The sequence below is a fragment of the Dryobates pubescens genome, chromosome 18, assembly GCF_014839835.1.
Source record: "Dryobates pubescens isolate bDryPub1 chromosome 18, bDryPub1.pri, whole genome shotgun sequence".
Lineage (NCBI taxonomy): Eukaryota > Metazoa > Chordata > Aves > Piciformes > Picidae > Dryobates > Dryobates pubescens.
Genome location: NC_071629.1, coordinates 5,852,368 through 5,986,353, shown reverse-complemented (window position 1 = coordinate 5,986,353; position 133,986 = coordinate 5,852,368). Strand labels below are relative to the sequence as shown.

Sequence of the window (133,986 nt, the reverse complement as noted above, 5' to 3'; positions counted from 1 at the left end):
AGCAAGGGTAACTCTCCCCCTAGATTTGGGATTCCTCTTGTGGTGGGGAAAATGGGGTCCTGCCATCAGTAAGGACATCAGTGCTAAAGCTCTGACTCAGTGCTCTGGTGGACAGAGCAGGTCAGTGGTGGCATATTACAGCACTGCTTGGGCTATGAGTCAGATCCAGACTTGTCACCATCCTGTGGCTTCCCAGTCACAAGGACATGTTTGTCCCCTCTCATATTTGTGCTGCTGTGAGCCTCAAAGGAAGAGGAGCCAGAACTCAGTTCTGTGGCTTGCTCTGCCACAGGTCTACAGCAAGACATTCAGTGTCCAAAGGAACAGATGTGCTTGGGGGTTCACTTTCTGCAAACCAAAGGAACAGATGTGCTTGGGGGTTCACTTTCTGCAAACCAAAGGAACAGATGTGCTTGGGGGTTCACTTTCTGCAGACCAAAGGAACAGATGTGCTTGGGGGTTCACTTTCTGCAAACCAAAGGAACAGATGTGCTTGGGGGTTCACTTTCTGCAAACCCAGGTGGCAGTGTGGGGACTGAGAAGCAGGAAGCCCATGGCCAGCTGCCCTCCCTAGTCACAGGCTGGAATCACAGAGTCACAGAATCACCAGGGTTGGAAGAGACCTCAAAGATCATCAAGTCCAACCTGTCACCACAGACCTCATGACTAAACCATGGCACCAAGTGCCACATCCAATCCCCTCTTGAACACCTCCAGGGATGGTGACTCCACCACCTCCCTGGGCAGCACATTCCAATGGCTAACAACTCTCTCTGGGAAGAACTTTCTCCTCACCTCCAGCCTAAACTTCCCCCGGCACAGCTTGAGACTGGGGCTCTTAGCAGTGCTCTCCCACCCAGAGGAGGTCCTGTGCTCCTTCCTGGCTATGGGTGCCTGGGAAAAGACCTTCAAAATGTGTGTCAGGTACACTTAAACTGAGTCAGCTTTGCATGTGTGGACAACTTGCCCCAGAGGAGAGCAATCATCTGCATTAACAAAGCCTAGTTTCCAGGAATTTTTCTTGCAGTGGGCGTAGGATTAGCTAACATAGACCTTGGTGGTCAGAGCTGGATGTGTCTGTCATCCAGATGGGTTCAGATGCCTCACAGATCCTGAAACAGCATGCTGGTTTCCCCCAACAGTGGGAGCATCAGTAGGTTTCTTTTCCATCTAGCTGTGTTTTGAACTGCAAGGTGTGAAAACATCGCTCCAGCTGACACTGATGGAGACATAGAGCTCTCACTGTTGTTAACCACCAAGCTCAGAAGCTGCTGACAGTGGAAGGGGAGAGGAGCTGCAAACAGCACAATGCTATCAGCTGCCTCTTTCTTGGAACAAACCAGAATGAACAAACAAACTGCTTAGAGAGCCTTGGGAATGGGGAAACAGGACTGAAATCACTCTGGGGAGAGAGTGGTGCTACAACAGAGCTCTAAAGAAAACTCAGACCAGAGTAGCTGGGGGTGGTGCACATCATGCTTGCAGTGGCTGCAGACTTGTAGGGGTTAACCATGCTGTTAACCTTTCCACTCCCAAAACCTTAGGCTACATGATGGAGCTGGGCTCCCAGGCAATACCCCATGCCCAGGCAAGGGAGCTGTAAACTGCAGCTCCTTTGGGAAGAGGCAAACCCTTCAAAACCCAAGTGCCTGCACTCCCAAACTCCAGCCTGAAGGGAAAGACAGACACCCAGCACCTGGAGACTCCATGTTAATAAACAGGAGATAACAACTTTGACATTCACTGCAGGGCCTCTTTGGGGGCTTTTTTTCAGGGAAAGAAGAACTGGTGAAGTCTGTCTGGGCCATGCTTCACAGACAGGGGGGTGGCCAGTTTGGACACTCTCCCCCAGAACGGGCAGGGGTGGTCAGACTACTGCCTTCCCTGACCAAGAGCATCCTCACTGGCCTCAGCCCTGCAGCCTGTCACGATGCAGCTACACTGAGCATGAGTGAAGCATCCTGTAACAACATTTCCTTTCTATACCTTCCATCTTACTGACATCTCCTGACTTCTGGCCTGACACTTGCTGAAGGTTCATTCAGGTTGTTAATGGAGGCAAAAGTCACTCCCCAAGCCTCAGGTCCCCGCTTGCAGCTGCTGTGTGAGCTCTGGAGCAGGTCTCCATCACCGTCCTGGCCTCGCTGGGCAGGGACCACAGCTGCCCTCCTGTTGGTGCCATGCCAAGCAGGCTGTTAGCTTCCAATAAAAACTAATTAATGCTGAAGCAGACATGCAGAGTCTCTTCTCTTTCTGGTGCTAAGGCTTTTAAAGGCAACAGGATCACAGTGGCTTGACTTTCTTCTCTGGCCAAAAGAAAAGGGGAAGAGCACTTAAGCTACCGACCTTGCATTCATCTTCTGCCCTTCATTAGCACCATCTGTCTGCCTCTGCCTGGTGAAAGGCGACAGTGCTTATCCTCATGGCTGGGACAACACAAATATTGCTCAGGAAGAGCAAAGCTCTGACTGCAATTACTCAATTGCCATGTTAATTGAATTATTTGAGTTTAATTACCCCGTTAGGAATTCCGTCAGTGCAGCCTGAGTCGCTGCACTTCCTCCGTGGGCTAGTGGCACAAGGCAGCATCTGGCCACACAGGGAAGGACTGGTTTCACCCAGACAGCCCTAATTAGGCTGGGCTTGACACAGATATGGAGGGATTAAGTGGTGAAGTAGTTGTGCTTTAAAGAACTTTTGCAAACGTGGTCGTCTTCACCTGCCGTGTTCCTTCCTCACTCACAGAACAGAGAGCCTGGCACACTCACCCTGGCTGCTGTGCTGGGAGCAGCTGGAGCCTGCAGGTGGAAGGACCTCCTGTGGTTGCTAGCTGTCAGTTCCACTTTGCAAGTATCCCTCCCTTCCCTTCTGAAGGAGAGAGACAACCTACTAGACTGTACCCAGCTTGGGTGAGCGTTGACTCCACCAGGCTCTCCCAGTGAGGCTCAAGCTTTTTGAGGCAGGGGTGCCTGACTGCAGGCACAGATGTGCCTTTGTGCACCCCAGCACAGCACTCCCCCAGCCCCACAAGACTGCTGATGGAGCTGGCCATGGCACAAAGCTGGGACTAAGCAGCTGTGCCGACCCCAGGAGGCTGCAGCACCAGGGGAGGCAGCTTCACATGGCACTCAGGGACATGACAAACACAACTCTTCAAGACTTCAAGGAGCAGAATGCAATCAAAGCTCTCAGCCCTCTGCTAGGATGCTCTGGAGCTTGAGTTTGGTGAGGTGAACAGGGCTCTTCCTTCACTCCTAGCTGGAAGCACAGGGTTTGCAAAAGCTTTCTGCATAGACATTTAGTGCTGATCCAGCTGATGGTTATGGGTGGCAGGGAGGAGTCAGTGCAATGCTGCCTTTGGAAACCTTGCCTGAGGTTTTCTTTAAATGGAAAATCTGGACCAGGAGGGCAAAGCCACCAGGAAGAGCTTGGGGCCCTTGATAAAAGCAATCCTGAGTCAGAAGCTGTTCCCCAGCACTCTTATTCTGAAGCATTCTCAGATGGACACCAGTTTAAATAATTACCCTTCAGTCTGGAGATCCTGGCTCTTGTATCAAATCACACCTAATGTCACTGCTGCTGCAAGAGAGCAGACAAAATTGCCTGCCCTATTCTTCCCTCTGTGCTGGCTTTATGCACTTGGCAGCATTTGGAGTCAAATCAATCTTTCTTACTTCTGCTGGACAGCTGCTTAGTTTTGCTAATGTCAGGGTACAGCTTTTGTGCAGGGAAAGGAGAGGAGGCAAACTGTGGCTGAGAACGTGGGGAAGAGGGCTGCAAAGCCCCACAGGCTGGGAGGGAAGCTTGAGGCTAGAGCCTGCATCTGGGATTTGCTCTATCTGCCTCCAGCTCCTTCCCTGGCTGTGGGCATCCTCTGGGCAAGCTGCTTATGCACTCTAAGACCCCAGTCCCACTCACAAGGCAGTTTCAAATGTTCAAGGGTATCTAGATGCCTACAGAGGTATCCACTTACTATTCAGGCTTCATGGTATCTGCCCTGGCTTTCAAATTGTTCCAGCCTCCTCCTTGAGATGGGAGGAATCACAGAATCACAGAATCACCAAGGCTGGAAGAGACCTCAAAGATCATCGAGTCCAAGCTGTCACCACAGACTAAACCATGGCACCAAGTGCCACATCCAATCCCCTCTTGAACACCTCCAGGGAGGGGAACTGAGGTGATGCTTGTGTTTGAAAATCCACATGGGCCAAGAATTGGCAGTCACTCCTGCCCTCCAAGGCAGCAACCTGACGCCCTGTGTGGTCAGAGCACCAAGGCAATGCTCCCTCCCATGGAGAGCGCAGGGAGGGGAGGAGAGCTGAGGCAAGACAATGATGGTGGTTGGAGGTTGCTGCTTCCCTGTGGTGGGTGAGGTTGGAGCTAGGCACACCACAGAAGTCTCAGTAGAGTTCCCACTGGTTCTTTTCCCCCAGGCTCTGCTTGTCAGCAGGTCACAGCCACTGCTGGATGTGTAATGCAGGACTCCTAGCAGTGCAGTCAGACCCCTTGCACACCACAGCCTCTCTGGAGCTGTGGGCTCCAGGAACGTCCCTGCTTTTGTATTTTGTGCCTTTGCTACTCTTGTGACTCTCCTTTGATCTCACTTCTAAGGTTTGAGAGGGTTTTGTTATCCTGGAGCTGTTCTATGCCTCTGTGTTCCCTGGCTATGAAGCAGGGACACTAAAGTGCTGAAGACCTCTGAAAATGAGAGCTGTTAACCAGGAAACAGGATTGTTTTCCCTGAAATCATTATTACTTGGATTTAACAGCAGCAGAAGGGAAGCATGGCAGCCCTGGCATGTCCCAGCCTGTTGTTTCTCTTCACACACAGCCTGAGGAACAGAAGCTGCTGCAGCATGCTCTCTTCAGTGAGCACTGGCTCAGCCACTAAGAGCTGTGCCCTCACCAGCACTGCAGAAGCTGCACAGTGGGCAGGCAACTTCTCCTTTCCTGTCCATTCCCTCCCAGTGACCACAGCTTTGGGATGGCCATCTGAGGGACTGCTTGGAGAGCACACTGCCTTAAAGACAGACATGGCACCGTCACCCCTGGCTGCTCTTCTCATCCCGTGTGGCCTGCACCTAGCAGAGAAGAATCTCTTCCCCTTGGCCAAGCCAAGCCATGCTGCATCATGTTGGAGCTGATGGCTGACTGAAGCCATTTCACATCGGTTCCCACGTAGGAGTGTTTGGGGCTGCTGCAGGAGAGCAAGTGCCCAGAAGATGCTCTACACTCAACTGCCCAGCATGGCCATCTGGGTCTGCAGAGGGCAGCCTGCCATGCTGTCTGCCTGAGCATGCTCCACACAGACCAAGATGCCAGTGAGAGGGCAGCAAGTCCTCCTCTAATTACTGCTGCCATAGCTACACATGAGACAGGGGAAGTGAGCAAGAGGCACACACTGGTGCTGGGAACTCGATGGCCTTAGGTGGGTGAGCTGAGAGCCAGGGCACTCCAATTAAGTTTCTCCTTTAGCTGTTGTCCTTTCCCTTGCTTGCCTGAGGGGCTGGACCTCCTGCAGCGCTCCCCGTGGCAGCAGTCCGCTGTGGGGGGAGGAGGGGCATGCACCCCTGGGCAGGGAGCAGCAGGAAGCCTGTGTGATACAGGAGGGGCACAGGGACTGGCAGCAGTGGGGGACACCCTGTCCCACCATCAGGGTTTATAATAACAGCCTTTTGCTGCTTGCCATGCAAGCATGAAACAAAACACCCTGTTCTCTTAACCAAGGTTTCCAAACGGCCCTAAGGCAGAGAGTGCTCCAGCCCTGCATGCCTGGGCGCTGACAGAAGGCAGGGGAACAAAATAATTGATTGCTTTCTCCCTCTGATCCGAAATGGTTTCTGTGTCAGGCCATTCGTTGCGGTAGCTGGAACACTAACACAATTCATTGGAGCTGCAGCCCTGCAAATGAGTGGCTTTGCTAATGGCTAATCTGGGATGATGGATGAGCTGGGGGGATGCTTCTGCTGAGTAAGGAGGCAGCAACAGGCTGGGACCCAGCAGGCACCGTCCCAGCTCCCTCCCAGCCAGCGTGGGGGATTGAGGGGGAGCGGGCAGGCAAGCTGGGCAGGTACTGGGTGGCCACGGGAGAGGTAGCATCCGAATGCAGCCACCTGAGTTTTGCCAGGCCTAGCCTACGTGTTAACAAAATGATGACAGCCTTCCTGCAGCCCTTCTTAGACACGAGGTTCATTTATTTTTAATGAAAAGTGCCCCTGGGCTGCCAGTGCTCTCAGGTAAATGAAAGGCAAAGCTGAGTGTGGAAGACAGGGCAGCACAGAGCAATGCGGCTAGCGATCTCGGGGGAGAGCAGCCCTGGTAATTAGCAGCAGGCAGGGGCTGGAGCCTTTCCCAGCTCACAGCCCAAGCTTCCCATGGATCCAACGACTGGTTCCACCTTCCCAAGCACATCACTGTGCTTTGGGAGCGTTGGTGCTGATTTACACTGGGTTGAGTGGTAGGAGAGGTGGTGACTGCCGTCCCCACTGCGCGCTCTCCAGGGAAGGTCTGACTGCATCCCACCCCCAAACCGTGGCTTGGAATGAGGATTCAGTTCGTGGCAAGGCTGGTGGTTCAGGGAGGAGGACTCTTGGAAAGAGGAGTGGGGTGCTCTGCATGGAGGGGTCCACACTGGGCTCTCAGAACAGCACATTTCAGTGGCTGCAGGCAGGTGAACAGATTGACTGGTAAGCGCTTGCAGATCACGAAGCAGCCTCTCAGCTATCGATCACTTACTGATTACTTCAGCACTTGGTATTCAGCTTGTAAATAAGATTACAGGGCAAATCTCAAAAGGAAGCAGCCTGGTGATAAGATTCTGCTCATTCACAATAAACTCAAAGAACTTCCCCCCACGCCCCTTCTCCTCCACCCACCTCCAGCTTTATTCCAAAGTCCACTAAAATACCTTGGGGACAAGAAGGTAGAGAGGGGAGCGATTCAAAGGCAGCATCAATAAGCACCACTACCCGTGTCAGCATGTCAAGTAAAAGGCACTGAGAGGTGCTCCCAGCCAAACACAGCAGCTGCTCTGAGTGCAGCAGCCTGGCACTCTCCCTGCCACCCTTGGGTCAGCTCTGCTCAGCCCAGGGCTTCACCTCCTCCTCCACGCTGGAAAGACAAACCCAGCCCAGGTTTGGGGTTTTTTCTGTAAGATCTCAGATAACTTTCTATTTTGATGGCAAGCATTTGAAGTGTTAGATGGGGAGTTCAAAGCAGTAGGCTGCTCTCACTGTTTTCAGCCCATCTCTGCAAAAGGGGAAAAATAATGTATTCCTCTTCTTTCTCTGTGCTGCTGCAGTGCTCTGCTTCGGGCTCCTAGCAGTGCCAAGTGCCCTGGATCTACCAAGACAAGCTGAAGGAGACTGTGATTTAATGGCTAGACATTTAACTGCTAAGCACACCACTGCCAGCCCTGGAAGCATCACTCTTGTGGTATCAGCTGGCTGAACTAAGTCCCAGCTCCTGGAGCCGTGGGAATCATTGGGAATTGTTAAATCTGGAAGAAATGTAACCTCTCTTCCACTGGGCATGGAAGGTGTCTCACAGCTCCATCCTGCAAGAGCAGGGAATGGCTTTTTCCTTCTCTGAGCAGCAGCCAGGACACAGCCACGGGGAAGCTGTGCAGGCACTATGCAAAAAGCAAAGATCCTCTGGACCTTTTCTTTTCATGGCTGCCACTGCTTTAAGGAAGGGAACAATCTCCTTGTTTTGAGTGGCACCATTCAGCTCCAGGTGCCCCAGTGACATGGGTCAGGAGCAGACTTCCCCCTTCCCAGAATGATGGCTTCCCTGCATGGGGTACCAAGGAGACTTGAGAACATTGGGCATCCTGGCCTGCATCAGGAACAGTGTGGCCAGCAGGAGCAGGGAAGTCATTCTGCCCCTGTACTCAGTACTGATTGGGCCACTCCTTGGGTCCTGTGTCCAGTTCTGGGCCCCTCAGTTTAAGAAGGACATTGAGACTCTTGAACATGTCCAGAGAAGGGCAACAAAGCTGGGGAGGAGTCTGGAGCACAGCCCTGTGAGGAGAGGCTGAGGGAGCTGGGGTTGCTTAGCCTGGAGAAGAGGAGGCTCAGGGGAGACCTTATTGCTCTGTACAACTCCCTGAAGGGAGGTTGTAGCCAGGAGGGGTTTGGTCTCTTCTCCCAGGCAAGCAGCACCAGAACAAGAGGACACAGTCTCAAGCTGCACCAGGTGAAGTTTAGGCTTGAAGTGAGGAGAAAGGTCTTAACAAAAAGAGTTATTTGCCACTGGAATGTGCTGCCCAGGGAGGTGGTGGAGTCACCATCCCTGGAGGTGTTTAAGAGCGGACTGGACGTGGCACTTGGTGCCATGGTTTTGTTAGTCATGAGGTGTCGGGTGACAGGTTGGACTTGATGATCTTTGAGGTCTCTTCCAACCTTGGTGATTCTGTGATTCTATGATTCTATGACTAAACTTTGCTTTTCCCCAGCAAGCCTTGCAGATATCTGCCCTTCAGCAGGAATGATGCCAAGTTATTTTCCTCAGTGCCATGCCAGGGAAAGCTGTAACCTCCACCCAGCCCTTCCCTGGGAAAGATTTGCACCCCTCAGTGCTTCCAGCAGCTCCTCTTTGCTGCTGGCAGTGGGGCACCTGGTCTGTGAGCCTGCCAGGGTTCACACCATGTGCCAGCACCAACACTGAGCAGGGAGTGCCTGGGGGCAAGCAGTGGTCCTTCAAGAATCAGGCTTCTAAATGCAGCAGGGCTGACAGAAACCCAGATCCGTTGATTTTTAAACACAAGCTCTGGGATTCTTGTCCTCTGCTTCTCGCTGTCTGTCCCCCCAAGCCTCCCTGGGCATTTATGACTTCTTGAAATTTAATCCTTAAAGAACACAGCCAAAATTCAGTTCCTTGTGCAGCTCTGTGATTTTGGAGGCTGAAGTCTGAGAGAACAAACAAACACCACGAGATGCACGGCGAGGCAGTGAGAGCTGGCAGCACTCGGTGCCACTGTGGCTGGGACATCAGGAGCCCTGTGCTGCTCCCTCTGAGGCAGGAACAGCCTGTGCCAGCCCTGGGCATTTCTAAAGCTGGCTGAATGAGTGTGATGCTGAGCAGTGATGCTGAGCAGTGCTGCTGCAGGAAAAGATAGGGCTGCAGCACAGGGTTGGCCACAGGGACACTGCTCTGCGGGAGCAGCCTTGGCACCTCGCTGCCCGCTTTGGCAGGGCAAAGCCACCTTGGCAGCCTCTGTGCTCCAGAGACACACTCTGGTCTTTACCTCTAGGCTGTAGAGACTGCCACAAGCCTTGAAGCATGAGGTGTGGAATCTCCTTAACTTTCAGGACCTGGTATTGGTGACATTAGTGCACAGCTACACCCCTGCTTGGGACCTGCAGTCGTGCCAGCTGCATGCTTCCTGCAAGCCCCGTGGCATGAACTGATGGACCTTGTGCTTTCATGGCCTTTGAGTAGCTGCTGACATCCCCCTTTTGCCCATATTAAGAGGAGGAAAAAGCCTCCACTTTCTGCTGGGCAAGGACTTGTGCTTGTGATCCACATACCTGAGGCATCCATGGATTACTGCTTGGGGTAAGGAAAAAGATAAAGTGTCTTAAGTCAGTACATGTGCAGGGCAAATTTCCAGAGGAGACTGTGCCTCCTGGGGAAAGTTCAAAGGCATCTGCAAAGCCTCTCACATGGTTTTCTGCTGCCAAGGGATGAGGCAGCCCCTGAGCCATGGAATCCTTGCCAAGAAACTTCCAGATATTTCCAAGCCCAGCTGAAGGTCCCTTCCTGATTCATACATTCTCAAGCCCACAGCCTCATGCAGCTGCTGGGGAACCTGTGGGTTTTCAGCAGCCTACCCCAAATCCTGCCTGCTGCCTGAGGAATCCCCAGCACAATTCACAGCCCTGCTGCTGCGAGGCTGGAGCAGCTGGGGAGGAAGTCCTGCAGTCACATTTCTCCAGCAAGAGAAGCCCTCTCTAAAGGAGTGATCAGGAGAGTCAAGCTCTGTTTCTCTTCTTCAAGGGCCAGCACCTGAGAGCTGTCCATTCTCTTCCAACCCAGTCTATTCTATTCTATTCTATTCTACTCTATTCTATTCTATTCTATTCTATTCTATTCTATTCTATTCTATTCTATTCTATTCTATTCTATTCTATTCTATTCTATTCCATTCCATTCCATTCCATTCCATTCCATTCCATTCCATTCCATTCTATTCTATTCTATTCTATTCTATTCTATTCTGTTGTTCTATTCTATTTTGCCTTCAATCCTGAACCTTGAGTTCCTGAATCCAGTTCCTGAATCTGGTTCCCATGTGAGTCCAGGCTGGGACTTCTGCTAAAGCATCAGTGGTGATGGTGACTCCTTGCCTTCAGGGGAGCTGGGCTGAGGACTGGGTTTGTATCTTTCTGTGTAAGTTTCACTTTAATTGTTATTATTTTCATTAAAGTACTTTAAGTTTTTCTTTTCTACCTCCTAAGTCCCTCATTCCCTTTCTTTTCCCCTCGGGGAAGGAAGAGGGGATTCATAGAAAGCACTTGGCACTCATTTGTGGCTGACCCAGCCCTATTGGCACCAATATCTGAATGCCTTCGGTTCCTCCCTCCAACTAAATCACCACAGGACTCTAATTATCATGCCCTGGGTACACAGCAGCTTCATACCAGCAGTGAGTGGGGAGGATTTGTTCATTTCTTTTATTGCTGCTGATCCTTGATCTTTCTTCTTCTCTTTTTCCTCTTCTTTTTTTTGATATTAAAACATGTTTTATTCATTGCCACATGGATTAAAATAAGGAAGGCCACAGGCAGCCTCTGGTTTCACTTGGGGGAGAATTCGGTTGCCAGGGTTTCAGTGATGCTGCCCACACTGGGAGCTGGACCGTGCTGGCTCCTGTGCCCTTCCATGCTGAGTGAGAGGCAAAGCCTGGCTGAATCACATTTGATTTCACCACCACACTTCTCCCTGGTTGTGGATTGGTGGTGATGCAGACACCAACCCTAAAGAGATGGTGTTGCAAACGTGTTGCTTCCCTCGCACAGGCAGGTTAATGCCGAGGTTATAACCCCGTGAGGTGCTACAGGAGCCAGAAGTTTCTTGGGTTTTCAGCTTTCCTTAATAAACAGCCACCTCTGTCAGTATGAATCAGCCCTTGCTTTCAGATAATATCTATTTTTGTGTTACAAGAGCCTTTGGCCTTCAGTGCTCAGACGGCACTGAATCCTCAGCTATTGTGAAAGCATTTCTCATGCAGCCTGGGAGCGTGCTGCAGAGCCCAAACCTTTTTTGCTTGGTTTGCTTTTTAGACACAGCAGCATGGTATGGCCTCTGAAGGGAGATGGCACCCTGGCCATTTACACAAGACCTTCTCAGCTGCTTTGGTGCAAGCAGGATGCTCAAGAGGTGCAGAAGCCAAGCTAACAGGCCCTGCTGCCCATGGCTATGTCACAGGTACTCAGGAGCATCAGGGCCCACCACAAGGGCAAAGACATCCAAAGCCAGGAGCACACATGGACACACACCTGAGCATCTAGACATCTGCATCCCAGCAGTGCAAAGGATGGCTCCACCTTGCTCATCCTGCTCAGCTTGGGGCAGTGCCCCCCATCCCTTCTAGTGTCAGCCCTTCAGTCCCAGCTCAGCCATGGAGGAACGTACCATCACTCCCCAGCAGCAGCTGATGCCTGTGGCCACCCTGGTTAGCTTGCTGTACCTTTGCCAGAGCCCTGGCCACTCCTGCACTCCTCTTCTCCAGCTCTGCCCTGGCCACTGCTTACAGCCTTCCCCCAGCACCTGTGTTTATTTGGGGTTGATTTGTGCCATGGCAGAAAAGCCACTGAGGCACTCTTGTTAGCAGAGAAGGAAGAGGTCTGCTGTGTGCCCACGGCCTCTTCAGCAAGCCAGGATGAGGGCAGTAAATAAGTTTTCACTCTATTATGATGATTTGGGAGTCTTGAAGGAGATCAGCAGGCTGGCAGAGCTGCAGAGAAGATGTCCTCCAAGGAGCAATTGTCAAACAGCAATTTGCCAGCGTGGCTCTTTGCTCTCCATTTACCTTTCTACCCAGCCAGAGATAGTTTCCAGCATCTCAGGTTGCCTAGGGTGGGCATGGTTACCCCTGGGGTCCTCCTGTGGGACAGGGCAGGGTGGAGGTCCCCTCCAGCAGCAGAGGTCTGGCATTTGTCTGGGTTATGGGCAGCAAATCTGCTTCCTAGGCACCATGAAGCAAGGTGAAACACAGGAAGGGCCTCTCCTACCACATGTGACATGGAGATAGAGCAGCAGCTGTCCCCAGCTAGGATACAGAAGGTGGTGGAGGTCCCTGCTCCCACTGCTGCCAGCACTAGGTGGTTATAGCCCTCAGTTTCCCCTGCTGCTGAGTAAAAGCTGGGCTCAGTTGCAAGGCAGGTCAGAGTCACTGGCTAGGTTTTATGAGGTCCCTGGAGCATGTCTTAGCAGCACCAGTGGCTCTGCAATGCTCCAGCCTAGCAGTGAGGACTGATCTCAGGGGGGTGCCGCCCCAGGCCCAGGGACAAAGGCTCTCTCCCATGATGTTAGGAAAGGAGCAATGCACAACCAAGCCCTTGCTTCAAGCCCTTAATTCATCACTCTGAAGGGCAATGCCACTAAAATTAGACTCCCACCTCCTAATTTAGGCACTTCAATAAATAGACTGAATTGTCTCTCTTTTTCCTCCCTGGCACTGCTCAGCACCCAGAGGCTCCCAAGGAGGTGTCCTGTTTTGAGGCAGGTTGGATTAACCCAGCAGCACTAGGTGTAAGAAGCCCAAATCCTGCTGTATCCCTGATTTACCCTGGGTAGAAGGTAACTACAGCATCTCCCCATCATAGAATTGTTTGGGTGGGAAGGGACCTCAAGGCTCAGCCAGTTCCAACCCCCCTGCCATGGGCAGCGACACCTCACACCACAGCAGGTTGCTCAGAGCCACATCCAGCCTGGCCTTAAAAACCTGCAGGGATGAGGCTGGGTAACCTGTGCCAGTGTCTCACCACCCTCATGGGGAAGAACTTCTTCCTAACACCCAATCTGGATCTACCCATTTCCCTGGAGGGCAGAGCCTTCCAGCGCTGCAGCAGGCTGGTGGCCGGCAAGTGGCAGCTATTAACGGGCATTATAAAGAAGTGCCCTGGTACTTCTTTACCCTCAGCATCCCCAGGTGGGCTCAGCCTGTTTGTTTGTGCCCCAAGGGGCTTCTGATACCCCACTGCAGTGCGCCCATGGCACCTCCCTGCTGCCCGCGGCCTCCCCAGCCTCAGCGGGGGCTGACGTGGTTTGATCCCTCTTGGTCCCATGACAGGGGACCAGCGCAGGAGGAAAGTGTGAGACACAGCCAGCGGCGTGGAGATCTAGCTGGGGGTATAGCTCTCTGCAAAGGGAGCCCCAGGGGTGTGGGAAAACAGTCAGAGGGAAGAACAGTTGCAAATGTAATTAGCTCGGGCAGCCGGCGGCACCATCTCCGCTGTTTAACCACATCCTTATCACTGAAGCTCCTCTGCCTGTACTAACAGAGTCCTTCAAAACCAGCAGGAACCAGGTGATACCATCAAGTTCCTGACAAAGTGAGGAGCTAACCAAGGACCCTGTGAGGAAAGAAGAATTCAAGAGAGTTCCTCGCCTAGGGACCCTCAAAGGCAGCTGAAGACCACCTGAAAGACCCTCCAGGATGATAGGAAGCATGCACAGAGGGGAGGGAGACTCTGCAAATGATTTCTGGGAACTAATTAGCAGAAGACAGCCTTTTCCAGGGAATGTAATGAGTATGTAACCAAAATGTGCATAAATTAACTAACCCCTCAGCAAGCAGCCTGCATGCTAGGCAAGATGGTCCCCTGCCCACCCAGAGTGCCTGCTCATTAATGGTGCTTTGGTGTTAAGGGGTTTGAGGGGCAGCTCTCTACAGCTCCCTGAAAGGAGGCTGAAGTGAGGTGGTCTCTTCTCCCTAGTATCAGGTGACAGAATGAGAGGAAATGGCCTGAAATTGTGCTAGGGGAGGTTTAGGTTGGGGATTAAGAATAATTTCTTTGCTGCAAGAGTGGTCAGGCATTGGCACAGGCTGCCCAGGGAGGTGGTGGAGTCACCATCCCTGGAGGTGTTCAAGAAACCTGTGGCCATGGCACTTGGGGACATGGTTTAATGAATGGAGTGGAATGGAATGGAATGGAATGGAATGGAATGGAATGGAATGGAATGGAATGGAATGGAATAGAATAGAATAGAATAGAATAGAATAGAATGGAGTAGAATAGAATGGAGTGAATGGAATGGAATGGAATAGAATAGAATAGAATAGAATAGAATAGAATAGAATAGAATAGAATAGAATAGAATAGAATAGAATAGAATGCAATAAACCAGGTTGGAAAAGACCTTTGAGATCATCCAGTCCAACCTATCACCCAACACCATCTAATCAACTAAACCATGGCACCAAGCACCCCATCCACTCTCTTCCTACACACCTCCAGTGATGGGGACTCCACCACCTCCCTGGGCAGCACATTCCAGTGGCCAATCTCACTTTCTGTGAAGAACTTGCTCCTCACATCCAGCCTAAACCTTCCCTGGCACAGCTTGAGACTGTGTCCTCTTGTTCTGGTACTGATTGCCCGGGAGAACAGACCAACCCCCACCTGGCTACAGCCTCCCTTCAGATGGTGGGGTTGGGTTGATGGTTGGAGTTGATGATCTTTGAGGTCTTTTCCAACTGAAACAATTCTCTTTTATGATTCCCAAGTGTTGGTGACAGGGCCAAAGTGATGCCATTCTGGTCCCTGCCCAGAGATGCTCACTGCAGGAGGACCCCACAGTGCCTGGAGATAGGCAACTGCCTGGCAGCAACCCATGGGAGGCTGCAGCTGGAGCGATCTGCCTGCACATGTTCCACAGGACATGTGTCATTAAGAAAAAGATCAGAGTTCCCAGGAGCTAAAAATAGCACCCAGCAGCAGCAATTGGTCAGGAGATGAGAAGGGAAATGTGAAGCAGAAGGTGTCATTTCACTGCTGGCTCCTCCAGTAACAGGGAGCAGGGAGAATGGGGACTGGAGAGGACGAGGCTGCACAGAGGAATGTGTTGTGGAAGGTGGGTTTTGGACATGTGGAGAGGCAAAGCTGGGAGAGGCAGGAAACAGTGACCTGGAGGCTGGTGATCACTATGATACAGCTGCTGTTGGACTATCCCCCCAGACCTGGGCATCTCACACCTGTGAGTGGAGCAGATGCTGCTACCAAACCTCCTTAGGACTCTTTAGGAGTCACTACGTCACCCTGGGTACTTCTGGTTCTGTGCAAGGTGCTTGTGTCCACCCTGAGGATCCTTCCAGCTTAGCTCTGTGCATGCCCCAGGTTTCCTGGCTGTGACAGCTGGGGAGTGGCTGGCATGAAAGCTTCATGTCCTTGCTGCCAGTTGGTGACCCTAGGAAGAATGAAAGAAAAGGGGAAAGCCTCCTCACAGCTGTAGTTTTGAAACTGCACATTCTGGGCTGCCTGGGGCTTGCCACTCTCCTTGGCAGCCCATGCAAAGGAGCATCTCCATAGTGCCCTGAAGTGATGGCAGGTGTTAGTGTGTCCAGCCCACTGGTGGCAAACCCTTTGGAAGAGGCAACGGTGTTTCCCTGTTCCTAGCTCTACTCCCTCGTGCTGCTTCTCTCCTCTCAGCTCTCCTCTGAGCCTGTTGCTTCTATAAACTGCTCACTCTCGAGTGCTGATAGAGCTCTTTGCTTCCCACCCCACTGGGCTCTGCAAGCTCATTTTCTTTTTTTCTGGGCTTAATGGGATGTTTGCTCTGCAGCAGCCTTCCTTCAACACCCAGCAGGAGGGACTCTCAACCATCACCCCAACAACTCTCTTGACTTTCCCACTGAGGCAGGAGCTGACGCTCCCTCCCCGCTGCAGCTCCCAGTGCTGCTGGTGTTGGATGCTGGTCCTCAAATCCCACCAACAGGGCTTGTGCCTGGCTGACCTTGTTTCTGCCTGGGGAAGAAGCTGCTTCTTTGAATTGGAGTCTGAGGATGCCTCAGCCTTGTGAGCAAGTAGGGTTGAGGCCACCAGAAGGGCCAGAGTCCTGCCGTGTCAGGACAGTGCAGCTATAACCAGGCAGCAAGGATCTGGCTTGACAACTGTCAGGCTTGTTTCATGACAACTGCCAAACAGCCATCAGGTAGTCGTGATTTCTCCTACTCACTCTGGCTTGGAGCGAGGGACAGAGTAGGAGGGGGCTGCTCTGCTTTTCTTCTAGAAGAGAGAAAACCTAGATAGCACAGATGCCTCTTTCACCTGTCCCCCTTACACAAGTGTGACACTTGTTGTGCTCCCCACCTTCCATCCTCATGGGATCCCCCTTGTGTGCTGCTCTTGGGACACTGAGCATTGTGTACCAAGGCAGGTGCTCTTACAGCTGCTGTTGGTACCACCAGCATCACTGGTGTGGCTATGCCCACTGGCTCTGCCATATGCTGGTGTCATTGAGAGAGCTGTTAGCCATTGGAAAGGGCTGCCCAGGGAGGTGGTGGAGTCACCATCCCTGGAGGTGTTCAAGAGGGGATTGGACATGGCACTTGGTGCCATGGTTTAGTCATGAGGTCTGTGGTGACAGGTTGGACTTGATGATCTTTGAGGTCTCTTCCAGCCTTGGTGATTCTGTGTGATTTTCCTTGACCCAAGCCTGCACTGCTGGAGTAGCCATGCCTGCTGCTGTGCAGTTTCTGTGGAGAACAAGAGTGCCCCTGATGTTTGCTTCTCACTTTCCATGAGCTCTGTGGTGTATGTTTGTCATTTTGCTCTCCACTTTGCTGTTCTTTCTGGCCACCAAAAGCCCCAGCAGAGTCTCATTTCAGGTTCCTCCAATATTGCTCTCAGCAGTGAAAGACCTCACCTTGTCATCATGGACAGTGAGAGTCCCTGGGAAGAGGGCAATAAAGTAGCTAATTAATGAGAGGCTAATTACTGAGAGGCTAATCCAGCACGGAGCAGAAGGGTAGAAGAGCAGCAAGTGTTGCAGTGTGACGGCAGAGAGCTTTGCCTCATCCTGCAGCAAGGAGCTGGGTACATGCAGGGCAGGGTGCTGCGCTGGCACTGCCCATGAGCCCACAGCATCTATGGGAAGCACGGGCTAAGAAGTGGATGTGTGTGGTGGTCACACTGAGAGATTAGGAGATGCCAGAGGAGGGTCTCTGAATGAACTATCCCTGGTGCTGAGCATTAAAACATTGAAAGGTGGCAGAGGATACCCCCAGAGCAACCTACTCAGCCAGCTAAGGAAAAGACACAACTTTGTTTTGCACTCTGGGGCAGTGCACAGGACAGGGAGCAAGTTGCATGTGGCACAGTTTTTCACCACTTCCCAGCTCTCCCCTACCAGAATAGCCTTCTGGGAACAAGCTGGGCAAAAAGTAAGGAACCTTGGTGGAAGAAGCAGCTGAAAGAGTAAACTGCTCACAGACAATACTGCTGCCGTGAGGCACTCAGCTCCTGCTTTTGAGCAGGCTTTACAGCAGCAGCCCAACTGAAAGAAGGAAAAAGTGGCAGGTGTATATAGGCAGATGGGAGCAAAGAAACAAATCCCAACACTCCACAAGGAACAGCTTCTGTTTTGTGAGGGATGTCTTCATGTACAGTCAGGCAGAGAGAGGCATGGGTGGGGTTTTTCTTTATGGAATACAGGATACCAAAATCTAGAAAACCATTTGAGCTTTGCTGTGTGGAATGGAATGGAATGGAATGGAATGGAATGGAATGGAATGGAATGGAATGGAATGGAATGGAATGGAATGGAGAGAAGAGAAGAGAAGAGAAGAGAAGAGAAGAGAAGAGAAGAGAAGAGAAGAGAAGAGAAGAGAAGAGAAGAGAAGAGAAGAGAAGAGAAGAGAAGAGAAGAGAAGAGAAGAGAAGAGAAGAGAAGAGAAGAGAAGAGGAAGAGAAAGAAGAGAAGAGAAGAGAAGAGAAAAGAGAAGATAAGAGAAGAGAGGAGAAGAGAGGAGAAGAGAAGAGAATTAACCAGGCTGGAAAAGACCTTTGAGATCATCAAGTCCAACCTATCACCCAGCACCATCTAATCAACTAAACCATGGCACCAAGCACCCCATCCAGTCTCTTCCTAAACACCTCCAGGGATGGTGACTCCAACACCTCCCTGGGCAGCACATTCCAATGGCCAGTCTCTCTTTCTGTGAAGAACTTGCTCCTCACATCCAGCCTAAACCTCCCCTGGCACAGCTTGAGACTGTGTCCTCTTGTTCTGGTGCTGGTTGCCTGGGAGAAGAGACCAATCCCCTCCTGGCTACAACCTCCATTCAGAGAGCAAGAAGGTCTCCTCTGAGCCTCCTCTTCTCCAGGCTAAGCAACTCCAGCTCCTTCAGCCTCTCCTCCCAGGGCTGTGCTCCAAACCCCTCCCCAGCTTTGTTGCCCTTCTCAATCTCCATTCTGCAGAGTTTATTTTGTTTTCAAGTTCCTTTCACAGCTGTATCTGTAAAAAGGGTCAGGGGAAAAAAAAATGCTATCAGGTTTAAAATAGCCACGTGAAGGGGACAGTTAAATGCCAACAAACAAGGCAAGCAGGAGAGGACATAAATTTGAGTGAGGTGAATGTAGACCTCTAAGTCAAAACAAGTTTTAAGGTGGGACATGCTGAGAGCACGAAAACCTGTAATGAAGACTACACCAACATCATCTGCAATGACTGACTGTAGCCAGGTGGGGGTTGGTCTCTTCTCCCAGTGGCAGAATGAGAGGACACAGTCTCAAGCTGTGCCAGGGGAGGTTTAGGCTGGATGTTAGGAAGAAGTGTTTCACAGAAGGAGAGATTGGCCATAGAGATGTGCTGCCCAGGGCAGTAGTGGAGTCACCATCACTGGAGGTGTTCAAAATAATGCTGGCTGGGGTGCTTGGTGCCATGGTTTAGTTGATTAGATGGTGTTGGGTGATAGGTTGGACTCGATGATCTCAAAGGTCTTTTCCAACCTGGCTAATTTTACTTCTAATTCTAATTCCACACCCTTTCTTCCTCTCTGGCAGTTGACTGGCAGTGTTTCTTTTATAAAAGACTGGAACACCCCTGTGGGGCTTTTGACCTGGGAGGCCTGGACAGCATGGTGGACACTAAATCTACAAGTTGACTTGCTCTCAGTAGATATTCCCTGTATAGAGGCCTCAAGTCCCACCAGCTCAAGTGCCCACAGCATTTAATGCTTATCACAGAAGCAGCCTTCTCAATCTCTTGGCAGTAACCCTTTGAGGGAAGATGTGGTTCTCACCTCTTCTATGCCTGTAGGTAGACCATACAAGAAGAAACTGGCCAGCAGGGAGTCCTGCAAGTTAGTGTCTCCAACACAAGCATGCAGGCACAACACAGCTCAAGAGCACTGCTGAGGCTCTGGGTTCAGGGCTTGAAACCATCACTGGAAGTGTTTAAAATAATACTGGATGGGGCACTTGGTGCCATGGTTTAGTTGATTAGATGGTGCTGGGTGATAGGTTGGATTTGATGATCTCTGAGGTCTTTCCCAACCTGGCTGATGCTGTGATTCTGTGATTTGAAGGAACCCAATCAGGGCAGTGCTGTCTCCTTGGGTTTCTGTGGCTGCAAAAAAAAAATCTCTGAGCTCAGGGCACTGCACAAGCCCCAGATGAATTTCTTTACATCAGTATCTGCCAGGGAGGATGTTGGGAAATTCACACCCTGTGCCCTTTTCTGTGGCAGATAAACCTGAAGAACTCTCTCAAACTCAAATGCCAAAAGAGGTTTTGGGGGGGAAATATTGATGAAATGAAGAGCCAGGGATTGCCAGGATCAGGCAGGATTTCCCTAAGGGCTCTGGAAGAAGAGCAGCATGGAGCTGCTGAGCTGCCAACACAGCCAGGTACACTGATGTCACACGAATGGGAGGCAGGAAATGTGACTGCAATCTTCCTAAAAGCTTAAAGCCAGCAAGCTACAGGCAAGCCCAACCTCTGCACAGAGCAGAGGAGTCGCTTCAAGCTCGGATGAAGAACAGAATGGGGGGATTTGGAAAATTACATAATGGAAGCCAGTCAGATTTTCAAATGAGGAATTCATGCCTTCCAAACCTATTAACATTCTTTCTTCAAGATGTTACTCAGCTAATAATGTACTTAAACTCCCCAAATCCATGGTAACCTCCCTCCCAGCTCTCCTTTCCCTCCCTGTTCATACGAAATGCACACAGCCCTCCTCTTGTGGATTGATAACAGAGTTTCCTCAAGAGCTTTTGTTGACTACCTTTTTTTTTCCCCCCTCTTCCCAGACTGGGAGGGATGTTACCATGGAGTTACCTATGGATGGGCAAGCAGACAATCCCATGCATTTGGAAGAGGATGAAGAGTAAGGTGTCAGTGTTTGCACGTGACACAATGTCTAAAGGTAATAATTATTTTTAAAAACCCCAAGCTGATGGAGCACTGCAGAAGGGTCTCACGAGGTTGTGCCCAGATGATAACACGGCAAGTGGCACTGAAGAAATGCCACAGGCAGAGGAGCTGGCAGGAGGGGCTGGGCAGGCACAGCGGTGGACCCGGAACGGGCTGATGCTCGGAAGGCGCCTCGGCCGCTCCAGACGGGTGCCCCGGGCAGGCTGGCGCAGCACCCAGCAGCAGGGGCAAAGGCAGCCCGGCCGTTTGGGTGCGGACGGGGAGCGGAACAGCGCTTTGCAGGGGCTGCTGCCGCTCTGCCCGCAGGCCTGCCTGGGCTGTCTATAGCGGTGCAGAGCTGCAAGGGGGAGACCCTGCAGAAGGGACCGGAGAGATGCTTCGGCTACGGATGGAGCCGGCGGAGGCCTGACGAGGCGGGCGAGTGGCATGTCCGGTGACCGCTGATGGAGTCGCGGTCCGCCGGTACCCACCGAAGGTGACCGTCCAAGCGCGTCCGGAAGGGAACGGGGGGGTAATGCCCGCAGGCTCCCCAGGCCCGGCGGCGGCAGGCGGACCCCGCAGCTTCCTGCAGACCCCCGCAAAAGACCCCCCTCCTCCCCGGTCCGCCCGCCCCGCGCCCCGCCCTGCGCCGCCGCCGCCCGCCCGGGCCCCGCAGAGCCGCACACAGCGCCCGCCGCCGGCCGCCGGCCGGGGAGGGACGGGGAGCACTGGGCCGGGCCGGCATGGCGGGGGCGGGCGCTGCGGGGCGGAGGCACCGGAGGCGGCGGGCCCCAGCTGAGCGCTGAGGGCGGTGGCGGCAGCGGCGGGCCATGGGGGCGGCGGCGGCGGGGGGCTGCGGGTGCCCTGCCCTGCCCGCCCGCCGCGCCGCGCCGCCCGCCGCGCCGCCCGCCTGAGTGCCGAGGGGGCTACGGAGGGAGCGGCGGCGGCGGCGGCGGAACCCAGGTGAGCCGTTGTCCCGGGGAGCTAGGGGTGCCTGCTGGGGTGCCAGCGGGGCGCGGCGGCAAGGAGACGCGTCGGTCTTGTGCCCCATCGGGGGCACTGATGGCTGGCGGGAGTTGCCGGGCATCCCCGGGGACGCGCCGGCCGTAGCAGGGTGAGTGCGAGGGGCAGGAAGGCAGCCATCACCTCCCTAGCGCTGCCAGACACCCTAGTGCCAGGCGGATGCGTGTTTCCCACGGGAGGGATGCCCGGCTCCCCGAGCTCCGGGTGCCCGGCAGCTGCCGGTAGTGTGAAGGTGCTGGAGCAGAGCTCTGCCTCGTCCTTCTGCGAGAGCCCGGGCTACGGGGGCAGCTGGAGACGTGGGTATGGCCCTTCGCAGGTACCGAGGTAGTGCCAGGGTGTCCTCTTGCTAGCAGTTCTGCTGCCCTGTCGCAGCCCCCGTGCCCCCGGACGGTGTGTCTGCCGGAGGTACGTGCCGTAATGCACGGGGAGGAGGAAGCTGGTTTGAGGGGCTTGCGTGGTCTGAATTGGATTAGTGCTGCTGAGCACCACTCTCACTGGAGATGGCTTTCACCTCCTGGGACCCCTGGGCAGGGCAAGACTGTGGAGAGAAAGTGGGGTGCAAGGGAGGGAGCGCTGCCACTGCCCCCCAGGTCACCTTGGCACGCTCCAGGGTGGTGGCATTCTTGGGTAGTCCGTTATTGTAGCTGTTGTCATCATAGATCGTGGCTGATTGAGCTGAAAGAATAGAAACAAATGTACTTGGCTCCAGGCTTGGGGCTTGTTTGGGTTTTTTCCTTCATTTCCCTCTTCTGGAGCAATTTGGATGGGATGAGTTTTCCTCCGTGTCAGCAGCAGGACTGATAGAAGTAGCTTGGGGAAGAGCAATTTGAAAGCACTCGCTTCTTTCTTTCGCTTCTTTCATGACAACCAATGCTCTGTGCGTGTTGCTGTCCCGTGCCTCAGTTTCCCCGTGCCTACAAGGGGAGGCTGGAGGAGGGAAGAGCTGGTTTGCAGCAGGGCAGCCTGGGATGTGTGATCGATGTCCTGTGTGAGAACCTTGCCTGGCACAAGACTGCCTCGAGGGCAAGCGAGGTTCTGGGTCAGGCCCAAGGGAGACTGAGCGTGTGGCCTGCCCCTGAGTGAAGGCAGGTGCTGAGGGCAGAATTGGGCTGGCACTGCCTCCATTCTGGGCAGAGATCGGGGCAGCGTGCTTCCCTCTGTTTAGCAGCCCTCCATACTCATTTATGCCTCTGCTCGAGCTGCTGGCATCCATGTCATCCTGCAGCGAGGAGTTTGTGCCACACCTGAGCAGCAAAAAAACCCCATCTTCTTCCGAGAGGCTTGTCGTTTAAGAAGGGACTGCTCCGGCGTGCCCTGTGGGCATCGCCTGCCCAGGCAGTGCCCTCTCCCCGTGCCTCTGAGCAGCGTGTGTGGCTGCGCTTGCAGCCTGCCGCTCTCCAGCTGCTCGCCGAGGACCTGCTGCTGTGCTCAGCCCCCGCCATGCTGAACTTTCCCTTGCTGACACCTTGCGTCTGCCTCCTTCCAGCGTGGCTGCTGCCGCCCGGGGACGAGCCGGCGCTCCTGGCTGTAAACAGCCGGCAGCCGAAGCTGGGCTGCCATGGGGGAGAGCTGAGGTGGGGTGGGGAGCAGGGTCTGGGGACTGTGTGCACCGAGGAGTGCTTGGTATTTAGTGAGGACGTCGGCCAAGAGCCGGCTGAGCTCCTTGGGCTGTGTGATGCTGCTGCAGGAGCCCACGGGGGAGAGCAGTCCCCAGGGCTCCCCGGTGTGGGTCCATCTCGGGGAGCGTGGCTGCTCCTTGGGTTTGGCAGTTCAGTGTGCCGACTGCCCGCCTGATTGGCATGGCAACGGCCACCCTTGTGCTGCAGCAACACTTCCAAGCTCCAGCTTCAGCATTGTTGCTGTAGAACCCACCTGTGAAGGGGACACGGGGTGCTGCAGCATGGGTAGCCTCCTCCCAGGGCTTAGCACCGCTGGCACCAAGGGCTGCCCCTACAGCAGCCCCAGCTGTTGCAGCCTGTCCTAGTGTGAAGTCCTTCATCCCATCCCAGGGGTCCGTGCTGGTGAGGGCCAGCAGCTAACTTATCTTCCTGGGAGACTTTCCCAGGGCAGGGGAATTGGGATTGCTTGCTGAGGAAGGCCTGTGGAACAGATGTAAAACCATGTCCTCTGTACAGTGGCAGTCAGGGGAAGCACACTGGGGAAGACTCAGGTTTGGTTCTTCCTTCTGTAAGCCAAGAAATGTGCTGGAGATGAGGCTGGAGAAAGGAAGAGGTGCCACCTGATAAGGTGATCAGGGACCTGCTGGCTTCAAGCTTCCTGAGGCAGGAAGGTGGCTTGATGCTTACAGTGGACAGTGGTGTGCTTGTAGCAAGTTCTGGGGATCATTTATGTCTTGAAGTAAGGTAGTTTGAGCTTTGAACTGAAGCCTTAAAGCACAAAGCCCAGTCTAGCACAGAAGTCCTTCAGTCAGGAGGTAAGGTGCTGTCTGCATCAACTGCCTTCACCGCCCGAGGTCATGGGAGCTGACCTGCACAGTGGGGGCAAGCAGGGAGCAGGGCTCTGAGACTCACCTGTGCATCTGCAGAGCTGGTATTTTGCATCCAGATGCAGCCCTGCTACTGTACCAGGAAGAGGCTTTCATGATCTCTTTGGTGGCTGCTCCCTGGCACCGAGGGACAAAGCCTCAGTCTTCAACTGTGCCTTGGCACCTTAGGGTCCTTCCCCTTTCCCACTGAAGTCAGCAGCAAGCCTCTTTCCCCATCGGTACCCATGAGCTCAGTGTCATTTGTCAGGATGGTTCCAGCCCACAGGCACCATGTTTCTGCTGTCTTGAGGAGCCTCTAGTCTGGCTGGAAAAAGGCTCAGTTCATCTTGGTTTTTTCCAGCAGATGAGGCCCCCACCATCACTGGGGCCTGGGGCAGCAGGCTCCCATCTCTTCTGCCTGGGGAAGAGGGCAATTGAGTTTTTCTGGGGCTGAGATGCTTTTCAAAGTCAACTTCCCCTCCCATGGCACAGCTGTGGCATTGCTGGGCGATGCCTCAGAGCCTGCAATGGGAGGAAGGTGAGCTGTTGTAGTGGGGCCTTTTGCTCTCTGGCAAGGCTTGTTTGGCCATGCTCCATCCCAGCCAGCACCCATCCTCAACACCAGTGCTGCTGGGTTGCTCAAGAGTTTGAATTAGGGAATAAAGACACGGACCCACATCAGCCAGGGAGAAATGCTTGGGAATGTGGAAGGAAAAGTGGTGCCATCCTCAAGACCTGTGCTTTGGGGAAGTGGTACCATGGGCTGGAAGATGCCCCTGGGTTGTTGAAGGAGACATCTTTTTCTGATGGATTCAGCCTACCTAAAACAGAATCTTTCTTCTTCTGTGGCTTGTACTGTGAGTCTGTTGAGATCCTTGCTGCTCAGAGGACTGGGAATCTCTGATCTGGCTGAACATGATCTCTGGGCAGTGCAGTGGCAATCTGCTGGCACTGTCAGGACTGTCTGTTGGGTTCAGCTCTTCTCCACAGGGAGGAGTGGGATGGCTCCTTCACAGCCTTCCACCAGCTTACCCAGCTAGGCTTCAGGAGCTCTGCTCATCCCCTGCTCTGACTTGTTCTGGAGGGAGCAGTCCTTTCCCAAAAATGGAGAGCCAGGTTGGGGGAGGCCCTGCATGCACCACAGAAGAGACTTCTGCAGCCAGGTCAGAGGCAGGAGCCACCTTTGAGGGCTTGGCAGTCAACAAATCCTTTTGACCCACTCCAAGTGATGATGTAAAGACCAAGGCTGGGTGAGGGCTGGTAGAGGAGCCTGAAGCCTGGTGCAGCCACAGCTGGACTCAGGGAACACTGTGTCCCATTTTAATCTGTGCAGAGCACAGCGAGTGCTCATAAGGATTCACAGATGGACCTTTTCTTCCCCAAGGGTGCATGGGTCCTCAGCTGAGGAGAAATCCCTGTAGCTCTGCCTAGCTGTTCCTTGTGGTCCCTGCTGGGTTCAAAGAGACTCAGGACTCTCTTCTCAGGTCACAGAGGCATTTGAGAGTGGAGTTGCATCCCTCTTAGAAGGTGGGTCCCTACACAGCCCCATCCTGTTGTGACCTGGGGACAGATGGCCCAATCCATCCTCAACCCAAAACATCCCCATGTGCACATCCTGAGCACACAGGACTGATGCCCACTGATGTTTGGAACACTTCTGAGCTCCCTGTTCTTTCTCTCTCTAAAATTAATCAGGAGCTGGCCTCAGCAGCCAGTCAATAGTGAGATTTATCTCTTAAATAGCATTATTGATTGCCTGGGAAGCCTGGTTTTGTACTGATAGATACATACACATGGAGACAAGCCCTGTGCCAGGGCCTGGTGGTGAAAGGCACAGTGTGATGTGCAGAGATGGCTTGGTGCAGATGGGGTCATGTGTGTGTCCACGTGAAGGAGATGCAGCTCCCCTTTGGAGAGCAAGGAGGGGCACCCCCACAGTCTCTGGCTATGAACCCTCTCACATCTGTCCACTGTTACTGTGCTGCCTTGACCACTCTTGGGCTTCTGCCCCTTTCTTCCTAATACATGGCACTGCAATGTAAGCCTCTGCCAGCTTGCAGTGCCTCTTCTTTTGCAGCTAGGATGCTGCATCCTTCCTGAGGATGAGATGTGCTAATATCTGCCCACAAATTGCATGGTCTCCTCAAAAGCCATTGACCCTTCAGAGATTCTTCACCTGGGAGGCTTGAGATAGATGTGCAAAACAAAGTCTGCTGGAGCATTGCATGGGGGGGCTGCTTGGAGAGAAGGATGGATGAGACAGGCTGGACCCACCCTGCCAGGGAGGGTTTGTCTTTGTGCCCCTCCTTGGGCTGCCAGTACAGGCTGTGAGCACGGTGGAAGTATGGTGGGACCAAGCTGAGCACCAAGCAGGTGGGACAGGGGAGACTGCTCACTGCCACATCTGCTTGGGAAAAGGCAAAGTCTGCTGCCACTCTTGAGCCATCACCCTCCTAGTAACGGGCAGCAGGCAGAGGAAGGCTCCCATGGGCTGTGGGAACTTCACCACCTCGGGGTTAAGAGTGGCTCTTGTCCCTTGGAGGTGGGAGAGTGCTTGCACAGCTGGAGTTGTGGCACTGCTCAAGGGCCTAGCTGCCTGCACTGTGGCTTTGTGTGGGGAGGGACACACAGTTGTTGGTAGCACTGTAGAAGAGGGGCCAAGGACTGGAGTTGAGTGTGAACCAAGCCTTTGTCCTTTTAGTTTTGGTAAGTGCTACTAGGCTCTCCTTGAAGCAGCACTGTGGTGCTGGGAGCCTGGCTGCTCTGTCTGCCAGGGTCGTGGAGCTCAGCCAAGGTGCAGTGATGCTCGTGAGAGGAATTGCAAAACCTCTTGCTGGGTTTGCCAGAGCAAAGCCCAGGCTGTGGCAGTTTTGCACTGATCCTGCAGAGCCTTGCCTGGCACGGGGAGCCCTGCAGGTGCCCCAGCAGCAAGCCCCACATGTGCTGATTCTCACTCTGTGTGGCATAAAAGAGCACGGTCCCGTGGCCCGTGCCTTGCATCCAGCCTTGCTTTGGACTGTGCTGCCTGATGCTCCACTCTGGTCTGGGATTAGCCAAGAGCATCAGCTGCGCTGGCACAGGCAGCTGAAACAGATGATCCAAAGGCTTGGATTGCTGGAGCCCAGCAGACAGGGGCTTGGAAGGCCTTTTGCACGTGTGTCACTGTTTAGCTGATCACCAGGCGTGGGGAGTTGCTGGGTGCTGTCGTGGCTGTGTGTGCGTGTACAGGGCTGCGTGCAGCGCTACAGCATCTTGCTGCCATTCAGAGCCCTTCAAAGCCCTTCCCTAGACAAAGCTTGCCCACAGCAAGTGCCCAATCACCTGATCTTAGCAGGCCAATCTAGGCAGGGATCCTGGGAGGGAGCAGTTGGGGTTTTATGAGGCTGGCATAATTTACAGCTAGGATAGCACACCAGAAAGATGTCCAATCCAATCTCCTTTGTAATCTTGTTTTCATTTAAGCCTCCAGGGTGGTGATGGGGGCAGTAAGGAAAGCGAATGGCAAAGGGAGTTTATGACCCATGCCAGGGAGATTTGTGTGATGCTCTGTACCAAAATGACCTCAATTTGCAGAGGTTAAAGCTGGCTGTGGTGTTCCCTAGCTCGAGGGGTTGTCTCCTGCTCGTGCTGAGGGCCTTGGCCGCGAATCCTTTTGCGGGTGGCTGTGTGGCGTTCTCGGGACCGTCCCCACCGTGGAGCCATCCCAGTGCCTGCTCTCCAGCCCAGGCAGCAGGAGCAATGGTGATGCATCAGCGCTCAGCGTGTCTGTGGCAGCCTGGCCAGCTCACCAGGAAAAGGAATGAAATCCTCTTGCTGCTGCCGCCGTTGCGGGCTGCATCGCTCTTTAGTTTTCAAGCCACATATTGTCCCAGATCTCCTGCCAATAGGAGGGAGCAAACTGATAATGCAGCTGCTATTAATAAAGCAGCGTTGTTACATATTCATATCAATCAGACTCCTAATTCCACAACATTCATTTCTCTTCCAAAGGCAGCAGTGCTTCGCCAGGGCGATGGAGGAAGGCGTCAGGTGGGATCGTGTCGGAGATGCATTCCGCCAGCGTCGGCAGAGCCCGCTCCCCTCATGCTGCTTCTCCCAGGGGATTCCTCTGCTGAGCTGGCCCTGGGGTCCTCACCCACTGCCCTCCCCCCTCAGTCTTCCTTCTCCCTGGCAGTGCCGGGCTAGAAGATGGGATCCCACAGGCGGTTGCAGGGTCCCCGGAGCAGTGGCACCACGTGGAAAGAGGAGCGGTGCGAGACAGGGGAGCACTGAATTCGGGTGGGGGGGTTGGCAGGGGTGGCTTGGTGCTCTTCCCCCTTTCACAGGGAAATCTTCCCATGTTATGTAAATGACAAAGCAGAGTGTGGAAAGCCTGGGTATAAATCTGGGAGGTATGTGTGTTTGCACAGCCATTAGAGAGGAAAACCTATCACAGAATCGTAGCCAGTGGATAAACATACTCAGCGCTGCCATTCCTGCAACAAAATGTGTTTTCTCCTCATTGCTACAGTGTAGGAAATACTCCAAAGTGTCTCCAAAACTGTGGCAGCATTTGATGGGAAGCCCTACACTGGAGGAGATACTGCATTATTCAGAGTCTGAGAGAGGTGCTGGTAAATGACTTCATCATTAAGGCTGCACCGAGACTTGTCCATAAAACAAAAGCCTCTCTCTCACTTCTTAATGATTGAATTCGATGCCCAGAATTGACCAAATAAATCTTGCAGGGCCAAGCAAGTTTTCCATGAGCACTGGTCTGGAAACTTGCCCTTATCCTCCAGCTGGGAACACTTTGAAATGCAGCTGGTGGGATGTCTCGAGTCCTCCAACAAGCCCCGTGGTTCCTGAGCCTTTCCTGGCTCTCTGGTCCCTGGGGTGTCAGAGCTGCTCCCATCTCATCTCTTCTTCCTCTTGCTCCCAGCATGTGCCAGCAAAGGGAGCATGGTTGTTCCGCTGGTTTCTCAGCACTGGCAGTCCTGGGGAGCAGGCTGGCGTCGAGCCCTCCTGACAGTGGCTCTCGGTTGCTGCAGCAGTTTCCAAGCAACATGGAGGCTGCTGGTTTGAAAGGACTCTTGCTTGAGGCAGGTAGTGGTAACTGGAGTTAGTAAAGGGACCCCTGTGAAAAAGGATGTGGGGAGGGCAGCTGCTGTGCTGTAGCCATCACCTGTCTCAGAAGTGCTTTAACAAATCTAGAGGCATATCTCAGAGGCCCAGCAAGACTGCAGGCAGCTCTGGTTCCCAGCCTGCTCCTGGGAGGGCTGGGAGTGGGCTGGGTACAGGGCACTCTTGTCCTGCCAGCTCTTCAGCTGGGCACTCAAAAAGATGAACAGGGTGCAAAAGATGTGGGTCCTGCCCCACAAACTTGTGTCTCAAGCCTCCATCCATCTTTTGGTTTTGAGCAGTTCTGTTACCTGGCTGTAGCATAGCCCACAGTGAGTGCTCTGCTCATCTGGGAACAGCTGGGAGAAGGATGCTGGGTGGATGGGTTCAGATCTCCCTGTGCAGATATCCAGCCTTGGTCCATGTCCCATTGTGCAATTCCTCTCTGAAGGCTTAGGTGCTCATTCCAGGTCCCTTTTCCTTGCTCTTCTTCTCTTTATTTCCACTCTTTCAATACTCCCTTTCATCCTGCTCCTGCTTCTGTCACTGTCTGCAGCCACCTTTAAGTTCTGTCCCCCTCTTCATCTTTGTTGTTGCCTGCTCCCATTGGCACCGGGCTGCAGCAGAGGGGTTTGCCCACACCTGGACCATGGACTGGTCAGTACTGAGAACTATCAGACAGTGCTGCATCAGTGTGGTGAGAGCAGCAGGAAGGTCCCCAGGCACTCCAAGCAATCTGTCCCTTCACAGGGAGTGGACTGGAGGTTGCTCCACAAGCCTCTGGTGCGAAGCCATGCAGCATCCTGCTCCCACAGCACTGGCAAGGCTGCCAACAGATCTGCCACCCTCCCTGCCCCCAGCCACCTGCACTTGCTCCAGGTTAAGATAAAGGCTCAGCAGCCTCTCAGTGCAGGGATGCCAAAGCACCAGGGCTGGGGTGCTGGGGGTGGTCTAGCAGGGCTGCTGGGGGGATGAAAGGTGGTGGAGCAGCCTGTGGGATGCTGAAAGAGGCAGGAGTGGGGTGCTGGATGAGGAGGGAGAAAAAGACCAGGTGCTGCCACCTGGTCACTTGGTCCCCAACATCATGTTGCTGTCAAGTCCAGGCTTGTTTTGGCTAAAGGGGATAGAAACTGGGGTTAGTGCTGCTGGGTGAGCTGGCACTTCCAGCAAGCCCCTTTCTCCCCCAGCAGAGCAGGTACTTGATTTGAGGAAAGAATAAGAGGGTTAGAGGTAACTGAGAGAAGTCAGGAGCTGCACCAGTCCCAAGTGGGTTTCCTGGTGTCATGAGGGATCTGCAGGGTGCCTGCCCTGTTTGCTGTGGTTGTAGGTAGCAGGAGGAACCAAGCTGTTCTCACCTTGTCCACACGTTTAACTTTCTGTCTCTCCCCAGGTAGTGTGAGCCCAGGATGGGGTAGGAGACAAGAAGGAGGTGGTTTGGACTTTTTTAGCTGATCAAGAGCAAATCCAACACATACATTGTTGTGAGCAAACACTGGCATTGCAGGAGTGCTGAGAGGCCAAACACAGCGTTCTGTGGGTAGAGAAGATCTGCCTGAGGCAAACAGGGCTGGGAAGAGGCTGGGCAGCCAAGGAGGGGCTTGTGGGGCAGCTCGAGTGAGATCCATCTGTCCCTGGGCATGGGAAAAAAAACTCTTGGATTCTGAAAATATCATTGGGACAGTGGAATCCAGGAATGGATTTGAGAAGGCAGCTGCTGTCATGGTCTAAACAGTCAAAGTCTTGGTCCTCAGGCACGCATTTCACACTGCAAATGGAAAACTGACTTCAAAGCTTTCCCCTGTGCCCTGTTGCGCTGCCTGAGCTCCCCAGGTGGCCACCTGCACCAGGGCAGCAGCCAGAGGAGCCACATACCTCCTGGGCAAGCATTGCCATGGGTCTGTATGTGAGACTTCCTACCTGTGCAGGTAGCTACACCAGGCTGCTCGCAAACAGGCTGTGCTGGAGGTGCCCAAAGAGGCTGTGACAAGAGGGACAGCAGGGTCTCCCCTGAAGTGGAAGCATAAAAAGCTGCCTTGAGGCTTAGGGTCCCACATGCCAGGCTAGCTAGACCATTGGGAGTGACTGAGAGGGTAGCTGGCCGTCTGCTGCAGTCTAGCATTTCCTTCAGTGGTCTGGGGTCGGTGGGGAATCATTTTGGTGGGTCCCCAGATCTCCTGCCAAATCTGGATCCCTAGCCACCCTGGAGCAGCAGAGTAGGTGCTTCACTATCTCTGTCCAGACAGTGCTGGCAGTGGGAAGAGGATCACCAGTGCTGCTCCTGGAGCCTGAGGGCTGCAGGGGGGCACACTGGGCTGCTGGACCAGCACGGCAGTGCCTGTGCTGCCACCATAAATCTTCCTGGCATTCCTGCTGACTTATGGCTCCTCTGCTCTATGGGGACAGGAGATAGCATTGTGTGGTTGGCTCTGGTAGCACTGACTGCGTCATGATTGTCCTTCCTCCCCATGCAACATCAGTGGGACTTGGCAAGTGGCTGCTGCCAGGCAGGCGAGCGTGCGCAAGGCAGGGACTGGCGTGCCGGCAGCCGGGGGGCTGGTGGCTCCAGCAATGGTGTGAGAAGCAGCTGCTCTCACTCAGGGCTGCTGGGTGGTTATGGCACAGCACTATCGTAGCAGTTGTGCCTGCTAGAACCAACTCGCACCAAGGGAAACGTGGTGGCCAGGCATGAAGCGGTGCCAGCACTGCTGTGCTGCCTGACGGCCCTCCTCTCACCTGTGTCATCCTCCGCCCTTCCAAAGCTACTTTGCTTCCAAGGCTGAAACAGCTGTCAGGGTTACTGCTGAGGATGGCAAGATGCTTGTGGCCTGCTCTGCTTTCAGCCCTTGTGGCTCTGGTACCAGCTAAACAGCCTGCTCAGGGGGTTGGGGCTGCAAACCTGACCCAGTGTCCCAGCAGCTGAGGCTGGGAGAAGCCCAGAGCAGAGAGGCGTGACCAGAGCTGTGCAGCAGTGGGTGGCGCTCTGAACCCTGCTCCTCTTGAGCTGGTAACATCAGGCCTTGGAAACACCGTTGCCTGTGTGCCAGGGAGATGTGCTGAGGCTGGATCAAGACTCACAGGTCCCCTGTAGCTTTCTCCTAACCAGCTTCCTGCCTGCCCCGGTGGCTGCTCCTGTCGCAGCCCATAATGAGTAGGGTTCTTTCCCCCACCCCATTTACCTGGTGCCTCTCTCAGCACCTCTGCTCCACACAAAGCTGACTCCAGCATGTCTGACCTGTTGCACCACAGCTGCCCAGGAGCACTCAAAGGAGAATGGGAAGCATTGTGGTGCCCTGCTCCATGCCTGGCTTGGAGCATCCTAACAGCAGCACCTTAACCTCTTCTCTGTTTCCACTCACTGGGTCTCAATAGCCAAGTACCTTCTCCTTCCATGCCTCAGTTCCCTTGTTCTTCCAAGGGGAGTGACGGTACTGGCTCTGAAGTGCTTTGGGAAAGGGAAATGCTGAGGACTGTTCCTGGAGTGACAGTCAGTGGGCTGTGGTGGCCTCCTGAAGCCCCTCCGTGCCTCTTGGCACTTCGAAGAGATGTGATGCAGCTCTTGGCTAAACGGTGAGGGTTTGTTCTCTGCAGCTCTTTTCTTTCCTGCTCAGCATTCAGGGAGCATCGTTCTGGTAACCACGGTATCTGCATAATCCCTATTTCCTGGTAATTGCTTCCTTTCAGGAGAGGTGCTTATCATCCCCTTGGGTTTTGGGGACCTCCTGTGATCTTTGAGACTGGGTGAGGAGGTGGTCCCCAAAAGGGAGTGGCTGGGCTGCTGCCATCTGGGTTGTAGGCATACCTCCCTCAGGGAGAAGAGGCTCAGCAGAGCCTTCTGCACCAGCAGTGATCACCTACTGCCTCAGTTTCCCCTCAGCCCCAGAAGCTGTGAGCTGAACGGGGAGGATTTTCTCACTCCACGTGCCTCTGTGCAGCAGGAGGTGAAGCCTCTCTCTCTGCAGGAGCTGCCTTGCAAGGGCTGCTCCCTTCTCTCCCTGCTGTCCTGGCATGGCAGAGCAACCACTGGGAAACAGTTGTCTGCGCTTCGGCAGCAGCTGGAGCAGCAGAGCAGGGCGGGAGGGGTGGGGAATGCCAGCCCATGGGGACACTTTCTGCTCCGTACCACCATGCCTCCACACCGGGGGCAGTCTCAGGGGGCAAGTGGTGGCCAGTGCCCAGCATGCCCACGTGCCACCCTCGCCCGCCTGGCAGCATGACTCACTCCCCAAGTGGCAGCTCCCACGCAAAAGCGTTTCCAGGAGACTGAGGAGTTGCCTCTGAACAGCAGCAGCTGAGCAGGGAGCACAGGTCCTTGGCCTGGGGAGGGGGTGCAGAGTCCAAGGAGAGCCGGGAAGCAGCTAGGGTGATGAACCAGGCAGCCTGCGTTGGAATGGAAAGCAGCAAAGCTTGGCCTTGCCCAGCACTGGCAAAGGTCGGAGAGGCCACGAGGAGGCAGCTGCTTGCTGCCTGGGATGTGGCTGCAAGCAGGGGAAATGCCCAGCTCCGGGGCTGGGCCTCCCCAGCCCTGCAGACGAGGGGCAGGCAGGCAGCTGCACACAGGCTCGCAAGCTGGCTCTCAGGTTTGCTGCAGTTGAAGTGCAGGGAGGCAGAACCTGTCCTGGTCTCGAATTATTTCTGTGCTGTGCTCGCAAAGCCTACGTGTGCTGCCCATAGGTCTTGGGATGCTGGGGGGTCTGGGACAGGCAGCAGTGTAGCTTGTGCTACCGAGGTTAAACCACCCCTGTGCTGCCTGCCTGCGAGAGGAGACACAGTGTGTCCTCTTCCCAGCCCCCCGGTGCTGCCTGACCTGACTGCTGAGCAGCGCTGAGCATCCTCCCAGCACTGATCTCAGCGTGTGCCAAGCCACGCCGGCCCCACAGCCTTCCCGGGGCGGGAGCAGGGCTCTGTGCCCGTCCCTGTGCCACCATCGCTCCCACTGTGGCTCTGCCGTGCAAACTCAGCTCCCCTTTATTCCTGCTCTGCCCTCCAGGCCCTGCTTCTGCTCTGCCACCAGCCAGATTGCAGAGGCTGCTGCTGCTCCAGCACCAGTCGTCTCTTTGGCTGTACCAAGTCTCCATTTATCTGTGTAAAATCTCGAGTCATTTATCTTCCTAAAGGCTGGCAGCTAACTCTGTAATTGCCATTCCTCCTATGGTGCTGGCTTCTCCTCTCTCCTTGCCAGTTTGATATCCTCTTCAGGCTTAATCCCCCAGGAGTTTACATTGTCTTTGCAATCCCCAAGGAACTACACTGCTAAATCCAGATCCCAGTGCCAGGCTCTCTACGAAGCCCTTAATTCCTTTTCCCATTAGTGGGATGCCTGGTTAACAACCCTTTGTGGTTCCTCTCCTCATCCTTCTCCCCTCAGAAGTGCTCCAGCTTCTGGAGTGTGGGGGTTTGTGTTCCTGGCTGTGGTGGGGTCCATGCCCTCTGTCCTGGGACCTCTCACCTGGCCTCAGTGCCTGGTTCTGGCAGAGGGTTCCCCCTCTGGGACAGTGCTCCCCACACACTTACAGACCTCCCTCTCTGATTCCTTCCAGGAGGAGGTGAGTGATGCCTCCTGCACCAGGTAGGGCTGCAAAGCACTTTGCACCTAATGCCTTGCCTCAGAGACCCCATGGAGGTTTCTTTCTACAGCCCCCCTGGGAGGCAGCTCATTGCCATCTCAGCAGCAGGGATGGGTGGTGGGATGCAGGACATGGGGAGGCTGTGCTGGAAGCATCTCTCAGGCTGTGGGCTCTTGCTGGCAGAGGGTCATTTCTTCAAGGTAGTGGACACTTTCAGGTGATTCAGTGCCTGGCTGGGGTTTATGCTTTGCTTTTTGCCTTGTCTGTTTAGCCCATACCTGGAGCTAACCTGTAGCTGTTGCTCAATCCCAGCAGGGAATAGCAGTTGGGAAAAGGAGAGAAGACCCATGGGTTGAAATGAAAATGAAACAGCCAAATCAATGCCAGTATAAAGTTGTACTCACCCCAGCAAACACATGGTGGTTACAATAAATGTGAGTCCCCAGGAGGAGAAAGGACCTAAGCAAGAGGAAAAAGCCTGAGCAATAGACTCCATCCTCAGCAAACTTCTCCCTTTATACTAAGCTTGACACTTATGGTCTGGGATGTACCTGTGAGCCAGCTCAGGACAGCTGCCCTGCCTGACTCAGAACTGCTGATGGCCTGCAGACCATGGCTGGCCTAGGATCTGTCCCAGCAAAACCAGGACATTCCCTTCAGTGGGAATTGTATTGTGTGTATGGAGCAGCTGGTAATTCTCCTGGCTGCTTCTGCATCGCCTCTGAGCAGCTGTTGTGAGGTTCCTCTTCTCACTGGCTGTACAGAGAACTCAAGCAGAAGAACCTTGGGTCTGCTTCTGCTGTAAACCTACTGATCACCAGAATGAGAGGACACAGTCTCAAGCTGTGCCAGGGGAGGTTTAGACTGGAGGTGAGGAGAAAGTTCTTCCCAGAGAGAGTTGTTGGCCATTGGAATGTGCTGCCCTGGGAGGTGGTGGAGTCACCATCCCTGGAGGTGTTCAAAAGGGGATTGGACGTGGCACTTGGTGCCATGGTTTAGTAGCCATGAGGTGTTGGGGGACAGGTTGGACTTGATGATCTTTGAGGTCTTTTCTAACCTTGTTGATTCTATGATTCTATGCTCAGAGAGGTGTTTCTGAGAAGGCATCAGATACCTGGTCCTGCCTGAGGTGGGGACACAGAAGAGACCTTGCAAGCAGCATCCCTAGGCCATCAGCTGCAGCTGTCAGCCTGGGGATCTGTAGGATCATGGCCAGCACAGCACAGTGTGTGCCTCACTGGTGCCTGATAACAATAAAATGCTGATTGACTTATTTTTCCTGAAAGTACTTCAGTCAGAATCCTGTAATCCATGAGGGCACCCAGGCCTGAGCTGGGGGAAGGAACAGAGTGTTTCTCAGAATGCTGGGGCCATCTCAGAGCTGTGAGCTCCCCCAGGGAGGGAGAAAGACCTTTGTGCTGTGGGAGAGAGCCTGAATGCTCTGGGCTCAGCTCCTGCCCCGTGGCTCTGGCAGAGGAGGGTGCCAGGGTGTGCTTTGGCTCAGCTCTTCAGAGGAGATTTCTTGGTGGCAGTGTGTTCCCTCGCTACCTGTTCGTGCAGGATGAGATCCAGCTTAGATAGTCTCCACTGACACTGCTACTAATAACTTGTCTGTGTTTACCTGCTCCTGGCAATATGCTTGCAAATGAGGTGTCAGCAGGGATCCTGGCACATGTGAGCTGCTGCATGTGGCTTTGACAGGAACAATAAGGCGACACCGGGGTGTGTGGTCGGGAGGAACCGTGCTGGCATCCAGACAGAGAGCCAGTGACACAGGGGGAAAGGCCATCTCCTGGGCTGGTTTGAGGTGACAGCATGTTCCCACTTGCTTCTTCACTTGGTGCTTGTTGAACAGAGGAACCTTGTGGAAGGGGCTTGATTTTGGGTGTGCTGACCACAGCTCCTGCAGGCTCCTCTGCTGAGAGCTGATAGTTTGGTGCCCAAGCTTCAGCACAGGCAGCTTCCCCAGGGTTCACTGTCGCTGCCATGAGCAAGGGCCAGGTGTAACAGCTGTGGGTCTCCTAATCCCTGTGTCATTTGGCTCTTGCATGAAGGAGATGGGCCACAGAAGTCCCCAGTCTCCCAGCCCTGCACAGGGTGTCTGCAGTGCCCCCAGCCACGGCTCCAAGGAGACTGGGAAGCAACTCTCAGTCAGTAACACTGCATGTCTGCAAGCCACCTTCACCTGCATCCAAGCTGGCTGCTCCCCTCCAACCTCATTGCAACCCCTTCCCATGCTTGGAGAGCCCTCAGCCAGACCCCAGAGGGGCTGGTTTGAATGGATTTAGCAGTGACATGGTGGCCACAGAGCCCAGCTCCAATTTCCTGAGGTTTTGTATGCACCTTCCTTCTAGGGCACCTCTGCCCAGCAGGTGGCTTGCAGAGTCAGAAGAGTCTGGGGGGTTGTGACTGACCCAGGGTGCCCTTTGGTGGCCTTCCTTCTCCCTGTGCTGATGGCCTCCCTCCCATGTGCCTTGGTGGGTTCCATCCTTCATGCTTCACTGCATAGGGCTGTTATGAAAAAGATTCCCCTCCCACCAGGGCCTGGCCACTGCTGCTGCCATCACTGAACCCCCAATCTGTCTCCTAGCTGCCCACTTCTTAGCTGGAGCCAAACCCCCAGCCTGCCTCTTCCCACTTCTTGCCCCAGGAGCCCCCTAGCCTTCCCAGAGGGACACCCATCCTAGCCCCAGGATGGCTCCTCTCTCCCAAGAAGCTGCTGGCAGCCAGGAGATGTTGAGGACCAGCTGGCTCCTCTGCTGAGAGCATTTGATTGTTGTTAGTATTTTGATTGCCTTCTTTACAGGCTAGCAGAAGGATTTTAATCTGGACAGTGAAGAAGGGAATGGAAGAAGGGAGTGGGAGAAGGGAATGGGAGAAGGTGTGCCCAGAGCTAGATGAGGAGGCAGCTGGGTCTTGTGGCTCCCTGTCCACATGTCTGGGAGGTGATTTTTATGCTCTTGGCCAAACCAGGAGCATTAGGGAAAGGCATCCCTGGCCCAGCCTCACAGAACTGCAGCTGTGCCTTGTGTTCTCCACCAGATACCCACAGCTGGTGCCCAGCCAGCCTCTCATGCTTCACCCCAGCCTCACAGATGCCCAGAGCCAGTCACTGCCTCAGAGCATCGATCTGAGCAGGCAGAGGAAGGGGCAGTGAGCTCCCAAGGCTTCAGCTCTCCCTCCCACTTCTTGTGACTTAGCACAGACAAAGTCATCTAATATGTTCTCACCAGAAGCTACAAACTGTCATTCCCCAGAAGTGCCAAGGTGACAGCTGTGGAGACCACAGGCAGTGGTTTCACTGGCAGATGAGGAGCAGTGTGGATCCTGCCTCCCTGATGCAAGCTGGGTGCTAATGCAGTGTTGTGAATGGCTGTGGGGGTCTAGGGAGCTGCTGCTGCCGTGGCAGGCTGTGCCATCTCTCCTTGGAGCCTTGGCCACTGCCCAGCAGCTGCAAAATGAGTTTGTTTCAATCCCCCTTGGTGAGAGCAAAGCAGCAGTGCTGTAGGCAGGTATTTACTTCATATTGCAGCAGCTTGGGCACACAGATGGGGACAGACAGCTTGTGGGAAGGGAGAGGATGGCAACAAGGAGTGGAGCTGCATCCCAGGGCACTTGTCCAGCCCCACCAGGGCTGGCATGGGAAGGTGCCTTGCCCCATCACAAGCTCTCCCTGCCAACACCAGCTCCCTCACCGGGGATGTGTTCCTGGAGAGTTGTTGCAGTGAGTGTGAGTGGCCCAGGGCTGTCACACAGGACCTCCATCCCTCCCCCTGCCATACCCATGACCTCAGCTTCCTACCTCCCATGCCAGCCCCTTGTCCAGCTGCTTGAGTGGCAGCCAGTAGGTTGTTTCAGCCTGATCCCCATGGCAGCAATCCTGCTGTAGGAGAAGATGTGAATGGGGCCAGGTGACCAAAACAGCGGCCAGCAACCCTTGTCTGAGGTGCTGCCTGGAGAGGTGACGGAGTAGAGGCAGTGACCCCACATGCTGAGGCACAGCAGGGTGGCAGGGTGAGGTGCAGTCATGTGTTGCAGCTAATGCTATGTGCCAGTTTGACAGGGCCTTCCAGGAGAGCTGGGGCTGCCATGCCATCTGAAGAGCTGTCACTCGCTGGCTTGCAGAGCGCAGCGTTTATGGTGAGCAGGCGGCGTGGGTAACGCTTTCCCCCGGTGTTTAAGGAGTGGGAAGGGCTGTGGCTCTCTTTGCATATCCTCAGGAAGATGCTCAGCCCCATGTTAGCTGGCACTGCTCTGTATCCTTCAGAGAGACGGGGCTGGTGGCAGGGAGGGCAAGGAGGAGAGGCATCCAACATGCCCGTGGTCTGAGGAGGTGATTCCAAGCACCTCCCCTTGAAAGATTCAGGGCTCTGGCAGGAGCTCAGCTGTGGGGCTCACCCCTGCCCAGCCCCAGTCAGGGGTTTCACACCCACCTGGGCAAGCCACGGCTGCTGCTCATGGTGCCTTGGCTGGGGAGCAGGTGGGGATGGCATCAGCTCCAGGGTTAACTGTGGGGCTGGGCAGGAGCTGCCTCAAGCACCTTCTCTGGGTGAAGCCCTCTTGAGCATCTCTAGCCCCTTCCTTCCTAACCCTGGAGCTGGATGTGGAGTTTCAGATGTAAAGTGCAGGAGCAGAAGGACATACCACTGCCATCCCCAGCCCCCTGCACTTGACCCAGGATGTCAGCAACATCCTGTAGGTACCAGTGGCCCTCTGGCAGGAGCTCTGTGGCATGACGGGCACCCCAAGAAGATGCTTGCAGCCTTCCGTTGCTCTGCTCTGCCAGGTGCTCTTGATGCTCTCAAAGAGCAGTGAGGCTCCCAGTGCTCAAAACCTCTCCCTCTCCTAGAGGAACAAAGCAGGAAGATGCACAGCAAAGCAGAATTACCAGCATGTCTGGAGAGGCAGGGAGCTGGAACAGGATGAGCTCTGACAGCTGCTTTCAGGAAGGCTGCGAGAGACTGAGCAGCGTTTCAGCCATGCACAGCTCCTCCTGCAGAGCATCAGCCCTTGTTCTGCCCAGCTGGCTTGTGGCCCTGCCTGGCTTTACCTGTGGAAAATGCATTTGGAGTGGGTGCTGGAGCAGCAGCTATGGGCTGTGCCCTCATGGGAGGGTGGCTGAGGGGTGGGGATGCACTGGTCCCAGGGATGGGACTGGGAAGCAGCATGTGTTTCCAGACTGAGTCATGCTGAGGATTGTGTCTTGTTCCTTTGAAGAGTCCAGACAGGATATTTGCTTGCCAGAAATCAGCTCATCCACCTCTCCCCCACCTGTCTGTCTCCATCCAGTCCTCCCAGTTCCCTCATGTAGCATCAGAGTAGCATCTGTAAGGGGCGGGGGGGCAGGGGGAAGTCTCAGCCAGGCAGATTTGGGCTGCTCTGCAGGGCTATAAGGTCAGGAAAGCAAAAGCTGGCACTTGGTATGCAGAGCACGGAGCCAGTGCCAGGCAAGCAGGTACTCAGCTGCAGGTGGTGACTTTTGGATGGCATTGGCCTGGTGAAGGGAAGGTCCCTTGGGGCATTCCCAGCACCCCTGCCTGTGACCCCAGGTGCCTGTGTGCCGTGGAGGACCATGCATGCATGCATCCCACGAGGACCCCAGGTATCTTCATCCCACTGGGGACTGAGCATATTTGCCTGCATTCCACGTGGGCCCTCGCTGCCTGCATCCCACAGGAAGCCACTCTTGGCTCCCATGGGGGCACTGGGGCACGCGTGCCAGCTCATGCCACCGCAGGGGCAGCTCCACATCTCCGTGTCCCATTTCCCCAGGCAAGTGCCTTGGGGTGGCTGGTGGAGGAGGAGGTGTGTGGCTGGTGAGATGTTCACCTCCTGTCGTCAGAGAGACACCGACTTGCCAGGCTGCTGGCTGCGTGCGGGGTTGTACACACACGTGTAGAGAGCGGCGTGGGCGAGCGTGCCTCTAAAGATAGGGCTGCACTCACCAGCCTGCCCCCTGCAGCTGGCAGAGTACCCTCCTCACCCTGCACCCCTGGCACACGCTGGCACAGGCAGGAGAGCTCAGAGCAGGTTATAAAAAGATTGTCAAGTGTAAGTTGATTACCAAGTATAAACTGAGTCTCTCTGCTAGAAGCGCCGGCAGCCCCGGGCTGAAAGCATCACACTCAAAGGTTCCTCCTGCTCCTTTGGTTGTGCTTTTGGTTTGGGTTTCTTTTTTATTTCATGTATTTTGCCTCTATCTGCCATCAGCTGAAGAGCTTTGGAGCATGGAAAGGGGACTCAGAAGAGGCAGGGGTGGAGAGGGACCCAGGGATGCTCCGCTCGTCACCTCCTGTAAGCAAGTTGCTGCGTAGCTCTCTCTGAGGCTGCTGACAGTATCTGGGACTTGGGGGGACAGTCTCCCCTATCACACAGGCAAGCTCGTGGGCCAGCTCTGTCGTGGCTTTGGGGACCTTCTCACCAATGTTATGCTGTGAGGTTTTGCCACCATGCTCCAGGGTTTGCCACCTCTGTGCCAAGGCCATCTCTTGCCATGGATGGACTTTCACAGCTGGTCACTGGACCACCCTGGGAGGTACTTAGTGAGTTCATGGGATCTGACTCACACTCCCTCTGCACCCGGGGCCTGCCACACAGTCATCTGGGCTGGGGATGTTGCTGTTGCTTTTGCAGTCCTGCCTCCTCCCTTGGCATCCCTTCTCCCAGGCCTCTTTTCGCTTTGCTCTGTGCTGGGCGGTGATTGTAGTCCTGAAAACCTCCAGCAAGTCATCAGCTGAGCAAATTGCTCTCTGTAAATCCAGAGTGAAAGCCCTGAGGTTCATGAGGACCCAAGGGAAGGTGCTTGATTGGATTTCCTGGCCTCTCTCTGCAGCACTGGGAGAGAGGGGTTGACAGTCTCCCTGAATCTTCCTCACTGCCACCTGGGAGGGGATGCAGACTGTGCTCCCTCACTAATGGGATGTAAAGACTCCATAACTCTTCCCTGTTTATTTAACTCCCCTCTGGACTTTCATATGCAGCAATAAATTTCTCCTTCTGCAAAGCCCTCGGGGCGAGGTGGGCAGCTGCAGGGCCCCTCTCACCTTGTGCCTGGGCAGGCGTGGAGGAAGCCGTGCTCCTGCAGCCTTGCCACCAGAAAGGTGCTGCTGTGCCAGGCAGCCTGCCCCAGGGGCTCTGCAAACACGCTGTGTGCATTTGGGGTCTCCTGCAGGAAAGGTTTGGCTTGGATTCAAGGTGCCTGTGCCATCCTGAGAGGGGCAGGAGCGCCTGGGGCTGCCACCCCTTGCCTCCTCCTCACCACAGGAGCGAGCGTGCGTCTGCAGTAGCGCCGGGAAGCAAAGCTGCTGCAAGATGAAGGTGTCTCAGATTAAAATCGGGGAGTACAGGAACTGAGTGCTTCAATAAGCAGCAGAAAATGAGCAGCAGGGCTGTGATGGGGAATTGGTGTCACTCCAAGCCCCCCTGGCAGCTGAAGTGGCAGGCAAATAAGGGAGAAAAGTGCCATGAATTTTATTCCATCACTCCTTATCTCTGATTAATCCTCTTAGGTGTTCATCTCCTATTAGCCCACTGTTGACTGTCTGTTTACTGTATTCCTGTAGACCTCGCAGAGATAGAAACCCCTCCGAGCCTGTAACATCTTCCCCAGCCCTGCCCTGGCTGGCTGAGGGGGGCTCCTGCCTGCTGGCACCAGAGGATCACTGGAGAGGAGAGGACCAAGGTAACATGGGCCATGGTCATTTCAGCAGGTGCTAGCAGGGGAGGGGCAGCAAACCATCTTCTCTCAGGCCCTAGATTAGTGCCCAGCTGCTTGGGCATCCCTAAAGCCAAAGACAAATACCCTAAAAGAGTTGTCCCATGGTGTGGCTTCGCAGATCTCACTTAGGGCAGGTACTTGACACGCTAGAGAGGAGGTGGGCTTTCCTCTTCCCATTCCTCTCTCACTGCAGGCAGATTCATGGAGCCCTGCAAGGGAAGCCTTGCCTGTCCCAAGTGCCTCTCCTCCAGCCTGGGCTCTCCAGCTCAGACTGATTTTGCCAGCAGCCCCAGGGTAGCAGCTTCCCGTGCCTGCTGCTGGATGAGACAGGAGCACAAGCCCTCTGGGCCTGAACCTGTTACTAAATGATTTTGCTTTGATCCCCTTCTCAGCAAGGTGCTTCTTCAGCTGGGGAGAACAACAATCCCCTACACAGACAAAAACATCAGGGAAAATCAGAGGAGAAAATGGTGGGAGCCCCCAGGTTAAAAACATTTGTGTTTGTAGGAGAACATTGCCTGTGGAAGCCAGCACAAGGGAGGCAACCCACTGTCTCTGGGGCACGTGCAGACAGGTTGCATAACACCCCAGCTTGTCCCTGATTTGTGCCAGGCATAGTAAGGCTGTGTGCACAGACACAGACCTGGAGGTCTTCAGCTCAACTCAGCATCCTTCGCTTCCACAGGTACCTGATGCCCCGTGGAGCCACTGCCCAGCACCTGCCCTGGAGACCTGCAGCCTCCTGAAGGCAGCTGGCAGCACGCTTAGGCACCTGCAAGCAGGGTCCCATCTCTGCCACACTCACCTTCAGGAGCCCAAGCAGCGGCCTGGCACGAGCAGGTAGGTGTCTGCCCCATGGGTGTGCAGAGGTGGGCTCAGGTACTCTCTTCTCCTCTGACCTGAGGAAAGGGCCCATCCCACTTGCACTCTGCTTGGTGTAAGTTCTCTCAGGATTTGGCCAGCTATAGCATAGACATTTTGGAGACCTCTGGCTTCAGTGGCTGGAAATTGCTTTTCAAAGCCAGCTGAATTTACAGCCTCCTTAGCATCCTGTGGCTGTGAGCTCCAGGGATTCATTTGCTCAAGGGTGGCAAAGGTCCTGCCTTTTGCATGTGTTAAACCTCCTTCCACAGGTGCCCTCCGGTTACCATGTGCTGCCTGCTCCTTGCCCCATGCCAGGCTGGTTTTAGGGGCCCTGTCAGTGTCCCTTTTCCTCTTCTCCTTTCCAGGCTGGAGGGACCAAGTCTTAGATGGGGAAGGCAAGGTTTGTGAGTGTTTGCCTGGGGAAGTTTCAGATTCTCGGTGGTGCTCCTGGCCATGTCTCACAGGGCTTGTCCCAGGACAGTCTCACCCTGCTCAGAAGCTGTTTGTTCTGTTGATCTGAGCATGCCTGGAGTTTGGGGTGCAGGGTGTTTGTTAGCCATGCTTACACTGTATTTTCTGTTAATAAGCAGCATTACTTTGGGAATGGCCTCTCTCACCCTCCAAGATGCAGCTTTGAGTGCCAGGTTGGGCCAGTCCCACTCCCTCCACCTCTCTCTGCCAGCCCCAGGGGTGGGAGTTCCACTTGGTTCCCATCCCTCTCTGCCCCTCTGCCTGTGATGATCTCTAGCTGAGATGCCAGGACCATTTAAGAAGCTGCAGGCTGAGCAGCAGAGAGCTGCAGCTGCTGCCCAGAGCCAGGCTGCGGCTGCTGCTTCATTATTTACAGCTGCCCTTGGCTGCTCGCTGGCCCAGCTCAGCTCAGCTCAGTCCAGCCCAGCCCAGAGGATGCTGCTCTCTGTCTGCTTGTTCCTGTGCTGAAAACCCAGAGTATTTTTGCCCTGGAGTGGTTGCCATCTGGCACCCAACCTGTGTACCAGCAGTGTACCTGGTGTACCTGCCAGCTCAGAACAGACTCAGCACCCACAGTAAAGCCAACCCTTGGTAACCCTTTGAAGAGCTCTTACTGATTTCCAATTGTTTCCTAACATTGACAGCAAGTCTGAGCTGGAGCACAGAGGGTAAGGTCCTGGGCCATATGGCAGAGCTATACAGAGGCTGCAGTTCTCCAGGCTGGGCCCATGAAGGACTTACCTGTGAAGGTCTGGGTCATTCTGCTGCCCTGGACATCGGTTTCAGCCAGCCTGGCATCCCTCAGTCCAGCCCTCCTTGCTTCAGCCAGCCATTAACTGCCACCAAAGCAAGGGCAGGCATTACCAGCCCATCCAATGCCACCTGTCTGCCTGGCATTTCTGAGCAGCTTCGTGGTGGTCTGGAGACACAGCATCTGTTTGCCCTTGCTGGAGACAGCTGACATACTGACGTGCTCCAAATGTAAGCGAATGTTGGCTGGGCACAGATGTGCAGGGCTGGGGGAGAGGTGCATGTCATGGTGGATCCCATGCCAGACAGCTCTACCTGCTCTACTCTTGACCCTGCAGTTGGTCCTTACACACCCTGCAGGCTCCCTCTGAGATGGAGACCGGTGTGTGAGGCTGGAGCTGCCGTACGCTCCCCATGAGACACTTCTTGGCCCATTCCCCAGCGTTTCCTGCTGCTGCCACACATGGTCAGGATCCCACATGCCTTGCAAGCCGTTCACCAACTGCAGCCTGGCAGATGGAGGAGCTGGCCATGGTTCTGCAGCAGGAGAGACAGGAATCCACGAGCTCTGTTTGTTCTCGGGGTGTTCACGGCAGCAGAGGAAGGGGGGTGAGAGCTGGCACCCACCCCTGCAGCACCATCTGTGCGAAGGGCCCCACCAGAAAAGGCTCAAGACCTTTCTGTACCCCGGGGCTCAGCCCTTCTTCAGCTGTGGAAGAGTTTCCACTTGGTGCCATCCTGTTTAAAGGCAGTTACAGAATCCCAGAATTGTCAGGGTTGGAAGGGACCTCAAGGATCATCCAGTTCCAACCCCCCCGCCATGGGCACCGGATCAGGTTGCTCAGAGCCACATCCAGGGATGGGGCAGTTGGAAAAGGTGTGAGTGCCCTGAGTAGGTGGAGACCATTGGTCCTCCCAGGCAGGTGCTGCTGGTTTGTTGTGGTGGCTTTTTCTGCCAGCAGAGAGGGTCAGTCAGCACTAAAAGCCAAGGGAGGCAAACAGAGGCAGCAGAGATTGATTGCAGTAGGAAATTAAAAATGTACAGATCAGCTTTTGCAGTAACTCTTGCTCTGCCTTTATCTGTCTGGGAGGGAATGGGGGCTCTGGATTCAGAGCAAAGCTCTGAAGGTGCTCAGCAAGCTGAAGGCTTGGTGGCACATTGTGTTGGGGAGCGTCCAGATGGAGCTGATGTCTCTCTTGCCTTGGGCAGCAGAGCATGGCCAGACGGTGTCTGAGCGCTGAGCACAGAGGGCATGTGTCCAAGCCCCAGCAGGGAGGATCTCTGCGTGCCATATCAGTCGAGACACCATGAAAGCTGGGTGAGGAGCAGACATAGTCCCCCAGGGACATGTCTGTGGTGGGCCCCTGCTGGTGATGGGCACAGGGAGGTTTCTCCTGGCAAGTCCTTTTGCCTTGTGCTGAGACATTTTTCCAATGACCTCACACCACGGTGCTCTCCAGGGTTGTGAGGGGTCGTGGTGCAGCCTCTGAGGCTGTGGGCAGGCAGCAGGCAGGCAAGGACACAGGCGGGGTGGGGACACGGACATGAGCAACCTTCTGCTCCCTGTGGTGGGACAGGGTCAGTGCTGCTCTGTGCCCACCGAGGACAGTGCCGGGTGTTGTCCAAGCAGCGTGGCCTGGATCACTGCTAAGCCCAGAATGGGGCCGGGGTTGGGTGCTGCTGGTGGGGCAGAGCTGCAGTGCTTCAGGGGCCGTTTTATAGCCCAGCCCCCTGCTGTGAGAGCAAGGCCAAGAGATTTGCAGCCCAGTGCGCTTCTCTGCCTGGGAATTAGGAGAACAAAAAACAGGATGCAGAGTAGCGATGGCTCCTGCTGTCCTGGTGTGCAGCCAGACTGCAATTGCCAATGCTGGGAAGAGTGCTACCCACTGCTGCTGCCTCTGGTTTTCTCCAGCGTCTTGCTCTGCTCCAGAGCAAGGATGTGCTGTGCCCCAAGCCCAGCGTGGTAGAGCTGCCTCAGGAAGGATGTTCAGAGCCACAGCCCGGCATACTGCTGCTCAGCACATCACTGCCTCTCCAGGAGTGGATAAGTCCTGCTTAAAGGACACTGGTCCTCTTTTATTTAATTTCCTGGTAATGCTTCTGCAGCATCAAAGTCTTATCAGGAGAGGAGCAGCTTAAGAACCTGGTAAAGGAGTTGCATTGTCAGTATCCAGCTCTTTATTCCCCTCTTGCCTGTAAGGCTGGACAGCAGACTGGTTGTGGCTGAAATGAGGTGTATTTTCTTTCCCTTTTGTCAGTTTAAGCTGCAAAGATTTCCCCACTAACCTTTTCTGATGGTAATTCAGCTGTGTGAGAAGCTGCTGTTCCTGAGCTGTCATCAAAGGGTTGTGGCTTGTCTGCAGGCAATGGTGCAGGGGGGAGGGAGAGGCACTGAGACCCACTCCCACATTGCCCACGAGAGGACAGATCTGGGGACACAACAACTTTAACTGGGCAGCTGTAGATCAGGACTTACCAGCCACAGGTCTATGACTTGATGAGCAAACCCCTTCCTCAGTTTCCCCACAGTAATTGCACTGAGTTCTGCCACATCTCCCAGTGCTCTGAGCCCTGCAGTTGATCCTCACACTCATGTGCTGTGGAGTCTTGTTGGATTGGGGGTCTGGAGCTCCTGTGGGCAGCTTAGAGGGGGCAAAAAGGAGGTGATGTCCCCCGGGAAGCCAGCAGCTCAGCAGCTCTGCTGTCTCTTGGCAGCCAGCCCCCTCTCTGCAAGCAGCAGCCACGCCAGGCGTGCGGAGACGCAGCGCTACACTCAATCCCCTTTTCAGCTGCAGACAATGGCTTTAGATAAGGTTTGTTTGAGAAAATTGGTTGGATCTTGTGATATTTTTGTTGTTGCTGTTGTTCTTTTAAATGCTCATGGGAGTAGCAGAGCAGCTAATGAGGCAGCACGTAGCTGGTCGCAAAAGAGACGGTCTCGCCTGCACCTCCCTGCTGGTGCACTCTCCTGGCGATGGAGCCAGCACCCCTGGGTGCTGCACCCCATTGGGACTGCTGACAGGTGTGGGACTCCCTCCTGTCCCAGGAGGTGCTCACACCCTTCCACTCCTCAGCAGTTTCCTTCCCCAGCTCTTGTTTTGCTTCTCCATCTGTGTGCCACTGCATGAGTAAAGAGTACCCATCCAGCTGGGTACCGGGGATGGGGCAGGGTGGACCCAGCAGTGGTGGGGTCTCGGCACCACAGAGTGCAGCTCATCCACAACCACTGCTGTATCCCTGACACAGAAGGGAGGCAAACGGAGCACAGAGCCCCCCTGGCTCCCATGGGAGACCAGGCAGCAGGGCCAGGGCCAGAAGCTGCTTCCTTAAAGGAGGCTGACACATGTCACCTGGGGGCTCAGGGCTGGCACAGGGCTGCCTTTCCTGGCAGCAGTGTACTTAAGCCTGAAGCTGCACTTGCGCCGGCCCAGAGCTGCAAGAAGATCCTGTTCCCTTTCGGCCCCTCACGCTGTCCCTCTGCAGCAGGGACGGGCGAGGGGCGTCGGAAATGCAGACAGATTGCATTAGATGGATGATGCGTCAAACCCTAAACCGATAAGAGAGGGAACAATTGATGTGGTGCCAAAAGGCTGGGAAGGATCTTCTTTAAGCCAGCTGAATAGTCTGAACAGGAGCGAGCAGCGAGCAGCGCAGCAGCAAGAGCGCGTTCAGCACTTTGGTTTCTGGTCACGGCCCCGCACGCTGCTGTCTGTCTGTGCTGCGCTGCGCACCGCTGCCAGCCCCATGGCGCTGGCACTGCTCACAGCCCTGCCGGGGGAGCTGAAGCCACAGCTGGTGCTGCTCTGGAATACCAAGGGCAGGCTTGGCACGACCTTGCCCTAGACTAGGTCTTTCTGTCTTTTGGCTGTCAGTGCTGAGGAGTGCTGGGGCTGGCAGTGGAGACTCAGTCGTGGTGCCAGCAGCTATGGCTGAGGGAGGCTGCCTTAATCCCAGTTTTAAGACTGGTTACCCCCTGAGGGAATAGAATAGAATAGAATAGAATAGAATAGAATAGAATAGAATAGAATAGAATAGAATAGAATAGAATAGAATAGAATAGAATAGAATAGAATAAGAATAGACCAGGTTGGAAAAGACCTTCGAGATCATCAAGTCCAACCTATCACCCAACACCATCTAATCAACTAAACCATGGCACCAAGCACCCCATTCAGTCTCTTCCCAAACACCTCCAGTGATGGTGACTCCACCATCTCCCTGGGCAGCACATTCCAATGGCCAATCTCTCTGTGAAGAACTTCTTCCTAACATCCAGCCTAAACTTCCCAGGCTTTAAGGCCAGGCTGGGTGTGAATCTGAGCAACCTGATCTAGTGTGAGGTGTTCCTGCCCATGATCCTTGAGGTCCCTCCCAACCCCAACAATTCTATGATTCTATACCATGCAAGGGAGGACCGAGGCAGGGAGGGGGCCGCAGATGTCCCAACGAGCTGCTGGCAGCTGCAGCGCAGGGGGCGGGTGGAGCGGGGCTGCCCTCTTACGAGGTGTCAGAGGAGCTGGGGCGAGCGGGCAGGGCCGGGGTGCCTGGCAGCCTGCCCCTTCCCTCCGCAGCGCAGCCATGTGATGCCGGAGGAGCGCAGCGGCGATGATATGGAATGTGGGCAGCTGGCCGCGGACACGCTCCGACAAGTGACGGTCCAGCGGCACCCCCGCCTCGGCTTTGGCTTCGTGGCTGGCAGCGAGCGGCCGGTGGTGGTGCGCTCAGTGGCAGCAGGTAGGGTGTGCCCCGGGCCGGGGGGGGAAGGTTCCCTGGATGTGTCTGCAGGGAGTTAGGAAGCGCAGCAGCACCTTCCCCTAGTGGGACCCCTTCCCGGGCTCCTGTCCTCTGCTGTCCCCGCTAGTGGGACTGTGGAGCGCCCTCCACAGCCACATACATGGGTAGGCATTTTAGGATGCTTGGGACCCTCCTGCTTCCCCCTCACCTCACAGCCTCGGGTTGCCTGAGCTGGCCCTGACCCTCTCTCCCGGCAGGCGGCCCCTCTGAGGATAAACTCCTGCCAGGAGACCAGATCTTGGCCATCAATGATGAGGACGTGAGTGAAGCCCCCAGAGAGAGATTCATCGAGCTTGTCAGGTGAGGACAACACTCGTCCCCCATCGCCTCCAGAGTGGGCTTGTGCCTGGTTGCTGTGCCCCGGCTGGAGCCTTAGGGTGTCAGTGCACACCCCAGGCTCCGCTGTCACTGGTGTGGGGAAGCCTCAACCTGAGCAGGGGGAGTGCCTTGGAGAAAGAGCCATACCTGTTTCCACCTGTCCAAGGGGTGGGCAGCCCTAGCAAAGCACCCAGAGCTATATTACCAAGGACCCCAAGGAGCCTGCAAGGGTCCCAGCCGCCATCAGGCTCGGGAGGTTGGGATGTGCTCTCTCAGTAGCCAAATCCACATGTTGAGGTCTACTGCTGTGAGGTCCCATCCACCTTCATTTCTCCTTTCTGTCACAGGAAGGCCAAGGACTTCATCATCCTCACAGTCCTGCACACCCACCAGGTAAGAACAGCAGGGCCATGGGCGGCCTGAGGGGAGCCATGATAGAGGTTAAGAGCCCTTTGGGAGACCAAAGTGGGGTACCTCTAGGTCCTGTGGGATCACTGAGGCAGCTCAGTTGAGGTGCTGGATTCATGTCCAACCATCTCAAGGCTCTTCCACCTGTAGGGTCTGAGCTGCTGCAGCCCCACAGTGTCATTTTCGGGATGCAGGCAGACATCTCCTCTCTCCTCATAGCTAACTCCTCACGGGAGGGAGGGAGGGAGGGAGCAAGGGAACATATCACCAAACCCATATGGTTTGTGGGGGCATCAGGCGTGTCTGATGAAGTGACCTGTCAGGCCAGAGGCAGCAAGAGACATGTTGCCATTCCTGACAGACTCAGACATCCCTGGGGAGATGGGAGTGCCAGGCTGCAGCCCCAGGCAGCGTGTCTGGCAGGGGTGCTGGCACCAGATACTGCCCTGGGGCTGGGCACCTGTGTCACTGGAGCAGACTGAACCATCATGCCAGCGTCGCTGGCGGCAGGGTATCATTTCTGCTTTACTGAGCCCTGTGATGTCAGTGAAGGAGATGAATGTGAGAGCTCCCCTGTGCTCCCCTCCTCTGCAGGAAGGAGATGGCACCATGCAGTGCTGCTCCATCAGGAGCGTGTGTCAGACTCCAAAAAAAGCTTTTTTCCCTCCTGGCCCTTGGTGGCTGCCACCCAGGACAGGCTGCTTGGCTGACGCCGGTGTTCTCAGATGCAGAGGGTTCTGTGGCACCACAGCCTCCGTACCACAGGGTGTGCAGGCAGAGGCTCCCCAGCTCTCCACACTGCCACCAGGTCTTGCAGGGCTGCTTAGGATCCTGCAGTCTTCTATCTCCAGGTCACTTGGCTTCTGCCTTTGGCTGGAGACCCACATCAGAGGGGCTTGTTTCTCCCAGCCAGAGCAGTGCTAGAGCCTCTGGGCAAGCCCTGGCTCATGTCTCAGAGCTCAGCCTGCACAGTGGGTGCCAGGCACGTGTGTCCTCTGGGGGTGCAGCCTTCCCCATCACTCTGAGGGTGCTGGTTTGACTTCAGGGACTGCTGCTCGCTGTTCTGGCCCTGCCTGCAGCGCTCCATAACCACAGCAAGGGGAACTCACTTTACAGCCACCCATTCCTCATCATCACACCAGCTTTGGAGAGGCTTTTCCTGGGACCCATGTCTGACTTTTGCTGCACCACAACTCCAAGGGCAGGCAGGTGATTTACCCAGTGCTCTCTTTCCAGTCTCCCAAATCTGCTTTCATCAGCGCAGCCAAGAAGGCGAAGCTCAGGTCCAACCCAGTGAAGGTTCGCTTTTCAGAGCAGGTGACAGTCGGTGAGACAGACCCAGTAAGTGCTGCCCTGCCTTCCTCCATCATCCACCCCCTTGAGGCATGCCCTGGGCTGTACAGTACAGGATGACTGGAGGCCACAGGGCTCCTTTCCCCCAGTCTGGGCTCCATGGGTGAGGGCAGCCCTTCGGCCCAGGGAACCCCACAGGATAGATGCCCTTGAGCACATCAAAGCATTGGGTCAGTGCTGAGGGGACATGCTGTGGTCCTTCCCTGTCCCTCCACCTGGATGGGGGCCCAGAAACTATCCTTGGAAATCTGGTCCCATCTGAGTCCCCCTGGGCACCCAAAGGTGTCAGGGGAGTGCCAGCACCTGCCCTAAGGAAGGTCTGTGGCTTCCAACCCGGTGCCAAAGGCTTGAGAGGAGAGCCCGTGGATGGGGAAGCTGTTAGGCTGCAGTAGCATTCCACCCAGTGCCATTAGCTCTTAATTGCAAAGAGGTTTGATTAAGCAGCACACAAAACAGCAAAAAAAAAACCCCACCCCAAAACTGGAAAAAAACCTGAAACAACAACAGCAACAACAACAAAAAAACCCTGGTAAAGTGCCTCTAGTCATTGCTAATTTTAAGCTAAATCAATTAAATAATTATCTGATTGCAACCCTTCTTGCTAAATAAAAATCAGATCTTCAGCCAGCTCCCTGCACAGGGCATGTGCAAGCTTGAGCTAAGGGTCAGGAAAGGGAGGTTGGCTCTGAGCCACCTCGACCAGCACCTCCCCTCTGGGATACCCCCTGCCTGCTGGGCAGGCCAGGCTGCCAGGCACAGGCACGGCTCTGGGATGTGCTGGATGGAGTGGGATGCCCTGGGAGCTGGGGGAGGTGGATCTGTCAGGCAGCTCTGAGTTGCTCCAGCTCTGTGCTTCCCAGTGGCTCAGCAGAGCTGCTGGGGGAAATGAGCCTCTTGGGTGTAAAGCCCAGGGAAGAGGAGGATGCCATATCTGCTCCATCACTGGCACTCATTCTCTCTCCCTGCTATCCTTCTGTCTCTCTGTGCCCCCCACCCTCTTTGCCCTCCCTGCTGCTGTGTGCCAGGACATGTTGAAGAAAGAAGCTCTCCTCCTCATTCCCAACGTGCTGAAGGTTTTCCTGGAGAACGGGCAGATCAAATCCTTCACGTTTGATGGCAGAACCACCGTGAAGGTGGGCCCCTCAGCTCCCCTCCATGGCACTGTGATGTGTCTCTCCTCCTGCCTGCCCAATCCATTTTTCCTTGTCTCCTGCTTCCTTGCACAAATGTCAGCAGTGCTTGGCTGGCTGCAGACTGCCACCACATGATAGATAGCCCCTTCGCCTCCCCGGGTGACACACTTTGCAGCTGGCAGGCTTGAGATTTTGCTGTCCTTCTCCCATTCCTAACTTTTCTCCTTGCTGTGCACCTGCCCTCCAGGCAGGATGGATGCTCCTGTGAGTCCCACTGCCAGAGGCCAGCTCCCTGAAGCACCCCCCTCCACGAAACATTGCAGTATTGCCAGGGTTTGGCTGCTGGTCGTCTCCTGCTGCAGTGTCACTTCACCCAGCAGTGGCTGGGTACCATCCTGTGGCCCCTCTGAGCACTGCAGGCCCTCATTCTGCACTGGCACAGCCCCAGGTGCCAGGGAAGAGGGGGCTTTCAGGGGATGCCAGCCACCACCCACCCTGGCAGGGAGCCAGTGCCTCACTCCCAAGCCTGTCTTTGATGTTTGCAGGACGTGATGGTGACGCTGCAGGACCGCCTGTCCCTCAGGCACATCGAGCACTTTGCCCTGGTCCTGGAGTATTCCAGCCCCGAGCAGAGCCACCGGTTCCTGCTGCTCCAGGACAAGCAGCCACTGGCCCATGTAAGCTGCTGGGTGTGGGAAGAGATGGCCAGTGGCTGGGGCACAGGGAGGCTCTTCTCCCACCAGCAAAGGGCTTGGCCAGGCTCGTGACAAGGGCCATGTAGCCTCTCCTTGCCTCTGTCGTGGTCCTGTGGGCTCAAGGTAGCAAAGGGTGGCCAAAGAGGGAGATGATCAGGGTGCTGACCATCCTACCTTGGATGCTCTGTGCTCCAGCCTAGGCAGCTGTAGCCAGCACTCATGAACATTCTTGGCCTGCCCAGGAGAACCAGGAAGCTGGTACTGCACAAAAGCAGGGATAAAATGGGGATCATGGAGGAAGCATTAGCCTTGGTGACATAAACCCCTGCAGCACTAAGCCAAGTTGTCACACCAAGGAGTGTTGGGGCTCTTCCCAGGATGAAGGCATCAAGTGGTGCCTGGAGGAGAGAAGTCAAATCCCCGCTCAGGGGGTGGGGATTCTCCTGCTCTGCAGACAAATGTACATGGCTCCTAGGCTCACCATTGCCCTCTGCTCCCACCCCAGGTTGTGCAGAGGACACACTACCATGGCATGAGATGCCTCTTCCGTGTGAGCTTCTTCCCCAAGGACCCGGTGGAGCTGCTGCGCCGCGATCCCGCAGCCTTCGAGTACCTCTACATCCAGGTAGGGGACTCGCCCCTGGGAGCTGATGGTGCTTGTGGCCCATGCATCTGCCCAGGCTGGGCCCTGTGGAGACATCCCTCAGGTGGTGAGTGTCCTGGGGCTGGCTGAGGACACCTCTCCTCCCTCCTGCAGAGCCGCAACGATGTGATCAGAGAGCGCTTCGGCACGGACCCCAAGCCGGAGATGCTGCTGGGGCTGGCCGCCCTCCACATCTACATCACCGTCTCAGCCACTCGCCCCAGCCAGAAGGTCTCCCTCAAGAATGTGGAGTGAGTCCTCCTCCCTCTCTCCATGCTGCCACACAGCCCTCCTCTGTGTCCCCTGCCTGTGCTCCTGCTCACAGCCCCTGTGTAACTGAGGCTCTCCCAGCAACATCACAGGGTGCTGGGCATGAGATGCCCTAGGAGCCCCCTGGAACTGTCTGGTGGCTTGGTAGCAGTGAGGTACCACCCCTGGTCCCACCACAGGACCATGTAAGAACCCCCACATCCAGCTGCACATGGCAGCCTTGCCAGCACCAGCAGGGACATTTGCTGTGAACCCAGGATCATTTCCATGGGAACCTGAGCTGATTTTCCACCTAGCTTCAAAGGCAAGGAGGCTTGGTAAGGAGCTTGTGGCTGGGTGATCTCAGCCCATCACCATGCCATGCAGCCCTGGCTCAGCCCTCCTGTGGTTCCTGGTGGTCTTAAATCCATACAGAGTCCATCTGTGCGGGCTGGCCTTGCCCAGTCTGCATGGAGAGGAAGGAGGGAGGTGGCACCTTAGAAAGACCCCAAAAGGGGTTTGGGGATTTGCCCTCCATCCCTTCACCTTACATGAAGTTGAGTGGGAGTTGGGCTCGGCTGTCGAGCTTGACACCGCTGTGTTCCCCAGCCCTTGCTGGTGGCTGTGACACCAGCCAGGGATCCCATCCTGACCGGGGGCTGCCGCAGCTCCGGCTGTGGTACCAAGGAAGTGCTGGTGCCGCTCCAGCTCCCTCTGATGGCAAGAGGATGCTCTCGGGCAGCAGCCCTGGTTTCTGTGCCTCTCTGCCGGGCGGAGGTGTCCCTGGCTTGGCGGCTCAGGCAGGCTTCCCTCCCCACAGGAAAGAGTGGGGCCTGGAGCCCTTCCTGCCCCCCTCGCTCCTTCAGCTCGTCAAAGAGAAGAGCCTCCGGAAATCCCTCTCGCAGCAGCTCAAAGCCCACCAGAACCAGTCTGGCAGCACCAAGGTGAGCCCAACCTGCACAGCCACGGCTCAGGGATGCCTTCTGCTCAGCCATCCTGTTGTCTCTCGACTGCATGGGAACAACGTTTATTGCTGATTAAGTCCCTTTGCCTGGGAAATAAATCCTGGGGTGACAACCATGCAGCCACTCTCTCTCCTGAAGCCACTTCCAAGAGCTGATCTGGATTTTGGAGACTGCAGTGAGGATCAGTTGGATGAGAGCAGCCAAGAGCAGTAATCAGCTTGGCTGGAGCAGCACACCTCAGGTTAAGCCTGTGTTTATCATTAGCTCTGCTTCTGGGCTTGTGGAGCTCTGGAGGAGGCTGCTGAGCCACTGCCTGGGTCCCTGCAGCCTTCAGAGCACCCCAGGGCCATTGTGTGTCCCCCAGGAGGGTTACACAGCTCTGAGCCCAACTCCCACTCAAGCACCTGGGCTCCTCCCTGGCTGTTCCTCTGCTCTGAGTTCCCTCCCAGGATTTGCCCAGGATGGCAGGGGAGCAGAGAGCCTCCAGCCCATGTTGAGCCCCAAAGCCTGCTGCCAGCACAGCCCATGCCCTGAGCTGACTGTCCATGTGCTGCTTGGGACCTCCCAGATTTGTGCCAGCCTTTGCATTTCTTCCCTGTGGTGCTGGTGGTGATCACCTCTGTGGTGTGTTTTGTCAGGTCTCCACAGCCCAGGCGAAGCTGCAGTACCTGAGGATCCTGAACGAGTTGCCCACCTTTGCTGGGGTCCTCTTCAACACAGTGGGACTGGTACGGTAATTCAGGATGGGCTGGGAGGTGCTTGGCACTGGTCCTGAGTGTGTGCTGGAGGGGAGAGCCAGGGAAGATGCAGCTCCCACAGCAAATACTTCCCTCAGTCTCTTACTCTGCCCTGCTGGGTTCCAAGCCGTCCAGAACAGCCTTCAGAGCCTGTGCTGACAGTAGGTCAGATCTTCAGCTCCACAGGGTCAGGCTCCTTTCTTGCCAGCCCTTTGGGCAGTGACTTGGCCTGCTCAGCAAAGTCAGAGTAGTTTCAGACACATGCTTACAGCTTGGTCCTGCCCTGGCAGCATCCTGCCACCCATTTTGCTGGAGGGCCACCCCTGGCAAAGGCCACTGCCTTCCCTGCTTGTCCACACGGGGAATAGCCTGGCTGGCCCTTACCACCTCCATCAGCGGTGATCCATCCCCACTGCTGCTGGCAGCTCTCAGGAAACGTCCACTGCCATGGCCCACTCCTCCCTCATCTCCATCAGAGGCATCTCCACCCCTCACCCAAGCCACCTCACTTTCTCCATGGCAGGAGGAAAGCCACCAAGCCAAAGAGGAGAACGGTGGACCCACCAAGGCTCCTCGCTGCCTGGCTCACCTCTCCATCCCTCTCGCTCCACCTCCCATCCAGGGGTCTCCATGTAAGTGTCACCTCTCTGCCATCCTTCCCTTTGCCCCCACCCAAGGTCTCAGCACTTCCCTGGCTTCCCTTGTCCCAGGTTCCATCCCTTGCAGCCTTTGATCTGCTCTGCTTCCACCACCCCTCGGAGCTCCTCACCTCACAGCTCAAAGGGCTGCGTGTAGGACATCGGCAAAGGCAGAGCCATGTGGTGTCTGGTCAGGGCCCTGGCTGAGTGGCCAAAGCCTGCCTCTGACACTGCCTGGGTGTGCAGCATGGGGCACCTCACCTCTGCCCTTTTCCAAGGCAATCAAAGATCCTGAGCCAGCCTAGGAGATGTGGTCAAAAGCATTCTCTTCTGCACTGGTCTGCCCAGCTTCTCTTCCCCTCTAGGTCTGGCTTGAAGCATCCTTCACGGGCAGACCAGAGCACGAAAGGTCTCTGCATTCAGTCCAGGCTTTAGTCTTTCTGGTTTTTTCCTGAACTGCATTCACTCCCTCCTCTGCTTCCTTCTCTCAGAGGCAATGTCAGATCAGGCAGATCTGTAACATGCTCTTACTCTCTGTAGTGACACCAGCAGCTTGAATATTTCATGTGGACAGCCAGCTCTGCTTTCTTTCTAAATAATCTTGGCATCCTGCACACCTATTCCCAGCTCTGCAGAAAGGCTCAGGGAGGGCTATCAATGGCACCAGCCTCACCTGCCGCTCTGCAAAAGCCATCTGGAACCCAGCCAAGCTGCAAACTCCCAGGTTTGGCTCCACAGAGGGAGCCAGGGTTAGGCTGTGCAGTGCCAGGGTGTGTTTATTCACCCCTGTCTGTCTCCCTTTCTCCGTGTGCTTGTGCTACCAGGACGAGAAGCAGCCAGCCACCACGCTTCTGGTGGGCCCCCGGCACGGCATCAGCCACGTCATTGACCTGAAGACCAACCTCACCACAGTGCTCTCAGAGTTCAGCAAGGTCAGCAAGATCCAGCTGTTCAGAGAGAACCAGGGAGTGGCCCGGGTGGAGACAAGCATCCTGGATGCCAAGGTAGGCACCAGGGGTAGTGTGGAGGCTGCGGTTGGAGGTCTGGGGCTAACCTTTGGGGAGGTTCAGGACACAAATGCACATTGGAGTTATCTGCTTGGAGATATCCAGGGACTCAAAAGCTCCTTCCATGTTGTAGTCACAGTGGGGGTGGTCTGTGGCATCTCCCCTGCCTGTCTGGCTGTTCATGCCAGGGTCTGACACCAAGGGTACGTGGTGCCACAGACCCACATGGTGCCACTCTGACCATGACCCAAACCCCTACCCTCTGAGACTTGGCCCTCTCTCCAGCTCTTGCCTTGCAGTCTCTACTTCAGCCATAGCCTCACAGATGTAATTACAGTGGATTTGTTTAGGATTCTTCTGCTGCCTCCTCTCCTAGTGGATTTTAGCACTTCCTCCCACCAGGCTCATTAATTCCACCAATGCTGTTTGCCTGCTCTCACTGTGCCTGGTCCAGTAGCTCCTGCTGAACTGCAGTAACACCCCAGTAGCCTCTGCCAGAGACACACTCATCCTCATCCCCTCTGCTTCAGCTGACCCCTCCAACAGTCTCCTTGGGGTTTTTGCATTTGTAACTCAGTGGGTATTTGGTGAACTCTCATGTCTGTAATATTCCCTCTTCTGCATCCCACTGAGGTCAGTCATTGCCCAGGTGAAGTCCTGGTGTCCTGCTGTGCCTGTGCCTACCTTTCAAAACCCTCAACCCCCCTGCAGCCTGGGCTGTGCAGGAGCCCACTGGGTCTCCTCTTTGCTGCTTACAGAGCAGGTATATTGTCTGCACCATGAGTAACCCTTCTGGTTCCTCCTGGGCTGCATGTGTAAATAAATCACAGTGTGAGTACATCCATAATAAGGTGGTCACAAGAGCACACCTGACTGCCCATGGCTCACTGGGAGCACTCAGAGCATGTTTCTCCCCCCTCACATCTTGCTGGCCAGCTCCCCAGCTGCAAGTACATTGCAGGGAGCCGTGTGGCACTAGCTCTGCTCCACCCTGAGGGGTGCATGGTCCCTCTGGTGCTGCTGTCCCCTCCCTGGCATGGCAGAGGGCAGCTATCCCTCTCCTGGTGCTGAGACTGGTCGCAGGAGCAGCAGATGTGCTGGATGCCGAGGTGCTGCTGACGTCCATGTGCTATAAATCAGGTGGCAATTCCCAGGAGGCTTCTCCTCAGATCCTGCAGTGCTGCTCCCCTCAGCCGTGCTCTGCAGCAGCAATTAACTCCATCACATCACCGACCCTTTCCTGCTGTAGGAACAAACTTTCTCTTGTGTCCCCTCTTTCCAGCCTCCCAATGGCTGGAGAAAAGGCAGCTCACACACACCTCACAGGCATGTACACATGGCCAGCCTGAGAAATTCCAGGCAGCTGCCTGGAATGTGCTGGAAGCCACCAAAAGCTCTTCTGCCTGCCCAGAGTGGAGCAAGCATCCCATCTGTGACCCCCAGCAGGTCCCACAGCATCTCGCCAGGGCAGTGCCTGCTGTGTTTAAGAAGGACATTGAGACTCTTGGACGTGTCCAGAGAAGGGCAACGAGGCTGGGGAGAGGTCTGGAGCACAAACCCTGTGAGGAGAGGCTGAGGGAGCTGGGGTTGATTAGCCTGGAGAAGAGGAGGCTCAGGGAAGACCTTATTGCTGTCCACAACTACCTGAAGGGAGGTTGCTGTCAGGAGGGGGTTGGTCTCTTCTCCCAGGCAACCAGCACCACAACAAGAGGACACAGTCTCAGCTGTGCCAGGGGAAGTTTAGGCTGGAGGTGAGGAGAAAGTTCTTCCCAGAGAGAGTTGTTAGCCATTGGAATGTGCTGCCCAGGGAGGTGGTGGAGTCACCATCCCTGGAGGTGTTCAAGAGGGGACTGGACGTGGCACTTGGTGCCATGGTTTAATAGTCATGAGGTGTTGGGTGACAGGTTGGACTTGATGATCTTTGAGGTGTTTTCCAACCTGATTGATTCTATGAAAGTCCAGGCAGCTGCCTGGAATATGCTGGAAGCCACCAAAAGCCCTTCTGCCTGCCCAGAGTGGAGCAAGCATCCCCTCTGTGACCCCCAGCAGGTCCCACAGCATCTCGCCAGGGCAGTGCCTGCTGTGATCTGTCTTCATTTAACCATTATCCAGAGGGCTGAGCTTTAAAGCCAGGATGTCTGCTCCAAAACGAGGCATGTGCTGATCTCCTGCAGGACAGCAATGGATGAGGCAGGCTGAGAGAGGCAGTCAGGAAGATCATTACTTTGCAGTGCTAATCTGCCTTCTGCCACGATTCTGTTGCACTGAACGTGTCAGTGGCTGAAGCCCTGGGCTGCAAATAAATCTGTTTCCACCACGGGTCGTAAACCACTTGAAGCAGCGTCCTGACTGCTCTGGGGGCCTGGCTGAAAGCCACACTGCCCCTGGGAGCCTGTCAGAGCCCTGCGGCTTGCGGAGCAGCCGGCAGCGTCCCTCTGGGGCCGCCGTGCTGCGCCGCCTGGTGCTGCGCTGCAGGATGTTGGTGCTGGGGCAGCTCCAGCGTGTTCCCCAGGTAACAGCAGGGATGTGGGTGAGGCAGCCTGAATCAGTGGGGTGGCGGCAGCCTGTCACTGCTCGCTGGGTTACTGTGGAAACAGCAGATGGTCAGTGACGATTAAGAGACTGGTGAGGAAAGGCCGTTTGGAATTGCTGAGGGCCAGGTTCCTTGATGCTGTGCAGCTGATCCTAAGGGTTAAAAGAGGGGTCAGGTTATGGAGCAGCCATCAGCTGGGAGGTCTGCACACCCCGACTGCGCCAGCCAGCGCCACCCAAACCTCCTTCTCGGCGGCTTGCCTGCGACCGCAGCCCAGACCTGCCTGCCAGGAAGGAGCTGGGGAGGATTTCCAGGTAATAAGCAGGCTTGAGGAGATTGTAAAGTGTTTGCATTTAGTTCAGGAGGAAAAGAAATGGTGTTTGTCTTATAAATTATTCACTGTGTAGTTAATTGGTTTGTTTTGGAGCTTTTCCATCCCGGGCTCAAGTTTCTGCTTAAAACAGCCCGTGTGAGATGCAAACCCAGGGGCTGGTGCCTCTGCTTTGCTTGCTTTGGTGGTTGCCACCGTGGGGGTGGGCAAAGCAGGGGCAAATGCTGCAGGACTCCTTGAGGAGGAGCTGCACAACCTCAGGGCAGAGGAAGGAAAGCCTCCAAGCCTCTGCTGCTAGATCCAAGAAGGATTTTCATTCCCTGCCACGTCTGAAGGAGCTGCTGGGCGGAACGGAGCAGGTTTTGCCTCAGCAGTCACAGAGGGAGTGGAGCAGGTTTGCTTGGAAACGCTGAGAAAGTTTACAGCAGGCAGCCGGGGGCAGGATGGTGCTTGCCCAGCTGCACAGCAGTGGTGGTGGCATTGGGCAGGATTGGGTGGTTGTTCCCACCTGGCAAAGTTTCATCTCTGCTGAGGCCATCACTTCTCTGCTCTTCTCCCTGTGTGGTGGACTTGCTGGTGTTTGAGCATTGAGCCTGGAGCTGGTAGATTGTCTGGGGGACAGGGTGGTGGCACATGGTGTCTCCTGTGATCTTTATGCATTAAGTACAGCTAGTCTCGATCTGAGGGACATGTAGTGCTGGGACCAGCATTTGAGAGCAGCCAACACTTTGGAGCCAGCTCAGATTTGGGCTTCCAGGCGTGCACCTCCCCTCCTCCCCCGTGAAAGGCTGCAAAGTCCTCTCTGCAGCCTGGCTAGGGCAGTGTCATCATCTCCTACTCAGCATCTGGGCAAGCCTGCCAGTGCTGATGGGGTGCAGAGGAAGCAGAGAGCCTACCTCCCCATGCTTACCCAAGCTCTCCAGAGCAGGAGGCATGGGATGAGCTGCTTAGATCTGCAGCCTCATCAGAGCCAGCTGGGTGGCTCCACCAGGTCACACCCCTGGCTGTGCAGCTCCATAGCTCCTGCAGAAGCAAATGTTTTGTTCTTCCTGCAATGCCTTTTCAAAGGGAGCATTTCTCCTGTCTGATTTACACTGCTACATGCCACTGGGCTTTTTGTTATTAACAGTCTTGACACTGGCAAAAAATAAGCTGCTGAAGCCTTCTGAATGGGAATGAAAGAGGAACACTCGAGGGGCAGCCAGGACAAGCATCTGCAGTTTAACAGAGGAGCTGTCCCAGGCTGTGCCCGGTCCCTATGCCAGGCTGCCGGGCGGGAGCCCTCGGGGGCTGGCCGCTGGCCAAGCGCAATTCAATCAAAGGCATCAGGGTAATTGACTTCACATCTCCCAGCAGGGCCTGCAGCCAGCTGGCACTTCAGCCCAGTTCGAGATTCAACAGAGGAAAACAAAGGGAAAATTAATTCAGCAATGTCCCTGGCTGCTGCTGTGCCTGGGCTCCGGCTATTGGGGTGTGTGTGCCAGCGGCCTCGGCGTGCTTCCAGCCTGCCATGGCCATGAAAAGCTACCATGCCTGGCCAGGGTGCAGCCTGCTCCTCTCCCTGCTGGAAGGAGCCAAGCCCTGCCTGCCACCTGCCCCTCCTTCTCGCTGGTGATGGGATGGTGACCCCTCTGCCTCGGCGCCTCTCTGCCAGAGCTGGCAGCAGCAGCTGCTGGTGTGGCCACAGCTGGCCCTGAGGCCAGTGGTACTTCCACCAGCAGAGTGTGGCAGGGCTGTGAGTGCCAAGGCTGGTGCCAAATGGTAGCCTGAAAATGGTGGGGGGGCTCCATCACACTGATGAGGACAGGGGAAGCCAGCATTACTCTCACTTGTGAAAGCAATGGCTGAAACCCACCAGATTTCTTGTACATGAAGAGTGAGGCTTTGGAGTTCTGATGGACCTAAAGGCTCTGCTGCCCTAAGCTGAAATTCGTCTTTATTTGCATTAAGCCCCTCTGAAACACTTCATCTCATGGGAGAGAGGGAGGGATTGAGACTTCTTTTGGCTCAGTACCTGGGGTGAGAGTGGTAGATGGTTTCCCCCCTTCACAGAACCTTCCTAGCAGGATGTAAAGCAAAGCACATCCCAGCGCGTGGAGCCAGCCCCAGTGCCATCCGCAGCACCCAGGACAGGAGCCAGCCAGGAGCACGTGAGCCAGCCAGGATACACAAGAGTCAGACAGCATGTGGAGAGGATTAGTTTCCAAGCCTGCAAAGCCAATTTTGATTTGTTTGTTTTTTAGGACAAGCAAACAAAAACCCAAACAACCAACAAGCAGACCTCAGGCACCCAGTGCTGCGAGCGCAGCCTGGTGATGCTGCAACCTTAGGAGTCCTGAGAAGTTGGTTCCATACCCAGGAAATGTGGAGGATGCCAAAAGCACCAGCAGGCTTTGGTGATTAGAAATCCACAGCAAAGAACTTGAGCCCTTTGAGTAGATGGCAGCTGCACTGTGACGAGGAGGTGTAGACTGGACCTGCACCTTCCCTGGGACACAGCACCACCATCAAAGCAAAGAGGAGGAGACACCATCAGGCTTTCAGCCTAGAGAGGTAGCTCTCCGTCCACTGCCAACATTTGGTGGGACCATGCAGGGCAGAGGGCTGGTGTTCAGCTGCTCAGACCTGCAGGAAGGAGACGCTGCTGCAGAAAGCCTGAAGGTCTGCTGCTGCAGACAAAGGCAGGAGGCTTATTGATCAACAGCTGGGAAATAATGGCCCTAATCACAAGCAGCCTGGTGTCGATAGAGCTGAGTTAATAATGCTTAAAGGGAAGGAAGGAAAGGTCAATGTACAAGTGAAAAATTGACTGCTGTCTCGTTAGGCCTGGATGCCTATATTATTAAATATAAACTTAGCAGAGCGCCTCAAGTAAAACCAGGGCCCATGAATGATGCAAATTTCATCCCCAACCTTTCTGCTGCGCTACATTAAAGGAAGCAGAGCAAGACCCAAAGTCCATGATAGAGGGGAGAGATGAAAAGGCAACGCACAGAAGCTTAAGGGTTATAGCACACGTAGATTGGCTCATAAATTAATTTACATATGAGGACTGTTAAGATCCCCCAGCACAACCTTGGCCATAAAATTCCCTTCAGACATTCCTTTGTGAAGCCTTCACCTTTGTCTGAACAAGAGAAGAGCCTCCAGAAGGAGGTTTGATTTAAAGGCAGGGCATAATAGGAGCAGCACTACATCCTTAACAAGCTAATGGGAAAACTCCTCTCTCATATCCAGTGCAAATGTGTTTTGTTTTGCTTTTCCATAGGAAGCTGGTTGCCAAGCAGGAAATTTCAAGTGGGGAAGGGGGAAAGAATGTCCTTGCAGAATCCAGTGGCATGAGATTTAACACATCCAAGTGCCAGGCTCTGCACATCGGCCACACAACCCCAGGCAGTGCTGCAGGCTGGGTCAGAGTGGCTGGAGAACAGCCAGCCAGAGGGGGACCCAGGGGTGCTGGTTGATGGTAGGCTGAACATGAGCCTGCAGTGTGCCCAGGCAGCCAGGAGGGCCAATGGCATCCTGGCCTGCATCAGGAACAGTGTGGCCAGCAGGAACAGGGAGGTCATTCTGCCCCTGTACACTGCACTGGTTAGGCCGCACCTTGAGTCCTGTGTCCAGTTCTGAGCCCCTCAGTTTAGGAAGGAGGTTGACTTGCTGGAGCATGTCCAGAGAAGGGCAACAAAGTTGGTGAGGGGTTTGGAACACAGCCCTGTGAGGAGAGGCTGAGGGAGCTGGGGTTGCTTAGCCTGGAGAAGAGGAGGCTCAGGGAACCTGAAGGGAGGTTGTAGACAGGCAGAGGTTGGTCTCTTCTGCCAGGCAAGCAGCACCAGAACAAGAGGACACAGTCTCAGGCTGCACCAGGGGAGGATTAGGCTGGAGGTTAGGAGGAAGTTCTACACAGGGAGAGTGATTGCCCATTGGAATGGGCTGCCCAGGGAGGTGATGGAGTCACCATCACTGGAGGTGTTCAGGAGGAGACTTGATAGGGTGCTTGGTTGCATGGTTTAGTTGATTAGATGGTGTTGGATGATAGGTTGGACTCAATCTTGAAGGTCTCTTCCAGCCTGGTCTATTCTATTCTGTTCCTTTTCTCATTAGGACTAGAAAAATCTAGAAAGCCAGTGTGAGGGAAAGATCAGAACAGCAGTAATTTCAGGCTGGTGTTATGCACTTAGATGTGGAAAGAACTTGCTCTTGAAAATGTGCTCCTTTTCCCGTTGGCAAATTGCAGGTCAGAGCTGAACCTTTAGCTGTGCATCCCCCTGGGAATCTGATGCTTGGCAGTTTTAGAGCAGTGGGATTATCCCAGGAAGTTTGCTTTCACCCTCAAAGTGCTGCTGCCCTGACAGAAATCAAATGGACATTTCTGCTCTGGCATCCCAGGGGAGCAGAGCCCCTGGGGCCATCAGCTCCTGATTCTGTTACACCAAGAATGTGCCAGCGAGGAGGAGGAAGAGGATGGGCTGGCTGGCAGGAGACAGGTCATCAGTGTACTGAGGGAGGATAACCAGAGAATTATCCCAGTGAATAACTTGTCCCCATCTCCTGAGGAACAGCTGGGAGAGAGGTGCTGCATTTTGTGGCTGCTTCCTAAGAACTCCATGCCAGCGGGGCCAGGAGCAGGTCTCAGAGGGACTGGATCACGAATTCATTACAATAGGAGGACTGTTAAGATCCTCTAGCATAACCTTGCCCATAAAATTCCCTTCACACATTCCAAACACCAGTTCTGCTCCTGCTGCCTCCTTATCTGCCTTCCAGCTGCTCACAGAAGGCTCTCTGCTCTACTGCACCACCAGGTTTGGTAAACTGATGAAGATTCACACTCCTCCAGGTTGCTGCTTTTTTGTCAGGTCTGCTGTCATTGAGTAGTGAGCTGGAAAACTTGCAGGGGGAGGCAGGGGTGTTACATGAGGCACAGCTCCTTGGGGACTAGGCTAGTGCCTGTGGTCAGCATAAGCCCTCACTGCTCCTTGCAGGGTGTTTACAGAGGAACAGAGGTCAGTGCCTTTCACCACTAGACAGAGGTATCACAAGGAAGCCCCAGGCACAGTCTACAGTCTTGTGCTGTTGTTACTTAGAGCCTCTCTCCACAGAGCTGCCCTGAATCTACCATCTAAACCCCTTAGTAACATCAGCTGAACAGTGTTCATAGAGCAGTTCAGAAAGCCAACGTTTGCTCAGCTCACCTCTGCCTGGCTGTCTCTGTGAGACCTCATTTGCTTTGCCTGCATGGAGCAGGGTGACCAAAACTGCTGATGCCTAAAAACAACGTTTCTGTTAGCTGCCATCCTTGATGCCTCCTCTTTGTAGCCTGACTGCCCAAGGAAACAAGGCTGCTGATGGCAAAACAAATTGCTTTCAGATCTATTTGTCACTTTCAGGGAGGTGTGGCAGCAGGGTCCAAGTGTATTTAGGCAGCTGAGCTTCTGCAGTCTCAGCAAAGTTACCCAAGTGGGTGGAAGAGATTCAGCCTTGTAACCCCACATGAGAGAGGGTTACAGCCAGACCGCTGTTAGGCAGCGGCAGAGAAGCCACTGAAGCCAGAGGACACACACTTGACTGGAAGAGCTTTGTTGAGGTCCACTGTCTTTTTCAAACAGCCAAGAATCCATCAACAGGACATAGAACCCCTGCAGTGCTGGTCTCTGGGCCAGGAGGAGCTCAGTGGATGGCTTCAAGCTGCCCCTGAAGTGATTTAATCCTTAATAACAATACTTGAATGCTTGGTAATTGGAGAAGAACTCTCCCGTTTCTCCTACCCCTCCAGAAGCTCTATTAAGGTTCCTCTTTTAGAGAGGAGAGCTGCAATTAACCCCAGCATGCCAAGCACCGATTGCTAGAAGCCAGCCTGGAGTCTGGGCTGGCTCAGACCTGGCAGGGAGCTCAGGGCATTGTGGTTCTTTTAGGCTGTGCCTAGAAACCCACCACAGGCATCTTGGTGCACTGTGTGCATGAAGCACCAGTTGAGGTGATCTTGTCTCCCTTCAGGGGAACTGATCCAGGGGCTGCTTCTTGCCAGCAGGAGCCTCCAGTCCCATCTCTGGATGGCTCAGCAGCTCCTGCTCCACCACCACCATTCTTGCACCATCCCAGAGCCAAGGGCAAGACCCTCAACCAGACAAGATACCACCCAGAGGAGCTCAGCCCCAGTGAGGAGGCACAGCCAGCACCCAGGGAGGATATTGGAGTAGTCATCAATCCTGGCCCTAACAGCCGGGGGGCCACCAGGCCCCCCGGCCTTTGTTGTCACCACCACCATCACCCAGTGTGCACCAGGGGCACTCACCAGAGATGAGAGGAGGATCCTCAGCCCAGATGGGCTCAGCTTAGGGCTGCTGCTTTTCCTGGGGGGGATTAAATAGGACAGTGGGTGGGGAGGGCAAAGTGGCCACACCTGGGGTGGGAGGAGGCTCCAACAGAGCCCAGGTGCTGTGGGTTTGAGGGGAAAAAGGGGAGAAATGGGTCAGGTGAGGGATGTTTAGGGTGTCAGGTAATGATAGGAGTGGGGGGAATGGAAACAAAAATAGAAATGGCTAGATTGAGATTGGATGTTAGGAAGAAGCTCTTCCCCATGAGGGTGGTGAGAGACTGGCACAGGTTGCCCAGGGAGGTGGTGGAAGCCTCATCCCTGGGAGTTTTTAAGGCCAGGCTGGAAGTGGCTGTGAGAAAACAGATCTACTGGGAGGTGTCCTTACCCATAGCAGGGGGTTGGAACTAGATGGTCCTTGTGGTCCCTTCCAACCCCAATGATTCTGTGATTCCAAAACAATTTTGGAAACATCCTGAAACAGCAGTTAGAAAAGATGGAAACAGAGCTGGGTCTCGAAGATGCTGGCACCCAGCTGGGGGACTGAACAGCAAGCGGAGACAGGGAGGCAGTGAAGGTCCATCCATGACTGTGCCACTCAGCCTTGGTGTCTCCAAGAGCTGGCTGTGAATCTTTGGTGTGTGATTTGCACATGGTGGAAACTATTCCCCTAGTTTTCCTTTGGAAAGGGAATTCTCAACCCACCTTGGCCTCTTCATTTAATCTCCAGATAGTGGCTACTCAGCAGCCACGGCCTCCCTCCCCTGGGTGTTTGCTTCCTTTCTTGTTGCTAGCAGTCAAAGCCTTGCTGCTTCCTAAGGGAGAAGGGAATGCCTCCATCTCTCTTTATTCAACAGATAGCCTGAAAACCCCAGGAAGGCTTAGCCCTGTGTAGAAGGCACTCGTTTTAAGGATGCTTCACATGTCAGAACTGGAACACATGGTTCCCTTTCATCACTTATGTCAAGACTGGAGCTGGGCTAAGAGGTGTCACCACCACCCCACCACCCCTCAATGCTGCTTCCTTCAAGCTATGAGAGAATTTCTTCTCTCCTTTCTATCTTGATACTTTCCCTTTGATGTGTGTCATCTCAGGTTCATTTTCTATGAGGCAGGAAAAACCTTGTCAAGTGGGCAGGGAGAGAGCCTCTCAGAAGAGGGCATTCAGGCATTCACTTGTCAGGTTATTTCTCTTCCACATCAGGTTACTACTTGTTATTTCCCTTCCTGCACAGCAGACAAAGAGGGAACTTCTTAACCCTGGCCCTAGGAGGAATTGACCCCTGCCAGAGGCTGGCTTGGCTTGGGGCTCACACGTGGCTCAGCTTGGGGCTGATGGTTTCACACCCTGGTTTACTGCATTGTAGGGTCCAGGGGGGTGATATGCTGTCAGGCTGGCACTTCCTTTGCCAGGTGGCTTAAAAATGCAAGTGTTGAGCAGAGCACAGAGCTGGTCAGTGGGAACCAGGAGCCTTCTGTGGTTATAAAACAAGAAAACCAAAATAACCTTAATGCATTCTTTTCACACTTCATAAGCTTAAGTGGGTTTTAAAACAGGTTGGTTTTGCCCTGGATGTGGAAAACGAGGTCTGAGTCCTGGAGGACTGTCAGTGTGCAGGAGCCCAAGCATGGCTGGATGGGCAGCTCAAGCCACAGCAGCAGTTAAAGATCCCCAAGTTGCCTCAGATAAGTCCTGTGGCTGGGTACAAAGGTCCTGTAGGTAGATGTGCTTTGTACAGATGATGGCTAGAGCTGCCATGCATTAACTAGGCTGGATGTTAGGAAGAAGTTCTTCATAGAAAGAGAGATTGGCCATTGGAATGGGCTGCCCAGGGAGGTGGTGGAGTCATCATCACTGGAGGTGTTTAGGAGGAGCCTGGATGGGGCACTTGGTGCCATGGTTTAGTTAATTAGATGGTGTTGGGTGATAGGTTGGACTGGATGATCTCAAAGGTCTTTTCCAACCTGGTTAATTCTATTCTACTCTATTCTATTCTACTCTATTCTATTCTATTCTATTCTATTCTCTCACAAATCCACCTTGAACAGTGCTGGGGGCACACAAGCATGGACCACTTGACTGAGCTGTGCTAGTGCAGGCTGCTCTGCCCAGCCAGATCCTAGCACTGCCTGGGCCCCTGCTGGGCAGGTAAAAGTGGATTCCACCCCAACAGCTTCTCCAGGCTACCTGACCTTCTCCCTGGGACAAGCCAGGAGTCAGGGAGCTGGGGAGTCATGGTGTCTGCCACTAGATTGCACAGTGAGGTGTTAAGTGGCACACAGATCACAACTGATTTTCCCTTCCCTCTAAAGCAAAGACCTTTTTTAGCGTGCAAATAAATGCTCTCCTAAAAAAGAAGACACCATCTGCTCCTAAGCACAAATTTAATTCTCTGAAGGGTTAGACTTAAATAAGATCCACAGGCTCAGAGGGAGTGGTGGCTGGGAGAGCCTGTAATGCAGTTTTGCCCCCTTCTACATCTTGCTGGAAGCAGATGTCTTATTTGAAGGGAGGCCTGCAGTGAAACACAGGGTCTGGCAGCTGGAGGCTCCACAAATTCCCTTAGTTCCCCAGAGCCTCGTGGTGAAGTTGGTGCTTGCAGGTAGGCTTAGAACGTTGGCATGCAGGTTACACCACCAGAAGCCAGCTGCATGGGCAGCCCTGGTATTCACAGGCTGTGCCCTGCAGGGCTCCAGCTCTGTCATCATCTTCAGGAAAGGCAGCAAGCAGAAGTCCCAGCTGCAGCAGGGCTCTTCCTTGGGCACAGCGATCTGCTGGGTGATGAGGAGCAAGAACGTGCACCTGGCTGTGTTTTCCTGGCTGGGTGCTAGAAGTGTCAGCCAGCTCACCAGGTACACCAGTGCAGGGCTGCAGCAAAACCCTCTTGGAGCACTGGTCCCATGTCACCTGAGGTGCATGGCTTGGGCTCATGGACTTTGCCTCCTTTGTCTTCCAGCCCCTGGTGTTGCTGATGGAGTGGCCTGAAGCCACCAACTTCGCCTGCCTGATTGCAGGGTACTGCCGTCTCCTGGTGGACTCCAAGAAGATGATATTCTCCAGGGCCCCCTGCCAGCCACCCCCACCTCAGATTATCAAGGCAGGTATGTTTCAGCCTCTGCTTTCCATGTGAGCCCATTCCCTAGCCTCCTCCTCCCTCTGCCCAGAGCTCTGCAGCGTTACAAAGGCGTTTCTCCAGCACCTCCCCTCTGCTCCCATTCCCCCTTGCAGCACCAGCAGAACCCCTGTTCAGTGAGGAGACAAATCCTCATTGGGGATAATCTGTAACTTGTGGTGTCATCCTGGGCCTTAAACACTGCAGATGTTGTTCCAGCAGCTCCTTGAGCAGATCCTGGAGGTGCTATTTGAAAGACCTCCAATGCTGCCAGCTAAATGCTGGGTCCTCACAGAACAGCCTGGGCATCGTTGCAGGGATGCAGCACACACTTCTTGGCTGACATTCTCACTCCTGAGACCAATGTAAGTGTCTGCACTTAGCCAGGGACTCTGCTTCTGCTGCCTTTGGTTGCTGCTGCCTTCATCAGTGGGGGGCTGTGCAGCAGGGACAGCTCTGCAAGCACAGCTGCTCTGCTGATCTTGTACATTCAGGAAGGAAACTTTGGTGTCCCAATTTTTCAGGTGCCCAGCCTGATGGAGGGAGCAGAGGGCTGGTCTGGGCACAGCAGGAGACCAGAACAGATAAAGACAGATTCTGCCCACCAGGCACCAATGCTCTGTGCCTTGAGGGTGGATTGCAGGTGTGAGTCACTCTCAGGATGATTGATGATTCTCAAGAGTGATTTCAAACACGAGCCAACCACGAGCAAAGGTGGTGCTGTTCCATGCAGGTGTTCACATTGAGTATCTTTTGCATAGGGAAATAACAGAATGCAGGAACAGTGGCTGGAGATGGGCAAAATACCAATCCAGCTGACTCTGGAAGGTTGCCCCCAGACCTCCCAAGTGTCACTGCAGCTCCAGAGAGGTGTGGCAAGTCTTCAGGTTAGCTGGTGCCAAAGCTGCCTCCTCAAGGTGGGATTCACTGAGAGAGGTGAGAGGGGTACCAAGAGCTAGCATGGTCCTTGGGGAAGGACTTGGTGCCTCTGAGGTCTGAGGAAAGCACCCAGGCATGGACTTAGCACGTGTGGGAGGACACACTCAGAAGAGGCATCAGGAAAATATCTGTGGCAACCTCTATGAATGTAGGGAAGGACCTGGCAAGCGATGTTGGTGCAAAGATACACACACGGTTTCCTTTCATTTCTTCACCTGCACCTCTTAATGACAGCTGCCTCTGTGCTCTCTGCTCTGGGTGCCCTGCAGAAACACATTGAGTCACATTTTGCTGTCAGTGTTTCCACCTTAACTGGCAATCAGCAGAGTGGTCCTTCCCTGGATCATGTCACCCTGTGATGTGCTACAGGGACAGGTGTGGTACACAGCTGTGGGGAGCCCAAAGAATGTGGTAGGGAGTGGAGAGCATCCAGGACACCCCCAAGGGCTTGGAGGGAGGTTGGCAGCTCCCACAGTTAGTGGGCACTCAGGGGATGTCTCAGCATGTAAAGGTGGTGCTTTCACCCACTCTGGCAACAGTGATGACCCTGAGGAACATTTCCTCTAGGAGATTTTGCCAAAACCACCACAATGGGCATGGTCCAAATCTCTGCCAAAAGCAGGGTGCTAGAGCTTTCTCTTGTCAGTCTCATGAAACCAACAGGGCTGGAGTGAGTGTCAGAGGAAATCACAGTGCAGGTAGGAGAGTGATGGAGCACTCTTCATGCCAAAGAGCTAGTCTCTTACTAGATGGCCTGGCCTATCCTCAAGGGTGCAGTGAAAACCTCTCTGGCCAGCAGAGGGAAATAGTTTCCCTGCAGCTCTAGTACACTCATCCCAGCCAGTCAGACATCCTTCAGAGGAGTGAATTTTAGTGTGTATTGAGAAAACAAAGTCCTGGTCTCTCTCTGGCTGCAGGCTGAGCTGTCAGGAGCTGGGTAGATCACAGGGAGCAAGGACTGCTGATCATTAGCACATCTCTGCAGGAATGATAAGAAAGCCCCACTGGGATGAGTCAAGTTAGCCCAGGCTTTGACTTCCCAGGCTGCAGACAGGCTGTGCCAGGATCTGCAATGTAAAATCAGACCCTGGCTCATGCTGTTTGCCTAGAAGAGGTGCACATCCATCTGCCTTGTGGCCCATTGAAACCTCCCACTGAACTGCAGGCATTTTTAGGAATGCAGGCTCTGTCTGGATGTTGTCAGATCCATCTCTCCACATCTCCCTGCAGAGCTGCATGCCAGATCCTTGCCCTCCTCAGGAAGGGTTGTACCATGCTGAAGCTGCACAGGCAGTTCACCTCCCTCTCCCCACCTCTCCCCACTCACACCAACAACCATCCTCAGCCAAGCAGCTCAGTGACCTTGGTTGCTCTCAATTCTGTGTCAGGATCTCCTCACCCAGAGCATCCAGCAGCTGGATTATGGACTTTAGGGGGTTTGCCCCATTCAGCAACAAGCCCTGGTTTGGCATGGGCAGCCAGTGAGGCTGTCCAAGAAGGGCAGGCTGCTAGCATGACCCAACAGAGGTGTTTGGCTTTGGGAGAGCCTCTGCTTCAGTCCATGCTACCCCAGCCTGGTGCTGAACACATCCCCTGCTGCAGCAGCCTTGTGTTCACTCACACAGCTGCCATGTCTCCCATGTCCACTAATGGGAGATGTGTTTTGACTGGGATTTTAGCATTGCAGGTGATGAACAGGGTAATACAAGCATGTGTTTGGGAAGACAAATTGTTCAATTTGTTGGACTAATGAATTTAATTAGGATTTATGTAATTTAATTTATACTTGGTGAGATGGAGCCTGCATCTCCCCTGGCAGTCCCTGTCAGCACAGCTGCACTGTTCACCCTCTAATGCAGATAGATGCCCCTCCTGAGGGCTGGACCACTGGCCAGAAGGTCAGGCAATATTTCAGCTGCTTGCCTTGCAGAAGGGAGCAAGGGGAGGCTGTCTCAGGGTTGACAGCAGGAGCAGAGGGCTCCGTTGGAGCTAGCCTGAACCTGTCAGGCAGGCAGAACGATGCATGGACTGTAGGCAGTGAGGGGCAAGGGGCTTGGGTGTTGTCTGTCACTTAGAGTCAGACAAGCTACATTGCATGTCACCCTGAAAAGCCCTTGAAGAGCCTTCTGCACCAAGATGAGGGGTGATGGTTTGAAACTAGAAGAGGGTAGGAGCTGAGTACACACAAGGAAGGCATTTTTACAACGAGGGTGGTGAAACACTGGAAGAGGTTTCCCAGAGAGGCTGGAGATGCTCCATGCCTGGAAACATTCAAAGTCAGGCTGGACTGGGCTCTGAGCAATCTAGTTGGAGATGTCTCTGCTCATTCCAGGGGGGTTGCACTAAACCTCTGAAAGTGCCTTCCAAGCCAAACCATTCTCTGTTTCTGTGACCAGGACGTTTCTTCCTGCAGTCATTACTGGCAGATGGGCCCAGTGGTGTGCAGAAGACATCTTGCCCACACACCAGCCAGGTCGCCTGGCTGTGCCATAAGGATCACACAAGGGCTGGAGAACAAAGAGCACGTGGGGGGCTTCTGCAGGGTGAACAGGAGCTTCCCCATGCTCTTTCCCTGCCCCTCCTCCCGGGTGCTGCTGTCTAACGTGCCTGTTGTGGTTTTGGTTTAGATCACCTCAACGCACACAACCTCCAGCAGCCTGCTGCAGCGGGGCACGGGGGAAGGAAGGAGAGTGGCTTGGTGGATGGCTCTGCCGCCAGTGCCGGAGCAGCCGGGGCTCCGGCCGCCAGGGCTCCGGACTCGGAGCTCATCAGCTTTTGCTACCTGCATATGCGAGAGCAGAGGAAGGAAAGGGAAAGCAGGACGGATATCAATGAAAACCTGATTTTTTTTGAGGAAACTCGTCCCAGGACCAAATCAGACCCCACTTCCAAAAGCTCTGGCCAAGGCTACAACGGGACAGCTAAGGAGTACGACCCAGATGGCCTTGACCGAGACAGGCACCTGAGCAGGGCCAGGGCACACACCATAGACACCCACCTGTGGACCGACGGCTCGCACTTCTACTGCGAGTCCTGCCGAGCCAAGATCAAGAGCCGCCTGGCCTCCAGCAAGGGGGTCAAGGCCGGCAGCGGCCGGGACAACATGGTAGACTTGATGTCGCTTCCCCCTCCCGGGAGCGACGAGGAAGAAGACGAGACCACGTCCTTGCTCCCTGCCATCGCCGCCCCGCCTCCCGGCTTCCGAGACAACAGCTCCGACGAGGACGATCCCAAGCGCCGGGCGGCCGCGCAGAGCCAGGAGCAGGGCCGGCACCTCTGCAGCATCCTCTACGACGAGATCCCCGTCACGCTGATAGACAGCGTGCAGCCGCGGACCGTCCGAGACCATGCCCAGGAGCTGGACGATGCCCTGGTGTCCACCCTGCAGGCCCTGGAAGCGCTGGCTGCTTCAGAGGATTGTCCGCACCCCCCACCACAGCAGACAGCAGGTATTTCAGCCGCTGCGACTTTCCTTTTTCCCTCGTAGCTTTCCTTTCCCGTGGTACGTGCTCATGGAGCAGCTTCTAGTAAAAACTAAGGTGTGGCAACAGCCAAGCCGCTGCTCGGAAGATTTCTAAGAAGCTGAGGTGGGATTCCTCTCCCCGGCAGTGGCTGAAGGAGTCTTTTGGTTATCTCGCGTCTGCCGTGGTCCGTGTGCCACGATGCTGGGGTGAGGCACCACCAATCCAGCACTGTGAGCGTGAGTCCCTCCCTGCTGTGGCCCCTCATGCCTGGTATCTTCAGCCCTTGGTCTTCACAGGTTCCCACCCATGTATTGCAGTCTGTGAGCCCTTCACAGGGCAAACCTGCTGTCAGACAGGTGTCTCTGGGACCAGCCTGCTGGCAGCACAGACCTTTGTCCCTCTCCCCGCCTTGGTTACCCTGCTCACTATGGCAGCGTAGCTGTTGCCCGGTTTTCCTTCTTGCTCCAGACAAGTCCCAGTAGCTCTGCTATTGCTAACACTGGAATGCTTCCCAGGACTTTTCTTGGGCAAAGAGCTCTTGTTGAATTAAGCTAGCAAGCCAGCTCAGCTCAGAGTCATCTCTCTTAAAAGCATTAACTCTTAGTTACAGGAAATCACTGAAGTTTCTCCAATGATATGCTGTGTCTTGAATTCCTGGGACCCTCCTGCTTCATGGAGTTCCCCTCTCCTGCACATACCAGTGTGGTGTGAGTGTTGTTGTGGGGTTTTCTTTGTGTCCCTCCTCAGGTCTTATTGTCCTGGCTGCCATCACTCCTGAGTCATCCCTGGATTCTGGCCATGAAACCAATTCCTCAGAGCTAACTGATGTCTCAGAGATGGTCTCTGCTATGAAGCAGCATCAGAACGCAGCCTACTTCCTTGCTCAACACATCAACAAAGAAAACCTCCTGGCCAGAAAGGACTTGCCTTTCCGAATCCAGAGCTGTGCTGCCCAGGCTGTTCTCACCTCACCCTACCCTCTCAGCCGCCAGGAGCCGAGCCCTTCACTGAAGCCAGCAGCATTCTCTCACCAAAGCCCCAACCTTGCCAACTGCAAGAGCAAACAGGAGCAGCAGCATGCTGAGCGGACCTGCAGCTTGGATGTCCAGCCAGTGCTGACCCCCCAGCTTAACGAGCAGAACAGGGGGGCTGCAGTGCCAGGCTCTGAATGCAAAGGTGCAGGCCACACTAAAGCTGCCTTTGAGGTATCTCTGCATGCCGCAGCAGCCCCGAGCAGGGAGCAGGCACAAGATCCACAAGAGAAGGTACCCAAAGAGGTCCAGCTGAGCTCCAAGCTCCTCCTGGATCAGAAAAGCAGTGTAAGCCCAGCCATCATTTCAGCTGTTCTGCAGCAAGTGGCTAACACAAAAGGGTCGGCTCCACAAGTGGCAGCAGCCTCAAAAGAAGACAAGAATATGAATGGTACCAGCAGCTGTGCATCATCCAGCAGCAAGCCTTTGAAACCTAAAGGAGGTCCACAAACTGCAGAGACATTATGCAACTGTCAGCAGCAGCAGCAGCAGCAGCAGCTCTCTCCGCAGCAGCACTGTGAAGTTTCTCCAAGCCCTAAAGAAGCTCATGGCAGCAAGGCTGAAGCATTCCACCTCGCCTCAGCAGGTGAGGAAATGATGCCCAGTAAGGCTTTTGCCTCTAAAAGCTACCAGCAGAAAGTGAGTAGAGAAGATCCAGGAAAAGCCACAAGCAGAGAGCCAGTTCAGAAGGCAGGTGGGGAAGCCACAAGCCTCATCTTTCAGAAACACACAGCTCCTTCAAACCAGGGACAGAAAATGCAACAGGAAAGTTCAGCCAAAAGCTTAAAAGCCGAGAGCAGCAATCTGCATTCTCCATCTCCTAGTAGCACTTTCAGGAACACCGGCGAGGAACCCAAAGGGCCAATCCAGCTGGTGCCCAGATCTGAGAGCCTGCAGATCAGCACTGTGCCTTCCAAAAAAGCAGAAAAAGCCCTGGAGGTGACCCAGCAAGATGCTGACGTCCCCGCTAAACCCAAAGCTCCAAAGGCTCCTTTCAGGTTGAGGAACCTGTTCTCTGCAACATTTCCAACACGGCTGAAGAAGGAGACAGACGAGAGGCAGGCTCAGCTGCAGAAGGTGAAGCAGTATGAGCTGGAATTCCTTGAAGAGCTGCTCAAGCCAAAGAGCAAAGGTGAGCTCCCACCACAGGAGTATCTGCACCCTCCCGCCCCTGGGCGCTGCAGCTGCCAGCTCAGGAGCAGTCCTGTGCAGAAAGTGCCAGGGATGTCCAGGGAGCAAAGGCGCAGCTGCGACTGCAAGCGGATCTGCAGGGGGGTGAGGCCACCACCCAACCAGCTGATGATGCCAGAGCTGGAGAGGCAAGGCAGGGATAAAGTTAGCGACGAGCAGAAGCAGGCAGAAGCCATCAGGCTGGCAGGTGCGAGCAGCCCTTCCAAAGGCAAGCGGATCCGCTCCACAAGCCTGGAGTCCAGGGACTGCCGCTCGGAGCCGGAGAACAGCGTGTCCTGCCTGGCAACCTGCGCCGCCCGCGGCGAGTGCGTGGGAGCGCCACACTACAGGAAGCTCCTGCGGCGCTACAGCGTCAGTGAAATAGATAAGACTGAGATGACATCCCTGTCCTCAGACATCTACCAGGGCATCTACACAACCAAGCAGAAAGGACCCCAGAAAGAGCCTGAGCCCACCGTCCTTTGTCCTGTTCTGAAGAGCAAAATCCAGGAAGCCTCTGCCGCGGCTGACCCCTCCTACGTCCAGTTAGCACAGGAGAAGAAGAACCAGAAGGGTTCAGCGGTGTTCTCCGTCCAGGAAGAGATGTATCCAAGACTTGCTGAGCTGCAGGATGAAGACATGGAGGATGAGAAGTGCTGCTCCATCCGGTACTGCTTCTACTACAGGAAATGCGACGTTGCGGATGATGGCAGCGAGAAGGATGAGCTGTCCTATTCCATCCCCATGCAGATACTCCCAGGAATGAAGCTGGACAATCAGATGGTCCCAGTCATGAGCAGAACCCTTCAGGTCCTAGACGCAACAGCCTGCAGCAGTTCCATTGACAGTCAGACCCAGGAAATAGATCTAAGGACCTCCAGTTTTGAGGGGAGCCTGGCCAAGATCAGCACCCTTCGAGGCCATGCCTACAGCTTTCCCAATGGGTTTCTGCAAGTGCAGCTGGACACCAACGAGCTCCTGACTATCCTGAGGCAGTGTGTGACGAGCCCTGACGTCCAGGACTGCAAACCCTACATCTCCCAGCTGGCTGAGTACAAGCAAGAGCTCGCCCTCAAATTCAAGGACTTCCGGGCCTCCTGCCGCCGCGTGGCAGCCGTCGACAAGAGTCCTACCCACATGCTCTCTGCCATCACAAGCAGCTTCCAGGTGCTGAGCAGCCTCATCGAGACGTTTGTGAGGCTGGTGTACGCCGTGCGCTCCGACTCCCAGCGCCAAGAGCTGCTGACCAAGGTGGAGGAAGTGGTGAGAAACTACACCTTCCTCCTGAAGGCTGCAGAGGAGTCCACGGCCAGAACGCTGAGCCACCAGCAGGCAGCGGAGCAGCTTGCCCACCAGTCCGCCACAGTCGCCACAGTCATGAGCACGCTGACACGCTCCCTCAAGACACTGATCAATAAGTAAGCCAGTGGTGGAAACCGGCAAGCCAGAGTGTGCTGGGCCACCTGCTAGTGGTTCCCAAGTCACTGAGGTCTGGTGAGGATGCATGCCTCCAGGCCCACGTCCAGTGGGGCTCGTGGCAGCCAAGATGCTCTTTGATCTCTGCAGAATGGATGGTGGTGGTGGTGCTTTGTAGGATGAAGTCGTGCCCTGTCCCAGGCTGTGCAACCAGCTCATCAGGGGGCTCAAGCAGCTCTTCTGCTTGCTCCCCCATGTTGTGACAGTACTTGGGGAGCACAGTCACACCCCCTCCGCCTTAGTTTGGTTTCATGTGGTTCTGAGCCTCACTTGTGCAAGGATCTTTGTCACGGTGTGTGGTGGGCCAGTGAGTTAGTAGGAAAAGAGCTGAGGTCTCCCTGGCTTCACTTAGGCAGTTTGGAGCCAAACCAGTGTCTTGCCACATAAACAGCTCTTCTGCCTCCAGGGTCTTCCTAGCCCACAAGTGCAACGTAGTTATCAGCAGAAGGGATCTCTGGGGTGCAAGTTCCTGCAGCTGTGCTAGGGCTTGGGAAGTTGGCCTAGCATGGGCAGGATGCTGCAACCCTGGGGTAGAGCCCTAGCAGGCTCTACACACGTGGCTTAGGCACCAATGCCCTAGTCCTGAGCACAGGTACTGCTTGTGCAGAAGGTGAAGGCTTGATGGGCGCAAGTAGGGAGGGTCTGTCAGCCTGGCCTCAGTGCCAGGAAAGGTTCTGGAGCAGACCATTCTGAGTGCCATCACACAGCTTGTGCAGGACAACCAGGTGATCAGGCCTCGTCAGAATGGGCTTGCAAAAGGCAGGTCCTGCTTGAATAACCTTAACTCCTTCTACAGCAAGGTTACCCACCTAGAGGATGAGGAAAAGGATGTTGTCTGCCTAGACTTCAGTTATGCCTTTGACATCACTTCCCACAAAAGTTCTCTTAGAGAAGCTGGCTGCTTGTGGCTTAGAGAGCTGTACTCTTTGGTGGGTAAAACACTGTCTGGATGGGCAGGTCCAAAGGTGTTGGTGAATGGAGTTAAATCTGGTTGGCAGCTGGTCACAAGTGGTGTTCCTCAGGGCTCAGTATAGAGGCTTCTCTTTAATATCTTTGTCAATGATCTGGACAAGGGTGCACCCTCAGTAAATTTGCATGTGACACCAAGCTGGGCCAAAATGTTGATCTGCTTGAGGGTAGGAAGGCTCTACAGAGGGGTCTGGACAGGTTGGATCGATGGTCCAAGGCCAGTTGTATGAAATTCAGCAAGGCCAGGTGCTGGGTCCTGCACGTGGGCCACAACAACCCCATGCAACACTACAGGCATGGGGAAAAGTGGTTGGAAGGCTGCCTGGCAGGAAAGGATCCAGGGGTGTTGGTCAAGCATCCTGGCAATAGTGGTGTGGCCATGGGCACTAGGGAGGTGATTGTCCCCCTGTATTTAGCACTGGTGAAGCCACACCTCAAACACTGGGTTCAGTTTTGGGCCCATCCCTCCTAAGGACATTGGGGAGCTGAAATGTGTCCAAAGAAGGACAATGAAGCTGGTGAAGGAAACAAGATGTAGGAGAAGCAGCTGAGGGAACTGGGATTGTGTGGTCTGGAGAAAAGGAGGCTAAGGGGAGACTTCATCACTCCCTACAACTTCTTGAAGTTTCAAGAAGTCGTAGCAAGGTGGCTGTTGGTCTCTTCTCCCAAGTAACAAGTGCAAGGACGAGAGGAAATAGCCTCAAGTTGCACCAGGGCAGGTTTAGATTGGATATGAGAATAAAATTCCTTCACTGACAGGGTTACTGAGGTTGGAAGAGGCTGCCCAGGGAACTGGTTGAGTCACCATCCCCAGAGGTTTTTAAAAGACACAAGGATGAGGCACTCAGTGACATGGTTTAGTGCTGGACTTGGAAGGCCTAGGTTAACAGTTGGACTCAATGACTGTGAGGGGTCTTTCCCAACCTAAACAATTCTTTGATTCTATGATTCTGTGTTCCACTCCCTCTGCTGGATGGCTGTGTCCATGCTAGAGAGCCTTCCACGAGTCTGGATTGATCTTTGACCACTGCAAGCCAGAAGCTGGGCTAGCAGCTGAGAGGTGACCTCTTTCATACCATTCTCCAGGTCATAGAACATAGAATCAATAAGGTTGGAAAAGACCTCGAAGATCATCAAGTCCAACCTGTCACCCAACACCTCATGACTACTAAACCATGGCACCAAGTGCCACATCCAATCCCCTCTTGAACACCTCCAGGAATGGTGACTCCACCACCTCCCAGGGCAGCACATTCCAATGGCTAACAACTCTCTCTGGGAAGAACTTTCTCCTCACCTCCAGTCTAAACTTCCCCTGGCACAGCTTGAGACTGTGTCCTCTTGTTGTGGTGCTGGTTGCCTGGGAGAAGAGACCAACCCCCTCCTGGCTACAACCTCCCTTCAGGGAGTTGTAGGCAGCAATAAGGTCTCCCCTGACCCTCCTCTTCTCCAGGCTAAGCAACCCCAGCTCCCTCAGCCTCTCCTCACAGGGCTGTGCTCCAGACCCCTCCCCAACCTCGTTGCCCTTCTCTGGACACGTTCAAGAGTCTCAATGTCCTTCTTAAACTGAGGGGCCCAGAACTGGACACAGTACTCAAGGTGTCATGCCTGTGCTTCCAAGGCTCAGCTCAAACCTGTTCTCATTTCTTTTCACCATGCCCATCAGAGAGGAGCCCCAGATAAGCTTTGTCAGTGAGCCATGGCTGACCCCGAGGCCATGCAGTGCTGCTGGCACCAGCCACGGCAGCTCCCTCCTTGCCAGAGTGTTGGGGTCCTTTTCCTGTCTCCACCAGACTGACTGCCACGAGAAGGACTGTTTAGTCCTGTGTGATGGTTATTTGTTTGGAGTTAGGGTCTGGGATTGTTGGGGGTCTTTTTCACTTCCAGGTGAATGGTGAAATGATTCCTAATTGCCTCCCTTCACACCCCGAGGTTTCTCTCCTCCTCCCAGCCTAGCCTCTAGAACTGATCCATCAGATCACCTTAACTGGTGCCTCACTGCAGTCACCCACCCTCCAAAACAGAACCAGGAGGGAAATGCAAGGATACACATTGCATTGCCTACACCCTGCCCCACGCTGCCCTTCACACATGCACAGGCAGAGTGGGTCCTGCTGGGGTCCCTGAGCCTCTCCCCATCGCACCCACCTCTGGCTGCAAAAAGGGACACGGTGGCGTCGGCGCCGAGCGTGAGGCCGGTTGTCAAACCCAGCCAGCTTGCCCCAGCCCTTGGGGATGCTCAAGGAGCTCCACCCAGGCAATCAGTACGCTTCCCATCTCTATTGTTTGTATAAGTATGCACACTGGAAATCTCTCGTTCTTCCACAGGCGTTATGGAAACACACAACGTGCTTTCAGACACAGGTGTCCTCTGCCAAGCGCAATAACCACCCCTGGTCCAGCCCGTGGCTGTCCCAGACTTTGGCCAATGCTGTCCAGCAAGGCAGAGAGGACCCTGCTGTGGGGACAGCCTCCTGCTTTCAAGAACCATGTAGCAAATCTGCAGTGGAAGAGCCAAGTCAGATTTCAGTCTGTGGTGAGCAAAGCTTGTTGCAATGCTGAAGGCTGATAGAGGGAGCCCTGTTTTGGTTGGGGTTTGTTTTTTTCCTCTCTGTGAGTTATCTGTTATGAAACTCTTGAGTTTCCTCCCTGTTGTTATGCCTATATCATTCCTCCATGAATCTCTCAGTCTAATACAGAGGAAAACAAAAACTTTTTTATTGTCTGTATATAGTATACATAAATTTAAAAATATATATATAAATTATATATATATATATACACACACACACACAAATTTATGTCTTGTTTTACAAACAAGAGAGATTAAATATATCAATCTTAATACCCAAACTAGCAGTTGTGTCTTTTTTAAAGAACCCTGAGGAAATGTGGCTGCCCTTGGCTGTACAAAACCACTGCTCACAAATCAAGAACCCCTGTTTTTGTTGCTTAGAGCAGTGCAAGCATCTCCAGACTGGAAGGGCACAGCTGAAGGACTCCACAAGCTGCTGGACTCCACAGCAGTTAAGTACCAGGCTGTGCAAATAGCTGAGGGGTGGGTGTCAAGGTGAAGGGGGCAGTCTCTTTTTGGTGGTGTCCAGTGATAGGACAAGGAGCAACAGGTACCATCTAGAACACAGGAGGTTCCACCTCAACACAAGGAGGCACTTCTTTACTTTGAGGGTGCTGGAGCACTGGAACAGGCTGCCCAGAGAGGTTGTGGAGTCTCCTTCTCTGGAGACTTTCAAAACCTGCCTGGATGCATTGCTGTGTGGCCTGCCCTAGGTAATCCTGCTTTGGCAGGGAGGTTGGTCTCAGTGATCTCTAGAGGTCCCCTCCAACCCCTAACATTCTGTGATGCTGTGATTGTCTGTGCTGAAGTTGCATGTGTGGCCTAAAGCAAAGGTAGTAGCAGCTGAGACTCACACAGGGTCTCTGTGCCTGCAGGCTCATCATTTTAATCTGCATCACACCGATTCCTAATCTGAACTAACTAATGATGACACTGAACGGGACAAATCTCCCTATTTAGAAAGCTGGATCTGGATCAAAAAAACCCCACCAAACAATGGAAGATTCAAAAGGCTTTCCAACAACCCTGAGAGCCTGAAAATACTACTGACAGCAGGCAGTTCAGTCAGCAATTTCAGAGTCGATGCTTAGTACCATCTAGTGGGCAAGAATTCTTTCTTCACAGCACAGTTATTGCAGTGGCAATGGGTGTCCCAGGATCTGTCAGTGTGGAGGGAGGAGCTACACTGGCATGCTCCCTGAGAAGGATTATCATTGCTGTACTCAGCTTTTAGGTGTTGTCCCCTGCAGCCTCACTTGTAAATGGGGATGTTCTCGTGAATGGTGGACTGCACCTCAGTTACACACCACAGAGAATCTGAAGGAAGTTTTTTTCCCCAAGTCCAGATCCCACTTCAGTTTACCTGCAGACTGCCTTGAACTCGTTTAGCATCAGCATTGCTCTGCACCAAAGCCACTGTCAGGGACAGCAAGTTAACCAAAGTTCTCAGGAAAGGACTATAGGTGTGTGTGCATAAAGAGAAACCCATTTTTCTCCATCCTCTCCCACCACAGCAATCTGCCTGAGTGTGGCAGGTGGTTTGCCTTGCCCCTCAGCACCCTCTCAGAGCAGTGCCTGCAGTAACTTCCCTCTTCACACTGCCTTCTCCCTGAGCTTTTTGCTGCAGCAGCACAGCTGGCAGAGATTTTCTCCAGGGCCTTCATGGTTCCCATGAGCATTGCTCAATCATGATGCATTCATGACCATCTGATGTCATTGCACTCCCATAGTCTGCTTCCTCTTTAATCTTCTCTAAATTATGTCCACTCCCAAGGGGTCCTCAGCAGGCCTCTATCAGTGACAATGGACAGAAAAGGAGTAAAACATGAGCCATCAGCGGTCCCTGTTAATACACATGAGAAGACCTGGATTCCAGGGGTTAAAGTCTCAAAACCAGGAGCTGGAAAATCAGCAGACCTCAAGCAGTAGTCCCAAGACAAGTTTGGATAAAATTGCTGTGTCTCTGTGGACTTTGCTGTTCATTGTCAGCTGGAGACAGCAAAGTGGGCACTTTGAACTCTAATCCCCACCATGTAGTGGCCACATTCTCCTGTGGGGATTTCCATCCTCCCCAGGGTCCTGGCAACACTACACAGGAATCACAGCAGCCCCAGATACAACAGCAGGGCAAGCTGAATAGCTGGGACCCACTGCTGCTTTCATCATGCTCAAGGGAGCTGACAGTCAAAGAGAAATGAGTACTGTCTACATTTTATCCTCACTTAAGGCACAGCGTCTGGATTCCTGTGTAAAACATCCTAACAAGATCCCCACGTAGGCAAACACCATGGAGCTGGCTGGGACATCCATGGCTTTAATTGGACATGGGGGAAGTCTGACAGGGAAGAAAGGTATCTCAGCTTATTTACATCACCCAGCCTGTAGTATATATGAAAATAGTCTGTGCTCAAGACAGGAAACTTCTCCAAAGGTTTTGGTGTCAGACGGTAATTCCATGTTTAGGTATGAGCAGGCAAGGAGCAGTTTAGGTTGGAAGGAACTTTAAAGATCATCTAGTTCCAACCCCTCTGATGTGGGCAGAGACACCTTCCACTAGACCAGGTTGCTCCAGGCTTCATCCAACCTGGCCTTGAACACCTCCAGGGAGGGGGCATACACAACCTCCCTGGGCAGCCTGTTCCAGTGTCTCCCCACCCTCACTGTAAACAGTTTCTTCCTACTCTCCAATCTAAATCTGCCCTCTTCAAGCTCAAAGCCATTTCCCCATACCCTATCACTACAAGCCCTGCTGAAAAAGTCCCTTCCTGGCTTTCCTGTAGCCCCATTCAGGGCTCTAATGTCTAATGCTCTAATGTCTCCTCAGAGCCTTCTTTTCTCCAGGCTGAAGAGCCCAAACTTTCTCAGCCTCTCCCCGTAGGGGAGGTGCCCCAGACCTCTGATCATCTTCGTGGCCTCCTCTGGACCTGCTGCAGCAGTTTCATGTCCCTCTTAGGCTGGCAGCACCAGAACTGGACATGGTGCTCCAGATGGGGTCAGAGCAGAGCAGAGGGGCAGAATCACCTCCTGCACACTGCCAGCTCATGTTGAGTTTCTCACCAACTGACACCCCCACATCCTTCTCCTCAAGACCACTCTCGAGCCACTCCTCACCCAGCCTATATTTGTGCTTGGGATTGCCCCAACCCAGGTGGAAGACCTTGCACCTGGCCCTTTTGGGATCCAATTTTCTTCCAGCCTCTCTCCCCTATTTCACCTTTTGTCAGATTGTTTATCTCCATGATCCCAGGTGGAAACTAACAGACGTGTCTGTGTAGGGGGAACTCAAGAGTTTGTGAATGAGAGATCTAATTCACATGTTTTAATGTGGGGGGATTGGACTAGATGACCTTTGGAGGTCCCTTCCAACCCAAACCATTCTATGATCTGCCTTTAGCCTCAGGTTCCCAGTGCCTAGCTCACAAATAAACTGGAAGAGGGATGTTGATGCACAGAGGCATTCGAGAGCACGGGCGGGCAGAGAATGGAATCTAAACCAAGACTAAAGCAAGTGTTTCAACCCCAAACCCAAATATTTTGGGAACTGGAAAGAATTCATTCACCTTCCAAATTCTTCCAACTGCAATAGCAGCAACAAGCCTTCTGCAGGCAGGCTGTGTTTTGCAGGGAGGAGTGGCCTTGAAGTAATTTTTAGGCTTCATAGCTTTATCACTGAAAGAGAAACACAGTACAACTATTGCAAACTTGCAGTTATCCCTAACTAGCAGCTGGGGAAAAAATGTTGTGACCTGTGCAAGGAACACCAACAAAATTGCCATATTGTCTCAGATGTCCTCTAGACAAAAGCTCAGGAGTTATTAGTAGGGAATGGGCACAGCGATGTGGATTTTGTGCAACAATATGGCTGCTAGAAATATAGAATAGAATAGAATAGAATAGACCAGGTTGGAAGAGACCTTCAAGATCATCCAGTCCAACCCATCATCCAACACCATCTAATCAACTAAACCATGGCACCAAGCACCCCATCCAGTCTCCTCCTGAACACCTCCAGGGATGGTGACTCCACCTCCTCCCCAGGCAGCACATCCCAATGGACAATCACTCTCCCTGTGTAAAACTTCTTCCTAACAGCCAGCCTAAACCTCCCCTGGCACAGCTTGAGACTGTGTCCTCTTGTTCTGGTGCTGCTTGCCTGGCAGAAGAGATCAACCTCTGCCTGTCTACAGCCTCCCCTCAGGTAGTTGTAGAGAGCAAGGTCTCCCCTGAGCCTTCTCTTCTCCAGGCTAAGCAACCCCAGCTCCCTCAGCCTCTCCTCACAGGGCTGTGTTCCAAACCCCTTCCCATCTTTGTTGCCCTTCTCTGGACACCTTCCAGCAACTCAACCTCCTTCTTAAACTGAGGGGCCCAGAACTGGACACAGGACTCAAGGTGTGGCCTAACCAGTGCTGAGTATAGGGGCAGAATGACCTCCCTGCTCCTGCTGGCCACACTCTTCCTGATACAGTCCAGGATGCCATTGGCCCTCTTGGCCACCTGGGCACACTGCTGGCTCATGTTCAGCCTACCATCAACCAGCACCCCCAGGTCCCTTTCTGCCTGGCTGCTCTCAGCCACTCTGCCCCCAGCCTGTAGCTCTGCCTGGGGTTGTTGTGGCCAATGTGCAGAACCCAGCACTTGGATGTGTTAAATCTCATGCCCTTGGACTCTGCCCATCTGTCCAGCCTGTTTAGGAGGTATCCACAAGATACTATCACTTCAATCACCAGACAGTCATCTGCTAGTGAAGTTTTCTTCTGTGTTATTAAGAGGAGCAATGCTGAACAACAAATCAGCAGCAAGGGGCTGTGTTCTTCCTTCCTCATTGCCTGGATTTGCTGTGTGTCACATCACAAGCTGCTACAGCTACACCAAAATACCCATCAAAATGACCATGTATTGATATTCCAGTCCCCTAAGGATGGGAATTAACATACATTTTAACCTAGATGAATTCCAACTTAATGACACCCTACAAAGGGTTCTAGAAAACCTCCTCAAAGTACCATTTCCTAATGATTAGTTTGCTGGCCTGTGGGAACAGTGACAGCAGCGTTTTGAGCCAGGACAGTTGCAATCCAAAATAAAGACAATGGGGCCAGCCTCTGTGAATTGTGCACTGTTTCTTCTGGATGAATTGCCACAGACTCATAGCAATAACTCACCAATGCCAAATGCATTGCAGGAGTTGTGTTACCTATGAGGCAGTCAAGTAAAACGAGTACAAATTACATGGCTGCATGCAAATTGTGGAGAAACAATTTGCCCCTTGTGTTGTGTATTTTAAAACCTTTAAACACAATGTTTCTTGGGTGGGTTTTTCTTTGGAAAAGCTAAATTAATCCACATAATATAATCACATGAAGGCTGAAAGTTCCCAGGAGAGTAATTATAGAATTAGGTACAAAACCCTGATTGTAAATGTCAAACCCCAGCCCAAACTAAAGCAGCAACAAAAAACCCCAGCCCAAACTAAACCAGCAACAAAACCCCCAACCCAAACTAACCCAGCAACAAAAAAACCCCAACCCAAACTAAACCAGCAAGAAAAACCCCAACCCAAACTAAACCAGCAAGAAAAACCCCAACCCAAACTAAAACAGCAACAAAACCCCCAGCCCAAACTAAACCAGCAACAAAACCCCCAGCCCAAACTAAACCAGCAACAAAACCCCCAGCCCAAACTAAACCAGCAACAAAACCCCCAGCCCAAACTAAACCAGCAACAAAACCCCCAGCCCAAACTAAACCAGCAACAAAACCCCCAGCCCAAACTAAACCAGCAACAAAACCCCCAGCCCAAACTAAACCAGCAACAAAACCCCCAGCCCAAACTAAACCAGCAACAAAACCCCCAGCCCAAACTAAACCAGCAACAAAAAACCCCAACCCAAACTAAAACAGCAACAAAAAACCCCCAACCCAAACGAAAACAGCAACAAAACCCCCAGCCCAAACTAAACCAGCAACAAAACCCCCAGCCCAAACTAAACCAGCAACAACAAAACCCCGAGCCCAAACTAAACCAGCAACAACAAAACCCTGAGCCCAAACTAAACCAGCAACAACAAAACCCCGAGCCCAAACTAAACCAGCAACAAAAAACCCCCAACCCAAACGAAAACAGCAACAAACCCCCCAGCCCAAATTAAAACAGCAACAAAACCCCCAGCCCAAACTAAAACAGCAACAAAACCCCCAGCCCAAACTAAACCACCAACAAAACCCCCAGCCCAAACTAAACCAGCAACAAAACCCCGAGCCCAAACTAAACCAGCAACAACAAAACCCCGAGCCCAAACTAAACCAGCAACAAAACCCCGAGCCCAAACTAAAACAGCAACAAAAAACCCCCAACCCAAACGAAAACAGCAACAAACCCCCCAGCCCAAATTAAAACAGCAACAAAACCCCCAACCCAAACTAAAACAGCAACAATAGATATATAAATAACCACATTAAATGGGCTGTTAAAATAGTAACCACATAGCTTTCAAGAATGATCCAGATGACACACACACACACACAAAAGCACCTCTGCATTTGCAATTCAGAGCATCCACCACAGCCATGTTATTTTTAATCTCAAAACGTGGCCAAAGGCTATTTCCAACAGAACATTTAAATTGCAGACAAGTATTATTGAAAATCCTGGGGACAAGTGCAGAAATTTGTGGCGTATAGACTTCATGGTGCTTTTTCCTCGCCGAGTTTGCAGCCAGACCTGCTGCACCGGCTGGACCTGCGAGAAGCCGCTGCTTCCTTGCACAGGGAGCCTGCTCCTGAGCGCGGCGTGCTCGAAGGGGAAGGGCAAAGAAAATCAAATATTCGGGTGTTTTTTTTTTTTTGTAGGCTAGTAGTTTGCAAGACAAGCAAAAGGTTTTATCTTCAGGTGAAGAAGATAAGCACGATCCCTCAAAAGCTGAAAACTTGCTCCAACTTGACACACGGCCCCAGCCGACCTTTGAAGCTAACAGCCGGGGGCCAGCTCCGAGCCCCGGGCTCAGAGCAGACGCTCGGGGTGCGGCTGATGAGGGAGGCAGCTGCTCCTTCCCCGCTTGTCCTTGAGCCAGCGCAGCCTGCAGCCTAGGCGCCCGTTCGTGCTGGAGAAGCTGCGGCTTCTCCTATGGGCACCTATTCGCTGTGGAAAATGACAAGGGAGGCGGAACGCTGGGTACACAGCTGGCGGCCGCCGCTGCGGCAGGCCTGGGGCTCCGCAGGCCGTCACCCCACCGCTCGGGGTTTTGCTTGGTGCGGTACAACCGCGCGGTCGGGAAAGAGCCGCGCAGATGCGGCTGCGGCGCCGCGGCTGCCGTGCCGCGGCTGCCCGGGTCGTTCCCACTGGCAGCATCCAGCGGCGTGGCCAGGCGACGCCGTGGGGTGCGTGTGCGGCGCCGGGTGCAGCAGCCCGGCTCGGTGGAGGGGTACAGCGCCTTGCGAGGTGACGCCGGCACGGCATGTCATGTCACTGTGGTGCTGCGTTACACCCTGCTCCCGCAGCCCGCCGAGCTGACGCCTGCTGAGCGCGCCGCAGGCCCCGGCAGCCCGCGGCGGCGGACGAAGGAGGCAGCACGCACGGGCACTCTGGCATGCTGAGGTAACCCTGGCCCCGTCACTGCGGAGGCCCTCACCCGCCGGGGTCGGAGGCCGGCCGGGGGACGCGGGCACAGCCCTCTGCGGTCAGAGAGGGGCCATTTTCCCTCCTCCTCCTTGCGTCCCCCGGGCGCGTCCCCCGAAGGAGGGGAGCCATCATGGCCGCCGGGCGGGTAGGGGAGCGGGGGTCGCCTGCCAATCACGAGAGTAACGAATCTCGGGCGTCCCTCCCGGGGGGGGCCCTACGGGGCAGGGCTGGCGGCCAGCTCCGCCGGCGGCCGCGCTAACCAATCGTAGGCCTCTCCCTGCCTTACATCCCACCCCCCCGCGGGGGTCCCTCGCCCATGCCCCCCCAGGGGCCGCTGTGGAGGTGGGTAGCTAGGCGGCAGGACCACGCCAACGGCCTTTCGCGCCATTGCGGGGGCACGAGGAGCCCCACCCCTGGCCGCCATGCAGCCAATGTGACGCGCGCCGGGGCGTGTCCGTGGGGGCGAGGAGTCTATAAAGGGACCGCGCGGCGGGCGGGAAGGGGTAAGATGGCGGAGTAGGTACGCGGTGCTGTGCCCTGTGCTCAGTCTGCCGCGTCCTCACCCAGGAGGCGGGTGGGTCCCCGTGCCGCAGCCGGTTGCGGTGCGAAGTGGAGCGGGGAGGAGGAGGGAGCCGCAGCTGCAGCTGCCGCCATGCCCAACATCAAGATCTTCAGCGGGAGCTCGCACCAGGACCTGTCCCAGAAGATAGCCGACCGCCTGGGCCTGGAGCTGGGCAAGGTGGTCACGAAGAAGTTCAGCAACCAGGAGACGTGGTGAGTGGGGCGGGGCCGTACTACAGCTCCCAGGGGGCCGTCGGGCGCTGCAGCGCTGGGGCTTGCGCTGCCCCCGCGCAAGGGCTGCTGGGGTTTGTAGTGCGGGGGCGCCCTGCGGCCGGGCCTGCCCCCGGGGGAGCGGTGGCTCGCTGGCGGCCACGCTGTGTAAACGACTGCCTGGCGCTCCTGCCCGTGCCCTGTGCAGGGCCGGACACTTGGAGCGCATACCGCGCTCGCCCTGCAGGCAGCCGCTGCGCAGCCTCCGGGCACGGGCCGCGAGCGGAGCCCGGTCTCCCGTGGGCGTCCTTCAGCCGAGGGGGCGCCCATGCAGCGCCGCTGGAGCAGCCGCCTGTCCGCAGCCCCTTTCCATGGGGCAGCGTGGTGATCATGCCACTGGGTGCCGGGCCGGAGCTTACTGAATGCTGGGTAAGAGGGAGCGGAAGCCACCGGCCTGGCACAGCGTCACACGCCCGTGAGCGGCGGAGCCCCGGGAGGTTGGCCTTTCGCGTGGGGAAAGGCCGGGGCTGCGTGCTCCCCGGAGGGCTCCCGACGGTGGGCCATGTGTTGGGCTGCTCCACAATCCGGGACGTGCCTCTAGCGGCCTCCGCTCCAAAGCATCTGTCTGCCGTGCGGGCCGGGGCAGTGGTCGCACTGCGCCTTGCGGAGTGCGGTGCGCCTGTACCTGGAGGAAAAGGTTTGGACATCCGGCTGCTGTGAGCGGTAGAATTCACCAGCCTTGTCTCAGTCGCTCCAGAAGCTGGGAGCTGATGGGATTGCCCCGTCCCGGGGTTTCACCCACGCTGATTAGTCTATCCTATGCCTAGTCGAGACAGGGATGACTTGACTCTTGACAGTCTTGTGCTTAGAGTGTACCTGGTGCCTTTGAACTGTGCTGAAGAGCATCGGAGTCTTTATTGAGAAAATCATTCAGGAAAGATCAGAGGCTGACACTGCCTTGCAGCCCATGATGCAGTTGCTGTCGCACAGTCTGTATTTTCCCCCAGACTCTGAAACCTAAGATTCATCCTGGTTTATATTTATGCTTTGTAAGTCTTGCTACCATCCTGCTTTGAGAAGCTAAAAATTACTCAACACCCTTAAAACTTGGGTTAGAGAGGTATATTAAGCATTTATACACCACACAGTATAATACAAAGAACCTTGAATGAGTGCTCCAACCCACTCCTTTCTTCTGGAGACAGTGTTGTTTTTTCCAGGAGCATCCAGGATGTGCACATGATGTAGAGCACTGTGTTGCTGTTGCTTGCAACTGAAGACTTCAGAGGTAGTACAAAGACTTGTAGAGGAGAGTTGTAAAAAGAGGCTCTTTGACTTACAGCCACTGCACAGTTCTCATTGCTCTGCATCTATCTAGTTGGCTACCCATCAGCTTGTGTCAGCAGGTAATGTGACCTTAAGACCTAACAGACATCTTATTTACCCTAGTGAACTGATACTTCCAGTACCTGAAGGAGGCCTGCAAGAAGGCTGGAGAGGAAGTGTTTACAAAGGCCTGCAGTGACAGGACAAGGGGCAATGGTTTGAAATCAGGGAAGAGGAGATTTAGGTTGGTTGTTAGGAACAAGTTCTGCACCATGAGAGTGGTTGAGCACTTGAACAGGTTGCCCAGAGAGGTGGTTGAGGCCCCATCCCTGGAGATAGTCAAGGTCAGGCTCTACAGGGCTCTGGGTGACCTGATCTGGTGGAGGATGTCCCTGCTCACTGCAGGGGGGGTTGGACTAGATGACCTTTGCAGGACCCTTCCAACCTGGGTGATTCTATGATTCCCAACAAAAGTAAGATTGTTTTAACAGAATAATTAATTGTTTTGTATAATAAATGTCTTGAATCAGCTTAATATTAGACCATTACTACAGTTGGAGATAACACCTGTATGCCAACTACTGTTAATTCAGACACTTAGCTGGTAGAAGGGTGTCTGAAGTTACCTGGCTGAAATTCTACATGAGAGCTTGTTGTGTGCTGTAGTCATTGTGCAGTAAGGATGACAGCTGCCTGCTGACAGACGTTGAGCAGTAGCAATATAAATACCTAGCAGGCATCAAGAATGTGGAGGAAGGAGGGAAATGAAAGCTGAGGTGCTCTATAAATGAAGCCATTAGGAGTCAGATTGGATGATTGTCTGTACTTGCTCCTGGAGTTTGTGGCAGCAGTCTGCAGCATCTCCAGTGCAAGAAGAAACTGTGGAAGAGCTTTGTCTTCGACTTCTGTTTACTTCCAAATCTGTAGCAGGCTTCTTCAATCATGAAATGCTGGAGCCTGTTCCCATTGCCCTGGGGGAAACCTCAAAACTAAGACTACTGCTTTCCTTCCAACTGCCCCTAGTGCAGCTGTCTTGATACGCATGCTGAAGCTGGTGGCTTGCTGCTAGCAAACAGGACCTTTGGCTTGTGTTCAGGCCCTTCATCAGCAAGGATTAGTGTGCATTACATCCAGGAGGAAATTAACCCCAAAAGCCTTTCCAAAGTGAAATGCTGGAGGGCTTCTTTGTTCAAGCCAGTGAATAGCTGTTCTGACTAAATGTAGTAATCAGCTGCAGCATAGCTTCTGATAAAAGTTTGGCTTGGCTTTCTGTGCTCATCTGCCATCATTCTTGCTGCCTTTGTACACTGCTGCTTTTAGCTGCGCTGGTTGCACTTCTGATTCGAGGGAGCAAGGCCTGCTCTGGGGTGTTTACGTGCCCAGCTGGTGCTGAGATCGAGAGCTCACACTGAGTGCTTTTAGCCTTACTGACTGAACCATTAAATTTGATCAGTGAGCAATGTAAAATAGTTACTGAGCAAATAAGCAACAGTGTTCCACCTCAACCCTCGATTGTGTGATGCTGTCAGCCGTAGAGCCTTGGGAGTGCAATGCCTTGGTTGCTCTGCAGGCGCATGGAATGGCTGCTTTGGTTTGCATTTGCATCCAACTCCCCTTTCCTCATCTGTTCCCAGCGTGGAAATTGGCGAGAGTGTGCGAGGGGAGGATGTCTACATCGTGCAGAGTGGCTGTGGGGAGATCAATGACAATCTGATGGAGCTCCTTATCATGATAAATGCCTGCAAGATCGCTTCAGCCAGCAGAGTCACAGCTGTCATACCCTGCTTCCCTTACGCTCGGCAGGACAAAAAGGACAAGGTAAGAGATGTGGTAAGGGTTTCTACTGGGAAGAAGAATGCACACCTTGAAAGTCCTGACTGCTGGATAAGGATTAGATGAGATCAAATATGTAGAGCAGGAGATAAAACCTATTTTAATGTCTTTCAACCTCAGGGCACTGGACTGAAAGTTCATCTTTTCTTAACTGAAAATACACCAGGCTGTAATCACTGCTTGATGAAAAGATGGGATGCTACCCAGTACTCCTGTCAGTAACTGCTTGTGAATCCTTGCCTAGGAGTGGAAGACCTGATGTCTTGATGAAAGAGCTGAACTTGTCTTACATACTGTTTTTCCTCCTGTACCAGAGTCGGGCTCCAATCTCTGCCAAGCTGGTTGCAAACATGCTGTCTGTAGCGGGTGCAGATCACATAATCACCATGGACCTGCATGCCTCTCAGATTCAGGTAGGAGCTAAAATCAGCAAAGTACTTGCTCCAGTCTCAACCTCTTCACTGCCCTGCAGTTTTCCCAGCAATTTGCCTTTGTTTGTTCTTTTGGACACAGCAGTGACTGGCATTTGGGAAGGGTAGAATCATTTAGGAGAGTAAAGGGAGATGAGGTCATCTGTAAATGAAATGAGAGATCTTCCCTGGGGGGCTAAGCATTTTCAGTCTTGTGTAAGTGAATGTTTGGCTAGTAAATGATCTGTGCAACTTTATTGCCACACAGTAACTTGGTGTGTTCTGAACTGGTCCTTTGAGGAAATTGAGATGGAGGATGGCTTTATCAAGAGTGTTCTTAAATATTTATTGGAGCTTTCTGATCTTTACTGAATTGCCAGGGAGAAAGGAGCAGTGCTCTGTTTGATACTGGCCCTGCTGCCCTGAGGTTAGCTGTGCCTCCAGGCCTACTGGCACAGCTGTGAGAGGTTGGATAACTTGCTGATGGCAGGATGGGCAATCTCACTTACCCATTCACTCCACCCTTCTGCATAAGTTGGCCTTGGTCCTCTCCCATCTTCAGGTGAACTGAAAATTGCTCATCAGTTTTGCTGACATAGTGAACAGATCAATTGCAGCCTTGGCTAGTGCTGTGTATGAGAAGTGGCAAGAGTGTGTACTAGGGAGAAGAGGGGCATCAAGTGCTATATTATCAGTCCTTTATCTTTCCACTTGAAGCAAGTGCTCTGAGACCAAGAAATCAACTCAGGGCAACTGGAAGAGGTATAGCAGAGGGGAGGATATTTGTTGTATTGCTGCAAACACTTTGGCTCCAGAAAGGTAAGATACCTACTGGTGGTGAAGTTGAAAATGCAGCCATTCATACTTCATAAAAGATCTTCCAGTGTAATTTGCCCCAAAATACTTTGTCTCAGATGAGAAAAATCTGTGGAGACACAGCTGAGAAGACTTTCAGAAACACCATGAAATAAAAGAACAGAGCCCAAGGCAGTCTGCCTCTTTCCTAAGAGGCTCAGAGTTGTGATGGTGTGTGACCTTTCACCAGCAGCAATGGTGAGATGCAGCTGAATGATAGGATTTGTGTGTGTAAGATCCCCAGCATCTGAAACCAGCCAGTTTCAGCCTGGTTTTTGTAGCTGCTGAGCACAGAAGGAATAAAGATGGTAGGAAGGACCTTTTACCCCTGTACCTTGAAGCTTGTCTCTAGAGTAGCCACCTCTAGTCTCCTGCTTATTACTTCCTGTCCACTATTAACTGGTGGCTTTTAGTGACCTTTGAGGTTTGCCTGCAGGAGCCTGCTGGGTCATTGTAAAGTTGTGGAACCAGCTGCATGCATTTGAAAACCATTGTTACTCAAGCCTTTTCCATAGAGCTCCTGTAGATGTAAACAGAGCAGGCAGTGAGCTGTAAAGATTGACATTGAAAATGTGTTTGGTGCTGGCTTTCTGCAGCCTCTTAGGTTAGAGCTAGTTTCATGTTGTGAAGATGTCAGATGTGAGGTGTTGTGTATGCTGCTAAACCATTTCCAGCTCTGAGGACTTTTTACATTGCCATTAAGTGTATCCCAAAGGCTGCTGCCCTTGCTTGAAGAGAAGTAGAGAGGAAAGCTTGAAGGCTGTGGAAAGGTGGTGGCTGCATGCCTGATCATATAGAAGGCTTCTTCCAGCTTCTCTTTGGAATGTAACCTTCAGCTACATTTGTTGCTCTTCTCTTCCTTGCAGGGCTTTTTTGATATTCCTGTTGATAACTTATATGCTGAGCCTGCTGTTCTGAAATGGATCAAGGAGAATATTGCAGAGTGGAAGAACTGCACCATTGTTTCACCAGATGCTGGTGGAGCCAAGAGGTGAGCTATCAGGCAGCTAGCTTCAGGAACTGCTGCATCTGCATGAATTCCTGAGGGGGTGTGTGACCTCATTCCTAAGGCACAGGTTCCCTCTGCCAGCCTGCCTCCTGTGAGACAGTCTGTGGCAGCTAGGGAAGAGTGGTCAGATATTCTTCCCAGGGAGCATTCAGAAAGTTTCTTGGGTTTCATGGAGAGGTAAATAGCTTCTAGAACCACAGCTGCATATGAACTGCACAATTCCTGCATGCCTTGGACTAGAACAACCTTTTGTAGAAGGGTAGTCATGCAGGTTGAAGGAGGCAGTCCTGTGGCTCACACCCTGTGCCAAGACACCGCTGCTGGTTAATGATACACTTTTATCCAGGCAGTCTTCTTTGCAGTGCAGTATTAAGCTTAGTCTTACTGAGGCATTTTTTTACTTTATTACTCTTGATTTGAATATGTAGTGAAACTTTAGCCTGCTGCTGCTCTCTCTCTTCCCTGAGAGCAAGGAAGATAGGTGGTTCCTTTCCAAAAAGCAGCAGCAGGTTGTGCTTTGATCCCAGCAGCAACTGAAGCGCTGTGTGGCTGCTTGCTCTCCCTATGGGATGGGACAGAGAATCAACCCCATGGGTTGAGCTAAGGAGAGCGTAGTAGAACCCCCAGAAAGGCAGAAAAACAGCAATAATCAAGTGAGTGACACACAGCACACTGGTCTCTGCACTGGATACCTGCCCAGCCTGCCCCTTACACAGTGGGCATGATGTCAGTACGGGACTGAACACCCCACCGGCTGGTTCTGTGCTCCTTGCTCTGGCCCCTTCCAGCTTCTTGTGAAGAAAATTATCCCTCTCCTAGCCAAACCCAGGGCAGTTACAGCACCTTTCTACTTTGATAGTCTTGATTCCCACCTTTCTGCAGATAAACATGTCAGTTTGTGGGCACGTTTAGAATGCTCTCAGCTGCTGCTTAGGAGAAACTAGGCTTTGCTTTGATGCTTTTGCCTAAGCATCAGGGAATGGCAAAGGGACCCAGGCATATTCTTTAATCCAGGACTGTCACACCAAAATGTTGGGGTGTGCTGACCTGATTCACATACTTTAGAGTGTTAAAGCTATCTTTTACCTCCAAGAGATTCCACCACTGTAGGTGGAATGTATGTCTTCCTTTAGCTGTGTTTATTGCCCATGAATGGGAGAAGACCTACTTCTGTAGGTAGTTTCACTGTGCAGTATATGAAATGCCAACTCAGCCAGCTATAATCTGACTCCTGATAAAACCTTTTCCAAAGGTTTTATCCAACTGAAATGTGTCAATCTTAGCTGGTGCAGTATTTTATGGAGATACTGCAAGACCCAATGCTTCATTGTCATGCAGGGATCCTGGACTGATAGATCTGATCTGCTTGAGACTAGGAGTCACTGTAAAGCTTAGGTCTCTCTAGTAGAAAGGTTGTTCTGTGTAAACATGATGTGGTGGATGTGTACTCCTGCACTTCTGTGCATGACAGTTGAATGCTCATATAAGTGCAAGGCACTCTCTGTCATGGCACAACTCAAGCCTTTCCAACACAGTGCTAGAGAGATGACAATATCCAGAGCATTCTGATCACTTCAAATTTGCCAAACTTGATGGCTAAAGCTTGTTTGGAGCTTTAAATGCAAAGTAATTTAGGGTGGTCAGGATGAAACACTGCCTTATCTTCATCTGGTTGCTGTCACTGGGGAGGGATCAGCTCAGAGATCGCAGCTCAACTGCTTGAAAGGAAACTGAGGTGGCAGAGCGCCTTCTATTCGTTGTTTGGGAGCAGTGAGGTGGTGACAGCTTCTCTTACTGCTCTGTCAGTTTGTGGTCAATGGCTTTTTGAAAGAGATTTGATTGAAGTGCTGTTTGGAAACTGCTCTCTCTTCAGAGTGACCTCCATTGCAGATCGATTAAACGTAGACTTCGCCCTCATTCACAAGGAGCGCAAGAAGGCCAACGAAGTGGATCGCATGGTGCTGGTGGGTGATGTCAAAGACAGAGTGGCCATTCTGGTAGATGATATGGCAGACACCTGTGGTACCATCTGTCATGCTGCAGACAAGTGAGTAGGGCTGACTGGCTCTTTCCTAAATCAGAATGCAACACAGAATGCCAGGTTGGAAGGGACCCCCAAGGGTCGTCCGCTCCGAGCTTTCTAGGTGGTAGTGCAGACTAGATGAGCTGGCTGAGCTGCCCCAGCACCCTGCCAAGCTGACTCTTAAAACTCACCAACCTGGGGGAATCCACTGCTTCTCTTGGGAGATCATTCCAAGGCCTAACTGTTCTCATTGTGGAAAAACTCTCTTCTGGATACCAGTCAGAAGCCTCCCCAGGAGTAACTTGTACCCATTGCCCCATGTCAGTTCCAGTGCTGTGTAGCGAGTTCCAGTGCTGTGTAGCACATGAATCAGATTGATTGCTTGTCAAGTTTCACAAAGTAAGTTCCTTGATTATCTAGTGTCACACAAAACAAGTCAAAAGCCTAGCTGAAGTTCTCTCCAGTGGGAATAACTGGCAGACCATAGTGTCTTCTGTATTTGAGACATGCTTATGTCAAAAATGTCTTCCACTAGGCCATCAGTGACTATGCTAAGTAGAACTTGGTCCTGCCTGGTTCATCAGTTTATGGTCACACATCAGACTTCCTGTTAGGAGTAAGCTTTTCAAGCTTTAATCTCTTTCAAGCCCTCTACACTGGAAGCACCAGCATATGCAGCACTCAGTATGAAATACCTGCTGCCTTGTGTTTGCAGAAGTACAAATGTCCCAGGGCTGAGAACAGCCTTTTTCTTGCTGTGTACTTCGCCTCTGGTGGGGTTTATGATTACTGCTTACACTGTGCTCTTCCTGTGAATCACTGGTGGGCTGGAGGAGGGAATCAAAGGTGGGCTGTCCCCTGAGCATATTGTATTGTCTCCTTCCATGCTTGTGCTCTGCACTGATGTCAGCTTAACATTTGCTGAGAATGTCTCACCCTTCTTTCCCCAACCCTTGCAGGCTTGTGTCAGCTGGAGCCACCAAAGTTTATGCCATCCTAACCCACGGGATCTTCTCTGGGCCGGCGATTTCTCGCATCAACAACGCCTGTTTTGAGGCAGTTGTAGTCACAAATACAATACCCCAGGAGGACAAGATGAAACAGTGCCCCAAAATCCAGGTGAGCATCTACTGTCACTCCTGGGGAGTGCCTGTCTGTTCTGCTGGTGATGAGAGAACCTCTGCTGTTGTCTAGTGCTGACAGCGGTTTCATTGCTACTGGAGTTGTTGGCAGTGCTGGCTGTACAACTTGCGCTAGGCAGGACTTGGGGATTTCCTGTGCTGAAGGACAGTTGGGTGTTGCAGCTTGACCTGAGCATTCAGGCATAATAGGTCCATTAGAAGCCTCAGGTTCTGCTATGGCATGAACACAGCCAAGGACTTCTCAACTCTAGCTTCACAGCACAGATATGGGGGACAGACACCTGGAGAAGCTCTGGGAAGTGAATTGGGCAGCTAAGAGTCAGCCAGTCCTGTGGTGTGAGAGTAGTGGAATCCCTGTACTGAGCATCTGGCAAAAAGGAAGCTCATCTGGTTGAAGCTACAGTGAATTTTAAGCTGCTTCTGAAAGTGACAGGCTGATTGCAAACTGCCTTTGGGCTGCAGTTTTTTCACACTGAGCTCTGGGTGATGTTCCTGCAGCTGAGCACATCTAAAAGATGCCTGATGTTTCAACTGCTTTCCAAGCTCCACACTACAGTTAATGTAGGCAAACCCAGTGTGTAAATAGCTACAGCCAAAGACTGCAGTGGAATAATTCTTCTGGCTCTCACATAAGCCCTCATCTGATGTTCCCTGTTGAGAAATCCAGACTAAAGGCTCTCTCTTAAGTGTCTCATGCTCTGTCTGCTGTCTGCCAGTTACAGCTGCTGGGTTTTTTTCTTTCCTTCCTTAGGAGGCAGAGGAAAACACTCAATATGGATTTCAGTTTACTGCAGTGTCAGCATGGTGCTTCTTACTGAGGCTACACATGGAAATGCTTTAGCTGCTGGAGTTCAGAGCTGAGTTTTACTGAGCCCCTCACTTTTCCCTGCTGTTAACTGGATTTACCCCACCAGGTGGAGCCAGCACAATGACTGGGAGCTGAGCTGCAGCACAGCAGCTTGGCCTTTGTTAGGCTGCTGGCAGTGGTGGTAAAGCCTCCTGACTCGAGGGAAGAGATCTGGCCTTGATTTAGACTCCTCCAACTTCTCTGCACAAAGTGAATAAGATAGGCCTAGTGTAAACAGAGGAGGCTTAGGGAGCCTCAGCACAGAGAGGTGACAGTAAACTGTCATCCTGAGAAAGATTAGCAGAGAAATAGTTACTGTAATGCTCTGTGTAGAATGTATTCAGCATTTACATGGCAATATATCAGTCCTGTGTGCAGAAGTCATTTCTCTGCATCTAGAAATTTGGATGCTGAGTTTGAACTCTTCTTAGAATAGAATTAACCAGGCTGGAGAAGACCTCAGAGATCATCAAGTCCAACCTATCATCCAACACCATCTAATCCACTAAACCATGGCACCAAGCACCCCATCCAGTCTCATCCTAAACACCTCCAGTGATGGTGACTCCACCACCTCCCTGGGCAGCACATTCCCATGGCCAATCTCTCTTGCTGGGAAGAACTTCTTCCTAACATCCAGCCTAAATCTCCCCTGGCACAGCTTGAGACTGTGTCCTCTTATTCTGGTGCTGGCTGCCTGCAAGAAGAGGCCAACCCCCACCTGGCTGCAACCTCCCTTCAGGGAGTTGTAGAGAGCAAGAAGGTCTCCTCTGAGCCTCCTCCTCTCCAGGCTAAGCAACCCCAGCTCCCTCAGCCTCTCCTCACAGGGCTGTGCTCCAAACCCCTCCCCAGCTTTGTTGCCCTTCTCTGGACACCTTCCAGCAACTCAACATCTTTCCTGAATTGAGGAGCCCAGAACTGGACACAGGACTCAAGGTGTGGCCTAACCAGTGCTGAGCACAGGGCACAATGACCTCCCTGCTCCTGCTGGCCACGCTGTTCCTGATGCAGGCCAGGATGCCATTGGCCTTCTTGGCCGCCTGGGCACACTGCTGGCTCATGTTCCACCTACTATCATCCAGTACATCCAGTACCCCCAGGTCCCTTTCTGCCTTGCTGCTTTCCAGCCACTCTGACCCCAGCCTGTAGCACTGCCTGGGGTTGTTGTGGCTGATGTGTAGAACCTGGCACTTAGAGGTGTTAAATCATGCCCTTGGACTCTGCCCATCTGTTGTAGTTTGAGCTGGGTGCCCCCCTGGTGCATTCACTTCCTGTGTCCAGAAGTCCAGCCCAGAGGGATGGACACAGGAAATTGTGTATTTCCTACCATAATTCTTTGCACCACTATAAGATCCAGTGCGGAGTCTGGCACTTCCTCTTTCCTTCCCTCTCCGAGACTTGGTAACTGGGGGAGAGATCTCCCGGCCATGGGCCTGATTGGGCCCAAGGCCACAGGGGGACGGGCAGTCTCAGGCCTGGCCAGCTGAGACTAGCCCAGCAGAGGGAGGGGGAAGAAGGAGCCCTGGGGGTTTTGCATGCACCCTCAGGTGGGGATGGGATCTTTCTTTGTCACTGCGCTTTGGGTTTTCTGTAACATTCACTGCTTTCTATTTAAACTTTCATCACTTTTGCAATCCGTTTGCCTGAGTCGTTATTTCTGCCTGTGGTGGGGAGGGGATCTGCCCCAACCCATTACACCATCTGTCCAGCCTGGCAAGGTCCCTCTGCAGAGCTCTCCAACCCTCTAACAGATCAACTCCTGCCCCCAGCTTGGTGTCATCTGCAAACTTACTGCTGATGGACTCAATGCCCTCATCCAGATCATCAGTAAAGATATTGAACAGGATGGGGCCCAGCACTGATCCCTGGGGGACACCACTAGCTGCCAGCTGGATGTGGCACCATTCACCACCACTAGCCAACCAACCACTAACTTGCCAGCCCTCCTTCCAGGCTTGATGTCTGTGCTCAGTGTTGCTGATGGATTTGTCTTTTCTCTCCCCCCCAGGTGATTGACATCTCAATGATCCTTGCCGAGGCCATCAGGAGGACTCATAATGGGGAATCTGTCTCCTACTTATTCAGCCATGTCCCATTATAACACCAGGTGTCAGCTGCTGCTTGTATGGCTTTTGTTTTTAAAGAAAACCAAAAGTTGTTCAGCTTGTTGTAAAGTTCAGTAGAAGACTCTGCTTGTTCCAGTGCAGCTCTCCACAGCTACTCCTGCTTAAGTCAGGCCTGCTGGCTCTGATCTCCCCCCCCACAACACTGGGAAGCTGGGAGGGGAAGCTCATCTCTGTAACACTCCCCAACTCCCACCAGCAACCCTGTGCATTAGGGCTCAGTAGTATTGATGAGTATCAGTTCTGCAGATCTGTGGAGAGCAGGACTGACACGTGGCTCATTGCCATAATTCTTTTTAGGGGGGGGAGGGAGGGAGAGGGTTTGTCTGTGGGCAGGGTTAGGTGATCTGGCATGCATACCCAAAATCGTCCTAGGGAGCTCTACTTCCCACACACCTTGATCTGGATCTACAGCAAAAGCCCAATAGACTGCTGGCTGTTGTACCACTCTATACCTGACAGGAACCCTTGAAGAGCAGTGGGAAGGCTTGTGTCTTGGCCAAGCTTGACCCTGGGTGAAGCCCTGGGGGACACCTGGGAGGTGGTTCTGCTACAGCTTCCTCCCATGAAAGGACAGACTTGAATTAATAATTGCAGATGAAATTCAATGCCCTGTAGCATGCTACACAGCCAAGGGAAGGTGAGGGCACAGTCTGTGCAGTACTGCCTTGCTGCTTGACACAGTGGTGCATCCTGGACCAGCATTCCTCTCCATGTATAGAGGACTCATGGTGGCTGTGTGCTTTTAGTTGCTAGTGTGGCTAAACCCAGTTGCTCAATTTCACAGCTTGCTCTTACCTTTGCTAGCAATTAGAGGGCTGCTGTTGTGTGTCATAGCTGCACCTTGACTTGCTGTGCACATCCTTGCTTTTTTCCCCTGTACAGTAGTAAACTGAGCCTCTCTATGCCACAGTAGCTTGGTTGTTGCACCTAGAAAGTGCCTGCTCAGACACTGGGGTGACCTAATAATACACAGCAGCTTTGTGTCCAGCAGTCTTAGCCTCTCATTGCCTGCAATCCTGTCCTGTAAGTTACTGATCCATTCTGGTTGCTTGTCCTGGTCATTGTCTGCCTTGCCTTGTAAGTGTTGCTCCTTGCAAAAGATCTTAAACCAGGGAGCACAGGAGGGTGCAGGACTACAAAACCTGAGGAAGCCCTTGGAGTGGGTCTGATGCTGCTAATGAGTGCTTACAGCAATGGGTTGAAGAGGCTAGTGGTGCCTAGTACTGGGAAAACTGTAGATCTAGCAACCACCTGACAGGCAGCCAAGGGCCTGAAAGGGGGGAAAAAACCAGAAACAAATACCAAAAGCAGAGCTGGCTGAGGCTCCCAGGTGTAATAAACATGATCTGAAACTTGAATTCTTAGCAACTGTACCAGACAATCGTGAGGTGAGCTGTTAGGTCTCTCCTGGACTCTTACAAGGTTATAGACCAAGCTGTTTTCTGCTCTGGGTTTTATTGGCACTCCTCTATTACTTGTTTTTTGAGCTGGAGGAGAGGAAAAAGGGAATAGGAGGAACTTGAAATTCCTTGCTGGAGTAAGCAGCATGGCTTTGAGAGGCATGTGGCTGGGGGTGTAAGCGGGACTAACTGAAAGGCTTAGTTAAGACCTAGGGAAGTACTTCTTCAGTTGTGCCTTTTGTTGAGGACTTCTCTCCCTCCCTAGAACTCCTGTCCTGTGGCATTGTTAACATTTCTGTTCCAGTGTAGGGTTTTTCTTTTTTGTATAAGAATTGGTGTTTGTCTGGAAGGTGTCTCTTGCTTCTTTGCTTTGCATCCTGCACTGAGCTCTACCGAGAGTCTGATTCCTGCCTCCTGCATTGGGAGCCCTTGCTGCTGCACTGCCAATGACCTGAGAGCCAAAAGCCAGGGCATTGGAGCAGCAGCCTGAGGATTTTCAGCAGCATTTGTGTTTGAACTTAAGACCTGATGAAGGAATTAAACTTTTATTTAAAAAAATACATATATACATCTATGGCCTCTTCCTGTAATGCTTCTGACAACCTTACAAATGAGAGGAGTGTCTTCTGAGTTGGGTCACTTGCAAGGTAGATCATGGAGCAATGCCATTTGGAAGGGAACCTTGGAATGTCATCTGCTTTAACCCTCTTGCAACAGGGCCAGCTGAGGTTTAGCTTGGCTGTGCTCACATTGCATGGAGGATAAAGCTTGGGACTAAGCTACTTCTCTTAGTGGCTGGTGGCTTTTGTCTGTGTTTCCTAGACTTAACTGTTAGGAGGGTAAGAGTGGTTAAGGGCTAACAAAAGCCCTTCTCTAAACTGCAAGGAGCAGCAAAATCCACTGCAGGAATGAGCCCTGCTCTGAGACACAATAGCCCTGGTGCTCTCTGTTCCTGCCCTGGTGGAAGGAAAGGACTGTGCAGGAGGATGGGGTTAAAAACAGGCAGGACAAAGTAAACTGTGGCCCTGTGGAGTAGGGAAGAATGGCTCACAGCCAGGCAGTGGTGGCTGAAGGGGGCTCAGGTCTTGGTGTTCTGGCTGTGGTGTTGCTCTGCCTGTCCTTCCAGGCAGGAGGCTGAAAAAAACCTCTCTGATCAGATAGAGAAAACCTCCTGCCTGCTCCTTCCTGTAGAAGAGAAATAAAGTGTTCCTGGAAATGGCCCTCAGTGGGGATGTATCTGAGCCCTGACAGCCTTGTTCTGTGGGAAATGTAAAACTCCTCTAAAATGGCTGGCAGTCACTCTCTTCTGTTTCAGGTCAATCTTCTTTTTGCCTTCCCCCTCATTGTTGACGTCTCGGTGCTTTTGGTATCCATTATTGAAAGCAGGGATAGCAGAGCACGTGGGGAAGCAGCAGGTTGTGCAGTTGTAAGAGGCTTCACAAATTGTCATGGGAAAGAGCTCTTGCAGGGATCCAAGCTCCTTTCTTGCTCTTTGTGCAAGATGGGATTTCAGAGCTCCCCAGCAGCAGCCCCACGCCTTGCCTGCTGGAAGTGCAGGCGGTTGGCTTGGGAGCTGCTCTGGCTGGGGTCGGTAGGAGTGTGGCACAGCTCCGTGGCTGGCTCAGGGAAAGGGGAGCTCCCATTCCCCAGCCTGTGCAGCTGCTGTGGCAGCTTTGCCCAGGCCCAGACCCCAGGATCTGCAAAATGCTGCAGCATGGAGGGGGTGCAGCACGTGGCAGAGGGGCTGTGCCTCGGCTGGGGTGGGTGCAGCCGGTGCTGCTGAGGGGCTTTGCGTAGGGAGCACAGGAGCCAGGGCCTTGTGCGCTGGCTGCCTGCGAGGGACTTAAAGCTCCAGCAGACTGCAGCATCCACAAAGGAGAAGCATGTGCAGAGCAGGCAGAGACAGAGGGGGAAGGCAGGCACAGCTGGAGTGTAAGCATGCAGCAAGACACTTGTATGGCAATTTGCATAAAGGCAAAAATATTTCCTACTTGAATTTTGAAAGTGGGGTGGGTGGGTGTGATTATCTTGTGGCTGTCCAGGAAAAACTGAGCCCTTTCTCAGCTTGGGATGGGCTTTGTGATGCAAGCTCTGCAGGGTGAGTTTGAAAGATGCTTGTGAAGGCAGCCTTGCTTGGGCTTGCAACTCCTTATGTGGCACCCTCCAAACCTGGCCCCACCAGGGGAGCTGCAAGGCCAAATCTGCTTTGCAAGCAGCCTGGCTGGGGGCTTTGGCTGTAGCTTCTTCCTCTCTCCCTACCCAGGGGATGTTTGCCACCCAGACTTCTCTCTGAGTAGCAACCACATACTGGGACCTGGGCCTAAACTTTGCCCTTTGCTCTTTCTGTGTACAGCATCCATTGGCACCACTTTAATTCAGAGCCCACTTGCTGGCTGGAGTGGCAAGGTGCCTGTGTCCTGCAAAGAGCTGCCTCTGGCCAAGACCCCTGCTGTTGCTGGAAAGCAAGTCCCTGTCCCAAGATGGCAGGAAATGGGACAGAAACCTAGAGGTTGGCAGGCTGGGTGGAGGTGGTTGTGAGTTGCTATAGTGCAGATGCTTCACCTGGTAGTCTACAGCAGTTTTGTGCTTGCTGTGGCACCAGCATCTGTGCAGGAGGGCCTTGGCAAGCCTGCCATGATTATATGGATGCCTTCTCATTCCATGCAAGGCCTCCTAGACATCCTGCCCTTCCAACCATTCCCCATCCTGGTGGCCAGTGTGCAGGTGCCTTCTGGACTACTACTGCCCTCGCTGCTCCCCAGTGCAGACAGGCACAGGTAGGCTGCCTGTTCTTAGACTTGGCTTTCTGCCTTTCAAAGGTTGGTTATTCCACATGCACCCCAGGCTTTCTACACCTTATTGCATTGCTATATCCAAGCAAGAGCTTGTGCCTGTGAGCGTGGTCTGCTCCTTGCCCACCCCTGCTGCTGTTGTAACCATATCTCCCTAGGAAGCCCTGTGTCTGCAGGCAGTGTGGCCATGGGCTGACTGATGGTGAAGCATCTGCCACAGCTGTGGAAATACACTGCTATTTTTATCCCAAGGCCTTGCTTTCTTAAACAAGCTCTGCTTAAGCAGGGTGAGTGTGTGGGAGAGTGGTCAGCAGATCCCTGGGAACAAGTACAGGGCACAGCCACCCCCATAGTTGCTGCTGCTGCCTCTGAGGAGGGTTTGGGGCTCGGCTGATGGGCCAGGAGTCACCTGGTCCACTGTGGACCATGCTGCTGCCCCTCGCAGTGGCACCGAGGGCTGGGAAGCAGAGGTGGCAGCAGGGGTGGGGTGGGCTGCTGGGGATGAGGCTGCGTGTGTGTGCCCGCATGTGCACAGGCAATGTCTGCGCTGGGGGCGTGCAGGCACGGCGTGCACGCGAGGTGCTGTGTGTGCGAGTCCGCAAGCTGGCTGCGGGTGTGCATGTGTGTGCAAGGACGCATGTGCAGGGCTGGGTGTGAGTGCGTGTGCCCATGCGGGGGCTGTGGGAACGTGTCCGTGGCCGCCTATCCCGGGTACCACCGCCGCAGACGCGCGGCCCCGAGCGCGCCCCGCGCTCCGCTGTCTCCCCGCCCCGCGCCGCGGTGCACCTCGGGAGCGGCAGTTTCCTCCGCCGCAAGCTGGCCGCGGCCACGCAGAGACGGGACTACGCTTCCCGGCAGGCCCCGCGGGCCCCAGACAGCCAATGGGAGCGCAGGCTGGGCGGTGTCCGGCTATTTAAGGCGCCGCCCCACGCCGCACGCCCCAGCCTCACCTGGTAGAGCAGCGGAGCGGGAATAGCCGGAGCAGCGCGGTACCAGGTAGGGCGCGGTGTGGAACGGCACCGGCTCTCCCGCCCGCGGGACTGCCGCGACGTGGCTTCGGGCTGTACCGGGGAGGGGGCTGCACGCAGGGCTGGTGCAAAGAGGGGCTGCTCCGAGGCGCCTCTGGCTGGATGCTGCAGAGAGCCTGGGGGTGACGGGCTGCATACCGCGCTGAGCGCTATTGGTGAGGGTGGGGGACGCTCCCCCGGTGGGCGCGGGGGCTGGCCGGAGCGGCGCAGTGCCGTGCCCGGGGCGGCGGCGCGCCCCGCCCTGCGCTATTGTCCGTGGCGGGGGCTTGGGCGGGCCGCCTTTGTCTGTCGGTCCCCATCCCTGAGAACCTTGGCTAACCTCGGGGAAGGTCTTGCAGCCAAAATGTGCGACAAACCAGACCTCTCGGAGGTGGAGAAATTCGACAAGAAGAAGCTGAAGAAAACCAACACGGAGGAGAAGAACACGCTGCCCTCCAAGGAGAGTGAGTACAGCCCTGGGGGCGGAGGGGCCGAGGGGCGGCCACGGTGCTAGGCTGCTGGGCAGGCAGGCGCTGGCCACGGCCGGTGGAGTGTGTCCCCTCTTCGGGTGCTGAGCTGGCTGTCGGGGCATCCGTTGGAGAGAGGCGGTTTGGGGCAGATAGGCTCAGCCCTAAAGAAAACCACGGACCGAGAGGTGAGGGGTCAGGGTATGGCCCTCCAGGGCAGCCGGTGTGATCGTGTTGTTCCGAGGCGATGCCTCAGGTAATGAATTCCCTGAGGAGAGATGCAGGCAGATGCCCAACGTGCTGTCACCCATGTGTCTCATTACCCTCCGACTTAGTGTTTGTCCACCCTGCCTGGGATCAAACCATAAAACTGTGTTCCAGGGGCTGAGTGACTGCCCTGCAACCTTCTCCAGTGGATGTTTCCACGTGAGAAAAATAGCACCAGAGACTAATGGACCTCTCTTTTCTTGCAGCTATTGAGCAGGAGAAGGAATGTGTGAAGTCCTCATAGAGTGAGATGGCCTGGCAGGAAGAGCTACCACTTGATTCTTTTTTTGTTTGCTTTGAATTCAATCATGTGTGGGGTTGTTTGGGTTTTGTTTTAAATCTATACCATGTACATGTATGAAAAACAGCTGCACCACCTAACCCCCTGTCCCAGCCTGCTGGCAGCTTTGGTGGACGAGTGGAACAAAGTGTGTCCACCTCAGTTCATCGAGAGCCTGACCCAACCCCATCTCTGCTGCTCAGCCAACTCCCATTGGCAGTGTTGATCTCGCTGTAATGTGAGGAGATGAGCAAGGGCTGTGAGGCTCCTAGGGATGAACCTCTTCTGCCTCGGGGCGTGGGGATCCTTTCTGGCCTGACCTGTGGCCAGGGTCTGTCTCGCATACTTTTCACTATGGTGTTCTGTAGCCTCATTCACAGTTTTTTTGTCTTCCTTGGGGGAAAAATGAGAAGTTTATTATAAAATAAAAAATGTAATGGCTTACCTGTGGCTTGTGGCTGCTTCTCTGGCAAAGGTTCAGGCTTCAGCCCTGGGGGGTGCAACTGTCTCTGCCTGGTGCTGCAGCACCACTGGTTTGGTGTTGCTCAAAGGGTTGTGTGGGATGGCTCCCTGCAGGGTGAGTCTAGCTTGATGTTTGTGTAGGGCTCAGCTCCTGAGGGAGATGGGAGCTGGGAGCATTGCTGGTGTGACACTAGGGCGGGAGGCTCAACTGGCTGAGGCCACTGTTCCATCAGCAATACCACCACCGTAGCAGTTTCTTGATGCATCTTTAAGTAGAGGCTAAGCTTGACCATGCTGCCCACCAGAAGGCAGAGCCTCCTGCTTCAAGAAGGCTGGCATCTCCTGCTTAAAGCAAGTTGTGGACTTGGGCTGGCTCCTCTTGTGCATGGCTGGAGGTGCCTGTGCTGGCAATGTGGATGCTGGCCTGGGTCCCACTGCTGCTTGGAGCAGAGCTCTCAGTGCCTGGTACAGCCCTTCACTTTGAGCCAACCTCTGCCCTTGCCGTTGGTTGAAGGAGGACTTTGTAGCCTTGTAAAGAAGGATTAATGCAGTAGACCCCTTGGGTGCCTTCCAGGTTGATCCCAGCCCTACCTTGTAGGAGTGGAAATCCCTGTGTCCTGCAGCAGAGGTGAGGGGCAGTTGGGGTCTGGTAGTGCCTCCAGGTCTATGCTGAGGCTTCCTGGGTGCTGCCAGGAATTCCTCACCTCCACCTGGCCTGCAGGGTCACTGAAAAAGCTTAGGGAGGAGGTGGAGGCCGACTTGCCAAATAAGAGTTTTGGCCAGAGTCCCTCATAAGCCTGGTCAGCTGCAGACAAACACAGGGCTGTTGTGCCTGCCCGGACATGGTTCATATCTGCTGAGTACCTCCACCCACACTGCCTGCCAAGGGCTGCAAATAACCCTGCTGGTGTGGCTGTGGCTGCCTTTGCTCCTTAAGCAGAATGGAAGTAAGGAGCTGGAGGTAAGAGGTTGGTGATTGTGTGCTGTCGGGGCAGCGTGGGGCATTTTTCTCTGGTATGAGGGCAGAGAGGAGCGATGCTGGGGCCCAGCTGGGGCTGCTGCTGCACTAAGAAGTTTGGCACATGCCACTGTGACTCTGCCCACTCAGAATCCCTGATGTCCTTAGGACAGCCCTATCATGGGTGTGGGGATCCTTTATCCAGGGCCAGCTGTCTGGGTGGGCTGTCAGGATGCTGGGGTGGCAGGAGCCGCTCATCACTCCAGCAGGGATTGTCCCTTCTCCAGGACAGTTTCTCACCAGGCAGGGACAGGCTCGGCCCTGTGCTGGGGAGGGGTCGTGGAGCCCCTTTGGACCCTTCAGTGAAAGCAGGAGGTGAAAAGGGCCATGTCAGCAAGAGCTGATCTCGGGAGCAGCAGCCAGGGCTTGCAGACTACTAGAAGTTAAGCACCTCCCAGCTGGTTCAGCAGTTCCTTCTCACGCAGAGGCATTGCAGTCCCTTGGCCACTTGATGCACCCAAGCTGAGAACTGGGTCAAACCCGGAGGTAAGTCTAGCCTGAGCCTTTTGCCCATCCCCAAAAGCCAGAGTGTGAACTGAACCAAGTAAAGCCTTTGGGATGGAAACACAAAGGAGCAGAGCTGGATCCCCTTCCCTCGGTGGGGCTTTTGGGAACAGAGTGGCCTGGGTGGCTGCCCACAGCACCCTATCTGCTCCTGACACCACCCAAGTGCCTCTCCCTCCTGCACCCTCTTTAGTCACACTGCAGTGGGCCACTGCAGGAGTGGAAAACCACCAGCCAACTTATCTCCCCTTGAGTCACTCACACCTCTCTGCAAGGTCACCACAGGTGTGTCTGTCCCCAGCACAGCTGTGCTCACAAACCCCTCCACCTCACCTCATGTTGCACATGCAGGCAGCAGAGGCTGCTCAGGACTGCCAGGTGCCTGCTGACCTCCCACTCCCTTCTTCTGGGGCTGACCAGTTCACCAGCCAGGATGAGGGCTGCAGCTCCCCAGCAACTACCCCAAATGTCAGGGATGCTGGTGCCAGGAGCCAGCAATGCTCCAGCATTTGCCCTGAGCCTGTGGAGCTAGTCCATGGGAATACCTTGCTCCATCCTTGCTGCCCAGAGAGGTGGTTGAGGCCCCATCCCTGAAGATATTCGAGGTCAGGCTCTACAAGGCTCTGGGTGACCTGATCTAGTGGAAGATGTCCCTGCTCACTGCAGGGCCGTTGGACTAGATCACCTTTGGAGGTCCCTTCCAACCTGGGTGATTCTATGACCCTGGGGAGCTGCAAAGTGAGGTCAGGGGTGTGATGAATCCGGGTTTGGGTTGCTTTTTCACTGTGGCCACCACAGGGACACAGCAGTGCAGGTTAAGACATGGGGTTATGCACTGGCACAGCTGGGTTTGTGCCCTGAGGAAGCCACTCCAGAGGCTGGCAGCCCCAGCCTGGCCCTGGGGACACCCAACTCAGTGGGTTGTGCGGCTGATGTAGCTGTGTCCATCTGACATGAGGACAGCCCAGGCAGTTCTCCCACTCACATCTCTGCCAGAATGGCACACAAGGAGGTACCAGACACATCACCCCAACCCATACTCTCATGTCTGAGGATAAAGACACAGCCATTTTTCAATCCAGTGCCCAGAATGTCCTTGTTGCCAGCAGGGGATTATCCAGTAAGGGAGAAGCGCTGCAGAAAAGCCCTTTATGGCAACATTTTGCCTCCTGACCTGACCTGGACCTTCCCTTTTTCACCCCAGCATGCATGGGCACAGAGCTGCTAGCAGCATGGGAGGCCAGGACACCTGGCAGTCTGATATCCCTTAGAACCATGGCAGGGTCAGCAGCATGGGCTGCCCCAGCAGTCACCCAAGCACAAAGGATGCCATCCTGGGAGCTGGGCCTTCCTGGCAGGGCTCAATGCCACCTTCCCTCACTGGGCACCAGGGGTGTGGAGCTCCTTCTGGCAATATCCATACCTGACCCTGGCCAGGGTGCTCCTGGGGTGGTTTCCTCCCATTACTGGAGAGCTTTGGCTGGCACTGCAGAGGAGGGAGGAGGAAGCTGAGTCACCAGCAGAAGGAATTTGGGCAGATACCTGGTGAACAACAGCAAAGGGTGAATTCAGATCAGGGCTTGTGGGCCTAAAGCTGGGATGGGCATCTGGCCCTGCTGCTGTTCCATCCCCTCTGACTCAGCTAGGAGAAGATTTGGCCCCCTGTATACTCTTATGTGGAGAGCCATAATCCCACCTCTTGCAGGGGATGCCCAAGTCAGCCTGTGCATGCCCTGCCCTGGGCACCCCAGTGTGCCTCTCCTCCTGGCTGTGCACCCACCCTGCCATGCTGCAGCACTCTCTAGCACCATGCTGGCTTGCAGCACAGATTGCCCAGTTCAAGGGAGGCTGTTGCACGCCAGCAGACAGGGTTTCACTTTGACCCCTCTCCATCTGGCAGTCCCCAGAGCTGCATCAGAAGGTGGTGAGAGCCAAGAGATGGCCTTGACCAGGCCCTGGGGCAGCTTCTGAGTTTGTACAGCAGGAAACTGCCAGCCCCAGCCTGCACTGCAGTCGGCCCAAGCAAACAGCCCCTGGAGGGTGTGCATTTACCATCAGAGCAAGCAGCATAAGGTGGTGCCATGCTGTGCAGCTGGGCAGATATACTGGCTCCCCCAAGCACGGGTTCTCCCCCAGGCACGGGCTCTCCCCCACCCACCACTCCCCACATCCCCAGAGAGAACTTGTCGCTCCTCTGTGTTACCTGAGTCAGCCTTTCCCTTCCAGGCGTCCCCCCCCTGCCTGGGTGGACATGCTGCCACGAGCAGAGCTCAAACCCTGCAAAGGCAGTGGTGGAGAGGGGAGGTGAGGGGCCAGCAAACTCGAGCTGCCAAGGAAAACCTCCGCTGGGAGTTGCTGGGGGGGGGCTAGCTGCATGCATGTGGATAGTTGCGTGCTTGGTTGTAACAGGAGAAAGCAGAAGAGACTGGAAAGAGGGAAATGAAAGTGTTGTGGCTGCTGGTGACCGTGCTGCTTTGGACATGAAGCTGATGAGAGGCCTCCAAGGGGTGAGAGAGTGTGTGTGAGGTGGCACTGCGGGTCAGACGTCCCCTCAGGACACTCAGTGACACAGCAGGGGAGATTAAGAGACAAGCTGTCCCCATCCTGCAGAGAGGAGCAGTGCCATGCTGGAGAGCCCTGTAGCCATGGGGTGGGAAAGACACTGCCCCTGATTAGTGGGTGCTGCACCAGCGCAGGGAGCCAGGCACCTTGAGACACCTGCACTGGTAAACCTGCCTGCAGGGTGTGTGGTGCTTGGCAGAGCTGGGCTGCCACACGGGGCACACCCCATGACACCTTCCCCAGCAGCAGAGATATTGCCCAGGAGGTCAGATTTAGCAGCAGTGGTTTATCCATGCCCTGCCAGCAGGGGCTCAGCACAAGCAATGATGAACCAGGAGTGCTCGGAGCTTCCTGTCCTCTCCTCCGGAGCCTCGGCAAGGGCCAGGCTCCTGCCAGCATCCAGGTCTAAGTAAAGCTGGGGAGTTATGCACTGGGCCACCCCACAACCTGCCACACTCCTCATGTTTGCTGGGGTTGTTGCTGGTGTGGAGCACAGGTGGGGAGCAGCTTTGCCACGTGCCTTTGCCACATGCCTTTGCCGAGCAGCGTGCATGCCGCTGGCGCCTGGGCACGCCAAGCCCTTTGGTGGCTCGCAGCCTGCTCCTCTGAGTGGCCAGAATTAACTGCTCATTGCTCTGTGTGTCCCCCTCCTCAGCTGCATTCTGCAGATTCCTGCAGGCCCGTGGGGCCGAGCAGGGAGCTGCAGGAACACCTGCTCCTAGGGGGGATGCTCCTCCGGTGTCATGCTGCAGCGCCTGCACTTGTGCTCCAGCTGGGGCAGCTGGTGGTGGAGGGGAGTGCTTTATTTTAGGGAGCAGCTGGCTCACACAGGAGACATTGTTTCTTGCCTTTCTTCCCCCTGGTGCTTTATTACAAAGGATTATGGCATGAAAAGACATTTTGTTCCCCTGCTCCCCGTGCATAGCAGCTGGGGTATGGTGACCCAGAGAGCTGGTGGCAGACAAGGTAGGGGTTCAAAGCCATGGCAGTGATGGCAGCGGGGATGCATCCAGTGCCCAAGCTGCAGCACAGCCAGCCAGGGTTTGCCAGGGGTGCCCAAGACTGTTCTCAACTGCACAGCATATCCATGACATGAGGAAACCTCTTGGGGTGGAAAAACAAAACCAAAGCCTTGCTGTGGTGGTGTATCACAGCTCCAAATCTGCCTGGATGAGCTTATGGGGGAGGGTCCCACTGGCCATGGGGAACCAGAGAGCACAATGTAGTGTATGAGCTGGGCACAGAGTATGTAGTGCACAATAAAATCTGGGATTCAGCATGAGAATGTGGCCCTTTGCTGCTTCCCCCAAATCACCTGTGAGGCACCTCCAGAGCAGCAGCAGGAGTGGCTTCCCTCCAACCCTCTGCCCAGGCACACTCCTTGCCACGTGCCACGCTGTCCCTCTGCTCTGCCCTTGCCACCACGAAGCCTGCTCTGCTGTCTTGTGCCTTTTCTGTGAGTCCCTGAGCAGGTCCTGTTGCAGCAGGGGCCAAGCTCTCCAGCACAAGGCTGTAAGCCAGGATCTGCCAGCCAACTCCACAACTTTCCAGGAACCTGCAGGAGCAATGGCCAGCAGATAAGCATGTTGCAACAGATGCTCTCTGCTGCCTCAGAGCTCCAATCTGCCTGCACACCTACGTCAGGGTAAAAGTATGACTAGTGCTTCCTCCTGTGATGCTGCTGCTCCACCACTCTGTCGCCCAGCATGTCCCTAGTAACTGGCCAAGGGCTCCAGGGAAAAGCTGGGGACTGGGGGTGAGAGCAAAGGCTGTGGTGATGGCATGCAGCTTGGCCATGGCCAGCTCCGGGGCTGAAGTGGAGCTGGGACAAGCCCCTGCTTGCAGTGTTGTGTCTTAGAGAGGCCTCATGGCAGCCTGGGCATGTTCCACTCCCCACTGCCTTTCCCACACCACTCCCAGTTAAGTAGGGAGGGACCTCAGAGGGCTGCAGCTTTCGAAGGGCAGGCTCAGATAGCACCTCCAGCATCTCAGTGCTGTGGGGAGGAGGCAACTCCCATCCCTGCTGCCATGGTCCCAGTTCCCCTGCAGTGCTGCCAGACTCTCTGTCGCCAGCTGGTCACCTGCTGTGTGGTCTTACTGCTGTGGAGGATGCATTGGGAGATGCTGCTCCACCCCTTAAGACACTTCTGGCTGCATGGGGGCTGGCAAGCACTGAGTTTGCAAGGCCTTAGCTCAGCTCAGAAGCCACACAGGGTGCATCCTCAGGGCATCTTGAGCTGCATGGGGTGGATGGGGATGTGCGTGGGTGTGCCTTCCCCAGCTTGGCTCTGGCTGTGTTGGTCCTGGGAGGGCAAATGGATGCCGGAGTGCCTGGCAGACACTGCCCACAGCTTGGGCTTTGTGTGACCAAAGCTGAGGATGGCAGGGCCGTCTGGGGTGCTTCAGAGCAGGGGCTGTGGGCTCTCCAGGTACGGCCCTTGGAGAAGCAGCTGCAGAGCTGAGCGCCGGGCCTGGAACAAAGGAAGAGGCCCAAGCCCCCCCTGCAGCACAGGACATGGAGGCAGCAGCCAGCAGCGAGCACGGTTCTGCTCCCCAGAACCCTCGGCAGCCGCCCGGCTGTCCGGTGCCCGCACCTCTGCCCCTGGGCAGGGTGCCGCGGTCTCACACGGGCTCCACGGAGACCCCACCACTGCGACACGGCAGCCCCTGGTACCGGCCGGCTGCCCCAGCGAGGAGGTCCCAGGGCGCCTGCCGTGCCGGCAGCGCGGAGATGGCGTGGGCGCGGCAGGAGCGGGGAACGCAGCCACCAACGGGGGACAGCAGAGGGCGGCGAGGGGTCAGCGGGGCGGGAGGCGGCGGCGCGGGGAGCCCGGCGGCGCCGCCGGCCCCGGCCCCGCCCGGGTGAGGCTCGGCCCCGCCCCGCCGCGGCCGCCGGCGGCAGGGCGCGTGCGCTGCGCAGGCGCGGGGGAGGCGGCACCTGCGGGTCGGGGAGCGGCGGCAGGTACGGGCGGAGGGGAGGTAAGGGCGGGCGGGCGGGCGCGGCGGCATGCCCCCGGCTCCCAGGCGCCTCCCGGGGCGAACGGAGCCGCTCGGTTCCCGCGGCCTCTCCCGAGGGGCCGCGGGCTGCGGAGGGGGCTGCGCCGCTCTCGGGTGGGCAGCTCCTCGGCTGCGGCACCCCGCTCCCTGCATCTCTCCGCGGCCGTCCCGCTCTGGGGCTCCGGCAGTGGACCGAGCGAGGGCCGGGCTGCCGGGCGGGGGCTCGCCGGGGAGCTTTGCCTCCTGCTGAGCGAGAGAGCCACGGCCTGGGGCGCAGGCCCCAGCTCCCCCGCACACACCTCGCTGTTTTTCTCGGCACAGGTGCTGGCCTCCTGCGTGAGAGGTTTCCGTCCTGCTGCGAGTCGAGGTTGGCCTCCAGCATAGCGTGCGAAGGGCTAGAGAGCGAACGCAGGCTGCATACAGCGTTGGTAGCATCGGTGCCATGGGTGGCAGCCTGCCCATCGGTGTCATGGCTGTCAGTAGCCTGCTGACCTGCCGGGCTCAGGAGTAGCCTGGCATAACCCTTTGGTCATTTAAAAACCGTCTGCTTAGTCACTTGCTACAAACCATTTCTAAACAGGAGCTCTTTGCCAGGGATGCTGGTGTGTGTCAGGTAGGGCTTTGGTGCCAGGGGCCGTTTTAACACCCCCCTTCCTCAGGAAGAGTTTGGCAGAGGAAGATCAAGGGTTCTGATAAGCTCACCTGCTCAGGGGAGAGTCCCCCGAAGCTCTCGGCCCCAGGGAGCTGTGCTGCAGTTCCTGTTTGTCTCTTCTGACATTTGCATTTTGTTCTTTGCTTCTCACAGATGCCTCTCAAAAGCCCCAAGGCCCATCAAGTTAGTTCAGCACTCCTTGGTCTGGGTTGTTTCTGTGCAGAGGAAGTGAAAATCAGTCAAACTTTCTGGAGAAGCAGAAGTTTCTGATTCGGGCTTAGTGGTAAGCACTGGTTGAAAGAGCTGCAAAAAAGGACAGAAACAAAGTTGAAACAGGCCCCCTGGGATTAATGCCAAAAGCAGGGTTTGGCCTGAAAGGTAGAGGAGTGCTAATCTGGGCAGTGGCAAGTGCTCCTGTTGCACTTGCTTGGAGGATGGTGTGGTGGTGGTATCACGAAGCAGCACTATGGCATCCACACCCTCCCAAGGAATGTTTGTAGCAGGTGTAAACAAGCCATATCTCTTGACAGTAGCTGGCTCATTCTTCTGGTTAGGAGATTCAAGTACATGTTGAATCCTTAGATTAGACTCCAGACTGTGTGGGCAGGCAGGCCAAGCAGATCAAAGCTATTGATGTCCCCTGGATTGAGTGCAGACATGGATTACACAGCCCTGTGCACTCATGCCAGAGCTCCTTCAGTTTATTCTTGAGTTCAGCACCTAGGAGCTCTGCCTGGTCAGAAATGGCATGTGTTCCATGTTGCTTAGGGAAAGGGAAGCTCTGTCCTCAGTGCCTTGTTCTCGCCTGTTTTACTCCAACCATCAGTATTGCACTTTCAGCCTCCTAGAGCTCTGCAGTCTGTTTGTCCAGCCTGAGCCAACATTGCAGGCTGAAAGGCAGTGCACTGAGCACAGCTCAGGCAACCTCACTGACTGCTGTTTGTTTTTCAGTGACTTATGCTGGAGGAAGGTGTTCCCTGGACCGTCCTGGAGACAGAAGCATTGTGTTTCTAGAGCAGGTACAGTACCAGACCTCTTACTCCATGTCAGGCCTTTACTTCCACTTGCAGAATGTCCCTGGGAGAGGGAGGACTGGTTGGCACTTGGCCTTTCTTTTGTGACTGCTGAAGCTGTGGTGGCAGGATTGTTGCAGTGTGAAATTGTACCTGTGCCCTAGCAAGCTGGCCTGCAGAAAGCCTTGGCAGACAACAGCAGCAGCGGAGGAGCTGGGTCTGTGTGCCTGGGAAGCCCCTTCCGAGCTGCGGCGATCACGCGCAGAAGGCGAGCGCAGCACCGCTCGTGAGTCAGCCTTCTTGGGGTGATTAAGAACTGGTTTGCCAGATGACTTGTGCTGATGTGAGGCCTCTACATCTTCTGCATCCTTCCAGCAGAGCGAGTCATAGAAAAGAAATGATTTAACTAGAGACCCTGCAGGGGAAATGAGGGCCTGGTGATGGCGATCGCTGTTGCTGCTTCTCTGCTAGCCTGAGACACGGCCAGAGGAGATGTTTAGTTGGTGCTGGTAGGCTTGGAAAAACCTGACAAGCTTTCAGATAACAGAGTTTTCACCAAAATTAGTTTAACTGATACTGAACTCCCAACAAGTTGTTCTCACCTCGCTCTCAACAGTGGTGACCTGCTGCTTCCATTTTGGACCGGCTGAAGGACCTGTGTGCCTGCAAGCTTGGCCTGCTTGTTTCCAGCTTCAATCTCTAGAGTAAGAGAGATTGCCTCCTGTGTACAAAACCTGTTCAGCAGTGGGGATGGGAGTACCATCCTCTGTTCTCTTGTGTGTGGCTTTCTGCAGAATCCATGAGTCAAACAGCTGTTCTGTGCTATTTCTATTTTGGAGCGCAAGCCCTGTGAGGAGAGGCTGAGGGAGCTGGGGTGGCTTAGCCTGGAGAAGAGGAGGCTCAGAGGAGACCTTCTTGCTGTATAGCACTACCTGGATGGAGGTTGTAGCCAGGTGGGGGTTGGTCTCTTCTCCCAGGCAACCAGCACCAGAACAAGAGGACACAGTCTCAACCTGTGCCAGGGGAGGTTTAGTCTGGATGTTAGGAAGAAGTTCTTCCCAGCAAGAGAGACTGGCCATTGGAATGTGCTGCCCAGAGAGGTGGTGGAGTCACCATCACTGGAGGTGTTTAAGAGGGGCCTGGATGAGGCACTTGGTGCCATGGTTTAGTTGATCAGATGGTGCTGGGTGGTAAGTTGGACTTGATGATCTCTGAGGTCTTTTCCAACCTGGTTAACTGTGTTCTGTTCTATTCTGAACCCTGCAGCTCGCCTTGGTCCCGCGCCCCTCCGTCCTGCTGCGATGAGTGGGAAGTCCTTGCTCTTAAAAGTCATTCTGCTTGGGGATGGTGGGGTTGGGAAGAGCTCCCTCATGAACCGCTATGTCACCAACAAGTTTGACTCGCAGGCTTTCCACACCATCGGGGTGGAGTTCTTGAACCGGGACCTGGAGGTGGATGGGCGTTTTGTGACCCTCCAGATCTGGGACACTGCGGGGCAGGAGAGATTCAAGAGCCTGAGGACTCCCTTTTACAGGGGAGCAGACTGCTGCCTGCTGACCTTCAGCGTGGATGACCGGCAGAGCTTTGAGAACCTCAGTAACTGGCAGAAGGAGTTTGTCTATTACGCTGATGTGAAGGACCCTGAGCGCTTTCCGTTTGTAGTCCTGGGCAACAAGATAGACAAAAACGAGAGACAAGTGAGCACTGAGGAGGCCAGGGCCTGGTGCATGGAGAACGGTAACTATCCATACCTGGAGACTAGTGCCAAGGATGACACCAATGTGGCGGTGGCCTTTGAGGAGGCTGTGCGCCAGGTGCTGGCAGTGGAGGAGCAGCTGGAGCACTGCATGCTGGGCCACACCATTGACCTGCACTCCAGCTCCAAATCGGGCTCCTCCTGCTGTTAAGAGTGGCTGCTGCTTCGGGAACGGCGCTCAAGCCAGCAGCGGGCTCAGAGTAAGCACGGGCAGCTCGGGGGCACTCTGAGAAGAGTGGCCACAAGGACAATAGGTGGTCTGCTCCCTGGGGAGTTGCAGTGTCACCATCTGGATTCTGGCTGGGGCTTTCGTGCACAGAGCATGTTTCTGCAGGAGGGAGCTGTTAAAGGAACACGTGAGTGTAGTTCTGCTTCCACCTCTGCCTGGTTTAGCAGGTTTAGAGGACCCAGTCAAAGTCTTTTATGCTCACTAAAGACAGCAGTGATCTGAGCTGCATCAAGACCTGCCTGTGGAACATAGCTGAGAGCACTCTAGATGCTCTTGGAAGTATTTTAGTCCTGAACTCAAAAGCATACTCGACCCACTGAACTCATGACCTTACTGCCAAAGGGAAATCGAATCAGCAGACTGAAGGAAACCTGTCATAGAAGCTCTAGCCCATGTGACTGTGAGAATGCCAAGTACTGGGGTGGCTGAGATGTGTGTATCTGTTGTTTGGGCTAAGTGCTTTGTGTCCTGGGGCTTGACTTGTGCTGAGAACTGTGAAAACTCTGATCTGAAGCAACCTGTAACAAGGAGAGGTGGAGCTGTGCTTGTGGCAGCACCGCTTCTCCACGGCTGCCTGTTCCCGGTGTGGTTTCCCTCACCTCTTAAGTTTGTCTTGTGTGAGTGTTGCTTTATGGAGAGACTGCCTGCTTCTTGTTGTAAGAGATAACTTCCTTGTCTCTTGTGGAGGCTCAACACTGGATCTGGCTTCTCATTCCTGGAAGCCCTGGATGAACAGTAACAGAGCGGACCCTCGCCCGGTCGGCTCAAAGGGTTTAGAGCTGCTCAGGAGATGTGGAGCATGAAGCTTCAACTGGTTTCTGTCACAAGTAATCAGCATGTCCGTGTGATGTGCCCTAGCAGACCAGATGGCAGGTGGGTGGGATGTCTCCTAGGTGTGCAGGTGGCCCTGTGTGGGTAAATCCACTCATTCCATGTGCTGGGCCAGTGACCACTGCGCTCCCTTAGCTGGCAGATCAGCATCTCCAGTTCCTTTAGCATGTGTGTTCTTGTTGGGATGGTGCAGCACAGATCAGTTCACTTTATTACCTGTTGTGTCAGGTGCAGCACCGCTGAGCACAGTTCACTGCTGCCACTTTCCTGCCTCTTGTTCCCTAGCAGGGAATCCAGTATGGTTCCTCTGTAATTCATATGGCAGACTTCACTGGCAGAGGATGGCCACTCGGTTAAGTGGCCTTTGTTACAGGTTGCTGAGTTCAGTCCACTGAGGGGAGAGCTGCAGTGGTTCCATCTCTGCTCCAGGTGACTGAAACATGGTATTCATAGGGGCAAGGAGCCTGCAAGAAAAAGATGCTGGGCCTTGAAGGTCACAGCTCCTGCCTCCTGCTAGGTGTTAGTCCCAAGCTGTCTGTGTAGCAAAGAGATTAGTGCTTGCTGACTGCTCTCTTTACCATTGTGACCTCATGTCCTGCAACTTCCCAGGCAAATATTTGTCCAAAACTCTGGCTTTGCCCATGAGCTCTTAGCAGCCTGCCATGGGGAGAGCTTCTCTGAGTACCTATCTGCTGAATGCAGTTCCCACTGTGATGAGCTACTGGATGGTGGATTTTGTAGCTCAAATCGAGCAGCCTTGCTTATGCTGTGCTTTAGAGCAGGGCAGGCTCTGCCCTTCCAGCTGGTGGCTGCTAACCCACCTCTGAGCATGCAGGGAGCCTCCCCTGGTGGAGCTCAGGGTGAGCCTGCCCTTCTCTGCAAGGCAGCCACGCGTGGAAGGGAACGAAGCTTTAATGCAAAGTGCTTTAAAGGGATCTTGTGTCTAAAGGGGGCTGAAGACTCATGTCTGTGGGGGTGGACAGGGAGTGCTTGTAGTCTCTGGAAAAGCAGATCCCTTGAGGTGTAAGAGAAGGCTCTGCCTCTGCAGGTGCAACAGATTTTTACAGCATACTAAAGTTTTTGTTGCTGTTTGTTTACCAATGTCTGACCTCTCTGGGCCTTTAGGCTGTGCTTTAGTTTAACACTGCTTGGTATTTCCTTCAAGGCCCCAGACCCTGGAACCTGTGGTTCCACTGTCCATCTCTGAGCAGGTGTTGGAGCTGGTTCACAGTGGGGCTCAGGCCCCTGTGCACTGCCCAGCCCGGCCAGAGGCGCTGCTGGGGGAGCTGCCTGCCGGTGCTGCAGGGGTCCAGCAGGGGTCTCACGGGAACTGTGTGAGGATTGGCAGCTCCCGTGGGAGAGGGCAGAGGCTGAACGAGCCAAGGGTGTAGGAGGCACGGGGGCAGCAAACTATTTGCAGTGCCCTGGCGTTGTGCAGATGCTGACAGCTGAAGCCCCTCATTGTGCACAGGTATGTGTTGCTGGAAGCTGCTGCACAGCAGCTTTCACTTCCAGCAGGCACTGGCTCATTGACTGGAAGGAAAAGAACCCAAACCACCCTGGTTTATTAGGCTTATGTGTTTTAAAAGTCCCTTTTAGCAGGTGCAGTGTAGTCTGCCTGTTCCATTTATTATGGATGCTACGCACAAAGGAGCAGCAATTTCTGAGGTGCTGTTGCAGAGTTCAGTGCCAACAGCCATCCCCTGCCTGTGTCCATTAGTGCTGCTGCAGTTGTTGCTATTGCTACAGAACTGGAGTTGTGAACCCCAGATTCTACCTTTATTTAAGCAAATAAAATCTGAATGTATTCAAGTGAATTCAGAAAGTGGCTGCCTTCTTGCTTGAGCAGAGTGCCAGCTGGCTCCTGGCCTTGGGGGGGCGAGCAGGGGGCCGGGTTGGCTTGCAGCACCTGGCAGAGAGAAGCCACTAAAGAGTGAGAGGGATTGTTCTTGAATCATAGAATGGTTTGGGTTTGAAAGGACCTCTAAAGGTCATCTAGTCCACCCCCCCTGCAGAGAGCAGGGATATACTCCACTAGATCAGGTTGCTCAGAGCCTTCTCCAGCCTGACCTTGAATAGCTCCAGGGATGGGACATCAACTACCTGGAGCCTTCTCTTCTCCAGGCTGAACAAGCCCAGCTCCCTCAGCCTGTCCTTGCAGCAGAGGTGCTCCAGCCCCATGGTCGTTTTTGTGATCCTCTGGACCTTCTCTGTCAGGTCCATGTCCTTCCTGTGCTGAGGGCTCCAGAGCTGGATGCAGTACTCCAGGTGAGTTCTTACCAGAGCAAAGTGGCAGAATCCCCTCTCTGGACCTGCTGGATGTATGTAGCCAGACAAGCAGTTGTTGAAGGAATGTAACTTACTTACCAGCTGAACCCAGTGAGCAGTTTGTCTTCCCGAGAGTGTACCAGCACACCTTTCCATAACACAAATACTCTGCATTGCTTCCTTCTGTCACTCCAATTTCCTCTCCAGCCTGGGCTCTCAGCAGCAAGCAGGGCACTTTGCTTTCTTCCTGCAGCCTTGGAACCAGGCCCTCTGGCTCCAGGGGGCTGTAACCAGCCCTGGCTGCCCTAGGATGCTGAGGCAGGGATCAGCATATGGGAACTGCTCTCTTCCGCTCTCCTGCCAGGATGGTCACTTATTTTGGGAGGCTTTCTCTGCAGAGCCCATGCCTGCTGTTCCTGTTGGCAGACCCTTTTAGTTTCTCTTCCTCCCACGTCTTCTTGCCTGTCTGCACTTCCCAAGGCAGTGCAGGGTTTCCAGTCCTTGGAAGTCCTCCTTTTTAAATGTGAGCTGGAGGGGCCTCTAGCATTGTGCTTCAGCCATTTCAAAACACAGTTGAACCAGGCAACATGAACTGGTGAGAGGCCTTGGAGGAGTCACAGGGGTTGGGTGAGGATGTCTCATGTGAATGAGGGTCTGTCTAAAAGCATTAGAACCACTGCATCCTCTGATGTGAGATGCAAGAAAATGCAGGGCAAAGGCAGGAGCAACAGTGAAACTGATCCCTCATTCCCCCTTGGCCACCACAAGCAATAGCAATGGGTTCAGTGGGTTTTGTCCTGGGCTGGGGAGAGAATGGGTCCCTGGAAGGCAAAGGAGTGCCTGCAAAGGAAAGCAGTGAGCTACATGTGGAACAGATGCTGTAGCATCTCTCTGTGTGCTTGCAAAGGAGAAGGAGTGGTGGGGACTCCCCTGATCCCGTCCATCCCTCTATCCCACAGCCCCACTGAGGGTTTTGCTGCTCTGGATCAACTAATGCAGCTGTAAGGCCATGCACCTGCTTGGTGAGCTGAGGAAACTGAAACCTTCTCTAAAACTTCTGGCTGAGGAGCCCCAAATGGCAACATGTGCCCTGGGGTTGCTGTCTGGGTCACTGAGGCTGCTCACATGCTGTGTGTTTCCCAAGCACAGCTCCTCCCTAGCTCCAGAGGCTGGCTCCTCACAGCAAGTGCAGCTGTAAGGAGGTTTATGGGAACACAGTCTCTGGGGACTGCATGTTCTTGCATGTGTTTGAGGATGAGCAGAAATACATAAAGCTTCTAAAAACCACCACCCCAGGCTGCAGTTTTTAACAGGCAGCTTGCTGCAGCTCTGCTGCCAGGGACACTGGCATGCTCTGCTCTGCAGTAAGGAGCCCTCCTTGCTCTGCCAAGGTGGGAGATGATGGAAACTCCGACAGCAGCTGCCTGAAGGCCTCAGCTGAGTCCAAGTCCCACAGCTGAGGCCTGGGACAAGGTGTGAAGCCAGTGAAATGATGGATTAACTTGCTGAGCTCATTGCCTGGGCAAAAGCACTCAGGAAGGGATAGAGGCCAGTGCTTGACCCCAGGGTTGTGTGGCTGGTAGAGCAGCTCTTTCCTGGTAGCTTCCTTTAGAGGCTGCTGCATGTGGACTCCTGTCTTCATAAACAGGCAAGTACAGCATTTGCCTGGGCTGTTGTTGGCTGTCTCCATGAGGGCTTCCCACTTGCTCTTCCTTCCTCAGCACTGAGCATCTTCCTGGCAATGCAAAGCTGTGCACAGAAATGGAGAGAAACCTGTTGGTGCCCAAGAGGTGGCAGGTGAGACCTTCCCCTAGGGCACATGGGCAGCAGGGTCCTGACTGTCCACTCCGAGTGTTGCTGCAGGCAGGGGATGTGGAGGGCTGAGCAGAGGACAGCAGGCAGCAGTTGGGTTTGCCTCTTAGTGCCGCCTCTCTTCCCTAGTCACAAGTGACAGGAGGAGAGGAAATGGCCCCAGGTTGCACCAGGTGAGGTTTAGGTTGGATATCAGAAGCTGAAGCAGGAACAAGCTCCCCAGGGAGGTGGTTGAATCCCCACCCCTGGAGGTGTTTAAAAGATGCAGAGATGTGGTGCTGAGGGACATGGTTTAGTACCAGCCTTGGCAGAGTTAGAGAGTGGTTGGACTGGATGATCTTAAAGGTCCTTTCCAACCAAAGTGATGCTATGATGCTATGAGATGACACGAGACGGTAATTCGTTCTGATGTGGCCGGTGGGCTGCCGTTGATTCGGAGGCTCCAGGGCACCCTCAGACGTGCATGGCGGGGAGGGCTGCTCAGGCACCGCGGGGCAGGCGCCGGGCAGGGCTCGGGGTTCGGAAGCAGGAGCACGACACCCGCCTGGCCCCGCCGCGCCCGGCAGCTCCAGCCCGGGCAGCCGCCACTGCGCCCGGCGGCCGCGGGGAGGAGACGGAGGACCGGGGATGCGGGAGCCGAGGGAGGCAGCGGGAGGCGCATCAGCCTGGCCGGGCTTCGCCGCAGCGATGGGGACCTGCGGCCGTCCCTACAGGAGCACTGCTGTGTGCCATCTCTCCTCCTCCTCCTCCTCTCCCTGCGCAGAGGAGGTTTTTGTCTTCACTGTCCCAAGGGCCTGTTTGCTCGGTGTCCCTTGCTACCAGCATCTCCCAGAGAGGCAGGGCATGAAAATAAAGTAGGGGAGTCACCTTGTGTGCCCTCCAGCAGAGCAGCCCGTGGGACCTGCTCCAGGTCCCCTTCTCTGGTCCAGCCTTTGTGGGAGCAAACTGCAGCCACCTGTCAGCTGCTCGACAGGGTTAAAGTGTTTGTTTGCACGGGCTCCCCTCCTTGGAGCTCTCAGGATGGGCCAGTTTACAGAGATGTGCTTTGGTATGAGGCAGGTTTGTACTGCCTTTCTCAGCCAGGTCCTGAGGCACACTGGGTGCCCAGGGAAGGAGCTGTGAGGGTGGGTCCCATGTCCCCAGGTATGATGGCAAAAGGACACAACCAAGGGCACACCCAGCAAGAGGCTACATGTGTCCTTGAGCTCTCAGGCTTGCCCAGCATCTTTGCCATGCTGGCTGCTTTCACACACTACCTCGTGCTGCTTTCTCCAACCCTCATTCGGGCTGAGGGGCACCAGTCTCTGCCAGGGGAAAGAGAAGTGTTTTGTTCCTCAGCTTGCCCCTGCCCAGCGGCTGATCACACACACACAGGGCCCTTTCAGCACTGGGAGAGGAGGGTGGTGGCATCTGGGAACACAGGGAACAGAGGGGTCTATTGATGCTGGCTACAGCCCCATGGGTTTCTGTGAGCTGGGATGAGGCTGGTTTGCAGGCACAGCTGTGCACTGAACTGGGGCAGCAGCAGCAATGTGTGAGCTAAACCTCCCCTGGCTGGGCTGCTTGGGAAGCCTTGCTGCCTGAATGGAAGGGGCTGAAGATGGGAGAGGGGAGATTTGGATTTGGGCTAAAGTCTCATTTAGGAAGAGCAGAGTCCTAGCTGGGGGGTAGGTAACAGCCTGCCAGCTCTCAGCCTGCCCTGCTGCACATGGGCACCTCACTGTGCCTACAATCAGCCTCTCAGGCAGGTTTGCTGCAAACTGGAGCATTGCTGGTACCTGAGTGGGGGGCTGGGAGCACCCCTCTGTGGCTTTACTCTCTGGAGTCTCCTGAGCACAGCTCCTGAGGGACATTTCCAGGAGAAACAGCACTTGAACTGATAGTTTGGAGCAGCTGGTGTAGAAATACTCATCTAAGGGCAGCATGAGCCTGAGCGGGGGCAGAAACGCACCAGGCAGTGACCTCCCCACGCACCAGCACTGTGCAAACTCTTCCACTGGCATGCAGCAAATGGCATGCAGCAAATGGCATGCAGCCACCCACGGGGCACACCACAGAACATGTAGGGCCCTGTAACAGCCAAGTCTGGCCTCATGCCCAAACAAGACCATCCTGTTTCACACAGGGCTCTCTGCGAGGGAATCATGCATCCCATGTGGCTCTGGCTGTGCTCACACCACACACCCTGCCTGATGGGACCTGCTGAGCTTTGCTTGAGCTGTGCCAGTTAGGTCCTGCTGTGGTCCTGCTTTAGGTGCTACAGCAGCAGGTGTGGCAAAGGCTGCCACCAAGGCTGAGCATTAAAGGCCAGCAGCAGCACATCACCAAACCTGAGCAAGTGGCTCCAAGACTCCAGCTTTCCTCTGGGTGGCTGGAGGAGAAACAGAGCTTTTAAAGGCCACCCAGCTAAGCCACCAAAGCTTTTGAAGTCAGAGCTATGAACCTCATGGCTGGGATGGCAAAAGGGGATGGGGCAGAAGCCTGGAGGGGCTACTGGCCCCCAGATGGGGCTGCTGGGTGCTGCTCCTCTAGGACCTTCTCTTCACCACCACCACCCTCCCCCCAATTCTCTGCCCTCTATTAATTGTTTTTTGGCTGGGGCAGCTCAGGGGCCAAAGCCAGCAGGAGACAGACAGACAGACAGACAGAGAGGTATCTTGTTCAGAATGTTCTTAATTTTAATTTATTTTCTTTAATCTTTATAAAATACATCTTGTAAGATAAGTCTTTGAAAACTTGCTCCTTGTTTTTATTTGCTGGTTAACACGTTGAAACTCTAGATCAGAAAGGGAGGCAACACTTCCAGTGGAGTAACTCTCTTTGTGTGTGTGTGTGTGTGTGTGTGCACAGGTGTGTGCGTGTGTTCGGGGTCTGGGGACAAGGGTGGGAAGGAGGAGCTGGTTATTTGTTTTGTTAAGTGGATACCAAAAACCAAACCACCCCAAAACAAACCCCAAAACAAAACCAAACCCCACCCACCCCCAGCCCACCCAAGAGAGGTGGCATTGATGTGAATTTCCAGGCCTTGGCTGGTTTCTCCCCACCCTGCCATCCCTCCTGGAGTGCTGTCCCCACTCCCCCCCCAGCCTGTGTGCGTTGGTAGCCTGGCCAACCCATTTCAGCATGCCCAGCGGCAAGGATCCTTCCAATGCTCTGCTCAGCAGATCTGCTCCTTTTATCCTTGCCTCTGCTGAAACAGGCACTTAAAAACCAAGAGAGTAATGCAGGCCCAAGTTAACAAAGAAAAGATAAAAATCCACGCAAGATGGAGCTACAGTAGGCTTCTCCAATAAATAAACAAAAAGGTTGGCAGTAAGGAGAGGCAGGGAAGACAAAATACCAGTTGGTGGGAAGGGCTGGAAACAGCATTTTGGCAGGTCTGGCTGGATCCATGCTACCCAGCCAGAGGGCATTCCTCCAGCTGCCGTGGAAAGCAGTCGTAAGGGAGAGGTTGTCTCTACCAACCCCCTTGGCCCACTGTTCCCCTCCCTCCCTGGGAAAAGACTGAACTGGCACCAGAAAGAAGCCAGTTTGCAGAGATGGGCTGTGTTTCTGCCCTGTGACCCCCAAACCACAACTTTTCCTTCCCTTCTCGACTCCTTCATGGGTTTCAGCCATTAGGGTGGACTCCTTCATGGGTTTCAGCTGGAAGCAAGGTGCTGCCAGTCCTTCCCACCTCGGCAGAAACAAGACAGTTGTCCTGACTTGCAGGAAACATGGGAGAGAACAAAGTGAAGGGAAGAGGGGGACAGGACAAGGGAAGGTTACATTTGACATGAGTGAGGAACAAATGAAGCTCTCTGACACAGTGGAGGTTAGAGAAGCAGACGTCACCCAGAGAAGAGCACCATTATGAAGGGACAAGAGCATGTGGCGAACACGGCGCTTGCAGGGCAGGGGTGGGCGAAGGGCCACAGTCCAGAGGGTCATCCCCTGCCCGCGGAGGGATGGCTCTGGCTTTGCACTCCCAGGGCATGGCACAGAGATGTCCCCTTCCGGTCAAATCTATCTGCTGCCTCTCTGATGCCTGGAGCGTAAAGCCGAGAGTCCCCTTTGTCTACAGAGACACCAAACTCCTTTAGGCTTTAATAGGAGCAGCTGGGTTAGGGCTTTATCAGCAATGGGGTCAGCACTCTCTTCTCCACAGCGGGAAGATCCTTGCCCTGAACTCCCTTTGCCTTGGCTGCAGCAGGCAGTTTAGGGTAAATTCATCTTTCTTTGCTAAGGGGGAAAAAAATAATCCTTCTCTTATTCTCCATCCACGAGTGGTGACAGCAGACAGCTCCAGGAGAGTCTCTAGCAATGGTACCAGGGCTGGGCCAACTTCCTTTTCTCTCTAGGTAGCCTCCTGCTACTCATGGAGCAACCTACATGGATTTCCTCCTTCCAGGAGCACGAAGGCCTTTGCTCATCCCTAGGCAATACCGGGACACTGGAGTAAGTCCCTCCTCTTCTCTGGCTGGCTTTTGACGGGCTTGGCCCTAGAGCGAACCGGTTATGGATGAGCAGAGAGAGAAAAGTGCATGCAGAGGTGTCCATTGGTGGGAAGCTCTCCTTCCTGGTCACGCTCAGCACGATGATGGATGCGAGGGAGGAAGAGGAGGGGAGTCAGCGGCGAAGGCAGAGTTAACGCAGGAGACCTGGTGTCAGGTGTCTGCAGTGTTAAAGCCTCGGGGTTAGAGCAAAGAAGGGCGCTTGGTCTGGCTGGGAGGCTAGAACTTGGTGCCTCGGCCCATCAGCTTGAGGACGGCAAAGTTGTACGTGGCGGCGATGATGAAGGTGAGCTGCGGGGGGGAAGAGAGTGAGCGAGGAGGGAGGAGGAGAAACAAAGTTCCTGAGGATGAGGAGGGCGTGCAGAGTGGGACTCCTTGCTGAGCTATGCCCGAGGTGGCATCCCTCCCTCAGCCCAGCACCCCAAAAGGGCAGCTGCCCTGCAGAGCCCCACGGCTGCACTGCACTAGCAGGACACTGCAGTCTCCTCACTGGTGTAAGGCAAGAAGAGAGCCAGGGAAAGGCAAGGCACTCAGTGCATGGGCAGCAGAACCTTTCCCTGGTGGGCTCCTAAAGCGTCTCCAGATCCCCTCCAGCACCCACCTCTCCCTTCTTATGGCTTGAATTCGCCATCTGCACTTATGTGCCAGAAAATGCCACGAGCACAGGTTCTGTCACATCCGTGCCCACCACCTCCGTTGTCCTCTGCCCCCACTTCCTCGCCGGGTGTAGCACTGCCGGGCAGAGGGAGCACCAACTCACCAGTGACACCAGTGTGGCGGCTGCCCCCACGAAGGCCGCGATGAAGAGGTGGAAAGTCATCTGGAACTGCAAGGGAAAAGGGGGGTGAGCACCCGGGCTCCTGCCTGCCAGCTGGGGAGGCTGTTGCCAAGGCTGAGGGGAGCTGGTGTGAGGTGACAGGACGTGCTCACCTCACTGGTCTTGCAGATGGAGAGCAGGTTGGAGCCGCACACTTTGCCAGGGAAAGCATTCCAGGGCAGAACACCTGGTGAGACACAGGGAGCTGGGTGAGCCAGCCACAGACTGCCAAGCCAGCTCAGCCTCTCACAGCCACATGCATCACACATGCCGCAGCGTTCTGGGGCTCTTCAGCACTTGCCCCTACTTCATCCCAGCCTTATCCTCCTGGGCCCCTCTTCCATCCCCTCTCATCTGTCCTGACGTCTGGGCAGTGAATCTGGCACTCACCATACATCCTGGCATCCGCACACAGGGTGCCAATGCTGGCCGAGGTCTTGCTGGGGTTGGCAATGGACTGGCAGGTGGTCCAAGTGTTAAAGTAGATGTAGACAGGCACCGCAGAGCAGGCGAAGACAAGGAGCCAGATGATGGTCAGGACGTAGGTAATGCCCACAAACTGCAAGGGGCAGGACAAGCCAGGGCAGAGATGTGGTTAGCAAATGGCCAGGGACGTGGACAGGGGAGCGCGAGGGTCCCCAGGCAGGCGAGGGTGTGGGGCAGGCATGGGACTGAGATGCACCTGGCTCCCCACCACCCACCAAAGCCAGCACCTCCTCAAGGAGCCAGCACAGAGCAGCAGCCCCAGCTGGGTGCCTGCGTGGCTCACAGGGCCAGCGCCGGCTTTGTGACCAGCTGCGTGTGTGTGCGGGAGCGACCAGCGGTGGCAGCAGGATGCCTGCACCGTTCCGCCTGGGGAGGGATGACCCTGGCCACGGCCAAGCAGGGTTTGGTCTCTGCGTGAGGGCAGCTGCCAAACCTGCCTCGGAATGCAAATGCAGCTCTCTTTCCCTCCCCCTGTGGTGCCACCCCAACAGTCCCCCAAGGGAACCGCAGCCGCCCCGCTCTGCTCCCCCTGGCCACGGGCTGCCCTTGCCAGCACTTTGTCATGGTCCCCAGGCACAGCAGGGAGAACGACCCTGAGAGCAGCGGGCACCGCAGAGCCTCGGGCTGCCAGCGCCGTGGGGGTGCTCGTGGATCTCCACGCTCCAGCACAAAGCAGTTGTGTTAAAGGTGGCCGTTTGGGCTGCTTTGGTCCCCAGGGGCCACGGCGGGCCCGGGGGAGGGCGTCGGGGCTGCGCTTCCCTTCGGGACGCCCCCAAAACCCGGACGGCCACAGTCTCCTGCCCTTCATCCACCCCGAGCGAAGGGGTGCCAAACCCCGGTTAAGATCACCTTGTCAGGATGTCCTAGCCACTTTCCCAAACACTGACACACCCGCTGCAACGAGTGAGCTCGCTGGGGGCCTCGCGCTCCCCTCCCTTTCGGGCCCCCAGTTACCGTTGCGCTGAGGCCCTTGCCACAGATGGTGGTCCTGTAGTCCCCGAAGATTTGCCGGACGGCGCCGGTGGTATAGAAGCCTTCAGCTAGCAGCAGGGCTCCGTAGAGGAAGAAGAAGGAGGCCGTGCCGTAGATGACGTACTGAAAAGCATGGATGCTGCCGGGAAGAGGAGCGGGCAGGGATGCTCAGGCGCCGGGGCAGTGCCAGGGAGCTCGGCCCCGTGTGCCACACGGCCAGGGCAGCCTGGCTGTGGGTGACTTGTCCTCCCCATGCCACCTCGGAGGGCCAAAATGGAAGGTGAAGCCACGAGAGGAGCAAGCAGGGGCAAAGCCGTGGCAAGCAAGGCTGGGAGCTGCTGCCAACTTCCCTGTGCCCTCTATACCTACCCAGGGCGGAGGTGCAGCACTAGACAGGGTCATATAAAACAGGCATGGCATGAAAGCAAGCAGCCCGTGGGCCCTGCCAGGCAGTCACCGCACCGCACATGGCAGAGGTAGCTGGGATTCTCCTTGGTGCCTAGGTGAGGGCAGCCTGGCCAGACACCTCCTCCTGGCACAGAGCAAGACAGAGGTGCCAGGGGCCCTGGTGTGAAGGCGATGCACCACGGCAGAGTACTTACACGTCGATGAGATACTCGTAGTCCTGGTAGTTTTTGGAGAAGTAGGTCTCAATGAGCTGCTCTGTGCCTGTGAGGGCTTCGTGCCCACAGCCACAAAACAGTGCTACCCCGAAGAAGCACAAGCCAGTGGCAACCAGCGAAGCAAAGGGTGCCCCGATCAGACATCTGGCACAGCACTCAAGCAAACCTAGGGAGAAGAGAGGTGAGGTGGAATGGGGCTGCCAGGACCGGGAGTGCTCAGAGCCTGCGGCTCAGGAGCAGGCAAGCATGGGGGAAGGAAGGTGCTGGGCAGGAGGAGGGAAGCAGGTGGAAGGGAAGCCCAGAAACGATCCTTTGCAATGCTGGAGAGGCAAACCCAGCAGCTTCCCTGAGAGCTCCCTAAGCAGTGGGACAGGAGTGCACCCAAGTGCCCAGGGACGGGGGGCACTAGCAGGGCTGGGAGGCAGCCCCTGGGCGTGAGGCAGAGGGGCAGCCGAGGTGAGGCAGCCGTGCCAGGCCACGCGAGTGGGATGGGAACACAGAGCGCTGCAGCGGAATGCCAGTGGGGTCTGGCAAACAGGCTGCTAATGGCTTCCCTGCTGCCGGCACAGCCCAGCTGCGGGCCACAGCCGGGCCAGCTGCGGGCCACAGCCGTGCCAGCTGCGGGCCACAGCCGGGCCAGCTGCGGGCCACAGCCGTGGGCCACAGCCGTGCCAGCTGCGGGCGACAGCCGTGCCAGCTGCCTGCAGTTCGGATTTGCCACCAGAGATGGAGGGCAAACCAACATCCCCACAGGGACAAACCCCAGCGGAGGCCCAGCAGCGCGTCCCGGTCCTGGGACAGTTCGGGAGGGGGTGACGCACACCCTGAGCACCCCAGGCTGCCGGGGGGCACGCTGGGTCACACTCCTCCCCTGGCTGCCCAGGCTGCAGCAGTCCCGTTATGTGGGCAGCTGTGCTTATGGAGTGGAGCCATTTAGTGCCCTGAACCTTAGTGCTCGTCTTAAAGACAGCGTCCTCCAGGACAGGCATGTGGCATGAGGCCATGTGTACCTGTTTGTGGGGAGGGGCAGCGAGGGCATGTGCCAGTGTGCTGCTTGGATTGCCTGAGAGCTGGGCTTCTTTTCAGCAGTGGGGCCATGGGCACCTGCTCCTGCTGCAGGTTGGGGCTCTGACGTGCAGGATCATTAGCTCTCCTGCCTAATTTGGGGGCAAGCAGCCAGGTGGGTTTGCATACCCTGGCATCTGGCTCCAGAGCATCAGTTTAGCTCCAGCAAAACTGCAATAACCTGCTGCCCTGGCTGCAACAGCCCTGCACAGCAAAGCTGCTCCCCTTCCCCAGGCTCCAGCATCCCGCTCTGGGCATAGCAGTTGCTTGGGCACATCCCATCTGGGCATAGCATTTGTGCCTCGAATGCCAAAGAGGCACTCGTGGGAAGTGTTCCCAAACCCACGCTCCCTCCGCAGATCCCACTGTGCTTATCTCCTCCCTCAAAGGACAAGAAAGCCATGGGGTCTTGGCCAGCAGTGCCCTCCCCTCCACACTGGGAGCAAGGTCGTGGTGGCACCGAGGACAATGGGGGATTGTCCTGGCACTGACGCCCCGGCTGCTATCCAGTGCTGAGAGCAAACAGGGAACAAAGGCAGCGCTATAGGAGAGCACGGAGCCCCCTCCTGCTTGTTTGCCTTGGACATGGCAGGTCCAGGGGAGGTCCTGCTCCCCTTGGCCAGTGCTGTTCCCTAAACTTTGCTGGGACCCGTGGGGATGGCCCTGTGCACCCAGAGGGGCGCTGGACTAAATGCTTTCTTTGGGGAAAAAAATCGGGTTTAGTCACCTGGGAAGTGGCCTGGCAGTGCCTGGGGCATGCTGGATAGACCCACTCCTAGGGCAGGGGGCTGGGATTAGGGTCTTGGGGAGCAGCAGGGCCTGGCAGGCTCCTGCCTCAGCTCCATCCCCTCAAGGCTTTAAGAAGCCACACTGGGGCGATCTGGGAGGGGATGCGAGGAGAGAAAGAGTCCTTATGGCTCTATGGCTCATCTGCTGCTGGAGACAAAAGATATGCTGCAGGCAGGAGGAGGAGGAAGGGTGCCAGCACCCCACAGCACCCTTGAGAACAGAGCATCCCTGATGCCCTGGGGGGTTGCTGGTAAAGTATTGGCTCTGTTGCATCAGCAGGGAAACAGCAGGGCACAAGCTGTGCCTCAGTTTCCCCATGGCTGCTGGCAGATAGGTGGCAGGAGCTGTGGCAGGTCTCATTCCCTGCCTGGACCTTCCAGTTCTTGCCAGCCCTGGGCAAGAGCTCTCCTCTCTCCAGCCTCTGTGGAGAGGACTGAGGTGGGGCTGGCTGTGGGGACAGCAAACTGCTTTGGGAAAGGAAGTGCCATCCCTGGCATGCTGAGGCGTCCTCCCCTGAGAGTTCCCATGGCCATACCGTGGCCACTGCGACTTGCCTGGCGCCAGAGAAAAGCGTCAGGGTGCTCTGATCTGGGACAAGATCCCCACAGCCACTCGTGACAACTCTCTAAGTGTCTGTCCACCACCCTCACCCCATACTCACCCATGATGCTGGACTTCGTCTGCTCCCCGACCGCCGGCTCGGCTGCTTTGGTGCTGTCCGCGGGAGCCTTTGCCTGCCTGGCACTCCCTCGCCCTGTATTTCCCCCTCTGGGTGCCTGTCCCGCTCTCCAGCAAAGAAAAGGGCTCTCTGAGTGACAGCCACCCCCCTTAAAGGGACAGGACCCCGCCCCTCCCCTGCGGCCCCACCAGCGGCACCCCTTGGCTGCCAGCTCCTGGGTGCCTGCTGGCTGTGTGGGCAGACCCACCCCACGGCCCTGCTCGGGGCTTCTGGGGGGAAAGCTCTCCCAAAAGAAAGAGAACAGCTTTGTAGGGGTGGGGGTTTGTGGGGTGTCCCCTCATTGGTGACTCTGGGGACACCCTGGGCCCAGCTGGGCTGTGTTTGCCCCAGGCTGCCCACTGTGATAATGTGGGAGAGCAGCCCCACAGGACAGTAGTGATGCCCCTCTGTCACTTCCCTAGCTCCTCAGCACCCATCACCAGAGAATTGGGGGGGGGCTATCCCAGGGACCTGCTTTCAGCCTCAGGGGTTCCAAAATGGGAGGTTTTTAGGTGGAATTCCAACAGCTGCTTTCCTTGGCCCCTCGGCTCCCA

The 133,986-nt window shown here is 54.6% G+C and overlaps 5 protein-coding genes and 1 long non-coding RNA gene across 13 annotated transcripts; 5 read left to right on the top strand and 1 right to left on the bottom strand.

The window, feature by feature from the left end:
* The first annotated feature begins 21,310 nt into the window (after positions 1-21,310).
* On the top strand, positions 21,311-43,086 carry LOC128898074 (uncharacterized). Its single transcript, XR_008462688.1, has 3 exons — positions 21,311-21,326; positions 42,098-42,216; positions 42,938-43,086. It is a non-coding gene; the product is annotated as an uncharacterized LOC128898074 (long non-coding RNA).
* A 5,816-nt stretch (positions 43,087-48,902) lies between these two features.
* Positions 48,903-79,313, top strand: FRMPD3 (FERM and PDZ domain containing 3). Of its 2 annotated transcripts, XM_054169414.1 has the most exons (14): positions 48,903-49,072; positions 49,330-49,432; positions 49,798-49,843; positions 51,095-51,199; positions 52,237-52,344; positions 52,890-53,021; positions 53,545-53,664; positions 53,797-53,933; positions 54,752-54,875; positions 55,535-55,624; positions 57,096-57,275; positions 69,413-69,557; positions 73,135-73,956; positions 74,719-79,313. In XM_054169414.1, exons 1-14 carry the CDS (start codon positions 48,922-48,924, stop codon positions 77,592-77,594), a joined length of 5,139 nt encoding a protein of 1,712 aa, XP_054025389.1. In that variant the 5' UTR covers positions 48,903-48,921; the 3' UTR covers positions 77,595-79,313. The 2 variants fall into 2 exon arrangements, with proteins under 2 accessions (XP_054025389.1, XP_054025390.1); XM_054169415.1 differs by lacking the exon at positions 49,330-49,432 and having other exon boundaries at positions 48,912-49,072.
* Positions 79,314-88,574: 9,261 nt separating this feature from the next.
* Positions 88,575-103,104, top strand: PRPS1 (phosphoribosyl pyrophosphate synthetase 1). The gene is made up of 8 exons (XM_054169427.1): positions 88,575-88,786; positions 89,378-89,584; positions 92,542-92,725; positions 93,055-93,153; positions 94,872-94,996; positions 96,888-97,061; positions 97,997-98,156; positions 101,035-103,104. Exons 1-8 carry the CDS (start codon positions 88,779-88,781, stop codon positions 101,125-101,127), a joined length of 1,050 nt encoding a protein of 349 aa, XP_054025402.1. The 5' UTR covers positions 88,575-88,778; the 3' UTR covers positions 101,128-103,104.
* A 3,141-nt stretch (positions 103,105-106,245) lies between these two features.
* Positions 106,246-107,811, top strand: LOC104306351 (thymosin beta-15A homolog). 2 transcript variants are annotated; one of them, XM_054169440.1, is made up of 3 exons: positions 106,246-106,340; positions 106,711-106,815; positions 107,292-107,811. In XM_054169440.1, the coding sequence occupies exons 2-3, from the start codon at positions 106,716-106,718 to the stop codon at positions 107,327-107,329; spliced, it is 138 nt and encodes a 45-aa protein (XP_054025415.1). In that variant the 5' UTR covers positions 106,246-106,340; positions 106,711-106,715; the 3' UTR covers positions 107,330-107,811. The 2 variants fall into 2 exon arrangements, with proteins under 2 accessions (XP_054025415.1, XP_054025416.1); XM_054169441.1 differs by having other exon boundaries at positions 106,278-106,340; positions 106,702-106,815.
* A 7,021-nt stretch (positions 107,812-114,832) lies between these two features.
* On the top strand, positions 114,833-120,685 carry RAB9B (RAB9B, member RAS oncogene family). Of its 5 annotated transcripts, XM_054169433.1 has the most exons (5): positions 114,844-114,873; positions 115,230-115,275; positions 115,714-115,843; positions 116,512-116,579; positions 117,840-120,685. In XM_054169433.1, exon 5 carries the CDS (start codon positions 117,875-117,877, stop codon positions 118,478-118,480), a length of 606 nt encoding a protein of 201 aa, XP_054025408.1. In that variant the 5' UTR covers positions 114,844-114,873; positions 115,230-115,275; positions 115,714-115,843; positions 116,512-116,579; positions 117,840-117,874; the 3' UTR covers positions 118,481-120,685. The 5 variants fall into 5 exon arrangements, with proteins under 5 accessions (XP_054025407.1, XP_054025411.1, XP_054025408.1 ...); XM_054169432.1 differs by lacking the exon at positions 115,230-115,275 and having other exon boundaries at positions 114,833-114,873; XM_054169435.1 differs by lacking the exon at positions 115,714-115,843 and having other exon boundaries at positions 114,848-114,873.
* A 5,841-nt stretch (positions 120,686-126,526) lies between these two features.
* PLP1 (proteolipid protein 1) lies at positions 126,527-133,510 on the bottom strand. Of its 2 annotated transcripts, none has more exons than XM_054169428.1 (7): positions 133,376-133,510; positions 130,840-131,026; positions 130,115-130,376; positions 129,170-129,338; positions 128,893-128,966; positions 128,723-128,788; positions 126,527-128,253 (listed from the first exon to the last, which is right to left on the bottom strand). In XM_054169428.1, the coding sequence occupies exons 1-7, from the start codon at positions 133,377-133,379 to the stop codon at positions 128,182-128,184; spliced, it is 834 nt and encodes a 277-aa protein (XP_054025403.1). In that variant the 5' UTR covers positions 133,380-133,510; the 3' UTR covers positions 126,527-128,181. The 2 variants fall into 2 exon arrangements, with proteins under 2 accessions (XP_054025403.1, XP_009905618.1); XM_009907316.2 differs by having other exon boundaries at positions 130,220-130,376.
* Between the last annotated feature and the right edge of the window lie 476 nt (positions 133,511-133,986).

What these genes read in the sequence shown, in the direction of transcription:
- LOC104306351 (XM_054169440.1), top strand. Translation starts at nt 106,716, where the DNA reads ATGTGCGACAAACCAGACCTCTCGGAGGTGGAGAAATTCGACAAGAAG. An exon ending in CACGCTGCCCTCCAAGGAGA is followed by an intron (nt 106,816 to 107,291) that starts GTGAGTACAGCC and finishes CTTTTCTTGCAG; the next exon opens with CTATTGAGCAGGAGAAGGAA.
- FRMPD3 (XM_054169414.1), top strand. Translation starts at nt 48,922, where the DNA reads ATGCCGGAGGAGCGCAGCGGCGATGATATGGAATGTGGGCAGCTGGCC. An exon ending in CAGTCCTGCACACCCACCAG is followed by an intron (nt 49,844 to 51,094) that starts GTAAGAACAGCA and finishes CTCTCTTTCCAG; the next exon opens with TCTCCCAAATCTGCTTTCAT. An exon ending in ACCTCAGATTATCAAGGCAG is followed by an intron (nt 69,558 to 73,134) that starts GTATGTTTCAGC and finishes GTTTTGGTTTAG; the next exon opens with ATCACCTCAACGCACACAAC.
- PRPS1 (XM_054169427.1), top strand. An exon ending in TTCAGCAACCAGGAGACGTG is followed by an intron (nt 89,585 to 92,541) that starts GTGAGTGGGGCG and finishes ATCTGTTCCCAG; the next exon opens with CGTGGAAATTGGCGAGAGTG. An exon ending in GATGCTGGTGGAGCCAAGAG is followed by an intron (nt 94,997 to 96,887) that starts GTGAGCTATCAG and finishes CTCTCTCTTCAG; the next exon opens with AGTGACCTCCATTGCAGATC.
- RAB9B (XM_054169432.1), top strand. Translation starts at nt 117,875, where the DNA reads ATGAGTGGGAAGTCCTTGCTCTTAAAAGTCATTCTGCTTGGGGATGGT.
- PLP1 (XM_054169428.1), bottom strand. An exon ending in GGCTAGGACATCCTGACAAG is followed by an intron (nt 129,339 to 130,114) that starts GTGATCTTAACC and finishes TGCCCCTTGCAG; the next exon opens with TTTGTGGGCATTACCTACGT. An exon ending in CCGCCACACTGGTGTCACTG is followed by an intron (nt 128,254 to 128,722) that starts GTGAGTTGGTGC and finishes TCCCCCCCGCAG; the next exon opens with CTCACCTTCATCATCGCCGC.